We start from the raw sequence: 123,045 nt of genomic DNA on the forward strand, positions 1-123,045 counted from the left end.
TTTATTGATCCCGAAGGAAATTAAAGTCCCAGTAGCATTATGGATGGATGGATGGATGGATGGATGGATGGATGGATGGATGGATGGATAGATAGATAGATAGATAGATAGATAGATAGATAGATAGATAGATAGATAGATAGATAGATAGATAGATAGATACTTTATTGATCCCGAAGGAAATTAAAGTCCCAGTAGCATTATGGATGGATGGATGGATGGATGGATGGATGGATGGATGGATAGATAGATAGATAGATAGATAGATAGATAGATAGATAGATAGATAGATAGATAGATAGATAGATAGATAGATAGATAGATAGATAGATAGATAGATAGATAGATACTTTATTGATCCCGAAGAAAATTAATGTCCCAGTAGCATTATGGATAGATAGCTAGATGGATGAATGGATGGATGGCTAGATAGATAGATAGATAGATAGATAGATAGATAGATAGATAGATAGATAGATAGATAGATAGATAGATAGATGACCAGAATGTAGAATGGTGGACCATTCTGAGAGGCGACATAGTGGAATGACATTTGGTTCTGCATTAATTAGTATGAGTGCATCAAACTAAGAAAAGCTGATGTGGTCCAGTGGTGACCCATTACCATTAAAAGACAGAATATGGGGATTGCTGAGAAACTATAAACAGCCACAGATGGATGCAACCACATACATACATAAAGGTGCAAAATTTTGAAATGGTCCTTAAATATTCACTGATGCAGTTCCAAGTATACAGTGTATACAGGTACAAATTAAACATAGATTAAATATGAAATAGTAAAGTGATCGAGAGGTTCAGATGTAATGTTAAATGTTGAGTACATGGCAACCCTGCGCGCGGCTCAGTGTAGAGTAGCGGTGCAGTGACTGCGCGAGCTCTATATGCTTTATATACCGGAGCTAAAATTAGGGCGGCCGATGCGCTGTTTCCTCCAGCGCGCGCGATTGGTCGGGGCTCCGCTCGCGTGCACATATTTATGAGCGTCAACAGCTCGAGCTCCAATTCACGAGAGCGTGTAAAGAGCGCGAGGAGAAGGAGAGAGAGGGGTGTGTGTACACATATAAAGAGAGAGAGAGAGAGAGCTGGAGGAGTCAGTACTACAGGCTGAGTGGTGGTGGTGCACGGGTTCAGTTCTACAGGCTGAGTGGTGGTGCTCGGATCTCGGCTGCTCCTGCACACTGCAGCCCTGACACAGGAACGCATTTAGCGCATTTGGGTTCGGAACTGCACCCCGAGAGGACATGGCATTAAGCGGGACCATTTTACCCTCTATATCGACTTTTTCTGCACAGAAGGAGAAGTGCTGGGAGAACGTGAGTAGCTCTTGTGTGATTTGTTCTGATTATCTGCTTTATTGGTTCTGACCCAGAGAGCAGTGCAGTTTCTCCAGTGCACATTAATGCATTAAATATGTTCATTTAAAATTTTAGTACAAATAGTGCTGTAACCTTTCATTTCACTTACAAAACTGTACAAATGGGGTGCTTTTTGGTTACATTCATGACACAGTTCACAGTCATGGACAATTTAGTATCTCCAATTTACCTCCTTGCACGTTTTTGGACTGTGGGAGGAAACCGTAGCTCTCGGAGGAAACCCACACGGACATGGGGAGAACATGCAAACTCCACACAGAAAGGACCCAGACCGCTCCACCTGGGGATCGAACCCGGGACCTTCTTGCTGTGACGCGACGGTGCTACTCACCAAGCCATCCAAAATGCATGTTATTGAATAAATTACTGTGTAATGGAATATACAGCATGAAAATACACACATTTATATCTTATGTATTGTTTATTCAAAATTTGTACTTGAATTTATAATAAACTCGATATTACAACATTTAAGATTAATGCATAAATATTATACAGCATTTATAACAGCTCTTATATTGCTCCCGAAATCCAAACTGCATTACCTTAATGTTTAATGCTTAATGCTTTAATGTGTGCATGTAAGGTAATAAGGTAATACACTGTCCTGTACTGTATGTAAATGAGCATGAACTGGAGGGTTCTCCTGGAAAGCAAGCATGCCATAAACAACCATCTGACATCTATTACTTTAATAATGCAATAATTTCTATTTAGATTTTGTTTTAAATCTGGTTTTCGTGTAGGATAACAAAATTAAACGAGACAATTAGTGACATTTCTGTGTAATAATAATAAATGTCAGAATTTAATCTACATTACACTCCTACTTTAAATTCCTAAAATTCCTAATTCCACTGAACACAAGTTACTGCAAGATCAAATTATTTAAAAGTGAGTCAGCGTGCTGGTATTGATTTTAGCGGATCCGTCTTGACGTTAAACTCATTCCTGTGTTCTTCCTACAGAGGTGGAGGGACGACCTGGACAGGTCCATCATGTCCGGCTGCTTTGCTGAACTCTCCCAGAGCATGGATGCTGTAGTGAGAGGGGAGGACGAGGATCTTGATAAATACTTAGATCTGGAGTTTATCCTTGCTAACACGGCGGGGTCTGACAACCTCTTGGTGCCCGGGCACACCATGACCATGGGAGGTGACTACAGAATGCAGCAGACAGACTGTAGGAATGCCTATAACTCCACCACGGCGTACCCAGTGCCAGAGCTGAACACGTCACCTCCACCGTACGGTGCCAGCCTGATGGCAGAGCTCCTGCGTCCCGACGTGGACACGTACTGCCCGCCTCAACCAGCCAACAACACCATCGTCCAGGGTAGATTTCTCGTCCGGTCCGGCTTTCACAACCAGGACATTTCTGAGCACGTCAAAGTCGAGCCGATCACAGATGGTTACGGACCTGTTATGGGCATGGTGCCCAAAATCAAAAGAGAGAACGACAGTGCTTGTATGAGGGCGTACGAGCAGCCCATGCTCGCTCATTCGCCTCAGGGTTCGGGCAGCATGACGCCCCCGCTCAGCCCGGCTGAGATAAACGCACTTAACACGGACACTCAGAGCCAGATGTGCCGCTCGCTGCAGTACCCACAGAGCTTCGCATGCCACGCGCCCGCACACATCCAGCTCCCGTACCCAGGCACACCGCGTTTTGACAGCATGCCAGTGCCGAACGCAGGGCAGAGGGTCCTCCTGACGCCGCCTTCATCGCCACTAGAGCTGGATGCCAAGCCAAAGAGGGGAAGACGCACATGGCCGAGGAAGAGGACGGCAACTCACACCTGCACCTACGCCGGATGTGGCAAGACGTACACCAAGAGTTCACACCTAAAGGCACACCAGAGAACCCACACAGGTAAACATTTCACCACAAAACGTTACCATCCAGCTCTGGATGTGGTAGAAGCTTCCCCACATACCTCACAGATGTTTAACTAACCTAACACACTAGAACCAGGTCAGATCAGACGTGTTAGATGTAAACTGAGCTCTGTACAGGTTAGTTAGATCTTCAGGAACGTCACACTTTGAGGAACGTGGTAGTAATTTGAACTTTAGGGTGTTTAGTAATTAGCTCTTCAAGAACATTGTGTTCAGGTCTTCAAGTTCCATAATAGTTTAATCTTAAAGAACACGGTATCAGGTAGTTTAAGTCTGAAGGAAAATGCTTTATGAGAAGATGAGTTTTATGTGGTAGATGTAGATTCAGGATCATGGATTGTTTTGTTACTAGTACTTAAATAATAGATCTTTGAGGAACGTGGGGTGAGGAATAAAAGATCTATAGTGAGATTTTCAGGAACACGGCATTTTAGAAACGGATTCTAGGTAATCTGATACTTTGATACTCTTAACACAGGCAGATTTTCTTTAAAAAATGAGGCAGATCTTTAAAGCAATGCAGCAGTTTGAGGATTTAGGATGTTTTAGGATGGTGCTTGCGTGCCATCATGCATTTTCAGCAGATCTAACAGTTTTTGTTTTGTTTCGGCAGGTGAGAAACCGTACCACTGCAGTTGGGAAGGCTGCGGCTGGAAGTTCGCCCGCTCCGATGAGCTGACCCGCCACTTCCGCAAGCACACCGGGCACAGACCATTCCAGTGCCACCTCTGCGAGCGTGCCTTCTCCAGGTCCGACCACCTCGCGCTGCACATGAAGCGCCACATGTAGAAAATGACCGGGCGTGGACCGACGCATGACCACGGACCAAAAGTATCCGGACAGATGCTGTGACCTTACACATGTTCTCACCATGCATCCATGATCCAGATGTCAGAACTTGCAGGCTTGGGAACCTCCAACTAACTGGACACTGTGCCTTTACTCTGCAGATCTTCATCGTGTAGCTGGTACTACTCTGAACTTTATTAAACCACTTCAGTAGGCTGGACCTGCACACTTGACACAACTGGAATCGATCAGTAAAAACGCGATGTTAAACAACACGATGTGCTTCCCACGTCACAAAGTGCCTCTTCAATCATGTCTAGACTGTACTAGATATTTGTCACAAGTGCCATTAAGTGTATTTGCATTTTTGTTATCTATGCAGCCGTTTCCAAATGAATAAGCTTTAAGACAATGTTTTTATTTTCTAAAACTGCCACTCATGGAACTGAATGTCTTGGGCAAAATATATTTGTATAACATCATTTAAATCAGGGTCTTTTTTTAATGGTTTATATGTATTTTTACAGTAAATTACAGACTGTCCCATGTTCGACAGGACATGACAAGGGCTACAAACGTGTCTCGTGATTTGTTTTTGGGACAAAGTCTTTTGACTTGTACATAATTTATACATTGTAAATATTGTATTTACTGTATATATTAAACTTATCTGAAATTCTACTTATTGTGTCAAGTTCTGTGTTTCATTTAATAACTGGAAAAATCTTTTAAACAACTTTAAATCAGACATGCTGATAATAGCTATCTTAGTAGGTCAGTAATGTGAATGTAGACGCTGGTAAACTGTTACTAAAGTTCTCCACGTGTGTTTACACCCTGGATCATTGGAGAGGTTCCTGCTGTCTCTCCTCTCAGATCACCCGTCCTTTAACGTTACACTTCACAACACATTTATATTTTCGGAATTTAGCAGACGCCTTTATCCAAAGCGACTGTGTAAGTATATAGTCTGAACAATTGAGGTTTAAGTGCCTTGCTCAAGGGCCCAACAGTGGCAACCTGGCAGTGGTGGGGCTTGAACCAGTGACCTTTTGATTACTAGTCCAGTACCTTAAACACTAGGCTACAGCTGCCCTCATCTCACAGAAGAGACCTTTGTTCCTTTTTAAATCTAGCAAAGTTAAAGTAAAGAAAAGTAATACTAATCTATTTGCATCCATATTATTACCATGATGCTTCTTTATACAGATGTTAATGACCCCCTTTCCTTTATTAGGATCACAAACACAGCCTAAATATACATTCAGAGTCTTTTACAAATAAACCCTCGTAGATTTGATCAGGTGAATATTTAGTCACTGGGCTTCCATCGTAACGTGGGTTCTGCCCACCAGGATGAGTCCTTATATGTCCTACAATCAGTTTTGGGGGAATAGGGAATCGTCAAATCAATATAATTTAGATAATCTTACATGGTTCAATTAGCAGTGAAATGCTTAATTGTCCGGTCACGAGCAATAAGTTAGGATATTAATAATAATAATAATAATAAAGGACCAAATATACGTAAATATGAAACATTTTCTATTACCATTATTTCAAATACTCCTTCTAGACATGCAATACAAAGGTGTAATATGTAATATATTATTCATATTTACATGTACAGTATATACTGTATAATATTCACAGTAAGATAATCAAGGTACATGACTTGTTTAACCTTTAGTGTAGTGTAGTGTTAAGCAGACGCACAGGCATCAACAACATTGTAGACGAGGTGCAGCAGAGACGTTGGAGATGGCTGAGCCACGTCCTACGGATGAGCAAGACCAGACATCCACATGCTGCACTCAGATGGGCACCACCAGGGAAGAGGAAGAGAGGCAGGCCATTGGGCACATGGCGAGAACAAGGCAAGAACTGGGATGAGATACACTGGCTTGCCCAAGGCCGCGACGGCTGGAGAAGATATGTTGGTGCCTTACTTTTTGTCTAGCAGCTCACTAGTTGTCTTTGTCCTGTCTGTTTTTTTACCCCCCTACTCTTGTACTGCTGTAGCAAGTAGAAATGTAAAGTGTGCAGTATAAACGTATAAAGTGTATACTGTGTGCACTGTAAGCATGGGAGTGAAATCTAAATATGCAGTAAATGAGGTGCAACATACTGCTGTGCAAACTGAATCCACTGTTTTTATTTCTGCTGTGGCCTGAATGTCTTAACTCCCCTCACATCGCTCCCCATACTACTCATGATGTCTTTACTTATGAAGGTGCTGACATGCCATAATAGTTTGACATTTATAGTGTGTTTTGTACCTGTTAAGACACTTCCATCACTGTCATGGCACAATCATGCGCCATCCTCTGAGGGTTCCAGTCGCATCCTGCATATAGAGTCAGTGAGTTCCTGACACAGCTTAATTATTGCATCAGAAGTGAGACGCACATCTGCGTTTCTAATAGTTTTATAGGTCCGGGGAGGGATATTTCTATTGAGTTATAATCTCATACTGGATCAGGTCTGCAGAACCCTGGTGTTATTTGGACCCCACACCACCGCTGTGCTGCACCACTGATCCACACTACAGATATACACCAATCAACCACACATTAAAACCACCTCCTTGTTTCTACACACACTGTCCATTTTATCAGCTCCACTTACCATATAGATTCTCAGCGCTGCAGTGACACTGACATGGTGGTGGTGTGTTAGTGTGTGTTGTGCTGGTATGAGTGAATCAGACACAGCAGCGCTGCTGGAGTTTTTAAATACCGTGTCCACTCACTGTCCACTCTATTAGACACTCCTACCTAGTTGGTCCACCTTGTAGATGTAAAGTCAGAGACGATCGCTCATCTATTGCTGCTGTTTGAGTCGGTCATCTTCTAGACCTTCATCAGTGGTCACAGGACGCTGCTGGCTGGATATTTTTGGTTGGTGGACTATTCTCAGTCCAGCAGTGACAGTGAGGTGTTTAAAAACTCCAGCAGCGCTGCTGTGTCTGATCCACTCATACCAGCACAACACACACTAACACACCACCACCATGTCAGTGTCACTGCAGTGCTGAGATTGATCCACCACCTAAATAATACCTGCTCTGTGGGGGTCCTGATCATTGAAGAACAGCATAACAGCAGGGGGCTAATAAAGCATGCAGAGAAACAGATGGACTACAGTCAGTAATTGTAGAACTACAAAGTGCTTCTATATGGTAAGTGGAGCTGATAACATGGACAGTGAGTGTAGAAACCAGGAGATGGTGACTTTGTAGTTCAGCACCCACTGATCGCTCATGATGACACCCTGAGGAAACTGTAGGTGCGACTGTGAGAACTGAAACTACAGACGAAATAAGTTGAAATGAGAGACGCACCCACGGCACGAGACGAGATATTCGAACTTTCTCACATCGTGTTCGGGTTTTCAGATCCCTTCTTCAGGTCAGGAGTGAAAGTGGTATTTAATATGTCATGTTGGGGTATGTTTGGGGTTTTAAGGTGTGTCGTCGTCCCACGTTGCCCAAATCATGTGAGCCAACTGATTGTGACTTTTGATTGTTAAGTTGGTTCACTGTGTAGTTGTTGTTGTTCCCGCTGTTTTCAGGTCATCCTTTCCACTTGCTGATCGTGGAACCAGTTGTCCTGACGGTGATGTTTCGGATATTTGTCACCTGCTATTACTTTAAAACCCTTATTTATGCCATCTGAAAGACGTTGGTTATTTTCACCAACTATTTTAAGCTGATTATCTTGTTACGCCAACACCATTCCAAACAAACAAAGGGTTTTCAAGAATTGGAACACCATATACCAACTGAAAGCAATTCAGACTATAAAGGTTCAGTCTGTTCCTGGAGATAATAATCTTGTCTGGTTTATCCATGCCAATCAAAAGCAAACACGCATGCGCAGTCTGGTTGGTACGAACGGGAATCTCAGGAATGGATGGAATGAACTCTGTTGGTTGTAAACGTCTATGCTGGGACTGGTTGGCCTCTCTAGAGAGCTGGGATGCTGTGGGACGAGTTTGCCACCTGCTGGAATAACACTGGAATATTCGAACTGAAGCAGATTGGGTTGTCTTGGTGTTCCAGTCGTCATCCAAAATACTGTATATAAATACTGTGGTACCTTGAAACTCGACGTCAGTTGGTTCTGGGAGTGTCGTTGAGTTTTTTTCCCATATGGATGTTTGGGAAACCTGTTAATGCGTTCCATGGTCCTGTGAAACTGCATATATTTTAGGCTCATGTAAAATAATGAGGTTGTTTTTGACACTTATACACTGAAAATAACACAAATATAATATTAAACCACTGAAATACAATTAAACAGTTAAAAACAGATAATGCATTTTACGTTTACTTCTTTATTGTTTCCTTATGCTTCTTAATTAGTGGAGTTATGAGCAGTAATAATTAAGAAAGGTTTAGTGTTTCTATGTCATTCTTTTAATACATTAAGTCACATTATGTTTTAGACTCTCAGAAAAGCTGATTCTCACAATTTCTTAGAAGCTCGAGCTGTAACACAAGTTTAAAAGTGAAACAGGGAGGAGAATCCAGATAAACACAGATACATGTGGAGCTTTGAGACCGGATTTGACGCTTATTCCACACAAATGCAGATTCGTCTCATGTTCGCATGACGTTTTACGCCTAGAGCGCTGAACAAAGCAGCAGTCGCACACACGTTGAGTTTAAGGGAAACATTGAGTTTAAAGGTACAAACTTCTTGAGCGTTGAGTTTCAAAGATTTTGAGTTTAGGGGACGTTGAGGTACAAGGTACCACTGTATATACAATTTGATATAGTATTAATGTGGCTTTCAAACTGGTGCTAATTACCTTAAAGGGCAGTAATCACAATATATACACAATATATATTGTCCAGTAGTCTGACAATATATTTACATTTACAGTATACAGTCTAAGCAAAAGCAATTAAGGGTTAAGGGTCTTGCTCATGGGCCCAAAAATATATAGGGCAGTTGTAGCACGTATAGCATAAATTGCCCTCATAGGTGGTACTTGGAGGTTGTGGTTTGATCTGGGGTGGTACTTGGTCTAACAAGTTTGAGTCATTGTGATATAGTAGAATCACTTAATTGATTATTGATCGTATGGGCCAGCAGGAATGGCCTGTGGATAAATAAGAGGTATCTTTAAAAAGTTTCCTCACGTTTGTATTTTGGTTATAAACGGTGAGGGTGGGAGGGAGGAGGAGTAATTGGTCGTGTCTGAGAGACTGGGAGACACTTTAAGGGCAAGAAGATTTTCATGTGATGATGATGTGAAAGCAGCGCTGCATAAGTGACTACGAGCTCAACCAAACACATTTTATGCTGACGGCATTAAAAAGTTGGTACGACTACAAACCCTGGTATGTAGGGAGTTCCCCTCATGCTGGCCTGAACATTGCAATGACGTTTCGGTCCGGGTCAGCAGGGCTGTAAGATAGGAAAAGGTTAAGTAACCAGCTTTGCAACCTTGAGCTGCTACAGTGTTTGGATCTCCAGTATTTAAATGTATAAATTTTTAAGTATTTAAAGTTGGGACAGTGGTAGCCTCATGGGTAGAGCTTTGGGCTATCAACCGGAAAATTGGCGGTTCAAATCCAGGCTCTGCTATTGTTGGGCTGTTGGGTCCTTGAGCAAGGCCCTTAAACCTCTCTGCTCCAGGGATGCTGTACGATGGCTGACCCTGCGCTCTGACCCCAGCTTCCAAACAAGCTGAGATATGCGAAGAAATAATTTTATTTGTATTTATCTTAAAATCTTAATAAAACAACATTATTTACTGATCTTAACGAACACCTTTTGGAGTTGAAACAATGAATGCACAGCTCTTATTTCTCAGTGCAGTTGAAAGGAATACTCACGGTTACTGCACATAAGCTACAGACGTGGTAGATAAAGATTAGATAAAAGTGCTGGAACGTTCCTTTAAATCATGTATCGTACCTTCTGCACATCATTACCTCACACACCTGACCGCTGCAATGCGATAGTCCCCACGCCCGAGAGAAAAGCATCTGGCTTCCATTAGCCCACATAGCTCGCTTGACAGCTCGGTCGTTTCCGTCCATACCCCAGCGTCCCCGGGGCCGCACGAGTCCACAGAGTGCCTTTACTCCCAGCACCAGCTGATAAAATACACTCCATTCCAGCACGTCTGGAACATCTCAACATCAGCACAATCTCAGGCTAGATCTCAGCATGGCATGCTGCTCTAAACCGACACTCCATAACAACCGTTAGCTTCAATAAGCTCAGGTCTTAAAAACAGGGTTTCACCCAGAACAGCTGACTTCATGTTTATGTCTTACTCGTATCGCAGAGTGAGCAGGGGCTGGGTTACCAGTACGACCTATAGATCTGATTTTCAGGTCTCCCAATGGACCAGAACAAACCAGTATGTAGAACAAAAACATCCTCACTGCCCAGCTCAGAACACCTATGATCCTTATTTCCAAAAGCATCCTAAACAAATAATTATTTATTTATTAGGATTTTAACGTCATTTTTTAAACTTTGGTTACATTTATGACAGAAACGGTAGTTACTCATTACACAAGACTCATTAGTATACAAGTTTAATGTTAAACACAGTCATGGACAATTTTGTATCTCCAGTTCACCTCACTTGCACATCTTTGGACTGTGGGAGGAAACCGGAGCACCCGGAGGAAATCCACACAGACACAGGGGAGAACATGCAAACTCCACACAGAAAGGACCAAGACCGTTCCATCTGGGAATTGAACCCAGGACCTTCTAAAGAAATAAAGAGTCGTCAGATGTTTACGTATCATGGCAGGCTCGAACGTTCAATGATTTTTGCAATGGCTGTTTTCTATGACTTAATAATTTGAATACACACGTCTTATTATAATAACAGTGTTCATAAAAGTGAGCTTGATCAAGCACACACATAAAGCTAATTGTTAGTAGATACTTCTAAAAGTTCTATAATGTCAGTCAACTTGGTGTCATGGCCTTCAAACCCATCATTACTGATTGTGGTTTCTCAGCATGAGAGAAGGAAACTGGGGCTTTTGTTGCACAGCAGCCTATAAACCTATTGTGGTCAATCACGCTTGACTGTGGACAGGGTCAGCAATGTTTCAGAAGCTTGTTATTCATGTATGACCTTTTTTGGTTGTTCTTGGATTACATCTGACCATCAGTAGAAGCATAAAAAGACAGTTTTGGTTTTCTTTCTGACCTTCCCAAGAAACCACTGTCAAACTAGCCCTAATTATTTGAACTGCAGTCAATCATAACCACTAGGAAAACAATGTCATGCTAGATAATTTAAACCAGATAATAAACACATGATCAAAATTGTTTGGACACTTATAATTTAGACCATGAGTTTGTTGGACATCCCGTTACAAAATGCTGTTAAAACAAAGTAACCTCTGTGTGATCTTTTCAGCTTAAACAACAGCCGTTCTTTGCCTGGCTGTACCCATTTAGTTAAAGAGCATTTGTATGGCTGGGCATTCCAGAGCTGTTGAGTTGGGCCGAGTTCAGAGCTCTGTGGAGTTTCTTGATTTTAAAATCGAGCACTTTCTTCATGTCTTTATAGATCTTGACCATCGTGCTGGAACAGGTAAAGTTGGGGGCACATCATGTCCTTTCTGCAATTGATTAATTACACCTGTTAGCAACTGCTGTGGCTAAAACACATTAATTAAACAAATAGAAAGGATGTCCTAATACTTTTGTCCATGGATAATTAAGACACATTATATTTTGACTCAAAATAGGTGTGAATTCTGAGAGTACATTTTGATCCATGCCTCATGGTAGACGTGTCTCGTCTTTAATTTGCCAAGTTATTTACATGAAGCTTTACATCCTTGGATTTACTTTGTCTCTGTAGTTCAGGTTCTCTTGTTGAAGTGATTCAGATTTAGTTTTATAGCTGACGAGAATAAATTCTTCTTTATTATATCCCACTATACAGAATCACTCCATTCATATTGTGCTTGTTTCATAATGCTACAACCTTCATACTTAAACGTGCATTTAGATCCTAAAATCATATGCACAACTGTACTTTAATCTAAACACGATCGTTTACGTGTAATTTAGACCTGCATCTCGGTGCTTCTTTTGTAACTGAGGATTTTGTTTTGTTGTCAGACCAGTTATCATTGTGGTGCTGCTGGCTGCTTATGGTTCACTGTAACTGTTGTTCCTGCTGCTATCAGATCATCCCAATACTCTACAGCGTGACTGCTAAATTCTCGTTTTAACCTCCTAATCAACTGTCTAGCCTCTTGCACTTCTTACCACAGAGAAAACATCATCTCTCTATTAGTTGTGATATAAAACAGGTTTCCATGACCAAGCAGCTGCACACATACACACACACACACACACACTTAAGACCCGGATGTAAAGTACTGCTCACATGCTGCTACAGTATTTTGGAGCAGGTCGAATGTTCTGGAGTGATGAATCACACTTCACTATCTGGCAGGCTGGTGGATGAATCTGGTTTTTACAGATGGTTCTTCTTGAGTAACTTCATACAAGTGTAAGCAATCGACTCCACATTTTCAGTCGAGTGAAAATAGACCCCCGGTAGTACCTGGTTCTGACCTAAACGAGTTCCCACATGACACATGACATGGCACACATACACAAAACACACAAGTTTTGAATGCTTTTATTAATCTGATTGACATTTTTTAAATTTGAGTTATGAATAGATATAGATCACTTTAGTAATAACCGACTTTACCTATGGGATTAATAAAGTGATCCATCTTGTCTGTGTGTCTATCTAGCTACTATCTACGGTATCTATCTACTATCCATCCCCACACAAATTAAACATTTTAGGGCAGCACAATGGCTCGATGGGTCCTTTCTGTGTGGAGTTTGCATGTTCTCCCCGTGTCTGTGTGCGTTTCTCTAAATTGGAGATACAAAATTGTCCATGGTTAAAATCCTAATAATTACAATTTTCCAATTCACATTTCCTTGCACATCTTTGTACTGTGGGAGGAAACCGGAGCTCCCAGTGGAAACCCACACAGACACAGGGAGAACATGCAAACTCCACACAAAAAGGACCTGGACCGCCCCACCTGGGACATTATTTAATTATCTCTAAATGACTTTCATGCTACGTTGGTGCACAAATGTAATTATGATTGCTTTCATATATTAGGAAAACTCAAATCTCCTGGTCCTTCCATCCGTGTTCTGGTTTAAAATGAATTTGAGTATCATCTCACATCATTTATTCTCTATTACAGGATCACAGTCTGAGAACATCAGTGAAGAAATTACTGCGTGGAGGAACGTTAGACCAGCAGATATTTTGGCACGTAAGTGAATCTGGAAGGTTAAAGCAAATCCGCAAATTTATCTGCTCTCCCCGTTTCTTCATTTCTGTTTCACAAGCGCAAACACATGTCCAGTAAATAAAAACTTCTGTAGGAATTTCCTGTTAGTTCAAAGTGCTGCAGTGAGCCAACATCGGCACAGGTTCCTACTGCAGCTGCTCTTCCTTTTCATTTTCTCACGCTCGTAACTCTCGCAAAAATACAATTCGCAATTCGACTGCGAGAGCGAATGTAGAAAACTGCGTCTCACTCGTCCAAAGCCAACATTCCTGCTGCAGACGGGTGAGATTACATACTGAAAGAATTAAAAATACACTTTATCCATATGTGCTGGCTGACTGTTCAAAACTATGAATAAAAATATAGCATGGTTCCTCTGTGCTGTGACATCGACCCTCTTATTTTGGGAAAAATCTTCAATTAATTCTTGGACCATGACTGTAGGGATTCTATTTTGAGATCTGCCACAGTTTTACAGATCAAAGTTCGGCTTTAGTTGTACCGTACTAAACCTAAAGCTTTTTTTTTTTTATTTGAGGTCCGAACCTTGTGTGGCTGCCACTTTAAGCTGTTGTTGCTCATAGATAGATAGAAAGAAAGACAGACAGACAGACAGATACAGTGTATCACAAAAGTGAGTACACCCCTCACATTTCTGCAAATATTTTATTATATCTTTTCATGGGACAACACTATAGACATGAAACTTGGATATAACTTAGAGTAGTCAGTGTACAACTTGTATAACAGTGTAGATTTACTGTCTTCTGAAAATAACTCAACACACATCCATTAATGTCTAAATGGCTGGCAACATAAGTGAGTACACCCCACAGTGAACATGTCCAAATTGTGCCCAAAGTGTCAATATTTTGTGTGACCACCATTATTATCCAGCACTGCCTTAACCCTCCTGGGCATGGAATTCACCAGAGCTGCACAGGTTGCTACTGGAATCCTCTTCCACTCCTCCATGATGACATCACGGAGCTGGTGGATGTTAGACACCTTGAACTCCTCCACCTTCCACTTGAGGATGCGCCACAGGTGCTCAATTGGGTTTAGTCCATCACCTTTACCTTCAGCTTCCTCAGCAAGGCAGTTGTCATCTTGGAGGTTGTGTTTGGGGTCGTTATCCTGTTGGAAAACTGCCATGAGGCCCGGTTTTCGAAGGGAGGGGATCATGCTCTGTTTCAGAATGTCACAGTACATGTTGGAATTCATGTTTCCCTCAATGAACTGCAGCTCCCCAGTGCCAGCAACACTCATGCAGCCCAAGACCATGATGCTACCACCACCATGCTTGACTGTAGGCAAGATACAGTTGTCTTGGTACTTCTCACCAGGGCGCCGCCACACATGCTGGACACCATCTGAGCCAAACAAGTTTATCTTGGTCTCGTCAGACCACAGGGCATTCCAGTAATCCATGTTCTTGGACTGCTTGTCTTCAGCAAACTGTTTGCGGGCTTTCTTGTGCGTCAGCTTCCTTCTGGGATGACGACCATGCAGACCGAGTTGATGCAGTGTGCGGCGTATGGTCTGAGCACCGACAGGCTGACCTCCCACGTCTTCAACCTCTGCAGCAATGCTGGCAGCACTCATGTGTCTATTTTTTAAAGCCAACCTCTGGATATGACGCCGAACGCGTGGACTCAACTTCTTTGGTCGACCCTGGCGAAGCCTGTTCCGAGTGGAACCTGTCCTGGAAAACCGCTGTATGACCTTGGCCACCATGCTGTAGCTCAGTTTCAGGGTGTTAGCAATCTTCTTATAGCCCAGGCCATCTTTGTGGAGAGCAACAATTCTATTTCTCACATCCTTAGACAGTTCTTTGCCATGAGGTGCCATGTTGAATATCCAGTGGCCAGTATGAGAGAATTGTACCCAAAACACCAAATTTAACAGCCCTGCTCCCCATTTACACCTGGGACCTTGACACATGACACCAGGGAGGGACAACGACACATTTGGGCACAATTTGGACATGTTCACTGTGGGGTGTACTCACTTATGTTGCCAGCTATTTAGACATTAATGGCTGTGTGTTGAGTTATTTTCAGAAGACAGTAAATCTACACTGCTATACAAGCTGTACACTGACTACTCTAAGTTATATCCAAGTTTCATGTCTATAGTGTTGTCCCATGAAAAGATATAATGAAATATTTGCAGAAATGTGAGGGGTGTACTCACTTTTGTGATACACTGTACATGGATAGACAGACAGACAGATACATGGATAGATAGACAGCCAGCCAGACAGACGGATAGATACATGGATAGATAGATAGACAGAGACAGACTGATAGATACATGGATAGATAGATAGACAGACAGATAGACAGACAGACAGACAGATACATGGATAGATAGACAGACAGAGACACAGATGGATAGATATATGGACGGACAGACAGACAAAAAAAACCTTGATGGTTTCTCTAGCAGGTTAATAAAGTCTACAGCAGACTCCTCAGTGTGACTCTTCAGACCTTTCTACTGTCAGTATTTGTTTATGTAAATGTTATAGTTGTATGGCTGATATTCTGCACCTGTTAGCAATGGTTTGTTATTTTTTACAAACACCCGACCATAAAAAACACATTTAGTTATCAGAAATGGTGCGTTTTATTTTATGAAACAAGGGACCACATAGCAAGCATTGGCATCTTCTGATAAACAAGCTTTTTTTAGTGACTACCATTTCTTGAAATCTTTAAAATGTCTTTAAAAGTTACACATTAGGGATTTTTCTTTTTTTATAGGACATACATAAAATGTAATATACATACGTATTGTGTTTTAAATGCATTACAGTAGGATGAGTAATAATTTGGTTGCTTCGTTATCTACACGGGCGAGGCTCGGCAGCGGGCCGCGATCGGATGAGCTCGGTCCGCCTCTCCAGATCTGTGGGTCGTTCGCTTTCATGTAACACGACGAGCATCAGAAATTAAATATTCAAATGGGTTTACAAATATTTCAGTACACAAATAAAAATATACAAACTATTGCACAGTAGATGTAAAGGAGAAATACAGCATGAGTGGACGTGTAGGGAAATGTAAAGAGTTAAACAGAGAGAGTTTTATAGAGTTACACGTGTAATGCAAAAACAGTAGGTAGGAGTGGAGTTTAAAATGGTCAAAGCTGTAAACAGAACCAGAACTTTTACACACAGAAATCATTGTGAAGATCAAACATGGTTCAGAAAACAGACTGGTTTAGGTAAAACGGCTCACGGTTCCTCCTGTGCTGCAAACTCACAACAGTAACACTGATCACATGATTAAAGAAAAAGTGGAGCGTCGAGCAGCTTCGTCTGACGTGTAGGCACGTGCTGATATTTAATTTGAACATAATCCTACAATTTTGGTCTATAAACATTCCAGGGTGGCAATGTTGCTCTACAGCGAGAAGGTCCCGGGTTCGATTCCCAGGTTTGATTCCTCTTTGTGTGGGTTTCCTCCGGGAGCTCCGGTTTCCTCAGACGGTGCAAATACGTGCAAGTGAGGTGAATTGGAGATCCAAATTGACTGTCACTGTGTTTGACATTAAAAAACTTGAGCTGATGAATCTTGTGTTACCAGTAACTACCTGTGCAGTCATAAATGGAACCAAGAGTAAAACTTGACCCTAAAATCCAAATAAACCAACAAACCAACCAACAAACAAGCCTATAACTACCTGCATCTGTCGAGAATGGCGGCTTGCTAATTAAGACGTAAAACTATTTAAGACCCAAGAATGATGGGGGTCCCTGCTGAGTCTGGCTCCTCTCAAAGTTTCTTCCTGTAATTTAAGGGAGTTTTTCTTTGCCCCTATCACCCTTGGCTTGCTCAACAGGGGTTTTTGGTCTGTTGATCCTGGATTCTGTAAAGTTGCTTGAGACAATGTCCATTGTAAAAAGCGCTATACAAATACATTTGACTTGAGAAGGTGTGCACACCAGCGCCGAGATTCTGAACTCCTCGGCATTGCCACTGGTCGGCTGGGCACCATCTAGCGGGCATAATTGGCAGTGCCTGCAGCAGACACGTCTCTGCTAGGGCGGGATGACCGGACTATGTGGGTGGGGTCTTCAAACACTGTGTAAGGACCCTGATTAGCAGATAGAGAGGCGCCTGTGCAGAGTGTATAGGTTGAAAAGGGTTCCGCTAAGGGCTGCGCGCAGGTCGGAGAAGGCGTGAGCAGCAATATACCCTCCTCGACTGCAATCAGGGGACCCCCAGCAGCGGAAGACAAACTGACTACACTAAATTGGAAGAAAATGCATAAATATGCGACATTTGGACCTAAAGCAAAACGCTCAATCTACATCACCACAGCAAGTCTGGATAAGTGAACAAATGACCTGTGCTGCTCTGTACACGTGTGTATGAGAAATTATAGTAACAGGTTTACTTCCCTTTATTGCCTGTACCAAGACTGTCCACCAAGAACAAAAGCTTCACTCTGAGTGTAAAGTAACTTTGACATAAACGTAAGTCACACTGCTTTTAAAACAAGGAGACGAGAGCAAATTCCCCCAGGAAGGATTATATAAATAAATATTGACAAAAAAGTGTTGACCTTCATAAATTAAGCTATAAAACAGCTACAGACCTGAATACACCCCAAATACACTAATAGAGCAACAATTAAGAACAACTAGAGCCTTAATAAGCCTGCAGTTTTGCCACCACACACTATTAGGAGGATGGTTAGAGAGGCAAAAATTTCTCCCTGGATCATGATTAGAACTGCAGACGTGATCAATTAAAACACACTCGAGACAGGATACCAATCCATCACGGGGCCTCAGTCACCCACCTCTCTTAGACATAGTCAAATATGTCTGTATGTAGATGCCCTGGATTTCAGCTAGAACAACAGCCGTTCTTCTGAGAAGTGTGTCTGTGTGTGGGAATTTGTGCCCATTCAGTCAAAAGAAGACAGCATTTGTATGGCTGGGCGCTGATGGTGTTCCGGTTCATCCCAGAGCTGTTGGGTGGGGATGAGACTAACGCAGTGCCACCCGTGTGTCTCAGTATCACTACTGTTATAATCATCATTATGTATCAGCACATGCCTACTGACGAGTACAAGGAAATAAAAGACAGTTCGACAGTTAAGATACCTGATATTAGTCCTACGCCGGGTTTCACAGTTAGTTGGTAACTTCAACAGCACAAACTTGACTAATTAAAACTTGCACGTTAAGCGTCAGGCTTGGTTCTCTATTAAAACTGTATCAGACCCTGAACAGAACTCATACACACACACACACACACACACACACACACACACACACACACACACACACACACACACACACTGAAACCAAACGGAACACAAGGCTTAACATAGTTCGTGTGTCCATGTTGGGAAATGAGAGACCGAACGAGGGGGAAAATACTTCAAATAATTATTAGTTGGCAAAAATCAGGCCCACAGGTTGAAAGACGCCAGCAGCAGCGCCAGCGTGAGCTTACAGTACGAGTACGATACAGAAAAAAACAAGTTAAACTCAATCTCAATTAATACTGAAAGGTTAGTAAAGAAAACGACAGAAAGTGTCAGAGTTAGAAGTTTGTTCACGTCTCGGGTAAAGTCTGGAGAATAAACAAGACAAGCATCGTTTCTAACTTGTTTCACCATCTTCTAGGATTGTGCTTATGACCCATGAGTTACCAGGTTCAAATAAATACTCATACAAGGTCTTTAAAAAGAAACAACAATTAAAACTAAGCAGAACACCAGCTGCTTCATTTAGGGCGTCTTAGCTTCATTTAAGGGCAGTTGTAGCCTAGCAGTTAAGGTACTGGACTAGTAATCAAAAGCTCGCTTGTTCAAGCCCCACCCCTGCCAGGTTTCTGCTGTTGGGCCCTTGAGCAAGGCCCTTTACCCCTTAATTGCTCAGACTGTATACTGGGTATACTAGGACGCGTGTATATACTGTATACTAGGAAATATACCCACCTCGACTGCAATCAGGGACCCCCAGCAGAGGAAGACAAATTGACTACACTAAATTGGGAGAAATGCATAAATAAAATAGAAAAAAAAAGCTGAAATGTCAACGAACCCTTTTCCTCATGTTATAACACCAGCACTGCAGGTACAAGAGAAAGAACTAAAATACGCCCGACCTTCACGTCTGGACACAGCAGACAGATGCTCACACAGTACCGAGAATATAGAGATAAAGCCGGACTATACCTTCCAGTCGCAAACAAACATCTTTAACAGAAAATAAAACAAGGTTTGATATTTGTACCACGAGGACAGAAATACGCTACTGAGATGCGGCCTCGAAGCACTTTTTTAACATTTCTGTTTTCCAGTTAGTGGGTTAACGGATGGACTAAACGCTTCTTACAAAGCTAATTTACCCAATAAACAGCCAAAACAGGTTTGGTGTCTCTTCAGTTTGAAGTCACAAGACTAACAAAGTCTCTAACAGCCACAAACGTTCCTGTAAACACATGCAAATCAGGATTCTTATCAGGATTCGAGGATAATAAAACCAAACAATTAAAAACATTAAATTAAATCCTCCAATGTAACCAAAATAAAAACATTAAAATTAATAAATTAGTTTTATAATAAGCTCGGCTGACACAGTGGGGCAGACGGTTGAGCGGGTGGCGCACAGTAACACCGTTCCTGGGGACCCGAGATCGATCCTTAATTTCGGGCACACTGTTTGTACCAATCTATTACAGGGTGTTTTACACTCACCCATCTACTCACTCGCTTGCTTAGACTTATAAGCAATTTACAGCAGTCAAATCACCCTCTACACGTGTTTTAAAGGGAAAGGAGGGGCAAGGTGATGAAACACTTAACAAACATGTCAAAGTTTGTACAGACAGGGGTGGGGATTTGAAGTCCAGGTACCCAGGACCCCTATACGCAACCTTAAGGTCTAAATCCTAAAATATTCGCTATGCCAAACCATGTAATCTACACAAGACCACAGAGAGACTAAAATGCAACCGGTTACAATTCAAACCAACATTTTACTCTCCGACAGAGCCACACATGTTAAATGCTTAAACGCATTTTCAATTCTTATATTCCGTATACAGGGACGCCTTTAGTTCCCGAATTTTTATGACCACTTCCTAACTTCGATGGCTGTGGCAGCGTTATGGTCCGGGGAATGTTTTTGTGGCGTGTGGAAGGCACTCTCAACCGATTTGGGTTTGAGTCCATCCTTGCAGATGACGTACACCCATACATGCTGATTGTCTTCCCTGGATTGGATGGGATCTTCCAGCAAGACGATGCGACACGTCACACGGCTAGAAATGTCCCACACTGGTTAGAAGAGCATGACCAAGACTTCCAAGTACTACCCTGACCCCTTAATTCCCCAGACTTGAACCCAACTGAGTGTCTGTGGGACCATCTGATGGTCGTGTTGGCTCCTCCAGCAGCTGTGGGATGCACTGCAGTCAGCACTGAGTCACTCCCAGCCTGTCTAGCTGCTGTCCGTGCTGTTTGTTTGTTTATTAGGATTTTAACGTCATGTTTTACACTTTAGTTACATTCATGACAGGAACGGTAGTTACTCATTACACAAGATTCATCAGTTCACAAGGTTATATCAAACACAGTCATGGACAATTTAATGTCTCCAATTTACCTGACTGCACGTCTTTGGACTGTGGGAGGAAACCGGAGCACCCGGAGGAAACCCACACGGACACGGGGAGAACATGCAAACTCCACACAGAAAGGACCCGGACCGCCCCACCTGGGGATCGAACACAGGACCTTCTTGCTGTGAGGCGACAGTGTGCTGTCCGTGCTGCTCATGGCACACGGTTACTCTGGATATTAACTGGTGGTCATAATAATGTGACTTGACTGTGTATATAGCATGTAGTATGTATGATGAGACACAACCCTGCCAGCGTTGAGCAGGAACATAAACGCTCCCCACAAACACACGAACAACGCACCTCAACGAGGTTTTCGTTATGATGTTTTAAATGGACGCCAGGACCACCCCATAAATAAAACAGCTAGATTATCTTTCTACCTTCAAGTTAATATCGGACACCAAACATGTCTTGGCTGATGGACTGGGTTTAGTCATTTTAAATATTTTCCATGGATCACACTGAGCTAACTCGCCATTAATGGCTCTGTCGACAGGTTCACTAGTCTGAGACACACACACACACACAAGTCCACCCACCTACCCACTCACACACACATACATACATACATACACACATTAAATAATCTATCTGTGAGAGTAGTGCAGGTTATTGCAGTGCATGTAGAATGAACCCATTTACATAACGCAACTCATGACGTTAAAAAAAAAATAAAAACGAACATTTCAAATATTAACAAAATGTTCTCCCTCATGTAGCCTCCAACACACACACACACACACACACACACACACACACACACACACACACACACACACACACACACACACACACACACACACACACACACACACACACGTCTCTGCTGCAGGTGTGTGTGGAGGTTATGAGAGAGAGAGAGAGAGAGAGAGAGAGAGAGAGAGAGGGTGTGAGTTCAGGTGTTCATCTCAGCTTTACTGAGTGCGATGGCCAGTTCCAGATCCTCCTGCTCCTGCTGCCGGAGTCTCTTTAGCCTTTCACGCTCGGCCCGCTCGCTCTCGCGCTTCGCCCACTCCATCTGCTGCGCCTCATTCCCAAACTGGAGGAGAGGGAGAACAGAAACGATACCACGCACACACTTAGTACTCACACCGTGCTTACTATCTATAAAGAGTCATCACCTTTTAAATTCAAGCAAGCCGTAGCCTAGTGGTTAAAGTACTGGACTAGTAATCAGAAGGTCGCTGGTTCAAACCCCACCACTGCAAGGTTGCTGCTGTTGGGCCCTTGAGCAAGGCCCTTAACCCTCAATTGCCTTGTAATATACACCGATCAGCCATAACATTAAAACCACCTCCTTGTTTCTACACTCACTGTCCTTTTTATCAGCTCCACTTACCATATAGAAGCACTTTGTAGTTCTACAATTACTGACTGTAGTCCATCTGTTTCTCTACATACCTTTTAACCTGGTTTCACCCTGTTCTTCAATGGTCAGGACCCCCACATGACCACCACAGAGCCGGTATCATTTAGGTGGTGGATAATTCTCAGCACTGCACTGACATGGTGGTGGTGGTGTGTTAGTGTGTGTTGTGCTGGTATGACTCCTACCTAGTCGGTCCACCTTGTAGATGTAAAGTCAGAGACGATCGCTCATCTATTGCTGCTGTTTGAGTCGGTCACCTTCTAGACCTTCATCAGTGGTCACAGGACGCTGCCCACGGGGCGCTGTTGGCTGGATATTTTTGGTTGGTGGACGAGTCTCAGTCCAGCAGTGACAGTGAGGTGTTTTAAAACTCCAGCAGCGCTGCTGTGTCTGATCCACTCATACCAGCACAACACACACTAACACACCACCACCATGTCAGTGTCACTGCAGTGCTGAGAATGATCCACCACCTAAATAATACCTGCTCTGTGGTGGTCCTGTGAGAGTCCTGACCATTGAAGAACAGCATGAAAGGGGGCTAACAAAGCATGCAGAGTAACAGATTGACTACAGTCAGTAATTGTAGAACTACAAAGTGATTCTATATGGTAAGTGGAGCTGAAAAAATGGACAGTGAGTGTAGAAACAAGGTGTAAGGAGGTGATAATGTTATCAGTGTAAGTGGCTTTGGATAAAGGCGTCTGCTGAATGCCTAAAATGTAGATGTACACAGACATGATCGGCTATGTCTGAAAGAAAGGGATAACCGAAGCTCTGGGATGGACAGCCATCCTGTCTTGGGTAAGCTGGTGACTTCTCTGTGCCCATATTTACAGGGATAGTTTGCCTGTATCCATTAGACAGGTCTCAAAGATGTATCATAAATTTAGAAACCATTACAGGTTGCAGGATCATTTTACAAATAATTGTTAAGATGTAAAAATGATTCGTTAAAATTCTGACTAATAGTTTAATCTGAATAAATCTGTGTTTACAGCAGTCTGAACTGGTTTTGTAATGGCTAAATCCAGCTTAAATTGAACACAAAGTCTTGACAGCAACCATATGAAGTGTATTTGGACCCAGCTAAGTCATATTTTTAGAGGAATCACAATAAACCTAGGAAATAACTAGACGTACTAGTAGTGTAGTAGTTTCCACAACGCTATCCCATAACAGTAGCATACATTGTTTAAATGGTTGTTTACTGGTATCACTCTTTTTGATGACGATCAATTCCTCTATTAAAACAATAATGTGTTAGCATGCATGTGTGATCACTTATCAAAACGTTTTATAAATCACACAACATCCGATTCACCAAACGTCTGGACATTCTTACCTTCACTCTCTCAGTCACTGGAAGAGAAAATTTATCACACCAAACTACACAACAACCAGCGATACACACTAGACTCTTCTACACACACAGGGGCCTTGCTGGAGATTGAACAGACCACTAACAGCAATAAAACATTTAAAGCCTGACTGAAGCAGACTTTCCAAAAAAGAAAATGAACTCATGAAGAGGACGATGAGACATGCACCGTTTTCAGGATGGGACACAATCACAGTTTACTGAGAACAGAAAATGTGAATGTGGGTGATCAGATGGAATGGATTTGGCATGAACATGCAGATAATATAATGAGTGGTTTTATATTATTTCAGATGGAGATGATGGGTCATTACCACACAGAGGTGACCAACTCTAATACAATGAATCTATACATAAACTATAGCACTGATAACAGCAGAGCTATTACAGAAATATCTCAAACTTTAAACCAGATTTTTACCCACTGCAGCTGTACAGCAGAAGAAATCATTCCAAACAGGATGTTTTTGTTCTGTACTGAGAAAATACCAAGGAAAACCTGTTACCCAACGCCTACGTACAATAGAAATTTAAGGGAAGCGGTTCCATTAACTAATAGGTAAACCTAGACAAACTGGCTGCTCATAAGGAAATAATGGACTAGATAGAGATGCAAAGCAGTTTGTTATTTTAATATAACAGGACAGTTTGGAGGGTGTTATCTCACTTACACTCCACACAAAATTTAAAATGCATTTTGCTCACTATTAACCGTATCCATCACATCAACCAGCTTTTACCCAACAGCTATCGTGTTGTCTCTGGTATGGGGATGAAAACAGTCAGTTTTAAATAACCCGCCCCCTGTATCCTAGACATCATTGTTATTATTATTTTATTTCCAAATAAACTTTTTTTTCTATTTTAGTTTATGCATTTTATCCCATTTTCTCCAATTTAGTGGAGTCAATTTGTCTTCCGCTGCTGGAGGGTCCCTGTTTGCAGTCGAGGTGGGTATATTGCTGCTCACGCCTCCTCCAACCCATGCGCAGCCCTGAGCGGAACCCTTTTTCCCCCATGCACTCTTCACAGGCGCCTCTCTATGTGCCAATCAGGGTCCTTTACACAGCGTTTGAAGACCCCACCTACATAGTCAGTCACCCCGCCCTGGCAGAAACGTGTCTGCTGCAGGCACTGCCAATTATGCCCGCTAGATGGCGCCCAGCCGACCGGTGGCAACGCCGAGTTCCGAACCGAGGAGTTCAGAATCTTGGTGGTGTGCTAGCAGAATATCCCGCTAAATTTATTTTAAATTTTGGATGAAGAAATAAGGTACCTGTCAATTAAAAAAAGTAAAAAGTCAATGAAGTGTCCATGGTATAATTACAATATTAAACTGAATTTAAACCTACTTCCATTATGCTAAAATTATATATCATTTAAGATGAGAATACATTAAATGTTTCCGTTCCAAACTGTTTCCACAAACTTGGTGCTGATTAACCCTGCTCACTGGGCACCACAGTCAGTCCTGGACATTTGTAAATGTGTGCAATTGAAAGTAAGCAGGCAGCTTTCTCCTCCTGGTTTGAGTATGTTGGCTGATGGGAATTTGCCATGTCATTAGAGAGAAACCAGGAATAATAAGAGTACCACCTTAATACGAGTTCTGGGTAAACAGGAGTTCCTTCTTTTTTCCCCCTCATACAGAATTCAGACTAGAAATGGACAACAAAAAGGATCTCAGATTGAGGAATGATTTTCTGATGGAAATGACGAGATGATGAAGTAAAATAATGAAACATGGTTTAGCGAGTCCCGTGTCCCCATCAGAAGCACAAAGATAAAGTAATGACAGCTGAGGATGATCATGGTGGGGTGTTGCATTATAAAGAATGAGTGCACAAAGAAATCCCATGCTGAGAAATCTCCAGGCTGAGAGTAGTGATACTGCTCCTTCCTGTCAACCAGTCACCATGGAAGCATCTCCAACCCCCTACTGCCAATAAAGCAAACCCTGCACCTATTAAGCACCAGGGTGCTTCTACACAACATGTGTGTGTACTATATTATACATACGTAATGCATGCATGCAGATACACTGAGAATCAGATCAGTGCCTTTGCAGTTGTATTTTAACACCATGTTTAACACACTGGTGCCATTTTAAGGCATTAATCAGTGTTATGTTTGAGTCTGCTTATTGTATCTGGTCTTTATATTGTGGGTTCATTTTATATTTATATTTTCATGGCTGTGAGGTAGGTTAAACCTGTTCTTGTATTGTCTTGTGTAAGAATTGCTTTTGTGGTTTTAGGCACGTGTACTTGTTGTCTTTCCTTTCGTGTATTTGGGGCGTTCTATCAGGATGTGCTTTATTGAATCAGGTGTTTGGCAGATTTCACAGGTTGGTGGGTTATTCTGCTGTAGCCAATTCTGCATCTTGTGTGTATGACTTGGTTTATGCGTCGTCCTTGGTTTAATGTCGATGTCTGGGTGTATCTCACAGAGTTTGTTGGTGGTCTGAGTGTTCCATTTTATTTGCCATTTCATTTAATTCATTAACGTAGATATTTATTAGGGGTTTTACATCTGTTGGGGGAATTTTGCCGTTTGTTGTATTTTGTCCAGTTTTTCTCTCTGGCTAGTTGATCTGCTTTTCCATTTCCTACCATCCCTCTGTGTCCTGGAATCCAGCATAGCATTACGTTGTATTTCAGGTCTGTTAGTTAGTTAATAGACTCAAGCGCTTTTTTTTTATGCATTTTCTCCCTTTTTCTCCTGATTTTAGCGCATTCAATTTATATCCAATTGCGTGACGCTTCCTCTCTACTGGCGCTGACCCCCGACCTCCTCGCTGAGGAGAGCGAGACTGTCACACGCCCCCTCCGACACATGCAAAGTAGCCGACTGCGTTTTTTCACCTGCACGAGGCGAGTTCACATGCGGTTCAGCTTTGTGCACGGAGAGCCGCACCCTGATCCGCATTATTTCTCTACTCTGTGCAGATGCCATCAATCAGCCAGCAGAGGTCGTAACTGCATCAGTTATGAGGTCACTATCCGCCAAACGTTGCTCATACAGCCGTCCAGCCCAGCCGGATGGCAGAGCTGAGATTCGATACGATGTATTCGAAATCTCAGCTCTGGTATGGATTCTAGTGCTTTGACGGATGATTCTGAATCTGTGCATATTATGATTTTAGATTTTTAGGTCTCTTGTGTGTATTTTAATGCCATAAATATGGCATGAGCTTGTATAAGATGTACAATACAATACAATACGTTACATCTATTCACCCAGCGCAATTAATCCAAGATGATAAAAGGTAATACAGTGTCCAATTCAAGCACTGGTGTAGAAGTGGTTATTTGGCCAGCAAAGGCTTTGACTTTAAACATAATTTTGGTCACAGAACATCATCCAAAGAGCAACTGTCTAAAGAAGTCTAGATATTTACTGTCTACACTTTGGTTGGACCACTTTGTCAGCACTTGAATCCTTTTACATTAACGGTTCAGTTAACTAACTTTGTCAAATTTTAGGAGCGGATTTGGACCCCAGGTCCAGATTTGAGCACCACTGGTCTCAGCAGTGAACATTTTCTGGGATGTGGACTGGACCTTACATGATCTAAAGGTTTCTGGTAGTAACTATATTTTAGAGGCAGATGTAATAAACCTGAACAGCATCTGGCAAAGTGTTTCTCAAATCCTGCGGGATTAAAGGTTTCAGTGTAAATCTAGTAAATGTGTATTTAGTGTCTTTACACCTGCATTTTATGGGAATGAATCCCTATACAGATATAATCCTGATCCTCCTCACACCTGGTGTAAATGAGCTCCGTTTCCAAATGGAAGTAAAATATTAAGGAGTCTTTGAGGGCTTTGAGGTGAAATCACGACGGTCCTGATGGGAATTCTGTATAGGAGCTTAGCACTTAGCTCCAGCAGCACAATCAGTTAAATCTGTTGGGGATTTTTGGGGGGGATTTTGTAGAATTGAATTATTTAATCCTAATAAAAAGTGATGGCAGTAGAGATGGAGAGTAGCCCAGCATGAGGCAACAGCATAGACTGAGAGCTACAGAAGCCAATGGTGTGGTCTGTTCCAGAAAATCTCACTAGAAAGCAGAGAGAATGTCGGAGGGAACAAAAATAAGGAGAGAAAAAAAAAAAGAAAAGAATAAAAAAAAAGGTGGACTGGACAAGAAGAGTAGTATCACTAAGCTCAACTTACAGAGCTGAAGTCTGCAAAACCCAAGGAAGAATCTTTAGGGGCTTTACTTGAAGCAGATGGAGCGAACGGATCTTTGCCACTAAACGGGTCCCCGAGCCCCTTTTTACTCTGAAATGGGTCATTAGCGTCAGAGCCGAAGGGTTGGAAGGGGTCGCTCGGCTTGCTCGTATCCCCCGATCCAGGCGTGTTAGTTGGGGTGCTTTTACCTGGAAGAGTTAAAAAATAAAGAGGTTTTTATTTCTTCCTTTTTTAATAGTTATAAGATAAATAAAGCATTTTTATTAATATATAAAATTATTTTACCATGTTTTTACATTTTTGTTACTTTTGTTGACATTTTTTTTTCTTTCGGCTGATTCTATAAACACTGATCAGCCATAACATTAAAACCACCTCCTTGTTTCTTCACTCACTGTCCACTTTATCAGCTCCACTTACCATATAGAAGCACTTTGTAGTTCTACAATTACTGACTGTAGTCCATCTGTTTCTTTGCATGCTTTGTTAGCCCCCTTTCATGCGGTTCTTCAATGGTCAGGACCCCCACAGAGCAGGTATTATTTAGGCGGTGCTGGTATGAGTGAATAAGACACAGCAGCGCTGCTGGAGTTTTAAAACACCTCACTGTCACTGCTGGACTGAGAATCGTCCACCAACCAAATATATCCAGCCAACAGCGCCCCATGGGCAGCGTCCTGTGACCACTGATGAAGGTCTAGAAGATGACCGACTCAAACAGCAGCAATAGATGAGCGATCGTCTCTGACTTTACATCTACAAGGTGGACCAACTAGGTAGGAGTGTCTAATAGAGTGGACAGTGAGTGGACACGGTATTTAAAAACTCCAGCAGCGCTGCTGTGTCTGATCCACTCGTACCAGCACAACACACACTAACACACCACCACCATGTCAGTGTCACTGCAGTGCTGAGAATCATCCACCACCTAAATAATACCTGCTCTGTGGTGGTCCTGTGGGGGTCCTGACCATTGAAGAACAGCATGAAAGGGGCTAACAAAGTATGCAGAGAAACAGATGGACTACAGTCAGTAATTGTAGAACTACAAAGTGATTCTATATGGTAAGTGGAGCTGATAAAATGGACAGTGAGTGTAGAAACAAGGAGGTGGTTTTAATTTTATCGCCACAGCGGATCATTGTGGACCGCAGACCTTATTTGACACAATAAGGTTGGATGTATTTAAACTAAAGCTTCACTTGCTGATATATTTTCAGTGTTAGATTAATTTGATCTCTTATTTAAATCTCATTCCTCACAGTACCAGCAGTTCTGTAGCTGACTGTAAGCAATGCACCGTTGTACCATTCAGGATGTGCACTTTGTTCACATTTCCTTTTCGACTGTGGGTAAATAAGAAAACCTGCCACACCCTGATCTCACTGCACGCTTGCTTCAAGCCACATGATCTTTTATCGGAACCCAGAGAAGTTCAAATGAGAAGATGCAGAAACTTCAAAAGTGAAGCAAATACCAAAATATCAGCTATCTAAGAACATGCTGCCAATTTAGGAGTGCACGTGTGTGCCAGGTTTACTGACAAAAAAGCCACTTAACCAGATCAGCCAAATAAAAAACCCACACGTGTTTGTAATGCTTGTGGTGAACCAATTTACCATAAAAAAATGAAAGGTTTACATACATAATATGTATTTTTTTCCTGTCACTAAATGATTAACATTTCGATTTCTTTATACAGAAAACTTTTACAACTTGGAAATCTTTTCTACTTTTATTGTGGATTTTCTATACATTTATACACTGATCAGCCATAACATTAAAACCACCTACTTGTTTCTACCCTCACTGTCCATTTTATCAGCTCCACTCACCATATAGAAGCACTTTGTAGTTCTACAATTACTGACTGTAGTCCATCTGTTTCTCTACATACCTTTTTAGCCTGATTTCACCCTGTTCTTCAATGGTCAGGACCTCCACAGGACCCCCACAGAGCAGGTATTATTTAGGTGGTGGATGATTCTCGCACTGCAGTGACACTGACATGGTGGTGGTGTGTTAGTGTGTGTTGTGCTGCTGCAGTTTTTAAATACCGTGTCCACTCACTGTCCACTCTATTACACACTCCTACCTAGTTGGTCCACCTTGTGGATGTAAAGTCAGAGACGATCGCTCATCTATTGCTGCTGTTTGAGTCGGTCATCTTCTAGACCTTCATCAGTGGTCACAGGACGCTGCCCATGGGGCGCTGTTGGCTGGATATTTTTGGTTGGTGGACTATTCTCAGTCCAGCAGTGACAGTGAGGTGTTTAACAACCACTCATACCAGCACAACACACACTAACCCACCACCACCATGTCAGTGTCACCGCAGTGCTGAGAATCATCCACCACCTAAATAATACCTGCTCTGTGGTGGTCCTGTGGGGGTCCTGACCATTGAAGAACAGCATGAAAGGGGGCTAACAAAGCATGCAGAGAAACAGATGGACTACAGTCAGTAATTGTAGAACTACAAAGTGCTTCTATATGGTAAGTGGAGCTGATAAAATGGACAGCGAGTGTAGAAACAAGGAGGTGGTTTAATATTATGGCTGATCGGTGTATATATCTACATAAACCACATTTATTTATTTGTCGTCTTTTGTTTTGGTACCACGGCTTTCTTATTCCTACAGCTGGAGACATTTCTGTGACAGTATAAATTGGGCTACTTCCACTACAATCATCAAAAAATAAATAAAACTATATTCTCTTTCAAAGGTCAGCAAAGAAATTTAAACTGCACTTATGCTGATTTCTAAAGCGCTGTAGACTGTAGACCAATTTTTGGAGAACATCTGACAACGAAGGTAAATCTCTCCCAGCATAAGATGATTGGTGGATTAAGTGGATTTTCTTTCCAGCCATGTACAAGTTAATGGTAGCAGTCAAACCAACCCTATTTATTTGTACACAGAAAAATATTACCTGTAAAATGAAACATAGACCTAATTACTAAAATTTATAGTGATGTGTTCCAATAGTTTGGTTAAATTTGAAGAACAGGTGCAGAAATTTATTTTAAAAACGTTAATACTTCTTCATGATCGATGTCCCCTACAAGTGTAAACTGCTGACTTAAACTGTTAGCTGGCAGTAACCTAAATGCAATATAACCTTCTCACTAAACTACACAAGGGACCTGATCTATAGTTCAATAAAAGTGCTTACTCGATGAGAAAATGTGCAGGTTATAAAAAGTGTGATTCGAAAGAGAAAAGAATGTGATGAGAAACGATTGGCACGGTCTCACTCATGAGAACTTTAAACTGGTTCTTGGTTCCTCTAAAGGTGTTAACCGCAATGTGAACTGGGTTGTTATTTATATTAGACCAGCAATCAGTTTTTCTCTTTCAGTAAACGGAATAACAAACCGCAACGCTGAGCTCCACCCTGGCAGCGCAAAACCAGCAAAAACAAGCAGAGCTTATCATTCACACCTCGAGTACGTAGGCTGCGAAGGAAACGTTGAATCGAGCGTTGAGCGTTAAGCGAGCATCTTTCACCCCACATGTAACAGTATTGTTCATTTTAAACTCTTTGTCATAAACACTGACTATATATGACTAACGCTGGAGTACAATGGTTAGTTAATAAGAGCTGTGAGAGTTTGTGGTGAAAAAAAGTAACCCAGCTCACCAAAGTGTGAGTAAAAACAAAAAGAACACTGAAACACACACACAGAGGAAGTGGGGAAGGGTGTGGAGATCATAACACTGCCAGTGCAGGCTAACCACAAATTACTGAAGCATTAGAGATGCAATCAGGCCCCCCACGATACACACAGCTAAACCTTCATTAGGATTATTTTTTTTAACAAATTTATATTGAATAAAGACAATTGATTTTTTTTTTTTTTTAAATAAAATCCAGACAAAAAGAAATAAATCAGTGAGCTACACTGAACAATGATGAATAAAACTAATGATCTAAAGTTTCTAACTAGGCATTACTAATACAGCACTACCTTGTAACTCAAAAATCTTTGAAACTCGATGCCCTTCATCGAGAAATTTGTACCCTTAAACTCAACGTGTTCTGTTTTTTTTTTTAATATATTTTAAATATTTTTTAAATATTTATTTAATTTCAAATTAACCATGAACATCCGCTTTGTTCCTCGCTCGGCTTGATCGGTGCAGTAAAACGTTATCAAAGTGCCAATATGAGACTAATCTGCATTTGTGTAGAATAACCGTCAGATTCTGGAAGCTCCACATGTATCTGTGTTTATCTGGATTTTCCTCCCTGTTTCACTTTTAAACTTGTGTTACAGCTCCAGCTTCTGAGAAATTGTCAGAATCAGAATAAGCTTTATGTCAGTGATTTTATATTATATTTGTGCTATTTTTAGTATATACGTGCCAAAAACAACCTCATTATTTTACATAACCCTAAAAACATATGGCGTTCCGCATTAACAGGTTTCCTAAACATCCTTATGGGAAAAAATACCTTGAAACTCAATGCCAGTCCCAGAACCAATTGATTGAGTTTCAAGGTACCACTGTATTACTAATATTCCTTGTGTATAAGCAATTAAATTGTAATTTTTATTATTGACTTTTATTTACTATTCTTATTTTTTATTTTTTTATTTATTAATTTTTCCTTTAGGGGGGTTGCTGGGGATTAGGGAAGGGGTAGATGGGATTTTGCTGTGTGGTAACCTGTATTAATAAGTAAATGCAAAATTTTTGTTGTTCTTTACATTGATGTTCTGCTCTTGTCCTGTTACTTGTAATGTAAAACCTTAATAAGAATAATGATATTCCTTGTGTTATAGAAAAATAATTACACGCTCCATCCAGTAAGAGATGGTCAGTTCAGCCACATCAGTTGGCAGCCGGTGCATAAAAAAAAGCTCACAGCCATGCAATTTCCAAAGCAGTAGAAGAGTTTGGTAACCTGTGACCCACCAAAATAAAGAACTATAAACTTTCTTTTGCAAATCTAGATTAAGCTTTTCATTAGCTAAATGATGCAACAAATGAATAAAAAAATTAGAAGTGGTGTCCCAATGGTTTCGTCCAAAAAAGCAGAGACCAGGGTTTTACTGACTGTCCATATGGGCTCTGCACTGTGCACCAGGTACACAGTCCAGCCAGGTACATGCCAGACAGCCTTTTCCAAAAAACTGTGATACGATTAACGTTATACACATGTTAGCATCTGATTTTGTTAAACACCTAAACTAAATAATTAGGAGGGGGTGCAACAAAGTATTTGTGAGCCTGTAGTGTACTTGGATTATTATTCTAACCATAGTTGTGCTTATCATAATTATTACCAATAATACTAACACTACTACTAATAATAATAATAATACATAAACATGTGTGATGTAAATTATTGATGAGAATTTTAACAACATTTTGTATACTACTTCGAAGATTTAATTATTTATCGACTTACTTGATTTTTTTATACCACTTTATATACTTGATTGTGTTATTTATGGCATGATCGGTGTTATGTTTAAGTTACTACTTTGAAGATCTGGTCTTATTAGTGACAGCATGCAAAATAATGCAATACACTTGGTGAATGCACAAAACACAGAGCAGCTAAACTGCTTGTGTACTGACGTAGTTATCAGTGAGTTTAATCCTGACCTAACTGCTAAACCTACCGCTGGGTGGCTTGGGTCGGGGTGGTAAGGTCTTCTTGGGCGGGAGAGCTGGAGTGTCCGGCTTCTGGCTGAAAGGGTCTTCAACGAAACCCTGCTGTACATACGAAAGAAAAAACAGACGGGACCAAAAGTTCAGAGAGACAGAAGTGCCATGAACCACAAAAACAGTTTGTTTAAAAGAGAAGTAAAAAGGTGATAGTAACACTTAAGACCAACTAATGATCCGTCTAATGTTAGAATTTAACTGATGTTTACTGACAGCTTTTAATTCTCTTCTCTCCATAGGATAACTTCATCTCTCCAGACTCTCCTCAACCTGCTCCTTATTCTCAATACAAATTATTACACTTGTGTGTGAGGCATGACTATCCATATATTTGTCTTATTGCAGTATTGGTTGCTAGAGTTATCCATTATATGTAAAGTACAAGAAATATTCAATTCTAGTTGTTCTGTTTGTTTTCATGTTGTACTTGTACTGTTAATTCTTTGATATATATTGCTACTGGGGCTTTAATTTCCATTGGGATGAATAAAGTATCTATCTATCTACTATCTGTCTATAAATCACAATGTCATCCATGAACATCACAGTCCACGGAGACTCCTGTCTAACCTTGTCTGTCAGCCGGTGATTAATCTAATTTAATGTGTTTTCTGAGCTATAACAGCTATAGTATTATATTTAATGCAACACTACAGTGTTTATCACTCAGATAAAAGAACACCCAATGAAAAGTCTACCTAATACACACACATATACATCAATGAACAGCATCAGTCTCATACCTTTGACATGTGACTGAAGTCAGCGAAGCCACTGTTGCTCCCGAATGAGCTGCTGCCAAATGGGTCCCGAGTCCCAAAGGGATCTGTGGTCGGGGAGAAGGGTGATACGTGAGGGAGGCTTTAAACGACCCGAGCGACACAGTTAAAACTCATTCCTGGAAAACACTGTGACCAAATAATCAGTATTAAATACATGATTTATGTGAAATTAATGAAATATGTCAGGGGACGTGGGCATCAGGGGTAAATCCCTGTGATTGTGCCCAGTTTTACCCGGTTAAACTGGAGTTGCAGCAACCCTGAGCAGGATAAAAGTGAATGATGAAAATGAAGTGAAATAAAAAAAGAATTGAAGGGCTTTTGGTTGCTTTATATACTGTCAGTTAAGTGTTTTTAAAGTATTTTTAACAGTGGAGAAACTCTAGGGAACTGTGTGGGTTAAAAAAAAAAAAATCATATCGAAACTCTATCTCTATAAATATATGACGAGACGTTTTCTGCAGATTTCTTTAGTGAGGTGTTTAACTGATCACAACTACTGACTGACTGCAGGTCAGTTATAATTTTAGTTTTAAAAATATCCATTTACACAGGTTTTCAAAAAGCATTTTACAAAAGTCAAGCACCTAAAAAAATCAAGAATTGTCTCTGCCCACATAACCACGTTCACCGAGTGTTTTTTTTTTTTTTTAAAAACCACCCCAAGCAGAAACGGCAGCCGTGCACTTCCTGACATTGCAGCAAAAACGCTGTAACAGAATCTGTTTACTGAAGCAGCAGAGAAAAACACATCTCTCTTTTTTTTAGACCGACAGAGCGCTAGTGAGCGGGCAGTTAGGATGCTTATCATGGGAACTCTTTTAAAAAGCTTTTTCACAGAGGCCAAAGTGACGTTCGGCTGATGTGTGAGAAAACGGCCGCGAGATGCAGCGTGTAGTTTTTAGCGAAAGCCTGTCAGGGGCGCACTCAGGAAACAGGGAGAAATTAAACACATTATTACTCCTTTACTATTGTCCAACATCATTTCTGGTCTTGTTTTCACATTTAACATTTATGGCAAAAGCTTTTATCTAAAGGGATTATTCACAATCATATTAAGGGTCTTGCTCAATAGAATATAAAACACTTTTAATCATCATATATACATCTACACGTATACAGTACAATAAAATTCGACATCTTGGGTCAGAGCACGGGGTCAGCCATTGTCCGGCACACCCCTGGAGCCAACTGGGTTAAGGGCCTTGCTTAATGGCCCAACAGAGGCTAGACAGCAGAGCCAGGATTCAAACCCAGAGCTCTACCCACTAGGCTACCACTGTCTCAAGGGCCCAACAGTGGCCCAACACTTCAACTTTTCTTCCCCTATTGTTTTGGTAATAGAGCAATCGAATAGTCGCTGGTTCAAGCCCCACATCTGACAGGCTGTCAATGCTGTGCCCTTGAGCAAGGCTCAACGCTCAATTAGCCTAGCCATTGGGAAAAAACAGCAGCATTGCTGTACATATAAGCAGCAGATTTCAACTCTGGTGTGCTTTTACACATAACTGCTGCCTAGTAGCTGTGTTATTGTGCAGGTTTAAAAGGGTGTCGAGTGAGAAAGGTGTGAGATTAGCAGGAAAGTTGTACCTGAGCCTTTGTGTTTGGGACTTGTGGAGGCGAAAGGGTCATTATTTGAAAACGGATGAGACTGCAAAGACAAGCAGAGAAAAGGTTACACTCACATACAGCACTTTTACTTTCATATTGTTTCTGTAAGGAATAAGAGCAGTAAAAATGTATCTTCTTTAGATGTTCTCATGTTTTTTGTACATTAAAGAATGTAAAATATTGACCATTAAACAGCAATAAATAATTTTGATTTCTTATTGTGGGGTCCTCGAATGTTTTTTCCATGCTGTCCTGAAACGTTAATGGTAAAACACACTAGCACACCAGAGCTGACATTTCAAACTCGTTGGCTCGAAACTCGGGCTGGGCTGTGCGGCTACATTGGCACAACGATTGGCGTGTTGTTCATACAGGGTGGGAGCCGGATAGAGACCTCATAACTGCTGGCGGGTTGATGGCCTCTGCACAGAGTCGAGGAATAATGTGGACAGGGTGTGGCTCTCCGTACGCAAAGCTGATCTGCATATGAACTCGCTCACCTCAATCAAAAGTGGGGATCAGCATCAGTATAGAGGAAGCGTAATGCAATCGGGTAATTGGAAGTGACTAGATTGGGAGGAACATTGGGAGGAAAATTTGGCCCCTCTCGTACCTTTGCAGGAAGAGTAGCACTTTTACAGAACGGATCCGAGCTGGTGAAGGGATCTGCTTTGGCCGGCCTCTTAAAGAAGTCCTCCGATGTGGTCTTGAACGGGTCGGTTTCTTTAAACGGATCTGCCCCAAATGGATCTGCAATGAACCAAACAGTATTGAGCGTCTCATGAGTATTTCACCCTTTTCAGTTTTATACACTACTTTACATTCACTTTATAATTTATATTTTACAGCTGTTACTTACAATCTATACCAGCCTTACAAGGTAAACCAAAACAACACCTCCATATGTACCCTCAGGTCCTGTTGTTGTAGTGTGTTGTCTGAGTGTTGTTGTAATTATACAGATACTTGTTTGTATAATGTGAATCTTTATAGTGTGTACTATTACTTTTGATTTATGTAACTTGCTACTGAGGCCTTAATTTCCTTCGGGATTAATAAAGTATCCGTCTGTCTGTCTGTCTACCTACCTATCTACCTACCTACCAGGACTAAATGGCTATGCCCCCCAGCCCTCCAATAAATCTGAACGTTAATTACATGTGGTTTAAAATCTCATCTTCCAAACTGTATTTCTAAATAAACTTGTACAAAGTTAAAACTAGAGTAACAAAGGTGTGACCTGTCTCTTCATTAAGCATAATGTAAAACCAGGCGTGTTGACATTAGTCTCAACAGTCAGAAAGATTATTATAGGTGTTTATCAGCAATCCAGCAAAAGCACTGGATTAAATATTTGTATGTTTGTTGTTGCATTTCAAATACTTATTTGGGTGGACCTGGATGTAGTGCAGTATACATGTTTGCTGGTCTATTTATTACACAACCTCACTATGATGCCACACCTTCTACATGACCCTGTTTTACACTTTCTGGCCTTGATTTAGTATGAGAGTTAAGGAAGTGAAAGCCACATATTCGAGAAAAAAGAGATGTGTGCCACCAACAAACATAATTCTGTAATTCATGCATATCGTAGAGAGAAATACTTCAGGCTTTACAAAAAACTAAACATTAATACAGAGCACAACTACATGTGAAGTTTTATGATGCTCTATACATTATTTCATATCCCTTACCCCTTTAATGGTCTCACCAAGAAAATAATGTTTAAAAATGATATTTCTTTGCATTTCTTTATTTCTTGGGACAACAATTAATATTTAATATACAAACAAGTAATATTTTTATGAGCCTCTACCAAACAGCTGAGATGATCACAAAAATGATGAACTTTCATGGATGATTTTTCAGCTGCAGCTTTAAGTTGACATAAAGGTTAGGAAGGCCGTTCTCTTAACACCATCTACATCTGATATTTTTGAGTTTGACTCAAACAAGATTATTTCAGTACAAAGTATTTAGACTCAGTCAGCTTAACCAAATGTTTGCGCAGACCATTCAAGGTTAAACAACTAACAACAACCAGGAACATTTAAACAAAATCATCCTAAACACAATATTAGCACAATGTCAGTTGAAAGGTAAACAAAATAATGAAAACATGACTATGCAAATTGAGACACACTGTACACTGTAACCCCCACCACAGTCTTATTCTTGTTCAATTTAATATCAGTCCAGTCACACAGCCGGGCAGCACGGTGGCTCAGTGGGTAGCACTGTCGCCTCACAGCAAGAAGGTTCTGGGTTCGATCCCCAGGTAAGGCGGTCCCGGGTCCTTTCTGTGTGGGGTTTGCATGTTCTCCCCGTGTCTGTGTGGGTTTATTCCGGGTGCTCCGGTTTCCTCCCACAGTCCAAAGAAATGCAAGTGAGGTGAATTGGAGATACTAAATTGACCATGACTGTGTTTGATATAAACTTGTGAACTGATGAATCTTGTGTAATGAGTAACTACCGTTCCTGTCGTGAAGGTAACCAGTGCAACACATGATGTTAAAATCCTAATAAACAAACAACCAACCAATCCCACAGCCTACTATTTAAATTAAGTAATCATATTTATGGTTTGTTTAGGTCAGTAGTGAGTCTGGCTAAAGACACGTCTATCAACGCCCAAGGCCAGAGGCATGTGGTGATATAAAGGCATGTCACCTATAACGCCAGTCACAACCATATACTCTGAGTTTTCACTGTCCTTCAAGCATCTGGCTCACAATGGTTATTTTACACCATCACATGTGACTGACATGCACATTTTTTAGGCATGACAGTGTTCAGGTTTTCTGTCAGGCATTACAAATAGGCAACACTAATTGTAGCCTAGTGGTTAAGGTACTGGACTAGTGAGCAAGACCCTTAACCCTTAATTGCTCAGACAGTACACTGTCGTAGTACTGTAAGTCACTTTGGATAAAAGCATCTGCTAAATGCTGAAAATGTAAATGTAATTAGAAGCGAGTAGATACCTGCAGCTGTGGGAGGTTGCTTGGCGAAAGGATCGTTCTGGAAAGGATCACCTACAGAGGAGCGGTTAGAGAACCAAGAACACGAGAGGAATTTAGTTTCTATCACAAGCCAGACGTACACAAAACATCCAGTGTACAACATCCAGGTACAGAAATAAACATTTAGCTTCAGCTTGATCTTTAGACCATGTGAATGTGACGCTAAAGCCATCTGGTTTATTTGTTTTGTTGAACGATTACTTTTTAACACCATGTCTGGTCCTGGGCCATTGTAAGATTGTGATGTGTCCTTTCATTCATTATTCTGTTAGATACACTGATCAGGCATAACATTATGACCACCTTCCTAATATCGTGTCGGTCCCCCTTTTGCTGCCCCTTACGCAACAAACTGTGATGCTCTGTGTATTCTGACACCTTTCTATCAGAACCAGCATGAACTTCTTCAGCAGTATGAGCTACAGTAGCTCGTCTGTTGGACCGGACCACATGGGCCAGCCTTCGCTCCCCACGTGCATCAATGAGCCTTGGCCGCCCACGACCCTGTCGCCGGTTTACCACTGTTCCTTTCTTGGACCACTTTTGATAGATACTGACCACTGCAGACTGGGAACACCCCACAAGAGCTGCAGTTTTGGAGATGCTCTGACCCAGTCGTCCAGCGATCACAATCTGGCCCCTAGCAAACTCGCTCAGATCCTCACGCTGGTCCATTTTTCCTGCTTCTAACATCAACATTGAGGATAAAATGTCACTTGCTGCCTAATATATCCCCCCCACTAACAGGTGCCGTGATGAAGAGATAATCGGTGTTATTCACTTCACCTGTCAGTGGTCATAATGTCATGCCTAGTCGATGTATATGTTACTTTAGGAATTTTAGGAGTCTTTCAACATTTAACTGGTTTGTTTGTACAAATAAAGAAAAGACTGAAAAGCAGAAGGAATAAATGAATTGTCAGAAACACTATAAAAGAGAAAGAAGACGAGTCCTACCTTTGAAAGGGTCGGATTTGAAAGGGTCTTCAGACTGAAATGGATCTGTGTGCATCTCCTGAGCGTTGCTGCCAAAAACATTTGGCTTCACTTTGAACGGGTCGTCCTGCAGCAAGACACAAGGATAATGAAGCTAGACGCTTTGCTCTGTGTTCATATTAGAGACTATTGTAGGAAAATATTTGAACAAAAGTACAAACTGAACTTAATTATTTATTTACTGTGTATATTTATGGAGTCTGCTAAATGCATTGCACTGTAATGAAGTATTTTCTATGTAGGTCACACACATCAATCGGTGGTCTTACCATGGCCCCGAATCCTCCGTTTTCCTTGTCCGGGAATCCCTCACTCATGTCAGCCAGGTTGGTCATGCTGCCCCCATGTGTCCCGTTCAGAGCGCTGTTATACTGCTCGATGTTTTTGCTCACTTCGTGTTGACTGTCCTGAATCTGAGACAGTTTACTGCGAGCCTTGAAAAGAAAGTAAAAGGGTAATCAGCGTAAGCATTCAGCATTATGTGTATTATACAGTGCTGTGCTTGTGGTACTGGGGATTGTGAGCTAAAGGTTGGGGTGAGTTGCATCTAAAAATCAAGTTCAGAGTGCATACTATCTGCACCTGATTAATCTCGTCCTGCGTGGCTTTGAGGGACTTGATGATGGTCTCCAGCTGGATCTTGCCGGCCTGTAGACTCTGTTCCAGCTGACCTTCCTCCTGCTGCAGCCGACACAGGTCTGCTTTAGCCCGAGTCAGTTCCTCCTCCTGATTCAGCAGGTCAGACTCCTGAGAATGGATCTGGCTCTGAAGAGATGAGATCTAACACACACACACACACAGAACTTTATGGTTAATATTGTTCCTTTAGTTTTGTCCTAGAGCTAGAACTGTTAATGTAGTGTCTATAATCATACTGGTCCACCTAATGCAATCGGCTGGCCAGAGGTCTGCACAGGCATGACTGGCCATGTCTGAGGGAAGGGGATGGAGGGCGCCCTGTCCAGTGCACTCCTGCCCTGGTCCAGCGTTTCACGGCAAAAACAGACCCACTGTGACCCTGATCAGGATATAGTGGTATAGTATTTATGCAAACATATTGTATACACAATTTTAACCTCAGCATTGTCAATCCAGTGCAGTAAAGGGAGCAAACTTACATAATCAAGTTACATATCGAATTGTTTACAGTTAAACTTTCCTATAATTTATCATATATACTTGCACATGTCTGACATATTTAATGAAAGAAGACTTCAGAACATGGGCGGCTCTGTGACTGCCGCCTCACAGCAAGAATGTCCTGGGTTCGATCCGGGTCCTTTCTGTGCGGAGTTTGCATGTTCTCCCTGTGTCTGCGTGGGTTTCCTCCGGGAGCTCCGGTTTCCTCTCACAGTCCAAAAACATGCAGTCAGGTTAACTGGAGACACTTAATTGGCCTATAGGTGAATGGGTGTGTGTATGTGTGTGTGCCCTGCCATGGACTGGCGTCCCGTCCAGGGTGTTCCTGTGTGCCTTGCGCCCATTGAAAAGCTGGGACGGGCTCCAGCACCCCCCTGCGACCCTGACTGGATAAGCGGTTAAAAAAGTGAGTGAGTGAGACTTCAGAAAAAACAACCGTTAAAAGAAGTGGGCACAGGGTCTTAAAGATGACACAGTGAGGGTCAAAAACTTAATAATAACCCAAAACAAATGCTCAGCTTTACACTACTTTTAGCTTATGAAGCAGCAGCTTTTTTTCTGTCCAAGTATTGACAAAGCAACCAGTTTCATCAGGAACACGTTCAATGTGAGTTTTAGAAAGATGCAGTAAACAACAACGTTTTAAAGCAACAGTGTGAGCGATGGTGACACCTGCTGGTTTAAATACAGACACTGATGGTTAAAGTACAGTTATTAACACAGTTTGGCAAGACAAAACAAAATGTGCACTTAAAAACAGAAATATTTGATTATGATAGAACTTACATTGATGTCTGTTAATGGTAGAGGACACATTTACAGCACAAAACATTGATGCTGATCAGGGGTGTCCAAACTTTTGCATCAGATAATATAGTGTTACCTAATACAAGATAGATGTAGTTTTATCTAAGCACCTAAAACCATGAGGCCTGCGATCACCGTGTTCAGACTCACCATCTGAGATTCCTCCTGACACTTCTGCCTCACTTCATTCAGCATGTCCTCCAGCTTGGCCTTCTGCTGGTCCATCTCGTCCAGCCGGTCCTGAGCGTCCTGTTTCTGAGCTTCCAGTTCCTGCAGGCTGCACGTCTCTCTGTCCAGGTCATTCTGCATCTCCTGGACATCACAGCCAGCAGACGTACAAAATGAACAATTAAAATGAGTTTCGTGGAGTCTGACAGGAGAATGTGTTCATATGTAGAAAGGAAAGAAAGCTCCAGGCAAGAGCTTCACATTAATCAAATTATTACGTGTTGATTTATGTTGCTCCTGCTTGGTTGGTATGCAAACCTGCAGCATCACTGGATATTTGATATGATCACAGTTTTCCAACAGCAGAAACAAAACCAGTTCTTTAACTGAATGATCTCTACCAACGCTGGCGAGTGGAACGTTATAATCAGCTAATTTTCCAAAGCTCCTTTACCTGAACCTCAGTAGTCTTGTGTCTGATGGCCTCCTCGGCTTCTCTGATGTCCTGCTCTAGCATGTATTTCTCCCTGACATTCACACACACACACACACACACACACACACAGAGGACAAAAACTCCATGTTAGACACACATTACTGCAGCGCGTACAACGTGCCCCCTACACACAAAGAAAAAAAATAAACTAAAAGCATAAAAATTAGGAGAGAGAGACAGAAAGAGAGGGAGAGAGAGAGAGAGATTTACCTGAGAAAGTCCCAGTGAGTTAAAGCGAGTGTGCTGTGGCAGCATGAGGAGGAATAAGTGGCAAAAAACAAAAGATTTCATAAAACACCCGAGTTAAGAGGTGGACGCTCATGTGAAGGTGAGGCGGTGAGGAGGAGAAACGTATTCACGGGTCACCGGGATCAAACGCTCAGTTTTACCTTGCTGTTAGGTTCTGAAGAAGCGGCTTTGTTTTCTCCTCACATATATCTACAAGGCAACCAGTTCCAACAGGAACACGTTCACTGTGGGTTTAAAATGGTGTACTCAACAACAAGTGGGAAACTTTACAGATGGCTGAAGGAGGAATGATGTGTAGAATAAAAAGGGCCACATGTAGACGAGCCACCAGCAAGCCATGTGAGCAGCAAAAGATACAGAGATAAGTGTGTTTAATGCAAGTTTTAGGTACAAAATTTATATATAGCGTAGTCAATTTGTCTTCCGCTGCTGGGGGATCTCCATTTATTTGCAGCTGAAGAGGGTATATTGCTGCTCACGCCTCCTCCGACCCACGCACAGCCCTTAAAGGAACCCTTTTCCACTCATGCACTCCGCTCAGGCACCTCTATCCACCAATCAGTCCTTACACAGCATTTTGAAGACCCTGCATGGGTGGTGGATGATTCATGTAGAGTATAGCTCGTCACTCCATACTGGATATGGCTCTCTGTGAGACTTCATGGCTGGTAGGTGAGTAGTAGTAGCAGTAGTATTTGTTGTTATTGCCATATCAGCATCTACAGATACATTCATGGCGTATACTTGGTGATGTTTGTGCTGCAGATGCAAACAATGACTAAGATCTAAATTCTGATGTACCAGACAGTAACTCATAATTTTGTTGGGTATATACAGTGTATCACAGAAGTGAGTACACCCCTCACATTTCTGCAGATATTTAAGTATATCTTTTCATGGGACAACACTGACAAAATGACACTTTGACACAATGAAAAGTAGTCTGTGTGCAGCTTATATAACAGTGTAAATTTATTCTTCCCTCAAAATAACTCAATATACAGCCATTAATGTCTAAACCACCGGCAACAAAAGTGAGTACACCCCTTAGTGAAAGTTGCTGAAGTGTCAATATTTTGTGTGGCCACCATTATTTTCCAGAACTGCCTTAACTCTCCTGGGCATGGAGTTTACCAGAGCTTCACAGGTTGCCACTGGAATGCTTTTCCACTCCTCCATGATGACATCACGGAGCTGGCGGATATTCGAGACTTTGCGCTCCTCCACCTTCCGCTTGAGGATGCCCCAAAGATGTTCTATTGGGTTTAGGTCTGGAGACATGCTTGGCCAGTCCATCACCTTTACCCTCAGCCTCTTCAATAAAGCAGTGGTCGTCTTAGAGGTGTGTTTGGGGTCATTATCATGCTGGAACACTGCCCTGCGACCCAGATTCCGGAGGGAGGGGATCATGCTCTGCTTCAGTATTTCACAGTACATATTGGAGTTCATGTGTCCCTCAATGAAATGTAACTCCCCAACACCTGCTGCACTCATGCAGCCCCAGACCATGGCATTCCCACCACCATGCTTGACTGTAGGCATGACACACTTATCTTTGTACTCCTCACCTGATTGCCGCCACACATGCTTGAGACCATCTGAACCAAACAAATTAATCTTGGTCTCATCAGACCATAGGACATGGTTCCAGTAATCCATGTCCTTTGTTGACATGTCTTCAGCAAACTGTTTGAGGGCTTTCTTGTGTAGAGACTTCAGAAGAGGCTTCCTTCTGGGGTGACAGCCATGCAGACCAATTTGATGTAGTGTGCGGCGTATGGTCTGAGCACTGACAGGCTGACCCCCCACCTTTTCAATCTCTGCAGCAATGCTGACAGCACTCCTGCGCCTATCTTTCAAAGACAGCAGTTGGATGTGACGCTGAGCACGTGCACTCAGCTTCTTTGGACGACCAACGCGAGGTCTGTTTTGAGTGGACCCTGCTCTTTTAAAACGCTGGATGATCTTGGCCACTGTGCTGCAGCTCAGTTTCAGGGTGTTGGCAATCTTCTTGAAGCCTTGGCCATCTTCATGTAGCGCAACAATTCGTCTTTTAAGATCCTCAGAGAGTTCTTTGCCATGAGGTGCCATGTTGGAACTTTCAGTGACCAGTATGAGAGAGTGTGAGAGCTGTACTACTAAATTGAACACACCTGCTCCCTATGCACACCTGAGACCTAGTAACACTAACAAATCACATGACATTTTGGAGGGAAAATGACAAGCAGTGCTCAATTTGGACATTTAGGGGTGTAGTCTCTTAGGGGTGTACTCACTTTTGTTGCCGGTGGTTTAGACATTAATGGCTGTATATTGAGTTATTTTGAGGGAAGAATAAATTTACACTGTTATATAAGCTGCACACAGACTACTTTTCATTGTGTCAAAGTGTCATTTTGTCAGTGTTGTCCCATGAAAAGATATACTTAAATATCTGCAGAAATTTGAGGGGTGTACTCACTTCTGTGATACACTGTATATGATAGAAATCAGCACCCCCTAGTGTGTGTGCCCCAGAAATTAGGTTATGGGACTGACATTCTCTATTAGCAATACGATCTTGCCCTTACATTTACATTTTCAGCATTTAGCAGCCGCTTTTATCCAGAACGACTTACCGCACTGTGACAGTATACCGTCCAAGCAATTGAGCGCCTTGCTCAAGGGCTCAACAGCAGCAACCAAGCAGTGGTGGGGTTCGAACCAGTGACCTTCTGATTACTAATCCAGTACCTTAACCACTAGGCTACTACACCCTTAAGTTCCAGTATTATGCTGACATCAGTACAATCAGAGCAACAGCTTTGGCACGCTGCACCAGAGCTGTCTGTCTCTAAACCTGGTTCTGGGGTTGTTTAGGTCTCAGATTAGACACTGAATTTCACTAAACAAACATAAGATGGTCGAGCACCGAGTGCACGAGTATGTCGCTATAAAATTCCAGGGTAAATCTGTACTGAAGATGTAAATAAAATGAGCTGAGAGTAAACAAACCTCTGCAGCTGAGCGATCTCCTGACTGATATCATCCAGTTCCTTAATCCCAGTGAACTCGCCAGACCCAACAGAACTGGAACTGTCCTAAACAGAATAAAGAAATACACAAACTGTTTAGCCAAACTGTCCACAGTTACCACCAAACACTAAATCACAGGCAGGACACGAGGGCAGAGCGCCACACAGGAAACTATCGGAACAGAAGGAGAAAAGCGGACACCTCCGTGGTTCCACAAAGTCGGAACAGGCAGGGAACAACACAGGACCCACTGGAATCACGCAAATGCTTTTCTGCACAACACTGCCACTAAGGCTACCAAAAGCATTTGTTCATTTAGGTTTTGTGAGGAATCTACATACCCAAGACTTGTATTTAATTGTCTAAGTAAAACGTCAGCAGCATTGAATGTGGGAAAGAAAAATGTTTAATAAGCTCACTGTTAAACTTCTGTATCATCAATATAGCACCAAAAGTTAGCACTTCAAGTCGTTTGTGATTTTAATAGTTTCATAGCAAATGGCTGCAGTTGTTTACACATAAAACCACTAGACAAATTACATTTGTTACACATTAAATGCACAATGACATTTGAAACTTTGAGGCTTTGGCCTGACAGACTGAGCCAGTCATGTTTGTGTAGACGCCCAGCCAGCCAACAGCAACGCTGAGATTCTAACCTGTGGTGTGTTAATGTAACAGACCTCTGTGCCACTTCAGCGCCCATATAATTACAGTTTTGGTTTCTTTTTTTAAAGGCCATCAATTGTGAATGACCTGTGCATTAATAACATAAAAATATCTATATAAAGGTCAGCACTGTTCTGCATTACATTAATATGTGTTTTCAACTAAAAGGACTTTAAGTTTTAACACCATGTTTAACACATTGGTGTCATTTAATGGCAGTAATAGGTATTATGTATGTGTCTTCATATTTTGGTCCATATTATATGTTCATTTTTATTTTATGGTTGCAAGGTAGGTTAAAAGTCTTCTTGTGTTCAACTAAAAGGACTAATAACTGGACTCACTCTGCGCATCTCTGTCAGGGCTGCCATCTCCGAACCCACAGGAGTCGTGTAACCAGGTAGATTCTGCATAAAAAGATTTAAAAAAACTTAAAATAACAATATAAGTCAGGGTCAAGGTGGGGCTTTGAGAACTTAATTTCTTATACTTACAGGGGTTCCCCTCTCTGAGGGAGGGATCATTTCAGGAGTCAGGGTCTGTGGAGGGTCCAATCCTTTGCTCACTTTCTGCTGAATAAAGTGCATAGCCAGGGAAAACTGCTCCCGGGTCAGCTTGCCTATCTGCCGTGTGTCTGCCAAAGCCCTAAATAAAGAGTAGAGACGTGTGTCATTATTTCATTTATTTATTTATTTATTTATTTGTTTGTCTTTAATACTTGCTTCATCCCAATCTTTTCCCAAGTCCTGACCTTAAAATCAATAATATATAGACTGTAGTGAAAAATTGCTGTTATCAAGCTTTTGATAACAGTTTAAAAGTAGATTTGTCACAGAGCCAACTAGAGGTCACCAGATGCTTGTTATTAAAAGTGGATGATCACAGTGAAAGGAGCTAAGCACCTAAAAACTAAAATGAGGCGTGGCCTGGGTTTATATTTAACCTAGCAGATTGTATCACATTTTTAGGAAACCCAAAATCATAAACAAAAAAAGTAAAGTTGCAGAAACTGAAATCTTCACAAAATTAAGACATCAATATGCAAAGTGAGAAGTGTTTTTAGCAGCAGCTACTCAGTACATCTCACCATATATGTGCCAGCATGTTCTGTGAAAGGCCTGACTGTATGAAGATCTCTTTCACTTCTTGGCCGCTAACAAACCCGTCAAGGTCGGCGTCGGTTTTGAGGAAGATGTCGTCGTATCGTCCTCTGTCCGCCACTGGCACCACCCAGTTCACAGAATGCTAGTGATACAATCGGATAAGAACCATTAAAGGAAACTGATTAATAATGAAAAGGGCTTTTAGCAGTCTAGTACACGCTATAACGGTGCTGCACGTAAAACAATACTCATCAATACAGTATTCATTACTAAAAGCAGGCCAGGATTTTTGATGGGATCATTAAAAATTGATAACTCTTCAACAGGCATTATGAGTGTGTACCTGTATGAATATGGAGGAGTGTGTTTAGGGAAGTGGCTGTAAAGTGTGTATGCCCCCGTTTCCCAAAATGGTAATGAGCGTACATTAAAGAATGAATGTTATTTCAGTTTAAATGTCAAAAATAGCAATAAGAATTTTCTCTGCATGAAAACAAATCCATGCAAACACTTTATCTCTAATAAAAGCACAGCCCTTCAACTCTGTAAACTGTAAGCTGCATAAGGCTGCTGTGTTTAAAAGAATTAAATAGTTAGGAGTGTGCGCCCACGTAAATTAGAATGGTGGGAGTGTGTAGTACCTGTGTAGATTTGAGGGTGTGTTTAGGCGACAGGCTTCCTGCGCTGTTTAGGGAGTTCATGCTGCCGTGTGAGGGTGTCGAACGCAGACTGTCTTTAGGTGGTGGCGGGCTGCCCGGCAACATGGGGGCCATGCCAGCCAACGAGGCCCCTGACTTCTTTCGTTTTGATGGTGGGATAAGAGAAGAGGGCAGGACGGAGGGAACAGGCTCTTTCTCTAGTGCCCTGTACACTAGGTGCATGGCCTAGAGGACAAAGAATGAGTTCTATTACACAGTTTTAATAAAGTTTGATGTTACATACAAGTGACGGACAAATGGATGAATGATGATTAATTGAAAATAATAAAACAATTCTCACCACTGCAAACTCGTCCCTGTCCAAGTGTCCGTCTTTATCTATATCACTTAGATCCCAAACCTGGTAAAATAACAATTTATACTCAAGTCAAACTAAATAATGTGTGTTATATATACACACACACACACACACAAGAAACCTAGTTAAAATTAGTTCAGGTTTATGAATAAAGCATTTTACCTTTCCTAAAACATCCACGGGCAGCTTGGAGTTCATGAGAACTGGTTTGACCTTTTCCCCTGATAGTAACCCATTCACTGGTACGAGACTGTCAAAAATACCATCAAACTTGTTCTTCTCTTCAGGCTGAAAATGAGACAAACACAGTAGATGGAAATCTAGGCTCTTGAATTAAAGCCTTTCTAATCTGACAGCCCCCACCCCTCATTTTTGGATGCTCCTAACTTTAGGGGTCACTGATCCACATACAGGATTTGGCATCGTTTTGATGCTGGATGCACTGAGAATGCACCGACAACTGCACCTCCCAACAGCTAGGCTGTTTAGCATTATAATCAGTCACCCAAACCACCTGCATGTCCTCCCTCATCGCTTCCATAAACATCCTCCCTGGCCTTCCTCTCCTTCTCCTGCTGCCTGCCAGCTCCATACTCCCAAAATAATCCTGTACCTGGCCAAACCATCTTAATCTCACTTCCCTAACATTTTCCTATCTGTCGGACATTAATGGTACTGCAATTTTTTAAACAGCACGGCTGGCCTGTGGGGAAAAAATCCCTACAAATGTATCTATAGGGCATTGCTGCTAACCCATACCAATGACGTCTACGGAAGTGTGTCCTCCCTGTAGCTATTTATAGACTGTTTTCTGTCATTTATTGGTTTTTCTGTGGACTGGCGTAAATATTTTGTCTGTGCTGTTCATCTAATAACCTCGTTCTTAAATCATCCTAGAAAATAAACTAATAATATGATGACAATGTTAACTTACCCGAACAGCCCAGTGGCTGTCCGTTGGAGGTGGACCACTTAATGATGGGCTACTCGAGTCCTTCTGTAATACAAAATCCTCGATATATTAGCTGTCAGTCCACTAAGAAATATGCTGTTAAAAAGCTAGATGATTTACTGTATAGATTACTTTATAGCACAAAAGTGCATGAAGCACAATGTTTCTGTCTTGAAAACAAAATTCAGCCATACTCAATGCTTACAAATTTCGGAGGGGGCACTGTAAGGCTCAGACTGGTGAGACAGACCTCCTGGCCACTCTGTGCACAGGCCACAAGCCGCAGAGCAACATAAAACCCCTACGAACATGAACACAGACCAGCTTGTTTATTTATGCACACAATCAGTAATGCAAAACGTTTATAATTCTGTAAGAGAGCAACATCTGCTCAACCTGTTTGTCCAAGAAACCTTTTGCATCTGGATCAGCCAGGTCCCAGATCTGTAAGAGAAGTGAAAACCACCAACTTACCGTCTTTCCTATCGCTCTTTTGTTTTAGATCTTTAAACAAAAACACATGTGAAGTACAGTTTTAAATCATCATAACATGTATTTAAACAGGATATGCATGGAAAAGTGTCATTGTAATAACTGGTTGTTTCACAGCAGCAACAACTGTAACCATGTGCTTCTGATAACTGGAGATTTTGTGCACCACTGGAGTAAGTTTGTCTTTGACAAATAAACTCTGACACACCTTTCCCAGAGTAATATCAGGTAGGCCTGATTTCTTTAGGAACATGGCAGCTTCTGTAGGTCCTACTCGTCCAGTGTTTCCTGGATCCACCTGTTAAAACAGATTCAAATAAATAAACACACCACTGAGCCTTTCCATGTCCCGGTATACAACATTCTAATGTCCAGACATGTTTATAATAGTGTATGTCTGTCAAACTCATTTCTAAGCAAAAGATTAAATCAATGTTATTACATGTATGGTAATTAAAAGTATGGTAAATGAAAAACCTTCTGTATCATCAATCATTCAGCACTCAATCACCTTGTAAATTATTCCAAACTACAAAACAGAGGTTTAATAAATGGGTTTTATTAGTGCAGCATAACCTACCTGTCGGTAATAATTTTCATACATTGGGTTCCCACCTGACAGCTGTTAAAGAAAAAATTATAATTTACATTATTAAGCAAAAAGAATTGACATTATCACAAGCAGAGCTGACTGATATCTGTATATATAACTGCAAAGGCTACAGCAAATTATTTTAATTATTATTTTAACCTTATTAAACCATTTATTGAGCCCCATGCCCTGTGGATGGGAGCAAATATATACATAAATATATATATACACAAAAATATAGTCATTATATGGTTCAAGCTGCCAGTTTGCCACTGTTGGGCCCCTGAGCACAGCCCTTAACCCTCAATTGATTAGACGATATACTGTCACAGTACTGTAAGTCTCTTGGATAAAGACGTCTGCTAAATGCCGAAAATGTAAATGAGTCAACATGAGAAGCATCACAGCATCAAGATGCATCCACCACACAGGAACCAGGGTCCCGGGGACTTGATCATTATGCAAGAAGCACAAGAGATAAAACGACAGGGTGGTGCCGCACCACACAGCATCTTAGTTTCCAGTCAATGCTTGTAAGTTTGGCATGTTCTTTTCTTGCGTTTCTTGTAGGTGAGGTGTTCCTTTATTATACATTGCACCAAATTAAGATTAAGTAGCTTATTCTTATTATTATTATTATTATTATTATTATTATTACTGGTTACACAAGATTCATCTGTTCAAGTTTAATATTACACACAGTCATGGACAATTTTGTATCTCCAGTTCACCTCACTTCCTCCCGGAGGAAACCCACATAGACACGGGGAGAACATGCAAAATCCACACAGAAAGGACCCGGACCGCTCCATCTGGAAATCAAACCCAGGACCTTCTTGCTGTGAGGCGACAGTGCTACCCACTGAGCCACCATGCCGCCCCCATTCATTATATAAATAAGATAAATATATAAGTGATAGCTTATATATGGCCAGTGATAGCTCAGTGGTTAAGGTACTGGACTAGTAGACAGAAGGTTGCCGGTTCAAGCCCCACCACCACCAAGTTGCCACTGTTGGGTCCCTGAGCAAGACCCTTAACCCTCAATTGCTCATCGTGTTCAGCTCATTGTGTAAGTCGCTTTGGATAAAAGCGTCTGCTAAATGCTGAAAATGTAAATGTAAAATGTAAATATAAGAAGGTTTTGTGTGTGGCTTAGAATCTCTAAATACAGCTTGTGTACAGAGTCGGCACCTGCGCATTCTTACTTAGTAGAGATCTGTAGCCGAAACTCTCAACTGGAATAATAATTATTATTATTATTTATTAGGATTTTAACGTCATGTTTTACACTTTGGTTACAATCATGACAGGAACGGTAGTTACTGGTTACACAAGGCTCATAAGTTCAAGTTTAATGTCGAACACAGTCATGGACAATTTAGTGTCTCCAATTCACCTCACTTGCACGTCTTTGGACTGTGGGAGGAAACCCACACAGACACGGGGAGAACATGCAAACTCCACACAGAAAGGACCCAGATCTCTCCATCTGGGAATCAAACCCAGGACCTTCTTGCTGTGAGGAGACAGTGCTACCCACTGAGCCACTGCACAGGATGCATCACTGCCATCCGCAATCATGACCAGAATGATGTGGTTAGTGTAAAGTAACTGAATCAGGACTGCAGGTACAACTACGTTAGGTGTGTCTGATAAACTGGCACTTCGGATATCAAAGGTATAGCAACTCTACATGTTAAATAAGATATAACGAATGTCAATAAATAACAAAATAAAATGATAAAACACACACACACACACATACATACATATACACACACATCAGCTTCGTTCACTATAAACCACCTCTTTTCGACACATACTGGTGTATGAGCTGCTTTAAAGCATTCAACGGCAATAACAGTTAAGGTTAATGCAATGTTTATAGTGTTTGCGGTTACATAATGAGCTTAAAATAGAACTTTATTCCTCTTCATGTTATACAGTTAAGTAGAAATGTTACCAAAATGATAAATATTGCAAATACTGGATAAGTCTGCTACATTCTGCAGGCGATTAGCTGACTAGCTGGCTAACACCGTTAGCTTTCATCCATAAGGACCACAGCAATTTGAATAAACCAGACACATTTAATCACCTAATTATTTATCCAAACAATATTTGAATTATTTAATGAATATACTCGGCGTATATAAATATAATGTTAGCCCTATAAGCTTGTTTTAGATCATATTTACCTGAGTAAAGGTGGTGAGCGCTGCCATTTTCCCTGTTGCTCCGGGAACCACGGGCGACTGCAGCGTTATTTTCCCACCTGTTTTGCGGCAAATTCGACCTCCCATACCAGGATTGGCTAATAGCCGTAGCCTTCTTAACTTCTTATTGGTTGATGGCGCCGCAGCAGACCAATCATAAGCCAATCAGAGGGTAAGAGGTGGGATTTGTATGAAAACGGGTGGGAAACAAAACTAACAGGATTAAGCTCTGCCAGCCTGCCAGCTTCTCGTCTGCTTCCAATTTACCAGACAGGCGTCCCACACTGAGAATGAACTGGCTGCTTAGACACAAGCACAGTGCAATGTTTTATTGATTTACAGTTTTAAATAAGATATATATGGAGGACGGGGACGGGGCGTCAGTCCATCGCAGGGCAGACACGCATACACACACACACACACACACACACACACACACACACACACACACACACATTCATGTATAGGGCATTTCACTGTCTCCAATTAATCTGGCTGCATGTTTTTGGAGACGCTCCGGTTTCCTCCCACAGTCCAAAGACGTGTCCATGACTGTGTTTGATATTAAACTTGTGAACTGATGAACCTTGTGTAATGAGTAGCTACTGTTTCCTGTCATTAATGTAACCAAAATGTAAAACGTGACGTTAAAATCCTAATAAATAAATAAACAAACATAATGGCTTATTAAGCCATACTGGGGCGGCACGGTGGCTAGGTGGGTAGCACTGTCGCCTCACAGCAGGAAGGTCCTGGGTTCGATCCCCAGGTGGGGCGGTCCGGGTCCTTTCTGTGTGGAGTTTGCATGTTCTCCCCGTGTCTGCGTGGGTTTACTGCGGGTGCTCCGGTTTCCTCCCACAGTCCAAAGACGTGCAAGTGAGGTGAATTGGAGATACAAAATTGTCCATGACTGTGTTTGATATTAAACTTGTGAACTGATGAATCTCGTGTAATGAGTAACTACCGTTCCTGTCATGAATGTAACCAAAGTGTAAAAGATGACGTTAAAATCCTAATAAACAAATATAATGGCTTATTAAGCTGTACTGTAATTGAGTAGTGTTCGGGTGGGCGGTGCTAATTTTTTAAGGATTTCTTATTGGTCGAGCGGGGCGGTGCTGTGCTGCTATTGGTTGAGAGTTGCGGCCCGCCATTGGAGCCTGGAAACAGCGCCACAATTTACTTTTGAGTCTGTTTGTGTTTACAGTGAAACTCGGTTCATGTTACACTGAGAGACGCGCCGTCCGCGACACCGAGTTCAGTCAACTATTAACTAACTCACCGCGCTGGATCTTTACCGCCCATTAAACCGCGCATGATGCTGGAAGTTGAGCAGTTGTTGTTATTTGAGACATTCTGCTCACAGTGTTAGAGGAACCTGAGTGCTGCTGCTGTTAGCTTAGCCGGTTAGCTGCTCTGGGTGGAGCAGAGTGGTTCAACGTTACACTGAAAATGCAAAATACATCCAACGTTAACAGAAATAAAACGGTAAGTTAAACGCATTAAATATTGTAGTTGCATATTAAATCTAACTGTTACTGTACATTTGTTTACAAGCTAATAAAGTGCTAACATGCTATTCTGCTAGCTTGACGTGCTACGTACACCGTTTCGTGCATTTTAACTTCATGTGAACTGCATGTCAATGTAACCATGCAGCATCTGGAATGATGGTCTGATTTCTAGAATGTATCACCTCCGTCTCAAGCCTCAATGTGTTTAATTTCAAAAGATCCGTTTAAAATTAAAAGCCACTGACTTGGAATGGTATGTACGGAACACTGTTAAAGTGCTGGTAACAGTAATCCGCACAGGACAATTTAGGCTTAATTCTACAACAAGGGCTTCAAATCTTTATTTTCTGTACACTTTAAACCACGTTTATCTCCCTTAGGTGTTCCTGACAATTTTAATTGGTTCGATCCCCAAGTGGGGCGGTCCAGGTCCTTTCTGTGTGGAGTTTGCATGTTCTCCCTGTGTCCATGTGGGTTTCCTCCGGGCGCTCCGGTTTCCTCCCACAGTCCAACAACATGCAAGTGAGGTGAATTGGAGACACAAAATCGTCCATGACTGTGTTCGATGTAACCTTGTGAACTGATGAATCTTGTGTAATGAGTAACTACCGTTCCTGTCATGAATGGAACCAAAGTGTAAAACATGACGTTAAAATTGTAATAAACAAATAGTTAGCCAAACATGTCTGTATTAGATGCTTGACAGCACTGCTGGGAATTTGAACACAGGATCTCTGTGATTGTGGGCTAGTGTAATTTACCACAGCACCACCCGGGAGCCTGCAAACATTACATCTATATTTAAAAGAATGCCTGAAAATGTTGTAAAGGTCATACATGAACCCCATATCATTATGCCTTAGGAAGAACGATTTCCAGCATGGTGAGATTTACTAAACTACTAACTATAAATGCTGACATGAACTAAGTTGCAATTAAAGTATAAAAAACATACTGCTTGTCAGTCATGAACTAAATCTAATAAATACATTGTGTAAGTACAGCAGGTTTTTGTGTAAAGCATTATAATGACGTCTTTTTTTTAATCCGCTACGTCACAGTGAAGAATGAATCACATTCAGGTGAATTTGCGAGGTTTGCCCTCCCACGTACTGGATGCAGTGTGCAGACCAGATACTCTACAAAATAACAGGTAATGACAAATAATCTTAGACTCATATAAAGGATGCTTTTTATTTTAAATGCCAATTTTAAATTTGATTCCATTGTCATTTTATTTTGAAGGTCACCGGAGAGCATCATCACTCCTCTGACGTTTCCCAAATCTAAAATGCACCTTTGGGATCCGACGCCTACTGGCACTTGTGTCAATCTCCACCTTTCCTTTTATAGGTGAGCGACTTTAATTTACAATAATGACTGGATAAAATAAATGTAAGCATGTTAGGGTTAAGGACCTTGTTCAAGGGCCAAGCAGTGCCTGTGTGTGTGTGTTAATCTGGGCGAGGCCAGTAGCGCCGGTGGAAGGATGCCGGTTGCTGGGTGACAGGTAGGCATAATGCTCTCATCACTCTTCCTGCGCTCCCGTGACATCGGGAGTGGCCCTGGGTGCCGCCGGCGACTGCCGCTTGAGCCGCCAGTCTTGCGCGGATCCTAAAGCGCAAATGTGAACAACTATATATCTCTGTATCATAAAACTCCTCTCATGGTTTTAACACCTTTTTTTTTAATAAGAATGTTTTAAAACATACAAATGGCACGCCATAGAGATGGCTCTAAATACAAAGCTTATATTGGCGATAAAACTCAACCAACCAACCTAAAGCGCCATCCTTCATGCCTCTGTTGCATGCATAAAGAGATGAACCTGCAGCTTAACGATCTCTCGTCCAGTACTATAACCACTAAGCCACCGCTCCATAGTTTACTGAATCAGAAGACTGATCACTTCTCAATGGTTAGACTAGTTTTAAAATGTTTATAAATGTTCAGAACTAAAATATTCTAAGGAAAAATGTGTAAGTAAAGCTGGAAAATGATTTAACAAGTAAGATAGCATGACTTGTGTGTATGTATGTGTATTTATTGCTTCTTGTATTTCAGAAAACCCAGGCTTCTTCTCACGGAGAAGGCTTTACGTTTGGCTCACCGTCATGCACGGCAGAGCAAAAAGCCTCAGTTTTCATGTTTCCTGATTGGCACATTAGCTGTGGACAGTGGTGAGTGCACTTGCTTTTTGTATCCAGCTTTCGCAGAGCATCAAAATCGGCTCTGCCTTTATATCCCGTTCGTTCTTTGTAGACGAGGAGGGTGTGACTGTAACCCTGGATCGATTCGACCCTGGCAAAGTGCAGCCCGGCGGGACTACAAAGGCCCCGACGGCTCCCCTCCCCGGGGACGTTCTGGTGCCGTGCTCGTTTGACGTGCAGCCTGTTCCCGACAGCACGGTCTACTCCGCAGATGACTTTGACATCTCGTTTAAGGCAGGTTATTATGATGTTATCTTACCCTGTGTGGGTCTTCTTGTGCCCGTCATGCTGGATCAGTAGAATCCGATTCGCACACATTGTATTCGTAGTAGTGACGTCGCTGCTTGCTCTTTACTCAGTGGGGTGTCATCGCGCATTATAGCAGTAATGAAGCGTCACCACGGCGGTTACCACAACCCGTCATTAGCAGCTGCCCTGACTGTAAATTGCTCTTACCTTTGTAAGGGGCAATTATTACCACAATAGCACTAGCTGTTCCTCAGTGAAGCAGACGGGTCTGTTTTATTTACACTAGCCACAGAATCTGGCTGAATCATTACAAAGAGCAGGTGTACACACACATGTTATGTATGTTCAGCTCTGTTAATAATCACTCCTGTTATATTCCAAATGATTAAGAATAAAAATGAAAATTTGAAATGGACCCACAATATAAAGACAAGGACAACAAGCAGATTTAAGCAATACATTTACTTTGAGCAGACGCTTTTATCCAAAATGACCTACAGTACTGTGACAGAATACAGTCTGAGCAATTGAGGGTTAGGGGCCTTGCTCAAGGGCCCAACTGTGACAACCTGGCAGTGGTGGGGCTTGAACCAGCCACGTTTTTGATTTCTAGCCCAGTACCTAAACCGCTAGGGTACAACATTTGACAGACGCTTTTATCCAAAGCGACTTACAATAAAGACTGAACACAATTTGAGCAATTGAGGATTAAGGACCTTGCTCAGGGGTCCAACAGTAGCAACTTATTAGTCCAGAACTTTAACCACTGAGCTACCACTTCCCATAATACAGATCCTGCCATAAGATGACCCAAATGTGTTAAACATGGCATTTAAATCCAAACAAACACCCTAAATGAATGTTCTGAGCACTAGAGTTAGGCACTTTTAAGCTGTTTGTTAATTTTTGGGACAGGATTTAGGTATATATGAGTAATAAATGCATGTAAATACTGTTATAAGCAGCAGTAGCTTAGCTACTAAGATTTACGTGACCGGAAGGTTGGAGGATCACGTCCCAGGATAGACCAAAAACACATTTAGGCCCTTGAGTGCGATCCTTATCCTACATTTGTCAGCTACATGCTTGTTTGCTTGTAAGATATTGGGGGGGAAAAAGTGTTGTTAGGCTTTAGGGTAAATGTTGCAGTATTAAAAACAATTAAAACGGAGTTGTATTTCTTGTTTGTATTAACATTTTAAAGACTTTCTTTTGCTCTCTGCCTTCCAGATGCTGGAGCATTGCTGCAGCAACAGAGAGACGCTGGAACTGTCTAAGCTGGTGAACCTGCGAGCTCGCTTCAGCTGTGTGGAGAACATGGACAGACTGAGCTTCAGCCTGCACTGGGCCGGCGTGACGCTGGCCGACTCTCTGCAGGCTGTTCCCGTTCGTGCACTTCCCATCATCCCTACTGCACTAGCCAGGAACCTGAGCAGCTTATCCAGCATGGCACAACCAGTACACTCACAGTCAGTCGGGAGAAAACGAGGGTGAGCGAACAAACACTGGCTTAGCTGAAATCATCTCAACACAAGTCTATTTGGTTACATTATTATTATTATTATTATTATGTTTTAAGTGTTATCGTTAGATGGATGGATGGATGGATGGATAGATTGATGGATGGATAGATTGATGGATAGATGGATGGATGGATGGATGGATAGATTAATGGATGGATGGATGGATGGATGGATTGATGGATGGATGGATGGATGGATGGATGGATGGATAGATAGATGGATGGATGGATGGATGGATGGATGGATGGATGGATAGATGGATGGATGGATGGATGGATGGATGGATAGATTGATGGATGGATGGATAGATTAATGGATGGATGGATAGATGGATGGATGGATGGATGGATGGATGGATGGATAGATTGATGGTTGGATAGATTGATTGATGGATGGATGGATGGATGGATGGATAGATTAATGGATGGATGGATGGATGGATAGATTGATGGTTGGATAGATTGATGGTTGGATAGATTGATTGATGGTTGGATAGATTGATTGATGGATGGATGGATGGATGGATGGATGGATGGATAGATTAATGGATGGATGGATGGATAGATAGATGGATGGATAGATAGATGGATGGATGGATAGATTGATGGATGGATGGATTGATGGATGGATGGATGGATGGATGGATGAATGGATAGATTGATGGATGGATAGATTGATGGATGGATGGATGGATAGATTAATGGATGGATGGATGGATAGATAGATGGATGGATAGATAGATGGATGGATGGATTGATGGATGGATGGATGGATGAATGGATAGATAGATAGATGGATGGATGGATGGATGGATGGATGGATAGATTGATGGATGGATGGATGGATAGATTGATGGATGAATGGATAGATTGATGGATGGATAGATAGATAGATAGATTGATGGATGAATGGATAGATTGATGGATGGATAGATAGATAGATTGATGGATGGATGGATGGATAGATTGATGGATGGATGGATGGTTAGATGGATGGATGGATGGATAGAGTAGTGAGTAGGCTGCCACTCGCTGCAGCACCGTAAGTGTATACATGCTAATATGGTAACTAGTGGTATAGATCTAATGTTCACAATGAAGGCAATTTAGCTGCAGCGTGTGGAAAAAATTTGAGATTGCACAAATATTTCTGCTCTTTCATTTCATTTTTATTAACCGCTTTATCCTGGTCAGGGACGTAGTGGGGCTAGCCCCCCACCACTGAGATCTGGCGTCTACACAAACATGATAGGTTGCGTCTCATGTTTGCGTCTCAAGTTACTCCTGCCTTGCACCCAGTGTTTCCACATGACCAGGATAAAGCGGTTGATAAAAAATTAATTATAAATAAAAAAAACTATTAAATAAAACACATTCCTGATATGTTTAAAATGCATGTTTTAATGTCAATGTGTAGATTTCTGACGATGGACCAAACTCGAAAACTGCTTCTTGTACTGGAGTCGGACCCCAAGGTCTACACGCTTCCTCTTGTAGGAGTGTAAGTACATACAGTATCTCTACACTACACGTGTGATATGATTCTTCACTACTCATATAGTTCTTTTAATGCTTCAATAAAATGAAACTAAATAAAGCAGTGATGGTTCTTTAGGGATTCTTCTTTTTATGCAATTTCCTCCCAGTAATCCTATCCAATTACCCAATTTGTATCTTACGGCTGCTGCTGTGGACCTCCACTACTGACTCCGACGCACTGCGAGTTCATATGCAGATCCGTATCAGGCACGGAGAATTACAGCCAGCAGAAGTCGTATTTGCAGCAGTTATGAGGATTTCCTAAGGTCCTCCCTCCCTCAGACAAGCCAGTTATTGTCTGCCGATAGCAGAGCTGAGATTTTAACTCGTCAGCACTTGTGGTCTAGCGTGCTTTACTGCTGCGCCACCTGAGCCCCCATTAGGGTTCTTCTTTTGTGGTTTATAGGGATTTTCCAAAACCAAAGGGAAGTCTTTTGGTTAAAAAAAAAGGGGTTTGGTAGAAAATAATTAATTGTTTGCACTATAACACACTACCAAATGCTCTGCCAGTTAAAACACACAAATTTTTTGGATTTTTGACCACCCATTTAAGGTCTTATCATGGACCACATCGACAATTTCACCTTTATAATAGCGCTTTCTCTCTTTGTTCATGTAGTTCTTTCTGACTCCCATTAATCCTCACTTACTGTAATTCAATCCGAGTTAATCACAGCCTAACCAAACGCCTCCCTGGAGGTTTGTTACTGTTAAGTGGAGGATTATTGAAGGCTGACTGAGCTTCTCTCCTCCCATGTGACAGATGGCTGAGTGGGGTTACGCACATCCACAGTCCTGTGGTGTGGGCGTGGTGTCTCAGGTACCTGCACAGCTCCTCCCTTCACGACAGGTACGTGCAGATCCATCTGTTCAAATCTCATTTCAGCAAATCGTTTACTTTCACATTTGCAGCGTTTAGCAGCCGCTTTTATCCAGACTGACTTACAATTACGACTGAATACAGTTCAGGGTTAAGGGCCTCGCTTAATTAACCCTTTAATGGTCTGACCAAGAAAATAATGTGTACAAATGTTTTCTTTGTATTTCTTAGTTACTTTAAACAATTAGTATTTTTAATGAGCCTCTATCAAACAGTTAAGAGGATCACAAAAATGATGCAACTTTTAAGTTGACATAAGGTTAGAAAGTTTAACACACAACCAGGGAGTAGATATGACCCAAACAAGGTTATGTAAATACAGCTTATTGTTACCCAGGTCTTTAGTAAGCTCAACCAAATGGCAGACCATTAAAGGGTTAAGAGCCCTATAAGGGCAACTTGGTGATGGTGAGGCTTGAACCATCTGATTACCAGTTCAGTACAAGGAAATCTTCAGCTCATACCCCCCAATAAAACTGCTTGAATTCTTGGAAGCACTTGCACTTAAAAACCCCACATAGGCGCCCGGGTAGCCCAGCGGGATATTCCGCTAGCACACCAGCACCGAGATTCTGAACTCCTGGAATATGTGGGTGGGGTCTTCTAACGCCGTGTAAGGACCCTGATTGGCGGAGCGAATAGAGGTGCCTATGCTGAGTATATAGTATATATATACACATACAGTGTATCACGAAAGTGAGTACACCCCTCACATTTCTGCAGATATTTAAGTATATCTTTTCATGGGACAACACTGACAAAATGACACTTTGACACAATGAAAAGTAGTCTGTGTGCAGCTTATATAACAGTGTAAATTTATTCTTCCCTCAAAATAACTCAATATACAGCCATTAATGTCTAAACCACCGGCAACAAAAGTGAGTACACCCCTTAGTGAAAGTTCCTGAAGTGTCAATATTTTGTGTGGCCACCATTATTTCCCAGAACTGCCTTAACTCTCCTGGGCATGGAGTTTACCAGAGCTTCACAGGTTGCCACTGGAATGCTTTTCCACTCCTCCATGACGACATCACGGAGCTGGCGGATATTCGAGACTTTGCGCTCCTCCACCTTCCGCTTGAGGATGCCCCAAAGATGTTCTATTGGGTTTAGGTCTGGAGACATGCTTGGCCAGTCCATCACCTTTACCCTCAGCCTCTTCAATAAAGCAGTGGTCGTCTTAGAGGTGTGTTTTGGGTCATTATCATGCTGGAACACTGCCGTGCGACCCAGTTTCCGGAGGGAGGGGATCATGCTCTGCTTCAGTATTTCACAGTACATATTGAAGTTCATGTGTCCCTCAATGAAATGTAACTCCCCAACACCTGCTGCACTCATGCATCCCCAGACCATGGCATTCCCACCACCATGCTTGACTGTAGGCATGACACACTTATCTTTGTACTCCTCACCTGATTGCCGTCACACATGCTTGAGACCATCTGAACCAAACAAATTAATCTTGGTCTCATCAGACCATAGGACATGGTTCCAGTAATCCATGTCCTTTGTTGAAATGTCTTCAGCAAACTGTTTGCGGGCTTTCTTGTGTAGAGACTTCAGAAGAGGCTTCCTTCTGGGGTGACAGCCATGCAGACCAATTTGATGTAGTGTGCGGCGTAAGGTCTGAGCACTGACAGGCTGACCCCCCACCTTTTCAATCTCTGCAGCAATGCTGACAGCACTCCTGCGCCTATCTTTCAAAGACAGCAGTTGGATGTGACGCTGAGCACGTGCACTCAGCTTCTTTGGACGACCAACGCGAGGTCTTTTCTGAGTGGACCCTGCTCTTTTAAAACGCTGGATGATCTTGGCCACTGTGCTGCAGCTCAGTTTCAGGGTGTTGGCAATCTTCTTGTAGCCTTGGCCATCTTCATGTAGCACAACAATTCGTCTTTTAAGATCCTCAGAGAGTTCTTTGCCATGAGGTGCCATGTTGGAACTTTACTTTTTGTTGGAGAGCTGTACTACTAAATTGAACACACCTGCTCCCTATGCACACCTGAGACCTAGTAACACTAACGAGTCACATGACATTTTGGAGGGAAAATGACAAGCAGTGCTCAATTTGGACATTTGGGGGTGTAGTCTCTTAGGGGTGTACTCACTTTTGTTGCCGGTGGTTTAGACATTAATGGCTGTATATTGAGTTATTTTGAGGGAAGAATAAATTTACACTGTTATATAAGCTGCACACAGACTACTTTTCATTGTGTCAAAGTGTCATTTTGTCAGTGTTGTCCCATGAAAAGATATACTTAAATATCTGCAGAAATGTGAGGGGTGTACTCACTTTTGTGATACACTGTACATACACCCATATAAGGGAAGAACAATTAACACACCCACATTGTCATACAACCACCATACACACAGGTAGAGAAAGCACCACCACTTAGACGTTTAAAGACTGAATCTATTATTTAGTCGTGACAATAGCAGCTCACATGGCGTTAATAATTAAACAACAACAACTAGTTCAGTAACTTTACCGCTGTTTGTAATTGTTTGTAACTATTAAACAGAAATTGTAGCCAAAATGTTTATAATCATTACTCAGTCTGCTTTGGTGTCAGGTGTTTGATTCTTAAGTTTTGCAATGATGCTAATGTGACTAATAAATAAATAACTAATAAATCATACCAACTTAAGCATCAAGCAGCTTGATCAAGACGTTGTTTGGAATATCAGTCCCGTTTTTATATGTCGTGATGTGTTATTTATTTATTTATTTTTTCAGAGTGATGCTGGGCGACGCATTCCTGGTGGTTCTTTACTCTCTTACTCACAGAGAACCCGAGTTCTACCAGTGCAGGTTGCATGAGCAGAAAGGAATGAGCTTTCAGCTTCTCAGCAGCATGGAATCACTCACCATATATAAGGTATTGCTAAGAGCTGTTAAGCAACTGTTGACTTCATTAGCGGCTCTGGGAGCAGCCACGACGTCTAGGAAAGATGTAGACAAGATTACACAGCATTACGTAATCACTGCGGCTCCATCAGCTGCCAATTCTTCCCTCCGATCTGCTGTTCTGCTACACCTCAAATGTGCCTCACTGGTATCAGATGGTCACTGCGGAGGCCATGGAAGTCCACTGAGACCAGTTTTGGGTGACTTGCACTTTAACTTGGTGCATTATCATGTTGCAAGGAGCTATTAAAAGGTCCTAAATTAAGGTCATAAACAGATGCACAAGTACACCACCACGAAGCTCAGCCCTCACTTTACACCCTCGCCGGCTGCTCCTTTAACTCTCTTCTGAACTGCTGGTATAATAAACAACCCATATCATCAGTGTCTGACACTTATGTGGGCACCACTTCTGACTATTGATTTCAGGTATGTCAGTCACATTGATTGGTAAGTAATAGGAGTAGATAGATGCAGGAAATCAGTTATATAAAATAATTGGTGTTTCCTAATTTGTGGTAAAAGCATGACACTGCCCCTGTGCACCAAGTGATGTCAATAAAGACGTGGTTTAGTGTAGAGGATCCCCAGTGGCTTGTACAGAACCCTTATCTTAACCCCACTGAACACTTTATCATCTCGTGTACATGTATTAGTGTACTGAATTCTTAATCTGATAAAAGTGTGTGTGTGTGTGTGTGTGTGTGTGTGTGTGTAGAATGTTGAGCCAGCAGAAGGCCGGTCACTACAGTTTGAACTCGGTGCTGAGAACCTGGGTCGGCAGGCCGAGCTCTTTACAGAGGCGCTCTCTCGTTCTGCATCATCCAGGTACAGTGAAGGACATTTAAAATCTGTGGTTTTAGTCTATGAGGTTGAGCAGGTTCTCACAACACCAGAATACATTTCAGTGTCAAACTGCATTAACAGTGAGTTGCAAAGTGGAGCAGCAGCTAGTGCGAGTGCTATGCAGCACCAGGGTCCAAGGGAACTTGGTTTAAACCAACCAACCGGTGAATTTGCCATGTTTTCACTTGAGTGCTTCCTCCAGCTAAACAGTTTTGCCACGAAAAACAGACAAAAAATAATTGAGTGAGTAAATCAATGACTTTTGATACTCTGAAGTGGATCACCACCTTATCCAGGATGCATTACTGCTGGTGCCCAGTGTTCAGGGTGGCTTCAGATTCACTGCGACTGTAATCTTGATGAAGCAGTTATCGATGATTTATTCACCTGCACATGGTGGCGCAGTAGCTCGGTGGGTAGCACTGTCGCCTCACAGCAAGAAGGTCCTGGATTCGAATCACAGATTGAGCGCTTCAGGTCCTGTCTGTGTGGAGCTTGCATGTTCTCCCACAGTCCAAAGACGTGCAAGTGAGGTGAATTGAAGATTCAAAACTGTCCATGACTGTGTCTGACATTGAAACTTAAGCTGATGAATCTTGTGTAACAGCCCCGGTTCTGGACTGCTTTGCTTGGGGGGGCAAAGACACAATTTGGGGGGGCAATGCCCCCCTCAGCCCCCCCCCCCCCTAGCGCCGGCCCTGTTGTGTAACCAGTAACCACCTGTTCTGTCATGAATGTAACCGCAGTGTGTAAAACATGACGTTAAAATCCTAATAAATAATAAATAATATTCAAATGTGCATGCCTATATGTCAGAATCCATCAGTTTGTTGATGTGATGTTCTATAAATGAATGAATGAAGCATTTTAAGGATGTTGATTATGGACAAATTTAAGCCGTCTTGATTCATTTGACCTGAATGTACAGTAGTTACTGCAGTTTGCCCTCCAGGGGCAGCAGAATAATAAAAACAAAAAAAACATTTATCACTTTTGTTCCTTGAATGTTAGCTGGCAGTAAAATATCTGCTCCTGTGTCTGATCAGAGCTGCAGTTGGGTCATCAGCTGCGACCCAGAACAAATTATCCGTCAGTGACCCCGACTCGGGAGTGGAAGACGAGGATCTCTCTCCACGGCCTTCTCCTAACCCTCACCCCATCAGCCAACAGGTATGAAGGCTTAGGTGTTTATCCAGTGCTTACTGAGCTTTGTTCCTTTTATGGTTCGCCATTCAGCCCTGATGTACCAACATGCTTTAATATCACGTTCCTAAAATCAATACTGGCTTATTATAACGGGATGGTGAATTTTATGAGGTCATTTCTGGCACCCTGATTTTCTGCTCGTGTTTAATATTGGGGGGTGTGGGGTATCCTATATATTTAGGTATATAGGTATATAGGGCAGACCTATAACAAAATACATGTTTCATTTTTTTACCCTTGGTCACATTAGAAACACATCGTTCGCGGTGCTGTGTGTTGTAATTTTGGCCAGGCAGTAACCAGTTAGATCTGATCAACCATTTAGATTCAGTTTAGCCATAACTTAGGATTGTATCAGTGGTTTTGCAGCTTCATAAATGGCACATGGTTTCCTAAAATTAACTTGGGGCAGTTGGTAAGGTGTGTACACAAAGGTCATTGGCTATGTTTGGGGTTTGAGGGATGGCCGGACAGTCCAGCCATTGGGAGGTGCACTAGTCAGTGTGCCCTCGGCACAGGTCCTAAGTCCAGATTAGAAATAGAAGGGCTGTGTCAGGAAAGGTATCCGGTCTGCGGACCAGAATGATCTGCTATGACAACTCCATTGGGCCGCACAATGTCTCGGTGGGTAGTACTGTCGCCTCACAGCAAGAAGTTCCTGGGTTCGATCCCCAGGTGGAGCGGGCCGGGTCCTTTCTGTGTGGAGTTTGCATGTTCTCCTTGTGTCTGTGTGGGTTTCCTCCAACAGTCCAAAAACGTGCAAGTGAGGTGAACTGGAGATCCAAAATTGTCAATGAACTTGAACTGATGAACCTTGTGTAAGCGGTAACTACCTGTCCTGTCATTAATGTAACCAACATTTGCTTATTTCCACAGGCGAGACAGGTCCAGCCCTCTGTACCTGAACTCTCTATGGTATTAGATGGCAGCTTCCTCGATGGGAAGGTGTTGGGATCCCACAATCATGCTCTACCTCATCCAGCTCAATCGAATTCTCAGCTCAGAAGTAGCAGTGGCAATCCACCCCACTCACGTCCAGCACAGCAAGTCTCAGCTCAGAGCGTTATGGCCGGTCCTCCGCCCATCAGGAGACCCCTGACCCCGGTGCTGTCCCAGCCAAAGCTTAACAGACCACAATCTGCTGTTCGGCACCAAATGCCAAAGCCCTCGATGGGCAGAAAGTCCGTTCCCTCCGTCGGTCGGAGGTTAAGTAACGGGTCCTCGGCTTCGTCGTCTTCGTCGTCTTCACCTAAAACCGGCCCCTCACCAAATGCTTCTTTCACTCAGCACAGGCAGAGAGCTGGTCAGTGTTTTGCAGACGTCCCTCACGCTGTTTCACCCTCTTCACCTGGTCCACCAACATCAAACCAGAAAAGCAAAAAAGTGTCCATCAATCCACATCAGACCCCCATGCCACAGCCCTCTCAGCACACAGTCTTCCACAGCACCCCTGCTGTCAATCCTGCCTGCACCCCCTGCACTTGCTGTTCAGCCCACCATACCCATATGCCCATGTATCAGAACAACACCTGGCAAGGAATGCCCGTTCCCGTACACATGCCCTCCTCTAACCCCGTCCGTTGTTCCTCAGAAGGAAGTCCTTATGGAGACTGCTATGTCTCCCCCACCCGGCCTGCCATGTCTTTACCCAGCCACAGGTCACCGGCTAGGAGCCCCGTGTGCCCCGTCAGTGTTCCCATGCACTGCTCTCCATCCCACGGGCCGCACATTCCTAATGCGAACACAAACAGCGGCACTTTTGAACCGGCCGTGCCCACCTGTCAGCCTCAATGCTGCCATGTTCAGCCTGGTACAACAGGGCAGCCCAGTTCTGCTTCAGTTACCAACCCACCTGCTGGCATGGGCCTTCTTCCTGCCGATGCTTACAGGCTGCTGATGGAGCAGGACAGACAGCTGAAGCAACTACAGGCTCAGGTTGGTGATTGTGTGTTTGCTCCTTCTATATCAGTCAGTTTATCCACCAGTTTATGTTCGTATCCCTGTAATGGTCTCAGCACCACCAAACAGGTGAGATGATCACAAAAATGATGCAACTCTTTATGGATGATTTTTTAGCTTCAAGTTGACAAAGGTTAGAAGGGCTGTTTTCTTAAAACTACAGTGTCATCCAATATTTTTGAGTTTAACCAAGGCATAGATATGGCCCAAAAAGGTTTATTTAAATACAGCTTATTTGCGCCCTGTGGCACAGTGAGATATTCCGCTAGCACACCAGCACCGAGATTCTGAACTCCTGGGCTCCTGAGCTGGGCGTCATCTAGCGGGCATAACTGGCAGTGCCTGCAGGGACGGATGACCAGAATATGTGGCCGAGGTCTTCAAAAGCTGTGTAAGGACACTGATTGACAGATAAAGGCGCCTGGGCAGTGTGCATGGGTGGGAAAAGGTTCCGTTAAGGGCTTTGCGGGGGGTGTCTGAGGCGTGAGCAGCAGTATACCCACCTCGACTGCAAAACATCGGGGATCCCCAGCAGCAGAAGACAAATTGACTACACTAAATTGGGAGAAAATGGGAGAAAAAGGCATTTTATATGTAAATATGTATATTTTTACCCAAGTATTTCGACTCAAGGCCATTAAGGGGTTAAATAATTATCAACCATCAAAACAGATGTTTTTGGGAACAATGCTTGGTGGCTCGTAGTTCCTCATACATGGTGTGACAAATTAGGAACATCACGTTTGGGTGGATAAACGTTTGTTTACACCACAGACTTCATCATGTGACTGAATGTGGCTAACGTCCAGGTCTTTATACTCAGATTTACACACAGATGGACAGGGCTTCACGTGATGCTTTCAAACTGCACGTTATACACCTAGAAATTTGGCTACAAAGAATTTAGTAACCCCCCCCCCCCTTTTTTTGGTAATGGTGATTTGAACCAGTAATATCTACTATGAATACCAGTTAAATGATTGGCTGTGTTTCAAACAGTCTAGCCAGTGGGAGGTGCCAAGGTGCCATGTACTGGTGCCAAGCCTGAAGAGCATCCAGTGTTAAACTCTGCCAGATCAAGAATGCAGGCTAGACTTATCCTCTGTGGTGACCCCTAAATATGGGAGCAGCTGAAAGGGAAAAAAAAAGTGGATTAATAAATAAAATGTGCGTACAATACAGTTTTGGCTCCAGTGGTAACATGGTGAACTACAACAGTGTTATAAACCAAAAATAACTGAAACGTAGCTATTGTTAGAACAACCAAGTTGATTCCTGCAACCAACCGATACCAAGTAATAAATAACTAGTTATACTGACCTTGTGTTGTTTAGATCCAGAAACTTCTAGAAGCCCAAAACAAGGTGTCTGGACCATCGCAAGCATCAGCAGAGAAGCAGTATGAGCAAACCATTCAGACCTCATCGCTTTCAGAGCCCCAGAAGAAAACGAGTGTCAGCATCGCAGTCGAAACAGGTGCTGCGAACCCTCCGAACTTCACCAGCTCCTACGTTACACTGTTTTCTACCGGAGCACAGTTATTAACTCTGTGTGTAAATGTTCTCCCAGGTGCCAGTTTGTTCTGGGGTGGTCCTGGTCCTGAAGGCTCCATGCATGAAGGTCAGGCTCCAGAGGAACAGCCCGAGACTCAGTGGCAGTGCAGCGGCGAGGAAAACGGCCCCGCTTTCTGCAGGTTCGATTCGGAGGATACCCAGTGCAGTGAGAAACGGAGCCCTGCGACCCCGCCCCACTACACGTCCCCCAAACACTTGTAAGATATTAAATATTTTAAAACCACGGGCATTCATGTTGAATTGCTCTCTCTTATAGCTTTACTTTAATATATACAGATACAGTGTATCACAAAAGTGAGTACACCCCTCACATTTCTGCAGATATTTAAGTATATCTTTTTATGGGACAACACTGACAAAATGACACTTTGACACAATGAAAAGTAGTCTGTGTGCAGCTTATATAACAGTGTAAATTTATTCTTCCCTCAAAATAACTCAATATACAGCCATTAATGTCTAAACCACCGGCAACAAAAGTGAGTACACCCCTTAGTGAATGTTCCTGAAGTGTCAATATTTTGTGTGGCCACCATTATTTCCCAGAACTGTCTTAACTCTCCTGGGCATGGAGTTTACCAGAGCTTCACAGGTTGCCACTGGAATGCTTTTCCACTCCTCCATGACGACATCACGGAGCTGGCGAATATTCAAGACTTTGCGCTCCTCCACCTTCCGCTTGAGGATGCCCCAAAGATGTTCTATTGGGTTTAGGTCTGGAGACATGCTTGGCCAGTCCATCACCTTTACCCTCAGCCTCTTCAATAAAGCAGTGGTCGTCTTAGAGGTGTGTTTGGGGTCATTATCATGCTGGAACACTGCCCTGCGACCCAGTTTCCGGAGGGAGGGGATCATGCTCTGCTTCAGTATTTCACAGTACATATTGGAGTTCATGTGTCCCTCAATGAAATGTAACTCCCCAACACCTGCTGCACTCATGCAGCCCCAGACCATGGCATTCCCACCACCATGCTTGACTGTAGGCATGACACACTTATCTTTGTACTCCTCACCTGATTGCCGCCACACATGCTTGAGACCATCAGAACCAAACAAATTAATCTTGGTCTCATCAGACCATAGGACATGGTTCCAGTAATCCATGTCCTTTGTTGACATGTCTTCAGCAAACTGTTTGCGGGCTTTCTTGTGTAGAGACTTCAGAAGAGGCTTCCTTCTGGGGTGACAGCCATGCAGACCAATTTGATGTAGTGTGCGGCGTATGGTCTGAGCACTGACAGGCTGACCCCCCACCTTTTCAATCTCTGCAGCAATGCTGACAGCACTCCTGCGCCTATCTTTCAAAGACAGCAGTTGGATGTGACGCTGAGCACATGCACTCAGCTTCTTTGGACGACCAACGCGAGGTCTGTTCTGAGTGGACACTGCTCTTTTAAAACGCTGGATGATCTTGGCCACTGTGCTGCAGCTCAGTTTCAGGGTGTTGGCAATCTTCTTGTAGCCTTGGCCATCTTCATGTAGCGCAACAATTCGTCTTTTAAGATCCTCAGAGAGTTCTTTGCCATGAGGTGCCATGTTGGAACTTTCAGTGACCAGTATGAGAGAGTGTGAGAGCTGTACTACTAAATTGAACACACCTGCTCCCTATGCACACCTGAGACCTAGTAACACTAACGAGTCACATGACATTTTGGAGGGAAAATGACAAGCAGTGCTCAATTTGGACATTTAGGGGTGTAGTCTCTTAGGGGTGTACTCACTTTTGTTGCCGGTGGTTTAGACATTAATGGCTGTATATTGAGTTATTTTGAGGGAAGAATAAATTTACACTGTTATATAAGCTGCACACAGACTACTTTTCATTGTGTCAAAGTGTCATTTTGTCAGTGTTGTCCCATGACAAGATATACTTAAATATCTGCAGAAATGTGAGGGGTGTACTCACTTTTGTGATACACTGTATATACTCATCTAGGAAGCCTTTCTTCATGACTTAGGAAAGTGTCTGTGGGAATTTACGTTTACATTTTCGGCATTTAGCAGACGCTTTTATCCTAAGCAACTTACATTACAGTTACAGTATACAGTCTGAGCAACTGAGGGTTAAGTTCCTTGCATAAGAGCCAAACAGTGACAACCTGGCAGTGGTGGGGCTTGAACCAGTGACCATTTTGATTACTAGTCCAGTACCTTAACCGCTAGGCTACAACTGCCCTATTTGTGACTGTTCCGTGCACAGTGTCAGTGAGGTCAGGCACTGATGTTAAGAGAAGGTCTGGCTTGCAATCCAAGTTTAATTTATGCTGAAAGTGTTGAGTTGGGTTGAGACCAGGGCTGTGTGTAGGCAACTGGAGCTCCTTTCCACCCAACTAGTTAAACTGTGTCTTTATAGAGCTTGCTTGGGGTAGCACTGACGCCTCACAGCAAGAAGGTCCTGGGTTCGATCCCCAGGCGGGGCGGTCCGCGTCCTTTCTGTGTGGAGTTTGCATGTTCTCCCCGTGTCTGCTTGAGTTTCCTCCGGGAGCTCTGGTTTCCTCCCACAGTCCAAAGACATGCAAGTGAGGTGAATTGGAGATACAAAATTGACCAGGACTGTGTTTGATATAATCTTGTGAACTGATGAATCTTGTGTAATGAGTAACTACCGTTCCTGTCATGAATGTAACCAAAGTGTAAAACATGATGTTAAAATCCTAATAAACAAACAAACAAACCTAACTAATAGTGGACTTTTGGCCACATAGTGTATATAGTCCACCACTAATTGGACCGGTTTGAGAAATCTACACCCCGTTTGAGTATCTGTTGCTTAAAGCTGTGTTTATTTGCTGATGAGGTTGCACTAATGGTGATATAAGGTGAAACAGTGTTAGGTATTGATGTTTTCTGTATGTATTTTTTTCAGCAACTCATCAGATGTAGGAGTGTCTTCATTCCAGAGTCCTGTGCTGGGAGAAAGTGCCAGCATGTATTATGACTCTCAGTCCCGGGACACGGCGGCATTTTCTGAAACCGGAGAGACACAAGATCATAGATTTTATCAAGACCTACTGGTAAGATCAAATATGTAACGTGGAATAATGACGAGTCCATTACTTATTTATTTATTTATTTTTTCCCCCTTTTTTTCCTCCCCCTTTTAGCGCATCCAATTGTTCAGTTTGCATCGTGCTTCCTCTCGGTCTATGCCGAACCCTGCCCTGACCGAGGAGATCGAAGCTAACCCATATCCCCTCCGAAACATGAGCAGAAGCCGGATGCATTTTTGCCAGCCACACATTGATGTGTGACCCTAAGGGCACTCTTCCTCATCTCTTGTGCAGGCGCCTCTATTCAGCCGGCAGAGGTCGTAATCGCATTCTGACAGAGTGAGACCCACATCCGGTTCTTTGTCCCACCCCCCAACTGAGCAACCGGCCAATCGTTGCTCATACAGCCACTCGGCTTCGAACCGGTGAAGCAGAGCTGGTTGCAGCGTGTCTTTTTACCGCTGCGCCACCTGAGCGGCTCATTACTTAGATACATAATTCACACTGTCATAGAACTTTAATTTTAATTCAACTCTATGTATATAAAACTATGAACTTTACTAAATCTTTCATTAATTCTTTGAGCTGTTTAGGTGCCAACAGCCATAAATTTGACAAAAGCATCTGCAAAAATTGCTTTGCTAAATTTACATTTACATTTTTGGCATTTAGCAGACGCCTTTATCCAAAGCGACTTACAGTAGTGTGACAGTATACAGTCTGAGCCATTGTGGGTTAAGGGCCTTGCTTAGGGGCCCAACAGCAGCAAACGGGCAGTGGTGGGGCTTGAACCAGCAACTTTTTGATTACTAGTCCAGTACCTTAACCACCAGGCTACAACTGCATTAACAGCAGATATTATTAGATTTTGCATTATTGTTATTTTCATCATCTGTGTTAACCTGGTCAGGGTTGCGGTGGGTCCGATACCCTCAGGATTACACTGGGCAGAGGGCCAATCCATCGCACAGCTTTGTCCATCTTCCCTACCTCAGCTAGCCAGTCACGTCTGTGTAGATGTCCGGCCGGTCTATAGCACCTCTGAGATTCAAACCTGGGTCTCGGAGGTCGTGGGCTAGCGTAATAGACCTCCGTGCCTCCCGAGCACACGCAGACATAAATATTTCACACAGAACATGTTTGTATCTTAATGACTCTATTATTATCATTATTTTCTTGCAGGGTCAAGTGAACAGTCGTCTCCGAGACTCTGTAAACGAAGAAGAGCCTTCGGACACGCCCGCTCCTCGTACCAGACAGAGTCCGTCCCCCGGGAGTTCACCGCAGACCGAACCTGTACGCAAAGAGCAGAGCCGAGAGAAGAGACCCGCTCGTTCAGGAGAGGATCAGGTGTACAGCGCCACCCTGAAACGGCTGCAGCAGCTGGGCGTTAATGTGGAGCTCTGCACAGAGAGGAACAGCTGTGCCACTGTGGAAAGCGCCAGGTAAACAGTGAAGCTCAGTCCACCTCCCGAACAGTCTTTACCAGTTAAAAGGATAGCAGATGGTGAGAAAATGTCGTGATGACCCTGCTGTAGGCTTAGGGAGTTTGTCCTGTCTGTATTCTGTTTATTCTTGCTTGGTTCTCAGACACTACTATAGGAAGTCTATACATAAATCTAAACTGTATAGAAATCATTTCGATTCGATCCACGTCTCTCACTTACACTCACAGCTTTACTGACACGACAGTGATCTGCTGTGGTGCTGGTGTGTTTCAGAGGCTCCGGCTTTTCTTTCCTCGCTCCAGACACTATCAATCAACTCAATCAAGTCAATTATCCAGCTCGCTTAAAGCCTTAACTTAAAAAAAAGTACTCGCTTAAAGGATCCTTGGGCGCTCAGGTGGCACAGCGGGATAATAATAACTAAGCGGTGGGGTCATCAACGCTGTGTAAGGACCTTGGTTGCCCAGGGTGCCTGTACAGAAGTGGAGGAGCGTGAAGATCACGGCGTGGCTACTAGTACGCAACCTCACGTGCAAATCCACTGAAGTATGGGTTGGTTGGGCTGTGCACACTTTGTAGGAAGTGTGTTAGGCGAATATGGACGCCATCTGGGTCCTCAGCAGTGGGAGAAAAAGGGGATAAAATTCATAAAAAACAATAATAATAAAAAAAGGTGCTTGGGTGGTGCCGGGGTAAAACATGCTAGAGATTTCAAGCTTGCAAGTTTGAATCCCACGACTTGCTAATGTCATGTGTTAGGTATAGCATTGACTCGTGTCTACTGCTGGACAAAACTGCCATATGCAAATGGAAGTTGGGTCAGGGATCTGTAGAAAACTTCTTGGATCTCAGCCAGTTAAGGCAGCTCCCTAATGTGTTTAAACAGGAATATAATGAGGTAAAATGTGTCTCTGCTTATGGCATTTGCACATGATCATTTACTTAGCTAAGTGACGGCTGAATTCAGTACAGTACAGTACAGATATGGTATTCTTTACCTCCTATAGCAGATCTAAAGCAGGGGTGGACAAACTCATACTCTAGGGACAAACGCCCTTTACATGGAATGTCCAGCAAACTCATGCCTGAGTGTCCACTTATTTTTGGTTATCCCAAAGCTGCTTTAAATAAAATAACAAATAATATTAGCTGCTTTGAAGACCTGTGTGTATTTAATGTTCCTGTTTTTTGTGTCTAGCACGCTGGCTCGTATAAACCCTGACGCTGTGATTCCAAGGCTGGCACTTTCTGACATGGTGGCTACTGGCACCAGTTTCTGGGGCCTAAGTGGAGGAGTGGATCTGAGCCTGGAGGCCAATGCCATCGCTCTGAAGTACCTCAGCGACTCTCAGCTCTCCCGTCTCTCGCTGGGAGGCCAGGCTCCGGGTGCCAGGATCGACCCTGGCGCTGTGCTTTTTGGAAAGAGCCGTCTGGAAAAGAGCAGCGTCGGACTGAGCATCCTGTCACCTAGCAACATGTCGCTAGCTACCTGCACGTACATGAAGAAATACGGGCTGATTGAAGGCGGGGGCAGCAGTGAAGAGGAAGAGGACAGCGGTGAGAAGGATCTCACTCAGAGAGCACAGACTGACTCGGCTCTCGGCCACTCACTGCAGCTCGACAGTTCGGATAACGCTGACCAGGAGAAGGACGGACGAGCTGATTTGATTCTGAACAGCATTACTAACAAGCAGCCCGAGCCGGTTCTCTCCAGTCAGAGACCTCAGGACTCTCAAAGCCAGCTGATCAGAGACTTAAGGCCCAAAATGCAGCTTTTAACACAGAGAGCCAGCTCGGAGAAAGAGAACGTCCAGAAACATGTTCTCCCTCAGCGCAGGCCGTCTGTGTCTGATAACCAGAGGCTCGCGTCCCTCCCGGAGAGTCAGGGATCTGTAGGGAACTTTTTGGATCTCAGCCGCTTACGGCAGCTCCCTAAACTGTTTTAAACACAAATACAACCAGGTAAAATGTGTCTAGGTGTTTTTATAATAAGATATATGTATGTATAATTGTGTATACCTCTTTTTATGTTGTTTTTATGTTGGTTTACTGTGTCACTTTCATTTTTTATAATTATAACATGTTTTATTTGTGTGATTTCTTTTACCACTGCATTTGGAGTCCAAACCATAAATCATATGACTTACTAAAGTGGGCATTGTTCCATTTAATGTTTTCTGGTTTTGTTCAACTTTTTATGGTGCTGCCGGTCATTTTATAAAACTTGTAGGGCTATCCAGATGCATTATTTTACTTCTTTTTTTTTACTGTGGTTTTATTAGCTCAGAGTGTCTGTCAGGTTTTTTACAACATGAAATAAAGAATCTTCAAGAAGCAGCAGAATCCAGTTGCAATCCTATAAACCAAGCCTTAAACTGAGCCTCAGGATGGGTGTGGAGTGAATGCTGTAATCACATTTAGGATTATGTAACTGGACAGTACCTTCACTGATTAGTCATGCATTGTCTTCTGTGACTAGGTTACTAATATGAAATGAATTGAATGCTGTAATATGAATGCTAAAACTATGTGATTATATCATATCTTTTATTTCCATGTAGGGGCTCACAGTTTCCCAGTTTGGTGCCTCCCTGTGAAGTTTTTATCTTTGTGTTGATTGTAAATGCATGTATTGTATAAATGTATGAATGTTTCACTTTAATTAAATAATTTGGACAGTGGCTTTGTGTAGATTCTCTCTTATTGTATTTACTGAATGTAATTTGCTGTGCTGAGAAACATTAACTGTTGAGAGATGGGTTATACTGGTTTCAAAACGTGCCAGGAAATGTAGGTAATGCTACTCATATTTCAGTGGTAAAAACGTCGAGTGTTAATAATAGTCTAATAGGGCAGAGGCTTTCAGCCTGCAGGGTGCTAGCATCTAATTTTATAGCCCACAATTTAGGTATTTATTTTTAAGTCATTAATGCATGTACGCAGACCACTTGACTTGTTTTGACAACCACAGAAGCCACTTGATTATAAAGGGTTTTAAAAACACTGTTTAGGGATATTAAGTGTTCCAAAATATAATTTTTCTGGAAATAAGGTTTGTATTTTACAACCCTGGTTCTAGTTTTTGTATATTAAGTCCATGAGCATTTTAATACACCTCCTTGTTTGTTGTTGTAGTTAATGGTGCTGGCTGTGTTGAGATTAAAATTAAACCGCTGTTTCACTATAAATCACTAAAGAAAGGCACTATTTAACAACAGAGGTGTTCAGCCTGCGTGATGCTAGCATTTAATTTTATAGGAGTGTAGCCCACAATTTAGGATATTTATTTTCAAGTCATTAATGCATGTACGCAGACCACTTAACTTGCTTTGACAATCACAGAATCCACTTGATTATAAACTAAAAAACACTGTTTGGGGATATTTAGGGATTTTAGATATTTAGGGATATGTACTTTAAAACTAGAACCAGGGTTGTAATATACTGATATATTTTGGAAAACCAATAAAAACAAGAATCTGATTTGTTAACTCTTAAATGCTTATTTAACTGCCAAAAGTAGAAAAGATTTCACTGATCAACTTTGCTGTTGGCACCCATTCACCCAACTGTGCCAAGAACTGTTCCATGTAGTTGTAGTTGGTATAGAAGTGAATACAAATACAGCAAGAGATCTCTGTAAACAAAGACAAACTCCTGACAAACCACTGATCCATGTGGCCGAACAGTTTCAGTTTCTGCTCCAGACTAGCAGTGGGTTTTAGGATCAGTATAATAATAATAATTATTATTATTATTATCATGTTTGGTTTGAATCATTGTAGCATGGCAGTATTAACAAAACACCCCGCTTTTCTAAAATACTGCATCATTGGTTTTCTTTTTTTATACCTGGAAAAAATGGGAATCAAACCCAGCAAATTAGGACCCTCCTTGCTGTTTGGCACACATTCTCCCAGCTGTGCTACTGTGCCAACAACTGTTCCATGTAGTTGGTATAGAAGTGAATAAAAATACAGCAAGAGATCTCCGTAAACAAAGACAAACTCCTGACAAACCACTGATCCATGTGGCCGAACAGTTTCAGTTTCTGCTCCAGACTAGCAGTGGGTTTTAGGATCAGTATTATTATTATTATTATCATGTTTGGTTTGAATAATTGTAGCATGGCAGTATTAACAAAACACCCCGCTTTTCTAAAATACTGCATCATTGGTTTTCTTGTTTTTATACCTGGAAAAAATGGGAATCAAACCCAGCAAATTGGGATCCTCCTTGTTGTTTGGCACCCATTCACCCAACTGTGCCAACAACTGTTCCATGGTTTCAAATTCTGGTACTGGCAGGATTGGACAAAAACACACCGAAGCTGGTTTAGGAGCTATGCAGTTACATGTGGAGAGTTGTATGAACTGTGTACTGAATGCTCTAACGTCGATAATGACTTGACCACACATCTGCCCGTCCTTTTGAATAGCATTGCAGTGCGCATGCGCAGAACACCTCCTTGTCTGTAGTTGTAGTCGATGGCGCTCGCCGTGTTGAGATGGAGATTAAAATTAAACCGCAGTTTCGCTATAAATCGCTAAAGAATGGCACCATTTAACAACAGTTGTGAGTATATAAATTTATTCTTCATACCCAGCACGACTGTTTAAGCTTTTTAGAATTCGGAATTGAGTGTGTGAGCTAGTTTTATTAGCAGGTTGCTAGCTAACACTTTGTGGCTGAGTGGACAGTTACTAAGGTGCTACTAATACTGTTGTTTTCAATATTTACCTAAATTACTTCATTTAAAGCGGCTGCAAAAACAAGAATGATACACAAACACGTTTAAAATCGTTGTAGTCGCCTTAAACTGGGATATTTACTTTACACCGAGTCTTTGTTTTTTATTGCATAAACAGGCAGGAACCGTTAGCATGTTGCTAACACTAGATAACCTAGTTAGCTGTTAGCTACACTACTAGCCGTAAATTCGGCGATATTTTTAACACACCACCAGCTCAAATAGACAATACTTCAACTAATATCAGAAGTAAAGTGTAATTTTGTGAATATACCGGTTTCTGGTACTAAAGGGAACTTTTTATTTACTTATATTTGGTCGGGTTTTGTTACCCACTTAGCAACCTTTGCTAGGATGATGCTGTGTAATAGCTCTAAACATGAACTCGTTTCGTGTTTCTATGTGTTATCAGTTCGGATTTTTAAAGCTTTTAAAAAAAAAAATTTAACACGCTTTGATGTTTGAGTTTAAAAGTTTAATGCTAGACGGATAGTGCTGTTCGATTCCGAAGATTGTGTTGTCGACTCTGATTCTAATTCCAGATGTTGGGAGTCGATTCCATTGGTTGTTTTATTAGCACGACGACGTTAGTAAGTTGTTTGTTTGCCTTGTGAACGAAGTACATGTATAATACTAAAATATACGGTGTTTAAAGTAATTATATCTTTTTAAGTTGGTCTCTCTGTGTTCTTAAGTTGTGTCGAATTGCCCTCATAAACGCGGAGTCGACTCGGATCCGGTTTGGAATCGATTCATTAAGAATCGTAGCATTTCAGCTTTGCAAACAACGTCTATTGACATAAAAATAAAACACAATTTTTATTTAGTAAATGGGAAACATTCTGTCCTTTCTGATTTGCATTTATAAGACACTTTATCATTAAAACAGATTCTTAGTGTAAAAAAAAAAACATAAACTAACTATTTTATGTACATTTGCAATTGGAAATATTCAGCCCCCCATATTGAAAGCTGTTATTGTAATGTGTATAGAAGTGAATAAAAATACAGCAAGAGATCTCAGTAAACAAAGACAAACTCCTGATAAACCACTGATCCATGTGGCCGAACAGTTTCAGTTTTGACTTGTAATTTAATAGAACTGTGCCAGAGAACCTTCCAAGGCCTCCTGCACTCCTGTTCTGTGTTGCGTCCTGGTCCTGGTGGAACATTGTTTCATTTCTATATGTACTTCTATAGAGCTGAAATGACAATAAAGCCTCTCTAAAACTCTTGAACACTTGAAGCCTTTCCAAATCTGGTATATGAGTCAGGCCAAGTCTTTTGCAGTAACACATGGTTTTTTAATTGTATATATATATATACATGGTAAAATTAAAACATTTATATCCTATGTACTTATGACAGTAGAATATGCCACAGACATGTAAAAAGTCCCAGTATTTGCTAGGGATGCTAATTTTTTTACCTGATAACCAGCAAGCTGATAGAATTATTAGAATATCCTATTAGAATATAAAACACGTTAGTGTATATTATATGAACAATTTTTATACTTTATTTAATACATAATGTGTAATGTAATGAACATGTCAGTAATGTAGAACAGTAAGGGGATTAAAAACAGCGAGCAGAATGTAGATTTAAATTGTAGCTTCAAGCAAACAGTTTATTACAAGCACTACATGCAACTAAATATGGTGATCGTAGTTAATAAAGATGCGGTCGGTACATTATTAGTGTCATTATTATTATACAAGATTATAAGCAACTTTCTTATATACAGGATCATGATTCAAAATATTCACACCATATTAAAAAAAACTGGTAATGTTAGATTACAGATCCACATGTGCAGAGTTTAACATCTATTTATACCTTTTTCGACACTAAACAGCTCCAGTTTATTTTAATATTTATTAGTATATAATATAAATGCATGAAAAAGATTCAGATTAGAACTGCATCACTTTCTCTAAATGAGTTTGTGCGTCTAGCTGGCGCTGCGCACTGAAGGTGTAAAAAGGTCTCAGATCAACAGTCCGAACTCTTCATTTCACTCTCAGTTCAAATCAAACATCAGCTGTGGGAAATTCATTAAAATGATCTTTTTAACCAACAGCATTAACTGTTAACTGGTTATTTATCCACATCCCTACAATTTACCTCAATTTACCTTGTCCCAGATTTTATTCTCTATTCACGCCCCAATGTTGCTCATCAGCCTAATAAAAATTAAGATGTGGTCGGATATTTTGTGCACCACTTGAAAAATTGCGCAAACGATGCGTAAACTAACATCGTCTCACAGGCAGAGGAGTGTCCACTATTACACTATACACTCCTTCAAAATCTGCTTCCTGTAAATCTCAGTTCTAACACTTTCTTGATGAGTAAGGCGCTTTAAATTAAGTACTGTGCAACGTGACTGAATCTCTTTTGCGGTTTGCTGTTCCTGTTTCAATGCATGAACTGACCTAATAATCTTACATAAACTGGCCAGACTGTCGGCAGCAGGATTTTTGGTTTCCCACCACACTGTGAGAGAATTAATTTTGTGAATATAATAAAAACAAGGTGGTGAAAGCTAAATAAATAAATACAAATCTGGGAATATATTAAAAGCTTTTATTTTGGGCAGTAATATGTCAGATTTAGACTCAGTAAATGTAATGTTGTCAGTAACGCTCAGAGCTCTGGTGGCAATATTCAGAACAGCCGTTATTTATTCTCTGTCACTAATCGAGCTAGTAATTTCACTAAACTGTACTATAGGCCAATTTTATGTGCTAAATAGACATACCCAACATTTTCTTCCCCAACAGACTGGGCTTTGCTTTCTTAAATGCACATTAAAAGCCAATAATAATGTATTTATATGAGTATAAGCAAGAATTCAGTATAATTAAAACATGTTAATACCAATAGGACAGACATTAGTGTCACTACCATGTTGGTGTCATTGCATAGTTAGGAATGATCCACCACCCGAATAACATCTGTTGAGTCCCTTTTCATGAATGGATGAGGTATAGGGGGTGTAATAAAGTGCACAAAGCGACAGATGGTTTTCTTTTCTGTCCCTTTTTCTCTCGATTTTTAGTACGTCCAACTTTTACCCAATTGCGTTACGCTTCCTCTCTACTGGAGCTGACCCCCGCCCCGATTGAGGAGAGTGAACCGACACGTGCGCAGTAGCCGACTGCATCCTTTCACATGCACGAGGCGAGTTCATATGCGGATCAGCCTTGTGCACGGAGAGCCGCACCCTGATCGCGTTATTCCTCGACTCTGTGCAGGCGCAAAAAGACAGGACTGATCATACACATCTAGAAATGAACACAGAAAGGACACAAGACAAAGAACATGAAGAAATAACCCGAACAAAGCTAGGAACCTATCTCGCCATGAGAATGACCAGTGGGTATACATGGCGTTAAACAACAAACAAACAAACTGTGCAGGCGCCATAAACCAGCCAGCAGAGGTCATAGTTGCATCAGTTATGAGTTCCCTATCCGGCTTCCTCCCTGGATGAACAACAGCCAAGCGTTGTTCATATAGACCGTTTCAATGGGGGTAAACAATAACGACGCTACTGCGCATGTCTGTTCCTTTCGCCTTTCCTTTAGCGCCATTTTTAAACATCCATCCAGCTGTCAAAATGACGAGCTCGTACTTTGCGAGTCTCCCGAACGCGGAACAAACGCGATATAAGCAGAAATGAATGATAGATCATCAAGTATCTTTACCAGCCCCCTTTTGAGGAGAATTTAAGAAGACCGTGTTTTTCCGCTGACCTAAAACGTTTGCCTGAGGTAACGTACCCAGCCGTGTGTCACTACCTTGTTGAAACGGAGTGTGTTTACTCCAGAGAGGCAGTGAAAGCATACCGCAGCTTGGACGCATACAATTAATTATTAAAATAATTATTGTGTCATCTCCCCTTTTGTGTCTGTTGAGCTAAGAGCCATTATAATATGATAAAAATATAACAAACCACAGTGAATTACTTACCTAACTGGAAATACATGAAATATTTTACAGTAAGCACAATGTATTCATAAATAGAATGTTTACTTTTTGTATCACAAAAGTAGAACCATGTTTCTTTACAGGTCTGTGTGTCATTTAATAATTAAGCTAAGCTAATTATTACAGCTAATTAAGCTGTTAATATAATTCCATATAGTGACATTTCCCCAAAATATAGTCCTATAAAGTTATGGCTTTTACATCGTATTCTAAGGAAAATGTAAACTTTTTAAGGCTTATGTTAGGTTTATGTTTATTCTGTTCTATTAATACAAATATTAAGCGCCGGCGTGTTTTAATACACTTAAGCTGAACGTCAGGGACAAGACACCAACTGAGTACATTTGTTTACAATATTTTATTATGAAATAATATATATTACATGTATTATAAGAGTTGATGGTGGGTATCCAGCCGTCTCTGTTTACAGCAGCAATCCAAGCGTTTCGCTGTGCGTTCTTTTGGAAATCTGTTCACCTTAATTTCTGAAATCAAGTTTGTACCTGGCCTGAGGGAACATCCGCCAACCGAACAACACGGTCCTAACTTTAATTTAGGCATACTGTCAATAAATCACGCCTGAACTAGCGCAAAATAATTGAAGCAGTTGTGGTCAATCGCTATTGTTCTGAGCGCTGTGTACCACCAAGCGGAAGCGTCTTAGGGACATCTACGTCACTTCCTGGACTCATGAATATTCATTTGAAACGGTCTATAGCCGCCCAGCCGGATGGCAGAGCTGAGATTCGATACGATGTATTCAAAATCCCAGTTCTGGTGTGCTATCCTGAATGGCAACAGATGGTTTTCTGTCAGTAATTGTATAACCACGAAATGCGTCAAAAGGTCAAGCTATTGAAATAGTTGAGTGTACGTTGTTTAAAATAAATGAAATGAATCTCTACTACATTACTTTTTCTTTGGGGCAGTGGAAGTTACTTAAATACGGCTGCTTTTACATTATTATTATTATTATTATTACAGCTGAATTTACCACTTTCATGAGATATGTAGTGCTTAAAGGAATGTGAAACTGTACAGTACAGAGTGATTTCCCTGCAGTCGTCTAAAATAGCAACTTGGCGCGGTTGTTTTTATTCTTGCTTTCAGCGGGGTGTGAACAATTAATGCTGAATGTTAAATATGGAAAATGTCAAGCATGTGTGTAGAGTCACATGGTTATCTGATCCGTCTCTGAGTCACATCATTCCCAGCGGGCCGTGCTTAGTCATGAGGACTTGTGCTTTTGGGTTTGTCTTATCCACCCGCCTCTTTCAATATTAGTTTCAGTAGTATTTCCCTGTCGCCATTACACTGCAGTTTCACCGCGCTCTGTCTCGCCGCGTTGGAGACGATGGGAAGCGTTCTTGTTTACACGTTAGCATGTGCACAAAGCAAGGCTGGTTTCCTGGTGGTATTTTTGCAATGATTTATGACCCGTCCTAGTATCATCGTACTAAACACTAGTGTAAAACAGAGCTCCCAGTGAAGCACTATGACGCCCGACCAGCACACTCACTGGATTTCATTTTAGCTCTCAGATGGAAACCTGGACTGGGACCGCTGGGCCGGGGAGGTATGTGTCTGTGGCTGCAACTCTGAAAAGGAAGTGGTTTTGTTTCTCAGGTTGGCAGGCAGAAATTCACACAGGAGATTACCAGAATTCATTTGAATATAGTCTATAGTGTGCATGACTCTCAGCTGAAGTTTTGCCTCAAGCAGTTTTCATTTTTTTTTGTTTCCTTCTGAAGAAGAAAGGTTATAAAAAAAGGGCCGACGGGTGGATTCGAGCTGGCGGAGGTGTAGCTTTGATTCATTTATTCAGAATTTGATTGTGCTGCCAAGTAAGATTGCACGTACACGGAAAGATAGAAGGATATGAAGGAAACACCTGAACTGCAAATGCATTTAGATTTTACTCTGTTGTATATTAGGGTATTTAATGTCTTTCTTACTTGAGTTTGCGTTTTTTATTCTTACTCTTGCAGTACTGTTTCTCTGATTTGTTACGATCCATGATGCGTCTTAAGTTACTTCTAATATTAAACTAATGATTCACAGTGTGTTTTGTTGCTTCACTGCCTCTACTTAGTATTTCCTGATGAGGCCGATCACAGTGTGCAACGATTTGATTAGTCACTTAAAATCCCCTACTTTTGTTTCTATTCTTATTAATAAAAGGTTAGATTTTATTTCTCCTTAAGCAAAGTCTTTACCATGAGAGCTCAGTGAACTGTCAGGTCTGAATGTAAATCCTAGTGCAGCCCAGTGAATCCCAAGCAGCTAAACGGACTCGTTTCGTTTCTTTTCGCAGGTTATGTATTCAGCACCGTGTGCTACGACTCCACGATGCCTGAAGATATTTAAAAATCTGCTTTTTCAGAAGACTATTTTTGATTCCTGTGGAATCTTTAGGACTTTTGGCCACTTTTGTTTTTAACAAAGCGCGCCCGCCCACGACCGCGGAAGAAAGACCTGGGAGACCAGAGCATCGCAGACTCCACGCCAGTTACGACGATGCCCGTACAAGCGCCGCAATGGACGGAGTTTCTGTTGTGTCCCATCTGCACGCAGACGTTCGAGGAGAACGTGCGCAAGCCCATCAGCCTGGGCTGCGGCCACACCGTCTGCAAGATGTGCCTGAACAAGCTGCACCGCAAAGCCTGCCCCTTCGACCAGACCACCATCAACACCGACATCGAGCTGCTGCCCGTCAACACGGCCCTCCTGCAGCTCGTCTGCCCTCAGGTACGTCGCTCACAGCTCAGACCTGCTTTTTTTGTCACAACAATACTACCTTATCCTAATTTAGTTTTCCTGTAGAATACATAAACATAATCTAATGGGTCATTAGGTTATAACTAGGGCTCAGACGTCTTTCCGGGAGATCAGACAACAACAAACTTGATTCTGTTTTATAGATGATTAATTATATGAATGGAGCCGTTACGTTAGGGTTACATTTTACTGCTCAATTCATGTATTTTTAACACTGACTGCAATTTTATTATTCCGAGCCATTAAACACCAGTCCTGGTTTAAACTGGTCAATCACAGTAAGTCGCAGCGTCGTTGTTTTTGGATTAATTGCTAAATGCCATAAATCAATGGACGAGTACCTAATTAAAAGAGTGCCAGATAAAAGATAGTATGATTCATCATACCACAGAACACGTTAACGCTGCTCCAGAGTCCAGTGGTGGTGTGCTTTAGACCACTCCGTCTGACCTTTGGCATTGCGCTTGGTGATGTAAGGCTTGTATGCTGCTGATGAGGTTTGGAACTCAGTTACCGAGTCAGCGGACCATTGGTGACTTTCGTACTTTCTACACACCCCAGCATTTGGCAACCCTGCTCTGTATCTTTACAAGGGCGGCACGGTGGCTCGGTGGGTAGCACTGTCGCCTCACAGCAAGAAGGTCCTGGGTTCGATCCCCAGGTGAAGCGGCCCGGGTCCTTTCTGTGTGGAGTTTGCATGTTCTCCCCGTGTCTGTGTGGGTTTCCTCTGGTAGCCACCCACAGTCCAAAAACATGCAGTCAGGTTAATTATAGATACAAAATTGTCCATGACCGTGTTTGACATTAAACTAGAACTGATGAATCTTGTGTAATGAGTAACTACCGATCCTGTCATGAATGTAACCAAAGTGTGAAACGAAACGTTAAAATCATAATAAACAAACAAAGTAGACTAGTTAATTTTTGCCTTTTGTTTTGCTTCCTTGTAAAACTCATCGGTGCCACCCAACTTCGTGCGTTTCTCTTTACCGACAGGCACAAGGAAACCAAACTAATTAATTAATCCAAACACTCGGGTTTCATAATATTATCATCATAGTTTAGTAGGGCTGGCTTTGTTTTCATGGCTTGCTGTCAGCAGTGGTCTTGTTTTGATGGACAATAGTAGATTACACTACGCGTGCACACTTCCTGATTTAGACAGGCGTGTTATCAACAACAACAACAACAACAACAACAACAAGAATACAGAAGTGTTTGTTACGACTGGGTGGTTGAAGGAAGCTAAATTCAGAGTTGGACTTGTTATTCAGTAGCTGTTTGACTTTGGATTTCTGTAAGAAGAACTCGTGGTTGTTCCTGTCTGGTTACATTGCACGAGTGTGTTTGTGTTGAGGGTTTATATTAGATCACACATAGTCCAAACCCACATCCATCCCAGAATAACTCGCCGCCCTTAAGAAGTGATGAGAGGATTTAATTTCACTGTAATCATTTGTATTCATTCAATAATTAAAATATTATATATAAGTTGCAGCTAGGAAAATGAGTTTTTTTGAGGGGTTCTGGCTACATTACTGCAAGTGTGAGCTTGTGTAGCATAGTAATAAGAACCACACTGTTGGTAACAGCACTGCCTGAGTTCCAGCGGCTCTAATTCCGGCCTGGTCTTACAAATACAGAAGGTGTGTGGTGTTACGTGAACCTAGGCATTGGTGGGGCACAAGTGCACCCTTAGGGTTGTGTCAGGAGGGGGTCCGGCGTAAAACCTGTGCAAAATCAAATATACAGACTAATGATCTGTTATTGTGACCCCTGAATACGTAGGCCAAAAGGAGTCATTTATTTATAGGGCAACTGTAGACTAGTGGTTAAGGTTTGTTTTGTTTTGTTTATTAAGATTTTAACGTCATGTTTTACACTTTGGTTACATTCATGACAGGAACGGTAGTTACTCATTACACAAGATTCATCAGTTCACAAGGTTATATCGAACACAGTCTTGGACAATTTAGTGTCATCAATTCACCTCACCACTTGCATGTGTTTGGACTGTGGGAGGAAACCCACGCAGACACGGGGAGAACATGCAAACTCCACACAGAAAGGACCCGGACCGCCCCACCTGGGGATCGAACCCAGGACCTTCTTGCTGTGAGGCGACAGTGCTACCCACTAAGCCACCCTGCCGACCAGTGGTGAAGGTGCTGGACTAGTCATCAAAAGGTCACCACTGCTAGGTTGCAACTGTTGGGCCCCTAGAGCAAGGCCCTTAACCCCCAATTGCTTAGACAGTATACTGTCACAGTACTGTAAGTCGGTTTGGATAAAAGCGTCCGCTAAATGTCGAAAATGTAAATGTATTCAACACGAGCTGCATATAAAGCACTCGGACCAGACATCAAACATCAAACATCAGAGCTGCCGTGCATTCTTTGCATAAATGCAAATACAGCAGTTAATCGCAAAAAAACGAATTCATGAAGTTCAGAAGTTGTTCTATATGAGTAAAGCCTCAAGCCCTTTTGTGGAAGTTTCGGCAAATTGTGTTGGTCACATCTGTAATTTCCGAAGAGGTAATTTGCATTGAAATGCTTGAATAGCTGCATAAGACACCCTGTGCAGGTTTCAAGCTCAGATAAAGCACGTGTGCAGAATAAAGGAAGCCATGTGAGATCAGCCAGAACCGTCAGTAGAAGCATAATTCCTATATATAGACAAATTAAAATTGCTGTTAACCCCCGAGTGGAAAAAGTGTGTGCCTTGTACAATATAAACGTATTTTAAAATGTTAGTTTTAATTCATATATTTGCATGCCTGGTTAATTCAATAAGCACAAGATCAGGTTTTATACTCCATTTATTCATGTCATTTTTATCACTAACTGGGAACACTGGGAGTAAGCGGTCAGTGAAATGATCTCATCTATCAGCTTTTGTGGCTCCTAAGTTTTCACAACAGTTTGCAACACACCTTGAACACTTGAATCTCATCACAGCTGAAGCGTTTAAAAAGGTGGTTATTGAGTCCTAATGGTTTAATCATGTTTGAACCCAACTTTAGGTTCTACAGACTAGCACTGGGTTTTAAGATCAGTATTATTATTATGTAGGGTTTGTGGGGCGGCACGGTGGCTCGGTGGGTAGCACTGTCGCCTCACAGCAGGAAGGTCCTGGGTTCGATCCCCAGGTGGGGCGGTCCAAGTTCTTTCTGTGTGGAGTTTGTATGTTCTCCCCGTGTCTGTGTGGGCTTCCTCTGGGAGCTCCGGTTTCCTCCCACAGTCCAAAAACATGCAAGTGAGGTGAATTGGAGATACTAAATTGTCCATGACTGTGTTCGATATAACCTTGTGAACTGAAGAACCTTGTGTGCAGATAAACTACCGTTTCCTGTCATGAATGTAACCAAAAAGTGTAAAACATGACGTTAAAATCCTAATAAACAAACAAACATTGGGTGTAAGGCAGTAATGTCTGTGTAGACGCCTGGTCAGCACCGATGGACTGGTATAATAGATACTTGTTTATTGCAGTAGTTGTACCCATCCATCCTTGGAAAAGCACGTTACACCTTTAACATCACATTTTTAAAACATAAACCACAGCCTAGGTGTCTTACATGCCACTGGATCTTTCCGGGACTCTTATGCAGTAACTTTACACTTGTGTAATATCGGTCTGCACGTGATGTTAGAATGTTTTCTGTGATTGTACTAAACGCTGTTTCTTTTCTCCTGCAGCTACCCAAGTCTCAGCCGGTCACATTAATAAAAGGTGCGGAGGATCTCCAGCATTATGATGAAGCTCGCACGTGTGTGGAGGAGCTGGCTCTTTATCTCAAACCCCTCAGCAACACCAGAGGTCTGAAAACCTTCCAGGACGATATTTGAATCATATTTAGATAGCACAGAAAAACACCCTTAATAATTTTATGTTTATCTGGAATTATTTATGGATTGTTTTGCATTTGTGGTGTTTATTATTCGTTATTGTGTATTTCATGTTGTATAAATAGCTGTAAGTAATGCTGATTTCCCCATCTTTCTGTTTCCAGGAGTCGGACTGGGCACTACAACACAGAGCCTCCTCAGCAGACCCATGCAGAGGAAGTTAGTGACCCTGGTGCACTGTCAGCTGGTGGAGGAGGAGGGGCGTATCAGGGCCATGCGTGCTGCTCGTTCTCTGGGTGAACGCACCGTCACCGAACTCATCCTGCAACACCAAAACCCCCAGCAGCTCTCCTCCAACCTGTGGGCTGCTGTCCGAGCCCGAGGTTGCCAGTTCCTCGGCCCTGGTAAAACTCGCATGACGTTCTGCCCTTGTTTACACAAAGCCCAACAGCCTGTTAGATATTTGTGTAGGAATCACTCATGTGCATGTGGCTAATCAAATGATTCTGCAGCTATGCAGGAGGAGGCCCTGAAGCTGGTCCTGCTTGCCCTGGAGGATGGCTCTGCCCTGTCTCGCAAGGTTCTGGTTTTGTTTGTGGTCCAGAGGCTGGAGCCACGCTTCCCTCAGGCATCGAAAACCAGTATAGGACATGTGGTGCAGCTGCTCTACAGAGCCTCCTGTTTCAAGGTAACATTCCGTAGTCTGTATCATTGTTAAATAAATAACCAGGTGATTATATGGCTTTATTTACTCGTCACATGCTAAATGACTTCCTTTTCTTTACTTTGTTTTATTTATCCTCCTCTCTAGGTTACAAAGCGAGACGAGGACTCGTCGCTGATGCAGCTTAAAGAAGAGTTCCGCACGTACGAGGCTCTACGGAGGGAGCACGACTCTCAGATCGTCCAGATTGCCATGGAGGGGGGTCTACGCATCGCCCCTGACCAGTGGTCCTCCTTGCTTTACGGAGATCAATCCCACAAGTCCCACATGCAGTCCATCATAGATAAGGTGAGACACGCGACACACGAAGCGCAAATCGAGTGAAGTATGAAAGAGAAGTTCCCTAAGCATTTAAAAACAAGAACTGGTTCAATATGAGGACGTTCAAACATCAGATTGTAAGTCTAGTTTATTTTAGCTGGTACAAAACCAGTAAGCAGGTCTGTTACGCCTGCCCATACACACGTTTGCCTATGTCTAAGGGAAAGGAGCCGTCCCACAATTTGGCGTGTATTAATGCATTTAGTAACCTAGTGATCTCTCTACATTTCATGTCATCCTAGACTCCCGAGAACAGGGCGTGTCTAAATTCGTAAATCACTTAATATGCTCCCACTGAGGCGCCTTCATTCTGAGTGATAATTGACTGAATGACGAGGGAGCGTCCGACTCTTCCTCAGCGCTGAAGGCGATCCCAGCATTCAGTGCGGCGCGACTTTTCTCACAGAAAAATGACAAATAGGGTCGATGAACCGGTGCGGAGCAACCAACGGAGTTCTTTGCAAATGTAAATAAATTATCGTCGATGTTTAATTTGTATAAAGGTGTTGTTATACAAGTGACGTCTATTTGTAAATTCAGGCTCGTCGGGGACGGTTTAATCGATTTTGGTTCACGGAGGGAGACGTTAGCCGGCGTGCTTGCGGATTGTGCCGCCACTGATCATTGGTTTGAATGGCCTGAGGCTAACTGTGTTAGCTAAGTAAGCTACAACTGCGGTGACATAATCATAAGTTGTGCGTCTAAATAATCTGAATAGTCTGAGTTCCATGTCTTATTAGAATCCTCTCTACTGAGGCAGCCGATCAGGGTGGCAGTAGGCAGCTCACTGTGTCCAATGATATGAGGAAAACCTGACCCACTGCCACTTTGACCAGGATTAAGTGATGGGAAAGCACTAAAATGAATTGTGCTGTATTGTTCTGTAAAGGTTATGGTTTGTTCTTTAAGGATTTTGAGAAATTAAACATGTGATGCCACAAGCCTTGGGCGAGTAATTTTAGACCAGCTGGTTTTGTGCTTGTACCAAACACCATAAATCTGTTATCATTAGTCCTGGTCCGGTGGAAAAGCACTAAATAACGTGTTTGTGTTTCATTGTAGTTGCAGACCCCAGCATCCTTTGCTCAGAGTGTACAGGAGCTCACCATCGCTCTGCAGAGAACAGGAGACCCTGCCAACCTCAACCGCCTCCGACCACATTTAGAACTGCTGGCTGATGTTGATCCCAGCCCAGGTCAGTCAGCCATTCTCTTACAGCTTACAGTGTGTGTCTGGCTTTGACTTCTAGATGTGTAAAAAGAGGATTTTTAAATAATCATGTACTGCTTGATGGGCGTTTGGGTAGCGCAGCGGCAAACCACGCTTACTGGGATCCAGAATTCAAATCCCTAGCTGTGGTCTTGGCCGGTCGGGCGTCTACATATAGACATGATTGGCTATGTCTGTGTATTGTGTGGATATTGGCAAGGCCTTCTGATGGATTGGCATGGTTAGTGTGTACATGTTTGACGTCGGAGCTCATGATTGATTTTGCCTCTCCTAGATGCTCCAGCACCTACATGGGCGCAGCTGGACAAGGGCCTGGTGGCTGTGAAGACGGTGGTGCACGGCCTCGTGGACTTCATCCAGAACCACAGCAAGAAGGGAGGAGACCCACAGCAGGTTCGTAAATCCCCAGTAACTGGCATACTGCACAACCAAAGTTTACTTCAGGTGTTACCTGATCCCAGCTCACCCCACAAAGTGAATGAGCTAATGATTAAGTATCCAATGGTGGGTCAGGTGTGTTAGGAACTCCGGGACTGACACTGTAGAGAAACCATGACAATTATTGTGTACTATGGTGAATCCACAGTTGCTGGTGCAGCGCATGTTTTGCTCAGAGCTGAAACGGCAAAGCTAAGCAGTACATTTCTCATGCAGAAGTACTGCTGATGTACACACTGATAGTCACATTTGGTTAAAAAAATAGAACTAAAATGGGAACTGCTTCCTGAATTCCACTGACAGATTGCTTATGAGTAAGTGCTGTTAAAAATAATGGTGCAAGGAGCAGCTTTCGTTGGAATGTGGGTGGAGGGAAATATTGTAGATTCCTGACGCTTGTTCTTATCTGTTGTCGTAAAAAAGGAACTCTGGCAGCCCTGTTTCTAACAAACCTGACTGAGAAAGCTACTGGTTGTCTGCTGCTCCTTAAAAAAACCTCTTAGTTATAGTCTTGTTTTTAAATTCAGGTGACATTCTCTTAAATTTAAGACTACAACAAATGTCCTCCTCTTTTCTGTGTCATAGATTCTACTATGCCATCATGATAGTTTAATCTTACATGCAAAGCAAAAGGTACAAAAGCGATGCAATGGCCGAAATCAACTCTCATTCAGCAAATCTTTTTTTAAATCATCTAATTTTTCAAAATCATTATGTCCAATTGGAGCCTACGTCTTCTACGTCTATCTTGTGGTTGTCTCACACCCCCTCTGATACTAGTGCAGCCACCGATCGCTTGTTTTTACTTGGGTTGCCCTGTTGCCTCACAGCTAGAAGGTCCTGGCTTTGATTCCCAGGTGGCGTGGTCCGGGTCCTTTCTGTGTGGAGTTTGCATGTTCTCCCCGAGTCTGTGTGAGTTTCCTCCCACAGTCCAAAGACATGCAGTCAGGTGAAAAATTGTCCGTGACTGTGTTTGACATTAAACTTGCACTGATGAATCTTGTGTAGGCAATAACCACCTGTTCTGTCATGAATGTAACCAAAGTGTGTAAAACATGACAATAAAATCCTAATAAAATAAAAAATAAATACACTTTTACTTGGCAGGAGAAGGTTTCACAGAGAGCAGAGGTTGTAATTGCAGCAGAGATGAGTAACCCTGCTTTGACTACTGTCCCTGTCTTTTACAGAGACACTGCCAATTGTATGTATGTGTAGACGCCCAATAGGCCGTTTGATAGCACAGCTGTGCACTGTACTTAAGAGCTGGAGGTCCCAGCATAAAGTATCTATCTATCTATCTATCTATCTATCTATCTATCTATCTATCTATCTATCTATCTATCTATCTATCTATCTATCTATCTATCTATCTATCTATCTATCTATCTATCTATCTATCTATCTACAGTGGGGCCAAAAAGTATTTAGTCAGCCACTGATTGTGCAGGTTCTCCTACTTAGAAAGATGAGAGAGGTCTGTAATTTTCATCATAGCTACACTTCAACTATGAGAGACAAAATGAGAAGAAAAAAAATCCAGGAAATCACATTGTAGGATTTTTAAAGAATTTATTTGTAAATTATGGTGGAAAATAAGTATTTGGTCAATAACAAAAGTTCAACTCAATACGTTGTAACATAACCTTTGTTGGCAATGACAGAGGTGAAACGTTTCCTGTAAGTCTTCACCAGGTTTGCACACACTGTAGCTGGTATTTTGGCCCATTCCTCCATGCAGATCTCCTCTAGAGCAGTGATGTTTTGGGGCTGTCGCTGGGCAACACGGACTCCACAAATTTTCTATGGGGTTGAGGTCTGGAGACTGGCTAGGCCACTCCAGGACCTTGAAATGCTTTTTACGGAGCCACTCCTTCGTTGCCCGAGCGGTGTGTTTGGGATCATTGTCATGCTGGAAGACCCAGCCACGTTCCATCTTCAATGCTCTCACTGATGGAAGGAGGTTTTGGCTTAAAATCTCACGATACATGGCCCCGTTCATTCTTCCCTTAACACGGATCAGTCGTCCTGTCCCCTTTGCAGAAAAACAGCCCCAAAGCATGATGTTTCCACCCCCATGCTTCACAGTAGGTATGGTGTTCTTGGGTTTTTCTTCTTCCTCCAAACACGACGAGTTGAGTTTTTACCAAAAAGTTCCATTTTGGTTTCATCTGACCACATGATATTCTCCCAATCCTCTTCTGGATCATCCATATGCTCTCTGGCAAACTTCAGACGGGCCTGGACATGTACTGGCTTAAGCAGGGGGACACGCCTGGCACTGCAGGATTTGAGTCCCTCTCGGCGTAGTGTGTTACTGATGGTAGCCTTTGTTACTTTGGTCCCAGCTCTCTGCAGGTCATTCATCAGGTCCCTCCGTGTAGTTGTGGGATTTTTGCTCACCGTTCTCATGATCATTTTGACCCCACGGGATCGAGGGAGATTATCAATGGTCTTGTATGTCTTCCATTTTCTTACAATTGCTCCCACAGTTGATTTATTCACACCAACCTGCTTGCCTATTGTAGATTCACTCTTCCCAGCCTGGTGCAGGTCTACAATTTTCTTCCTGGTGTCCTTCGACAGCTCTTTGGTCTTGGCCATGGTTGACTGTTTGAGGCTATGGACAGGTGTCTTTTATACAGATAACAATGTCAAACAGGTGCCATTAATACAGGTAACGAGTGGAGGACAGAAGAGCTTCTTAAAGAAGAAGTTACAGGTCTGTGAGAGCCAGAAATCTTGCTTGTTTGTTATTGACCCAATACTTATTTTCCACCATAATTTACAAATAAATTCTTTAAAAATCCTACAATGTGATTTCCTGGATTTTTTTTTTTCTAATTTTGTTGATAGTTTCTAATAGTTGAAGTGTAGCTATGATGAAAATTACAGACCTCTCTCATCTTTCTAAGTAGGAGAACCTGCACAATCAGTGGCTGACTAAATACTTTTTGGCCCCACTGTATCTATCCTATCTAGTTCTCATTCAGCAAACCCTTTTTTTTTTTTCATCCAGTCCAGTCTTGTCCAGTTGGAGCCTATGTCTCTTTTGTGGTTGTCACGCCCCCCTCCAACATGTGTGTAGCCGCCGATCATTTCTTTTTACCCTCCAGAAGGTCTCACAGAGAGCAGAGGTTGTAATTGCTGCAGCGATGAGTAACCCTGCTTTGATTACTGCCCCTGTCTCTTACAGAGACACTAGCAGTTGTGTGTGTGTGTGTGTAGACGCCCAATTGGCCGTTTGATAGCACAGCTGTGCACTGTACTTAAGAGCCAGAGGTCCCAGCAGTGGTGGGCTAGCACATTAGGACTCCCCTCACTTGACAGTTGCCTGCATCAGTGTCAGACATTTGTTTAGTTTGGTTTCCAACTAAGCTCAGGGAGTTTTTGTCTTCAACGGCAACAGAATTTGGGAAAGACGATACCATACACGATGAGGTGTTCTTTGTCAATGTGACTTGCAAACAATCACGTGTTTACTTTTGCTATAAAAAAGGCAATAAACAGATTATTCCCCCCAATATATGAAAACAGGAAACCTTTTGTTTTGTTTTATGACATTATAAAATTCACAGTTAAATTAAATGTGTGTCTAGTCAGACTATTCATGGTTAAAGGGTTAATTTAAGGCACTCTGGAATGCAATGTTTTCTCTCTCCCTAGGCCCCCCAACACAGCAAATACAAGACCTACATGTGCAGGGACATGAAGCAGAAAGGAGGCTGCCCCAGAGGTGCTAGCTGCACCTTTGCTCATTCTCAGGAGGAGCTGGAGAAGTAAGCGGCTTCGCTCAGTTTGTTTCTACATGTAGTTTTAATGCAGCACGGTTCTAATTTCCTGATCTGACTCCAGGTACCGCAAGATGAACAAGCGGCTGCCCACGAGGAAGCCCCTGAGCCAGTCCCTCACGCAGCTTAACGAACTGGACTCGGGACTCCCCGATGACTGTCTGGTCGTGGAGGGCCTGGGCCACAAACCTGCCATGGTCACCAACGGCATTCTGTCTGTTCCGCCCGGGTCTGGACTCTCGCATCTGGTCTCCCGGGGCTCCGACGTCTCCTATGAGTCAGCTCGCAAGCTGGGAAAGCTGGACTCAGAAAACCTCAGCGGCCCTGAATCACCACCTGACTCGTGAGTGCTTCCTTTCAGTCTGCATACTGATCTAATGGGCTTCGCTTTGTTCCCTGCTGTCAGTTATGATTAAACTAAAGGGGACAGACGATGGACTCAGAAATATATGCTGTGATTTTTAAGTATTGGATGTTAATAGTACTATATTGCCAAAAGTATGTAGACACCTTTCCATATTGGTAAGGCCCCACCTAACTCACCGCAGTGAAAATCCGAGTCACAGACCATGTAATATGCAATTTGCTGTGAAATTCAAACAAGCGATTTAACATTTTTCATTTAACATGTTTCGTGTAGCGTTAATTTGCATTGAGGCGTCCTAGCGATCCTACGGCAATTCAGTTAGCAATCGGTTAGTCAAAATGTCGAAGCCTTTGCACCGTCACTGAACATTAGTATAAATACTTACGGAGCATGTTGTAATTTATTGGAGTTCTATAAGTCAAATGCTAAATGATATTTTTGAGAAGTTACTAGGGATGTAACGATACACAATACCCACGATGCGATTGACGATATTGGGTTCACAATACCATTTTTTTCCAGATTTTTTGAAACTGAAATTAAAGATAAATTATGTCAGTTTCCTTTTATTACTTCTAAAAATAAAATAAAATAAAATACTGTATTTGTGCTTATCTTTTATTTATCTAAATAATGAACGCCCTTTTATTTCTGAGGTAGGTACAAACTAGGGATGCATTGATACCATTTTTTCCCAACCGAGTACGAGTACAAGTATTTTTGTACTCGCCGATACCGATACCTATTTAGAACGATGCAATCTGGAGCATTATGGAATAGTGTAGTTGCTTGGGTTGCCATCACTAATTGTAAAAAAAAAAACACTGCACAGACATCATTGAGAAAGCTTCTGACAAGCTAACGTTAACATTCATTAATAAACGCACGTCATTAACGTTGTGCACATCATACATGCGATGCGATTCTGCTGATTGAAATATTTACTTTAAAAGGATAATACAGTCCGATCCCATCTGAGCCGATTCTATCAGCACGTTCATTCGTGGTTCACCTCGGTAAATCGTAAACGACTCTGAGTCGGCTCCCGCTCTGTGGTAATAACCAGTATAATTAAGCCTGAGCTTTATAATGTAAGCGAGTCACACAAAATGTTCTGTAGTAGTTGGTGTTTATTTACAACCGCATCATTCATTATACCAGTAAACACGGAGAGATGACTGAGAAAAGAAACTTACGCTGCGCTGAAAATGAGTCGACTCCTGAATCACTTGTATCGACACTGTGAACAGAGTATTAAAGACACACACACGTCCTATGACAGCGGTCGCTGCTTTTGTAACCGGTTATCTTCGCTGTTAGCTCTATTTTGAAGGTTGTTGTTTTTTTTTCAGACGGAACTAAATAACATTAAACGTGCGTGTGAGCGTGGTCAGTGAGAATAATTCAATCTGTCTCCCGTGGGTGAAAAATGAATTGCTTTCGTTTTAGAAGTAAAAAAATCTCGCAATGTCAGCAACCCCCCGAGTTAATGAGCGCGGTATCGGGCTAATACCCGATACTAGTATCGGTACTCGTGCATCTCTAGTGCAAACTATGCAAAACAATATTGAATTAAGCCCAATTTGGCTGAAAAACCCTGAATTTGGCAACCAGGCGTATAGCGCCAGTGACGTCAACCAGGCGAGGTGTACAGCGCCAGCGCCCTCTGCTGTTTAAAGTGAATATCGATTCATTTTACATGTCAAATCGATCTGAATCGTGGAATTTTTGAATCGGTTATTAACTGTTCTGTGGTGCATCGTTACATCCCTAGAAGCTGCTCGCATTAATTGACCTCAAGTCTTTTGTTTGCATATAAAAAAAAAAATCCCCTTTCTTTTTGGGCAGGTTGGATTCTATGCCTAAAGTGGGAATGCCTGTGTTGTCTCACCCTAGAGTGACGAGAGAGAGCCTCACTGGACACAAAATGTCCGCTGCCTCAAGAGTTTCCCAGATACCCCCGTACCCCCCACATCAGCCCGACGCTTATTACTCTGACTCAAGAGTACCAGCATCTGCTTCCCAGTACGAATCACCTCAGTATCCTGCTGGTAAGCCTGAAAATAACTCCTATAGCTGATATTTCTGAGAATATCGCTGCACGTTGTTCTTCTCAAACTCAAACTCTCTGTATTTCCGCAGGTAACTCCTACACATATCCACACTTGCAACCTCGATACGCCCGTCCCCAGATCGACCCGGGACTGGCACCTTACCCAGACCCCTATCCCGTCTCCTATGCCTCAGAGCGCTCGTACCCAGCTCCTCCGTCCGACCCTCGCTACGGCTACCCACCAGCCCACGATGGCCGCAGACACGCGCCGTATGGAGTCCACCCTCCCATCCAGTCCTACGCTCGGGAAGAGCTGGGCCACAGGAGTCCCGTACCTATGGAGATTCCCCCACCATCACAGCCCCAAACCTCTGGAGCTGCTTCTTCCTACCTCCCGGAGTCTGCACGAGACAGATACGGATCTGAAGGTTACAGCCACCGCGCCCACGGCAGGCCCTACAACAGGGTGAGACATTATTTATCACTCGTACTGAAGTATCACTATTGTTTCTGCTTTTGTTACGCCAGGTTTTGTGAGTCTGCTTGGACAGTCTTGTTTGTAAAGGCCGGTTCAGCTCGACGTTTTGTATATATGCCGCAAAACCCTTTACAGATCAGATTATGGTGGTTTCATCATGAGCTTTCAGATGTCAACCAAAATAAAAACTGACTTTATAGTAGAAAACTCAACACGTCTTGTAGGGATGCAAATTTTGAGTGAACCAGCTATTTCAGCGCTGATTAAAATATCTCGTGGCACACACCATGCCAATTTTGTTGCTCATTAAATGTCTTCTTGTCTCTTAACACAGAATGCCTACGCCCGGCCCCAGCCCAGCCTGGACTATCTGCACCGCCGCAGGAAGGAGATCATGGCTCAGCTGGAGGGGCGGAAAGTCGTCTCCCCTCCTCCCTTCGCCTCCTCCCCAAACCTGGCTCATTCTTATGATCCCGGCTACAACCAAGAGGTCAGGGGACAAAACCATGTAAGCAAATGAATGCATCTTTATAAAGCATGATAGATTAGATTCAGTCGAACCCTGACACATGCAGCATTCACACTCGCAAACCAGTCCAGTTCTCATGACTGTTAAAGCCAGAACTATAGAGACTGTACATAGACTGGACTTTGTTTTAGTGGGAGTAGGTTATTATTTATTATCTCTTTGTAAATAGGCAGGAAGACAAAGGTTCCCTATTTTCTTACTGTGAAACTGAACTACTGATCCCATCATTTATTGCAGGTTATGCTTACGGTCACGTTTATTAGTTCCTTGTTATATAATTAATGATGTGTCATAAATTATTAAGTAGTTTTTTATTCCTCTGGAAAATTAGACTGTTGCTATCTAACTTCAGCTTGTTTATCTGTATTATATATAACAGTTAGTTCTGACATTACAAAAGCGATTGGTTGAGACGTTCACTGTGTCACTCTACTGACACGTTGTTGAGGAACTAGTGCTGACAAGCTTTATACACACAAACTGTAGTTAATTTGTATTTGTGCTCATAAGGAACGAGAAATAAATATAACGGATAAGTTTAACATTTGACCTGCAGTCCAGTTTGGCCAGACTCCAGTTAAACCCAAACCATTTCCATACACCCCTGCCCAGCTTTTCTGAATTATGTTCAAATCAAGCGGAGTAGCGCTCAGGGTGAAGCGGTTTAATTATGACATACATGTTGTGTAATATATATATATATATATATATACACACCGACGAGACATAACATTATGACCACTGACAGGCGAAGTGAATAACACCGATTATCTCTTCATCACGGCACCTGTTAGTGGGGGGGATATATCAGGCAGCAAGTGACATTTTATCCTCAAAGTTGATGTTAGAAGCAGGAAAAATGGACGAGCGTGAGGATCTGAGCGAGTTTGCTAGGGGCCAGATTGTGATGGCTGGACGACCGGGTCAGAGCATCTTCAAAACTGCAGCTCTTGTGGGGTGTTTCCGGTCTGCAGTGGTCAGTATCTATCAAAAGTGGTCCAAAGAAGGAACAGTGGTAAACTGGCGACAGGGTCATGGGCGACCGAGGCTCATTGATGCACGTGGGGAGCGAAGGCTGGCCCGTGTGGTCCGATCCAACAGACGAGCTACTGCAGCTCAGACTGCTGAAGAAGTTCATGCTGGTTCTGATAGAAAGGTGTCAGAATACACAGAGCAGCACAGTTGCAGGGCTGGAAGCAAAAGGGGGACCAACACAATATTAGGAAGGTGGTCATGATGTTATGCCTGATCGGTGTGTATATATATTTGTATATTTGTATTACCCATGTTTAAACTTTGCAACTAAACATGCTTTTGTAAACGATCAGCAGTATTTGGAAGAGAATCCCTCATCGTTTGAGAGCTTCAGGGAACCAGACTACGCTGCTCAGTACTCTCCGTGGTCATGTGACACGTTCGTCCCCTACATCGGCACCAAGGATATGAAGTCCAAAGAAGGCCTGGGTTCAGGCTACATGGAGATGGTAAGTTCAAACACCACCACTGGGAGGTTATACAGACAGTTTAATTTCTGTGATAAAATGAACTTATGCCATCCATGAGGCCACCTTCTTGTAGAACAGGGGTGTTAATGGTCTTGTACTATTAATATTTCTGTCCTCTGTCGCTTTCTGTCTTCCTTCTTCCCCATTTGTTACTTAAGAATGATAGAAATCTATTCTGTTCTGTTGATAATAAATAAGTCTGTGGCATTTTACAGCTACAATCTTCAACGTTTTTCATTGCATAGCTTTATTTTTTTCTTTAGTAAGAAACAGGTATCAGAATATTAATCACTACTACATGTGTGAGGAGGCTGTGTTCGGGTGGTGCTAGCCCGCTAATGCTGAGATCCAGGGTTTGAATCTGGTCCCAATAAATTCTGGACCAGATAAGTTGCGTCAGGAAGGGCAACCAGTGTAAAACTGTGCCAGATCTGATATGTGAACCAGAATGACACCTAATATGAGAGCAGCTGAAGCAGAAGAAAAAACATTTGCAGTGGATTAGGAAACACTGGACACAAGACAGGAGCCTTTAAAAGGGCACCAGTCCATTACATTTACTGTGTTTAGCAGACACTTTTATCCAGACAGACTTACAGTTGTAATTGAATACAATTAAAGCTATTGAGGGTATTTTTGTTTAGACGTTTGTGTGAGTACAAAAGCAGAGTGTATCAGTGTTTGCTCTGTTGCATTTGTTCTTGTTTTTTGACCATGCTGGTGGTACAAAGGCCACAAAATAAAGAAGAGTCACTTAGTTCTTTAGGATGCTTACACTTAATTTAACGTTCTGAGACCATCAGATATGCACCATTTTTATTTATCTGCAGAATATTACATAAACAATAACTGTGTTTTAATGAACCCAAACACTGCCACATCACCCCACTGCTGCACTCCTTTTACTGGCTTCCTGGTATTCAATATAAAACAATGATGCTCGGCTGCACAGCCGAAAATGGACCAGTTCCAACCTACTTTATGGAACGTTTTAAATCCTGTACTATACCACGTACAGGCCACAGGTCTGGCTCATCTTGATCCACCTGTGAGAACTTGAGGAAAACAGGCATCAAGGCTTTTCTCTGTACTGGCACCCACGTGGTGGAATGAACGTTCCCTGTCTGTGCAAACAGCTAAGCCTGTAAAGACCTCCATCACCTCTTTACTACACATCTAACCCTGCATTAACCCTAAACCCTTACTGCACTTACTGATCTGTTAAAAAAAGAATGTTCTAGCCGCCCAGCGGGATATTCCGCTAGCACACCAGCATCGAGTTTCTGAACTCCTCGGTTAGAAACAAAGTGTTGCCACCGGTCGGCTGGGCGCCATCCAGCGGGCATAATTGGCAGTGCCTGCAGCAGATACTAATTAGCCACCGTATCAGCAGGGTGGGGGCCAGACTATTCTTTATACGCTGTGTAAGGATGCAGGGGTGAGAAGAGAAGGGCTGTACACGTGTCGGAAGAGGCGTGTACAGCGACGTGCTCTTCTTGGATGCAATCTGGTATCTCTCAGCAGCGGAAGACAAAAATTGAGTCACTAAATCAGGAGGAAAATAGGGGAAAAAGCATAAAAAAAGGGTGTTCTGTTTTCTGGTATTTGTTTATAAGGAAGCAATTCTGATTAAGAGCGTCTGCTGAATGATGTGAATGTGCAGAGGTTTGTTTGTGTGCAGAGTATGTCTACATATTAGATTTTTACTTCTCTCGTGTTTACTTTGTAAAAACAAAAGCTTGTATGAGAGCTGGTGTAAAGCTTAATGTTCCCCCTTTCAGCAAACGGTCGATAAAGCCTCCGCCATGGAGCTGCAGCGCCGAACAGCAGACGTCAAAGACGATGACCCCATCATACCATTTGGCTCCCTGCCCACCGTCTCACGATTTGGAGCCATATCACGCACATCCAAATCTGGCTATCAGCATGTTGGTCCTGTGCCAGGACCCCCAGCCAAACATGCTGCCAGTGCAGGTAACTAAAACGGCTCTGCCTTCTTTAGTTAATGACTTGGTGTGGTGATCAGCTAATAAATGCAAACTGTTTAAGTCACGTTTTGATGGTTCGTTTGTTTTTATCCAGCTGATTACAGCTATGGAAATCGTGGAGGATGGAGTGAAGCCTCTTATGCTCAGCATCCAGCCATGCCATCTCAGGGACATTTCAGTGAGCGGTGAGTGTTCTTTCCTCATAGGTTAGCTGGTCTTACATGCAGCTTCTTAATCAGCTGATGACAATCTAAGATCACAAAGACTGATTAGTGTATAAATCTGTACTGGAACAGAGGAAATATCCAGAACAGTAGGAATGATACCACACTCCGTGGTGGGTGATACCAATGCCCTAGAAACATTGAAATAGAATTTACACATTACGTCTTACATTAAATCACAGTGCATGCTGCAACAAGTGTCATTTTGACAGTGTCAGAACAGCAGTGCCAGAGTTCCAGGGGTTTAAATCCAGAAGGTGCATGGTGGTATGTGACCTGGCCATCGAGCTGGTCCCACGTATCTGGCATAAAAACTGCCAAATCAAATATGCAGTCAAATGATTCGCTGTGTCGAGTCCTAAAAGGAGCAGTGGGAGAGCATCATAACCAAACTTACCCTGAATCAGATTCTAGACATAAATGTCTCCTTGTCTATTTATAACGTGCGGTCCCAGGTTCAGTTCCCAGTTTAAGCGGTCTAAACTTTCTGTGTGGAGTTCGCGCGAATGTTCTCCAGTCCATTTTCAGGAGCTCCGGTTTCCTCCTACAGTCCAAGGCACGCAAGTGAGGCGAATTGGAGATACAAAATTGTCCATGAATGTGTTACACATTGAACTGTAACTACCTTTTCTGTCATGAATGGAACCAAAGTGTAAAATCTAAAAATTCAAGCCTCCAGTTGTGGTACCTCCGAGACTAAACATTACACCTCACACTTTTTAGCGCGGTGGCCTCACAGCAAGATGGACTGATCCCCAGGTGGGGCGGTCCAGGTCATTTCTGTGTGGAGTTCGCATGTTCTCCCCGTGTCCGCGTGGGTTTCCTCCGGGAGCTCCGGTTTCCTCCCACAGTTCAAAGTGTGACGATAAAATCCTAATAAAACAAACAAACCTGACTCTTACAGAGAACTTTAAGTTGCACTACGTGATTTTCAATAAAGTAATGGATTTATGGTGTATATAAATTCAGACCAATGAATGTCATGCATTATAAAAGGGTTTAAGAAAACGGTTGCTCGTAAATATAACTGGAAACTTTGCCCATGCTGTGTTTATATTTAAACTAACTGGTTTCGTCTCTTCCTTGTGATTGCAGTCTGCCCCCTGCTGCCCAGGATAGGGAACGACTGAGAATGGAACTCCAACAGGTCAACCAACAGATTACCCAGCAGACTCGCTGTATGGAGGTGAGCTACTGATCTGTTCAGATAACAGAAACAGAGACCTGTTTTCCTAAAATGAAACGGCAGCTGGAGTATAATTAGATCCACGAATATTACTGGATTTACCGGCTGAAATACATTTTACACCTTTTCTAAGTACTAAATTCATGTTTCAGCCACAAATCCAATATATAAAGGAAATTATGTCCTTCCAACTTTGCAGCAACAGTTTAGGGAAGGCCCTTTTCATGTTTCAGCATGACTGAGCCCATGTGCACAAAGCAAGCTCTATAAAGACGAGAAGAAAAGCGTCCTCTGACCTGAGCACCACTGAACAGCTTTGGAATGAACTGGAACACCAACTGAGGCTTTCTCAACCAACAATCAGTGTCAGCCAGACAGATACTTTCCTACAGACGTTTCAATGTCTTGTGTGATTTTATTGATATTCAAATGTCATTTTTATCAGACAGCTTTAATCACACAATGACTGTCATGACTTGATTGTCAGTTATCAGTCAGTCATTGCATCTAGTCCAGCGTTGCTTGCTCTGCAGGTTTTCCTACCAGTCAGGAAGGAGCTACACTTGATACAGCTTGTTTTAATCAGAAGGGTGTAGTCCTACCACTGATCCAGAGTCTGGGATAGAACATCTGCATGGTTGGTATGAAAACCTGCAGCCACTGTGGCTCTGTGTGAAAAACAGCAAGTACCACCGATCAAGCTTAATGTTTGTAGATACAGTGTGCACTTCTGGGCAAAACATGTCCTGAATGGCAAAATATAAGCATTTAATGGTCTTAAAAACAAATCATTAAACAAATAGGGCTTTAAACAGTTAAAACATTGCAGAGCTTGAATGTGTTTAATCTGAAACCAAATATTCTCTATAGGGTGTGAATCTGGACTCCGACCAGGCTGAAACCATTATGTTTTTGGCTTGCCCATTTCTTTCACTTTAGAGTATATAGTGAGCTATGCTGTAGTTGTGGCAGAGCTTTAACGGTGTGGTTGTTTTGCAGAGGGAGTCCGGTTCAACCACCGGTCAGGCTGCTCCAGTGGAGTGGTCAGCAGCTAATGTTTCCAGCGAGCAGCTGAGCTTGGAGCTACACCAGGTGGAGAGAGAGATCGGCATGAGGACACGCGAGATTGTAAGCAAGACCTCTCGGGCAGAACTATTCATTAGACTAAACAAAAACAGAGCAACCAAGCCTTTCCAATACATGCATTTACTGCTTTTAAGCCTCATAATGAATGTAGCACAGATTGATTTGATTTCTTTTAGACTGTCTGTGGTAATCTGTGAAGAAGAAAGCTTAAAGTCATGTGAAAAAGTTAGGACACCCCATGAAAACCATGAACATATTTAAACATATGGACATTTAGGCTTCATTTGAACAGTATTGAGAGATGAAGCTTATATTACTAAACAAATAAAGCTGAAAAAAATACTTTTAAACACAAATGCAATGTTTCTTTGCAGCAGGAAGCCGCCGGAATGAATTATAAGCTGGCAAGAGGCAGTGAGAATGGACAGACTGAGCACAGCCTGCAGCGTGAGGATCACCACCTATCCATAAGGTCAGAGCCCTACACACAGCTCCTCTCCATACAGAAAAACAGGCTAGCACACCGGAGCTGACATTTCAAACTCAACGGTTCGAAGCTCGGCTTTGCCATCAGGCTGGGCTTGGGCGGCTACGATTGGCCTGTTGTTTATAAAGGGAGGGAATAGCCGGATAGAGACTCCTCATGACTGGTTCAATTACGACCTCTGCTGGCTAATTGATGGCGCAGAGTAGAGGAATAATGCATCGATCAGGGTGTGGCTCATTGTACACAAAGCTGATCTGCATATGGACTCGCCTCGTGCAGGTGTCGGAGGGTGCGTGTGTCAGTTCGCTCTCCTCAATCGGGGCGGGGGTCAGCACCAGTAGAGAGGAAGCGTAACGCAGTTGGGTTCAAACTGGACGCGCTAAAAATCGGGAGGAAATGGATTAAAAAAATGTCTTGTATTTATGCGTTATGAATTCTGAGCGAAGACACGCGGCCTGACTGCTTTTTTCTCTCTGTTTGCAGTGAGGGCTCAAATGGTTCGAGCTCTGTGGTGCAGGACTGCGGTCTGGGCAGCACCAGCATGTCGTCCCTGACCAGCAAGACGTCCTCACTCAGCCTGTCGTCCGAACTGGTGTCCAGCAGCCCAGACCTGAGCAACAACGGAGTGGCTCATTCCTGTTCTTAACCAGTCTTATCTCTCTCTCTCTCTCTGCTTATTTTTTCTTTGTCTCTCTCTCGCTTTCAAACTTCCATCTTGGTTTCACCGTAAGCGTTCGCATTGCACCACCCGCCGTCTAACATGCTCCGCTCTGATTGGATTCACGTCTTTATGCCGCTCCAGTATTGGAATGTTGAACATTCCGAGTTTTCCATCATACAAGGGCTATGTGGGAAATTTGGAAACAGCTACAGAAGGAAAGAAAAACCAGACAAATGTGGGTGGTGTAGAATTAGACGTGCTCAGTCACACCTACAGGCTTTAATGATGAGAAATAAGCAGTATCTGCCATTTATTCTGTTTCCTTTTTGTTCTGTGAATGAATATTTGGATTTTTTTTTCTATGACAAATTTTTACTCTCTTGGAGAACCAAAGCATCCAAGAAACATTTTATTTGTGTAAGTGTTTACTTGGCATTACGGGAGTCTCAGTAATAATGCTTTCCTTATTTACTTTACTAGCTTGGTTTGCAAACTCAAAAACTACATTCTTAGTAGTTTCCCATCACCGTCACGCTCGGGTCATTTTACGTCTACGCTGTGCCGATTCTCTTTGGTTGTAGCGTCAGGATTTTTGTTTTTGAGAGCATCAAATTGTTCACCCAGTGGGCTTGTGCGCTGTTTTGGAAATTCTGCTACGTTTGCGGGGACGTTCTTGTCCTCCATCAGTGAAAAGACATCGGCGTTGCTTGCTGGTTTGTTGCGTCACTCATCATGTTGCGTGCGTTCATCGTTCGTTTCCATTAACAGGTTTATTCTGGTCGGGTGCCACATACTCACCCGTCCACCCACTGACTTACTCGCACCTAGTGACGACTCAGATCAACTAGTTTACATTCTGCATGCTTTGGGGGGTGAGAGGAAACCAGAGTATTTTGGGGAGGAGTGACCCTGGATGCTTTGAGACTGTAAACGGGGGTGAATGGACGACTTTCATTCTGACTTTACAGTTTGTCTAGGGTCCTCTAGGTTCTCCATTGGCCGAACAGTGTAAAAGCATGGTTAATAGGGCAAGCCGTTGCCTAGTGGTTAGGGTACTGGACTAGTAATCAGAAGGTCACTGGTTCAAGCCCCACCACTGCCAGGTTGCTGAAGTTGGGCCCTTAACTCTCAATTGCTCAGACTGTAGACTGTAACTAACGTAAGTCGCTTTGGATAAAGGCGTCTGCTTAATGCCGAAAATGTGGCTCCTGTTTAAAATTACAGCTTTTTTGGGAGGTGAGGGTGGTTTGTGGCACTGTCTTAGTTTAGGATGCTAACTTGATTCCTCATGGTTGTTTCTTTTAATACAAAAACAAAGATCCGTTTCTCTTAGACGGCTTTAAAATCCGATTTTTAGGATCATTTTGTTCATAACAGTGGCAAGTCTTGCGCTACTAAATTAGCTACCACTTCTCATTTAACTACCCCTCCTGTTAAAGCTTCCACCACATGTAGTTTTTTTTACAGGGGCTCTTTTGCGAGTGACGTTTACAGTCATGGTTTTTGGGAAGGATTTAAAAATGCGCTTGTGCTTTATTTCTGTGCCAGCTTTGGTTTCACATGACATTTGCATCTTGGAACATTAGCTAAATTTAAAATGTATTACATGAAAAGAGACTTCAGTTTTATATTTCCTCCACGATGTCCATGAGGTGTGAGTGTGTGAATGCGTGGATGAGTGTGTGACACACCGCAGGAGTTTTGGTCCCACCAACCTCGATTACGATTAGTCACGTGGATTGTATTAAGCGATTCCTATAGAAGCATTCTGTACATGTACTTGATATGCTGTACTCTTTTGCAGTCTTAGTTATACCGAGTACAGGCACATTAGATCTCAAACACTGGACTGAGTTGGTGTGGTTTTGTTTTTCCTACATCCTAAACATCAAGGGATCTATACAATGAAATGTACAAATCTTATGAATTGAAATAGATCGCAGCCTAAAGTCTGTCAGCTGTACTGTTCTCATCAAAAGCAAAGTCATGCATTAATGAGAGATGCTGAAAAAGTCCTTTTGAATCCAATTTTGTGTTTGTGTTTGAAACTGGTGGACGTGATAAAAACTGCCTGCTGACACCCCAGCGCTTGTTAGTCAAACTTGTCAGTTGTTCCTCGACTGTATGTTCCAGTTGTCAGTGTTCAGGCGTTGCGGCTCCGTTCTGTGTCTTTGTTTAAAACCGTTCAGGCTGGTTTGGATCTGGTGTTCTTCGTAATTCTTGCCAAACTGATAGAAGGACGTCCAGGTTTTGCTGGATATTCAGTGCTCCTCCGCTCCCTCGACGTAACCACATCTTCCCTGCTTGATTGGTGCCTCTGTGACCTGTTTGTTACCTGCCATGTCGGCCTCTCTGGAGAGATCTAGCCAAATCGACGACTTTAGTTAATTTGATATTGTGATTTTTTTTTTGTACCACAGAAGCTGAGCTTCCGAGTTGCGGTTTCTTTTAGAGGTGATCAGAATCGGTCGAATCAGGGCGATAGGGAAGAAAGCCACTTATCGAGCGTAGCCTTCTGCTGTTTTTATTTACTTATCATTAGACTACACTAACGTACCTCTCGGCTTTGATATTTTTTTAATCAGGGATATTTACACATTTCATCCTGAGGATGAAAAAAAGACCAAATTGAAGACATTCTGTTTTATGAATGTTGATATTAATTTGTCGGTGGACAACTTTGATCTGCATACAGATCTTCAGGACAGAAATTTCATTTAAATGATGATGATTATGATGATGATTATGATGATGATGCCTTACAAATAGGGTGCTTTTGTGTTTAGGTCTTTTTAAAGGTTTACATGGATATTCATGTTCTACAGACAGACTGTTCTGATCACCTCTGATCGAAACTCCAGGGACTGTTTTTGTCGTTTTTTTGTTCTTAACTTCTGTGAAGTTGCACTAATGTTTTCACTGGTGGGTTAATGATTTCTCCAGGAGGCCACAGTGAAGGTTCAGAGCCAGCGCACCTCGTGTAGACTCGCGTCCAAAGACCTCATGGCTTGCACAGTTTGTGTTTCCTCTCCTTGAGAGTCTAGATGATGAATTAGGGGATAAAGTGTGGTTTTTTTGTTCAGTTCCCATTACAAATGAGAATCTCTGGATGCCACATTTTCTTCAAACTGCCTAATACGGAGCCTCTTTACAGCCCATTTATTTACAGCATGTTCTCCAATTTTCTCATGTTTACACTAGACAAAAGTCCATTTTACATTTAAAACACCCATTCATTACTCATGATGAATTTTATGGGATGTTCACTTAAAAGCTTTGGTTGAGACGACTGGGTTTAGCTGGTGCATGTAGGAAGGGATTTGTAGATGATAGGTTAATAATTAGAGCATTACAGGATGGTGCTATTATTAAATGTATGAATCAGTAGATTATCCTGGCATTTCTTCTGATTAGCACTACTGTGTGACCACTCCTCTTTAACCAAATGGTTCACCCCACTAAAGCAAACGCTGAGAAATGAGCGGTTTCATTTCGAACACATTTTCTTGACTGATTTTGCCAACTCTGTCAGAATGCTGACTTGATTCCTCATAATTGTGGGTTTTTTTTTATACAAAAACAAAGATCTGTTTTCCCTCAAACAGCTTTAAGAAGCAGATTTTTGGCACTGTACAACATTTGTGCTACTAGAATAGCTAAAGCTACCACCTCGGAATGTGCCAGGGCGTCTGAGCCAGTAATAAAGTCGCTCGTTCACACTGAGCTGACAGTAATTTCTCATGGAGTGCAGAAAACTGCCACGTCGCTCTACCAAATTCCATGACAGAAGTGCATGTATGAATAGGAACTATTGTAAATAATACACAGTGATTTATAGTATGAACGTAATTGTGATGCAAGAAAACGAGACATTAAAGCAGAACAATGAACCAGCTTTGGAGCATGTGCAGTATTTGTATTCGATTTCAGTTGAAACCCAGCGCTGTTCATGCTTGATAAAAGTATTTTAGGTCCTGTCCATATCTAGTGCACAGCAGAATTATACTAGAAGTTTTATACCCTTGTATCTAAATGGCCAGCAATAATGCAGTTTGAAAACTAGACAGTTGTAGTAAACACTCAATATGACTAGCAAATTGATTTCTGAGACTGTAGATGTCACGTCGCCATCTCCGCTGTTTGTGTGCACAGATCACAGTCGTCACAACCACTAGATTTCCACTTATGTTCACACTTCAGTTTCTAATGAATAGTTTTGACTAGAATTGCTGTTTAACGGTCTCTCAGAGTTCCGCTATGCTTTCAGATTGGTGTACATTTTATTCATCTGTCGCTTCTGTTGCTCGTTCAGGAGTTTTAAAGCTTCATATCCACATGAATGCAGTGGTTGATAGAAAACTCAGATCCTGCAAATTCAGCCACATGATTTGCTCATACTTTTACTTTGAGGAGTTTCAGCAGATTAACATGTTATCATGTTGTAGTGGAAACAGAACTTCAGCTTCTTTGGTTCAGTTCTTGATGGTTAAACCCAGTGCCTTGCCATCATTCAGCTCGATTGTCAGACATTAATTTTTCACCATGATTGTGCATCTTTTTTTGCTAAATGAATCATGTTGACGCATTTTGTATTAGTAAGATATTTTGTGGATATTTTGATCTTTACTGTTTTGGTTGTAGTGTAGCATTAAAGTTCTTCTGGCATTGAACAGGTTTTACAGATTATAATCATGTGTCTCCATGAGCTTTTCAGACAGTTATTAATATTCTTACTAATTATTTGAGTAATTCTGTAAACTGCATACTTGGTTATCACAAACTGACCTCTTTTTTGTATTACTAAATATGTACACAAACCCTTTAGACAGAGAAAGAAAGCTGGTGCATCACAGATCATATCATACGCTGCTACATCGGATGTGACATTACAACCTCAAATTCTGGTTTAAAATTTCCCAAAAAATGAAAGTGTTTTGTTTACTGCCATAAAACACAAAATGAAATAATTATTAGTGAATCTGAGACCACATTTGTTATAAGCTGCTAGGACCAACTGGGAAACCAGAGAAGAGTCCTTACACAGACATGTATTTTAATGGTAGTGACTGTCAACTCGTTGGAAAACGTAGCTAACGGCTTCACATTTACCAGCTGACTGGTGGATTCTGACATTTTCATATCACCAGATTACTGATATTGCCAAACGTTGTCGTTTTGTCATTGCTTGTGATCTGTACACGTGAACACACACTGATGCAGAAATCTACTGAGTCTGAGTTTCAGAATTTCCAAGGCAGTTGTTTGAAAATCCATTCTCACAGAATCAGCCGGTGTTGCGGTCGCCGCCTTGTTTACCTTTCTGACTTTGGTGTGTTTGTGTTTTGCGGATGAGTTTTCTTCTTCCATTTCAAAATGATCGAGGACTTTCTAGTTTTCTATCCCTTCGCTTGCTCGGTCATTATGAGATTTATTTAGTTTAATGATGGGTGTTGCTTCCAGCGGATTATAAGCGGGGTGAACAGACAGGAATTTGCAGTGAAACGAACCATCAGTCTGCTCTTTTGTTTTGTAAAAACGTTGTTTATTGTTTAAAATGAAGACTGGTTTAAATTTGTTTCCGTAAATGAAACGCAGTGATAAACTCGTCTCTTTCATTCAGAAGGGCTTTACTTCCTATCTTGCTGAGTAAAATATTTAGTCATTTAAACTTTTTCGCTGGTTTATTGTTGCAAAGCAACATCAACATACAGCCTCCCATCAGGCGGTGAAAAAACGTGTGTAAAAGAATAAAGGAGCCACTATGTTTGTCATATAGTGTCATGTCGTGTATAATCAGCCACCAGTGAAATGTCTTTTTTTTCTCTAGAGAAATGTAAATGTCGTTGCTTTGTGTAGTTTTCATTTAGAAAGTTTTTAGATTTTTTTTATTATGCTAATGTGTTTCAAACTACTAATGTGCTGAGTTTTACGGCACGAGAAGCAAGTAAGAATGGAAACCGAATTTTCACTCTGTCTCGGACAGATGAGGTGTGAGTAGAGACGACTCCTCACGGCATGTTACAACAGGTAGACGTGTAACTTGTACATACACACACACAAGCGTTAGTGCTTAGCTAGCAACCGCAGGATGATTCTTCAGAATAGCTGACCGTGTACAAGTCCCGATGGGAGTGCTGGTTCTTTTCTTTTTGTTCACGCTGAACATGCTCATTGCTTGCACTCACCTGTTTTGTTTTCATTACATAGCAGTTCATACATTTATAATTCTTATGGTTTTATAAATTGTGACTCTAACCATGGAAAATGTAATTGCTTTTGATTACAGCCAGGTTAGCTTATACAAGATTGCTTAAATTAAGGTACACGACTAACTGCGAAAAGAATAAGAATATAAGGGTTTTTATATATTATACTCCATAAAGGAATGTTTAGAACTATTTCTCCAATGTGGATTTAGCTGTTGAACTTTTTTTCTTTGTTAATGAATTCACTGTGTGAAATTTTGGATTGCATTTTTGTATAATACAATTGCTTTTCTCGATGGAGTGGGGAGGAAGGGAGCTGTCTGAAAAGTTGAATTAGAAGAAACAAAATTATTTAAAATAAAGTGTAACTTAATGTGCAACAATAATTCTGTACTGGCAGGGATTGTAATTAAATGACATTGTAAACAACTGCTGTGTATGTGCTTTTTTTCTTTCATCACACTTGTCATCACTTGTAGCTAACAGGTTACAGACCAAAGAGTTCAGTTTTTGTCTCATCAGACCAGAGAATCCAGAACGTCTTTAGTAGACTCCAGAGAGTCTCAAACTCCATACTGGCTGTCATATGTCTTACACATCAGTGGCTTCTGTCTTGCAGCTGATTTATAAGTGCTGCCGAGACGGTTGTCCATCCAACAGCTTCTTTGTTTATTTTACGTTGTATTGCAGAGCATCATTTTACTGTCAAATTGGCTGTACAGCAAATTATAACATGATCTTATTTCTTAATACCTAAGCTACGCATATGAAGTCAAGCATGTTCTGTTTTCACCTACAAACACATTGTGATCACTGTTCGGGATAGATGAGCAACAGAAAGCTAACGGATCAATAGCTCAAGGGTCGAGCTGAGTAAATCGTCAGTGTAGGACAGTGCACTGTAGGACAGTCACCTCCTTCACTATTGATTCTGATTCCACTGACAGCTTTTACACTGAACGTGTTGCTTAAAACCTGTTTTTAAGAAGGATTTCAAATCTTTACAGGTAAGCTTTCATTTATTATTAAGCTCTAATAATATGCAGGTGTTGTACACAAAGTGTCATCCTTAGAAACAGCATGTTTAGTTCTGCATAATGTTCAGGCATTTTGTTTAATTTTACATTTAAATATAGAAATGAAGGTTGACACGTTACTGCAGCATTTAGGGGCTCTGAGTGAAGGAGAAATGTTTAAAAAAAAAAGTGAGCAATGAGGTCTACAGATCAGAAAGAAATAGAGAGAAAATTCACGGTTTCTAATCAGACCATACATTTTTATACAATAGATATTTTAACATGTTTTGGAGGGTACTTGGCAGGGCTGGATGTGAACGTGATGTTTTGAGATTAGACTTCAAACTGAAAAAAAAAATCAATACAAAAAGTGGGGGTCTGTACTTTTCTGGCATTGTAAAGATCACTGCTACTTCATTAATTTATGACTGAAAAGCATTAAGAGTTTTTTAAATAAATAAATTTTAGATACAAAATGTTGGTACTCAAAAACCCTGCAAACTAGTTCATTTGGGTCCCACAATAACTGTATGATATGATATAATGATATAAAATATGATGGGCTGCATTTTGGGTCCTTCATAGAATCCCATATTTGGTGAGGTGGGTAAAGCAGATCACAATATTTAGTTACTGGTACATTACAAACAGTTCATCTTAATTTTACACTTGAAACACCTTTAAAAAGCACCAGCCTTTGAGGTTTGTTTATTTATTGAGATTTTAACAGCACGTTTTAGACTTTGGTCCATTCGTGAGTAAGTGGGTAGCACTGCCGCCTCACAGCATAAAGGTCCTGGGTTCGATCCCCAGGTGGGGCGGTCCGGGTACGTTCTATGTGAAGTTTGCATGTTCTCCCCTTGTCTGTGTGGGTTTCCTCCGGGAGCTCCGGTTTCCTCCCACAGTCCAAAGACGTGCAAGTGAGGTGAACTGGAGATACTAAATTGTCCAAAACTGTGTTTGATATAACCTTGTGAACTGATGAATCTGTGTAATAAGTAACTACCGTTCCTGTCATGAATGTAAGCAAAGTGTAACAGACACAGGGAGAACATGCAAACTCCACACAGAAAGGACCCAGACCGCTCCACCTTGAAATCAAACCAGGACCTTCTTGCTGTGAGGTGATGGTGCTACCCACCAGGCCACCTTGCTGCCCCACCCTTTAAAGAGAACGAGTTATGAAAATATCTTTAAGGATTCAGGGTTGTAAAGGATAAAACCAATGGTTTTTCAGTAAGTGCCCTGTTCAGGGTGTATTCCTGCATTGCACCCACTGTTTCCAGGTATGTACCGGACCCACCATGACCCTTTTCTGGTTAAACTGGTTAAACTGGTTACTTAGAATGAATAAATTAATAAATACTGACCCCTTAACTTAATGAAAAACAAAATCCTTTCAACTGAACTTCAAGTACTTTCATACATTTATTGTTTATCTTCATTGATCTTTTTTTTTATTACGATTAGGGTCACAGCAGGTCCAGAGCATACCATAGGGAGGTGGTAGGAGAACATGTCAAATTTATTACTGATTTTGATTCAAGGTGAGGACTGAACCCTGGTCCCTGGAGTCGTGCACACTACATGCTGTGCCACAGTGCAACTCACCTTCAGTTATGTTTATGAGTTCATGAGTTTAGGAACTGTTAGGGGTCAAGCAGAAGTACATTTAAGGGGAAAAAGATTCACATGAATGAAAGTTTTGCATCATTTTAGGATCAAATGAATAAAAATGTAGGTTTAGTTTCAACTTTTTGTTTCATAATATTACAAAATATAAGGAAGAATTAAGTAAACTCAAATTACATTGTAGAACTAGTAGTAGTCACAATAAAATGCAGTAAATAAACAGGCTACATCTTCATTTAATTCATTTATTGACATTGTAATGAGCCATGTTCAACACTATTCTAAATAAACACAGGTAAGCCGGGCCCAAATTACATTACGTTCACTTCTTTCGCTGCCTTGATTAGGTAATAGTGTTGGTATAATGTAATGTAATGTCTAGTGCACTACATAACTAGAACAACACCATTTGGAATACATCCGCAGAAAACCGTTGGGGGAAGAACATGGCGAGTGTTGCGGTAAGATAGTTTTAGTGTTTACAAACTTTCAAAAAAACAAACATAAAATTAAAGTTTTATTATGTGAACTTTTATACTAGATATAACTGAGTGCGTATGACGTGTTGCAGTTTACTTTTGCTTTAATTTGCTCGCTAATGTTTAATCTATAAATAGCGACTGTTGCTAGTTGTTTATTTATGAGAGGAATGTGTGTGTGATGGAGAGAAAGAGCACAAAGTACACATAAATAACCTAATAATATATATTACTTGGGAAAATGTATGTGCACCCCCTTTCAGACACACCCACTGCTAACAGGTGCAGGGCACTTTCAGTAACACATTCATACCTACTGGTTTGGATGTTATGATTGGCTGTCCACATACTTTTGGTCGTGTATTTAACACAATACTATTATTGTTAGCATTAAAACCTTCTTGTAAATGCATCTAGGTTCAGTTCTTAGTGAACGGGACACCTTCTAATATTGATCTTCCCTCTCAGGTCAGGATGAAGTGGTTGGCGTGTGTAGGTGTGTTATGGAGCTTCTCCATCATCTCCTCAGTTCACGGTACCTCAGAAATCTGCCACGCGAAGCCCAAAGATCTGCCCCTGGAGCCTGTGTGTATTTACCGCAACCCCAACGTACCTGACGATGAAGTACCACCAACCGAGGACCCCGAGAAGATCCCTGGCTCTACCAACCCACGCGTCTGGGAGTTGTCCAAGGCCAACGGACGCTTTGCTCTTTCTCTCTTCAAACAGCTGTCTAAAGACAAGTCTCCTGAGGCCAACATCTTCATGTCACCTCTCAGCATCTCCACGGCATTCGCCATGACCAAGTTGGGCGCCTGCAATAGTACACTGGAGCAGATCATGAAAGTGAGCCACCAGGATAGTCGCTCATGCTTAATGCTCACATCTTCTCTAGATGTGGAGTTATACTACAGAGATCTCATGGTTAGGCTAGTGTTAAAGGGGCACAGGAGGCAGGAAGGGCTCAAAGTTCACTAACCTGTTACACTCATTAGAATAACGTAATATGTGAAGTACCCTAGACAAATCAATCCATCCAAATAATCATGTAACATAATAGTTGGGTATGTTTTAATATACAAAACCCATTTCAGCAAAAGTAAGAGTGGTGTAATGGTAAGTCAGAGCCACAAGTTCTAATTGTATTTTGGAAAAATAAACTAATTTAGAATTTGATGCAGAGGCTTGTTTACCATGGTGTTACATCACCTTTCCTATTAATAAAATGTTTTAATAGTTTGGGAACTGAGGACACTAGTTAGTAGATATTTTGCCCATTCTTGCTTGATATAAGACACCCTTACCTGTTAATTTACCTGCTTATTTACCTGGAACGTTTCAAAAGGTGTAATTTGAATATTCCATGAACTTCTCACTTGTATTTTGCCCTTTTCCAACAAAAAATGTCCCAACTTTTTCAGAAATGGAGTTTGTAGTTTAGCATTACTTACAGATTTAATCATGCGAACAGCCACAACATCTCTAAACACTTTATGTTTTATAAGCTATATGGCCAAAAGTTATTAATGCCTATAATTTTAGAAGGGGATACCCAACAGGCTTATGGTCAGGTGTCCATATGCTTTTGGATGTATAGTGTAGTATGTAATATGTGATTTGGGACTCAATGTTTATGCAAGTTTATAATCTGACTATCTGGAGAAATGTAAAAAAAAAGTTGGAGGTTGAGCAATCAATTAATTCATTGTGTTCTCCCAGGATATTTGGCTTGTAGTTAATACTGTCGCCAGTGGGACCAAGACAGGACTGCTACACAATTTGATGACTCTGAGTGCTAGTTTATTCCATAGTGCCTTTATCTTTTTTCAATCATTTGTAGTTCCCAGTTGTGAACCTGCTGACCAGTCCCAGAGGCTGTATATCACAGCAGCAGCAGCAGGAAACCTCTGCACCACACTTAGTGTGCACCTTCACATTAAGCAGGTCTTGTTTTAACCCCTGTCGTGTCCGTGTGGCTCTCAGGTGTTCGAGTTTGATACGATAAAGGAGAAGACGTCGGATCAGGTTCACTTTTTCTTTGCCAAGCTGAACTGTCGGCTCTACCGCAAAACCCACAACACAGTGGAACTGGTCTCGGCTAACCGTCTGTTTGGAGAGCAGACGTTCAACTTCCACGAAAACTACCAGAACATCAGTGAGATGGTGTACGGGGCCAAGCTGCTGCCGCTCAACTTTAAGGTTGCTTTTTATCACTGACATACACCGACAACCCACCTCTTTGTTTCTACACTCACTGTCCATTTTATCAGCTCCACTTACCATATAGAAGCACTTTGTAGTTTTACAATTACTGACTGTAGTCCATCTGTTTCTCTGCATGCTTTGTTAGCCCCCTTTATGCTGTTCTTCAATAGTCAGGACCCCCACAGGACCACCACAGAGCAGGTATTATTTAGGTGGTGGATCATTCTCAGCACTGCAGTGACACTGACATGGTGGTGGTGTGTTAGTGTGTGTTGTGCTGGTATGAGTGGATCAGACACAGCAGCACTGCTGGAGTTTTTAAACACCTCACTGTCACTGCTGGACTGAGAATAGTCCACCAACCAAAAATATCCAGCCAACAGCGCCCCATGGGCAGCGTCCTGTGACCACTGATGAAGGTCTAGAAGATGACCGACTCAAACAGCAGCAACAGATGAGCGATCGTCTCTGACTTTACATCTACAAGGTGGACCGACTAGATAGGAGTGTCTAATAGAGTGGACAGTGAGTGGACACGGTACTTAAAAACTCCAGCACAACACACACTAACACACCAGCACCATGTCAGTGTCACTGCAGTGCTGAGAATGATCCACCACCTAAATAATACCTGCTCTGTGGTGGTCCTGTGGGGGTCCTGACCATTGAAGAACAGGGTGAAAGCAGGTTAAAAAAGTATGTAGAGAAACAGATGGACTACAGTCAGTAATTGTAGAACTACAAAGTGCTTCTATATGGTAAGTGGAGCTGATAAAATGGACAGTGTGTGTAGAAACAAGGAGGAGGTTTTAATGTTATGGCTGATCGGTGTATATTATATACAATCCAATAAAGTTCTGTCCAAGTGTCTTTAACTGACAGTAATCAATATGTGTTTATCATGAAGGAGAAACCTGAAATTTCCAGGTTGAAAATCAACGAGTTGATCTCAGAAAAGACCAACCACAGAATAAATAATACTCTACCAGAGGGTTCAATAGACCTAAATACCGTCCTGGTCCTGGTGAACACCATCTACTTTAAGGTCTGTATGTTATATGATGCTATATCATGATAACAATCCAGTTTTATCAACACACCAGAATCTAAACTAGGTCCCCGGGACCCTTGCTGCTGTGTCTCTGTGTGGTATTCATTGTAATGTGTAATGATCCTCTTTAATTATGCATTTTATAGGGTCAGTGGAAGCACAAATTTAACAGACATAACGGCATGACGACCAAATTCCACGTCAGTGAGACCCATAGCTGCAGCGTGCACATGATGTACCAGGAGAGCCAGCTCCGCTTCGGGAATTTCCCAGACGATAAAGTCAAGGTCCTCGAGATGTTCTACAACGGAGGAGGCATCTCGATGGTGCTGGTATTGCCGAACGAAAACACCAAACTCGCAGAGGTACGTTACTGCGGTTTTAAGTTCCAGCTAAGAATCAAAGATAATATTTCTAACGCAGACAGTACAACGTGTTCCAAACTCAGATCAACGTTTTTAAACCCGTTTGTCGAAGGTGGAGGAGAATTTAACTCTCAAGAAACTCAGCGGCTGGTTGAGCGGCATGACTGAGAAATCAGTGGCGGTGCATTTCCCTCGTTTCCACATTGAGGACAGCTTCAGTCTCAAAGAGAAGCTGCAGGCCATGGGTCTCATGGACATCTTCAGTTCAGAGCATGCCAGCCTCCCAGGTAAGTGTCTATTACGCAGTCATGGCAGCCATTGGCACCAGTTGTGCTTAAATACATGTTTTTATTGTGTGTGTGTGTGTGTGTGTGTGATGTGCTGCTTTCAGGAATGGTGGCTGATCTACAAAATTATCTGTATGTCACTGATGCTTTTCACAAATCTTTCCTTGAGGTAAGTTTCAATACATTTTTCTCAATATTAAATAATTAATGTTTTACATGTTCAACACTTCATTGTGGTCGGGGCACGGTGGGTCTGGTTTCCCTGGGATCACTGGGCGCAATGCAGTAACACACCCCTGACAGGAAGCCGATCCATTGCAGGGCCTCTGCCACTTAAGCCCCACCAGTGCCATGTTGAGAGCCCTTGATCAAGGCCCTAATCCTCATTTGCTTGGATTACATTCGATTGCTTTGGATAGAAAAAAGTAAATGGTGATTTATATCTGTAATGTGAATTAAATCTGATGTATAATAGAATTATGCAGCAGGACAGTGATCCAAAATACAAATCCCAAAATCCGAATGGCTAAAAAACCCAAACTAACCAACAAGCAAAGTCAATCTCGGTCCCACACGGCGCTCGGGTGGCGCAGCGGTCTATTACGCTATTACAGTCTATTATTAGGTCCGTTCTCGAATGTCAGGCATCCGTCTACACAGACATGACTGACTATGTCTTGGGGGGTTGATAGCTGAAGCGCTGTGATGGATTGACGCCTTGTTCAGGGTATTCCTGCACTGCACCCAGCGTTTCTAGTGGAACAGAGCCCTGCCGCTACCCTGACCAGGATACGTGGTTAAGGAAAATGAAATGAAATTCATATTTGCAGTGTGTTTGAAATGGATTTTACCCGTGATTTCAAATCTGTTATTAGAGCGTGTGTTTTGTTGAATTTTTATTAAAGTTAGGAGCCGGATCTTGGCGTCTGTTTCTTTTTATATTATCTGGTTGTGACCATGTGATCAGTGGCGTTTTCTGGCAGATTGGAGCTGTAGAGTTAGTATAGAGTTACTCCACCCATTTTTTTTACAGGGAGAGACCACGGAATTAATAAACAAAATTAAAACAGCACCATATGCAATGACTGGAAACCACTAAACATCAAAAAGCCTTTTGTGCCGCCCAGGTGGCGCAGCAGGATATTCCGCTTGCACACCAGCACCGAGTTTCTGAACCTCTCGGTACGAAACTCGGTGTTGCCACCGGTCGGCTGGGCGCCATCCGGCGGGCATAATCGGCAGTGCCTGCAGCAGATACTAATTGGCCGACGTATCTGCCGGGTGGAAGCCGGACTGTGTGTGTGTGGGTGGGTCTTCACACGCCGTGTAAGGACCCTGATTGGCGGAAGAGACGCCTGTGCAGAATGCAGGGGCGAGAAGAGGAGGGCTGTACACGTGTCGGAAGAGGCGCGTACAGCGACGTGCTCTTCTTGGATGCAATCTGGTATCTCTCAGCAGCGGAAGACAAAAATTGAGTCGCTAAATCAGGAGAAAATGCATAAAAAAAAAAAAAAACAGCACCATACGCAATGACTGCAAACCACTAAACATCAGAAAGCCTTTTGCTGGAGTAAATCTGATCTCAGTATTATTTGCAATGCCTTACAGGAACAGAAGTTCTTAATAGTGTAAAAGGATAAATAATTTAAAATGTATTTCCAGCTGAGTGGATGAAGTAATGCATAACTAATGCTTTTCAGTGAGTTATGATTACATATGTCTGGTGACTCTTACAGGTGAACGAAGAGGGCAGCGAGGCCGCTGCCACCACCGCTCTGGTATTTGCTGGCCGCTCACTCAACCCGAACCGCGAGGTGTTTTACGCTGATCATCCGTTCCTGCTCTTCATCAGAGAATCTACCATCAACACACTGATCTTTGCGGGTCGTGTAGCCAATCCCTGCAGCTAGAGAGATAGATTTACTCCTTTACTTATAACCAGTGAGTAAAAGACAGAGGAAAAGTAATCCTAAGATGTTATTACGTGCATTCAACGGGTGGTGGGATGCTGTTCTAGTTACTTTATTATTCATCACAAATAAACCTGAAATTCCTCTCACGGCCTGCTGCGTACGTTATAAAGCCCTGCTCGCACATGATCAGGCTCACATCGGGACCCAAAGTCTTCTTGATCAGAGTTGTAAACATTTCATACCTTCCGTAAACCAAACCGCCAACTTCTGCCAATGTATTACACGCAATGTACAGTACATGTGTAATAAACAGGCAGGATTTGGGATTCATCGTGTGTAATATAAAGCCATGCATGTTAAAGAGGGTTAATGATGGGGAGTCAATAAATAAAATAAAAAGTAATTGTTTTAATTACATTAATGTAATCGCTGTCCGTATGCCGAAGTTTCACTAGTGAATGAATGCATTTATTGGTCATATTCGTAAACAGAACAATGAAATTCTTTCTTCGCATGTCGTTTGTTTGTTTGTTTATTAGGATTTTAACGTCATGTTTTACACTTTGGTTACATTCATGACAGGAACGGTAGTTACTCATTACACAAGATTCATCAGTTCACAGTCATGGACAATTTAGCGTCTCCAGTTCACCTCACTTGCACGTCTTTGGACTGTGGGAGGAAACCGGAGCGCCCGGAGGAAACCCACGCGGACACGGGGAGAACATGCAAACTCCACCCGGGGATGGAACCCAGGACCTTCTTGCTGTGAGGCGACTGTGCTACCCACTTAGCCACCGTGCCGCCCCTTTCTTCGCATGTCCCAGCTTGTTTGGAAGCTGGGGTTATCTATTGCACCTGGAGCTGTGAGGGTTAAGGGCCTTGCTCAAGGGCCCAACAGTGGCTGCATGGCAGAGCTGGGATTCGAACTCTTAACCTTTTAATTGATAGCCCAAAGCTCTACCCTCTAGGCTACCGCTGTCTCTAAGAATTAAGAAACTAATACTGTTGAATAGGGCTTATAAAATAAAAATTTGTTTTTTTTTTTTTTTTTCAGCAGAACGTCTTTAAAGTCGCTAAACTGTTAATGAAGAACATAATTTTTCTTTACTAAGTAATCTGACCTGTGGGTCCTGAATATGTTCTACTTTCTATTTAATTTAACCTCCACTCCCCAAAAACATACCAATAGGCTAGCTGGCTACTTTAAATTTCCATGTAAGTGAGTAAGAAATCCAGCCTGTATTTATAGCCAGACCTACATCAATCATGACCTGAATTAAGCAAAAATGTATGAATAAATAAATGACATTAACGTTAAAAACTTATACACAAATCAGGCATAACATCATGACCACCTTCCTAATATTGTGTCGGTCCCCCTTTTGCTTCCCCATGCACAACAAACTGTGATGCTCTGTGTATTCTGACACCTTTCTATCAGATGAATCGGATCACACGGGCCAGCCTTCACTCCCCACGTGCATCAATGACCCTGTCGCCGGTTTACCACTGTTCCTTCCTTGGACCACTTTTGATAGATACTGACCACTGCA

The 123,045-nt window shown here is 42.1% G+C and overlaps 5 protein-coding genes across 10 annotated transcripts; 4 read left to right on the top strand and 1 right to left on the bottom strand.

Moving 5' to 3' along the window:
- The first annotated feature begins 1,048 nt into the window (after nt 1–1,048).
- On the top strand, nt 1,049–4,768 carry klf2a (Kruppel like factor 2a). The gene is made up of 3 exons (XM_063012552.1): nt 1,049–1,337; nt 2,369–3,272; nt 3,912–4,768. The coding sequence occupies exons 1-3, from the start codon at nt 1,266–1,268 to the stop codon at nt 4,085–4,087; spliced, it is 1,152 nt and encodes a 383-aa protein (XP_062868622.1). The 5' UTR covers nt 1,049–1,265; the 3' UTR covers nt 4,088–4,768.
- Nucleotides 4,769–19,966: 15,198 nt separating this feature from the next.
- eps15l1a (epidermal growth factor receptor pathway substrate 15-like 1a) lies at nt 19,967–53,099 on the bottom strand. Of its 3 annotated transcripts, none has more exons than XM_063012419.1 (25): nt 53,024–53,099; nt 50,811–50,852; nt 50,439–50,528; nt 50,135–50,182; nt 49,944–50,039; nt 49,721–49,783; nt 48,949–49,074; nt 48,769–48,828; nt 48,411–48,653; nt 47,754–47,911; nt 47,161–47,311; nt 47,011–47,073; nt 45,977–46,062; nt 42,692–42,764; nt 42,220–42,381; nt 40,705–40,902; nt 40,392–40,556; nt 40,084–40,189; nt 39,088–39,138; nt 36,714–36,850; nt 36,080–36,140; nt 34,451–34,533; nt 33,662–33,752; nt 28,006–28,211; nt 19,967–22,115 (listed from the first exon to the last, which is right to left on the bottom strand). In XM_063012419.1, exons 1-25 carry the CDS (start codon nt 53,048–53,050, stop codon nt 21,972–21,974), a joined length of 2,730 nt encoding a protein of 909 aa, XP_062868489.1. In that variant the 5' UTR covers nt 53,051–53,099; the 3' UTR covers nt 19,967–21,971. The 3 variants fall into 3 exon arrangements, with proteins under 3 accessions (XP_062868489.1, XP_062868488.1, XP_062868490.1); XM_063012418.1 differs by having other exon boundaries at nt 33,662–33,755; XM_063012420.1 differs by having other exon boundaries at nt 22,026–22,115; nt 28,053–28,211; nt 33,662–33,755.
- Nucleotides 53,100–54,307: 1,208 nt separating this feature from the next.
- On the top strand, nt 54,308–76,573 carry stil (STIL centriolar assembly protein). The gene is made up of 17 exons (XM_063012655.1): nt 54,308–54,529; nt 55,617–55,708; nt 55,801–55,908; nt 56,620–56,735; nt 56,818–56,999; nt 58,245–58,504; nt 59,954–60,037; nt 60,839–60,925; nt 63,699–63,840; nt 64,588–64,697; nt 65,762–65,885; nt 66,798–67,856; nt 69,215–69,356; nt 69,450–69,651; nt 72,321–72,468; nt 73,627–73,889; nt 75,091–76,573. The coding sequence occupies exons 2-17, from the start codon at nt 55,623–55,625 to the stop codon at nt 75,836–75,838; spliced, it is 3,861 nt and encodes a 1,286-aa protein (XP_062868725.1). The 5' UTR covers nt 54,308–54,529; nt 55,617–55,622; the 3' UTR covers nt 75,839–76,573.
- Nucleotides 76,574–85,042: 8,469 nt separating this feature from the next.
- rc3h1a (ring finger and CCCH-type domains 1a) lies at nt 85,043–106,462 on the top strand. 3 transcript variants are annotated; one of them, XM_063012623.1, is made up of 19 exons: nt 85,043–85,386; nt 89,118–89,238; nt 89,432–89,671; nt 89,780–89,955; nt 90,079–90,279; nt 91,375–91,507; nt 91,817–91,935; nt 95,647–95,759; nt 95,836–96,114; nt 97,987–98,189; nt 98,281–98,657; nt 99,004–99,177; nt 100,527–100,682; nt 102,485–102,677; nt 102,786–102,876; nt 104,011–104,101; nt 105,101–105,229; nt 105,562–105,659; nt 106,158–106,462. In XM_063012623.1, the coding sequence occupies exons 1-19, from the start codon at nt 85,156–85,158 to the stop codon at nt 106,318–106,320; spliced, it is 3,288 nt and encodes a 1,095-aa protein (XP_062868693.1). In that variant the 5' UTR covers nt 85,043–85,155; the 3' UTR covers nt 106,321–106,462. The 3 variants fall into 3 exon arrangements, with proteins under 3 accessions (XP_062868693.1, XP_062868694.1, XP_062868695.1); XM_063012624.1 differs by having other exon boundaries at nt 105,565–105,659; XM_063012625.1 differs by having other exon boundaries at nt 98,035–98,189.
- A 6,997-nt stretch (nt 106,463–113,459) lies between these two features.
- On the top strand, nt 113,460–122,003 carry serpinc1 (serpin peptidase inhibitor, clade C (antithrombin), member 1). 2 transcript variants are annotated; one of them, XM_063013376.1, is made up of 8 exons: nt 113,460–113,548; nt 116,137–116,514; nt 117,652–117,867; nt 118,781–118,918; nt 119,071–119,289; nt 119,402–119,576; nt 119,681–119,745; nt 121,313–122,003. In XM_063013376.1, the coding sequence occupies exons 2-8, from the start codon at nt 116,143–116,145 to the stop codon at nt 121,484–121,486; spliced, it is 1,359 nt and encodes a 452-aa protein (XP_062869446.1). In that variant the 5' UTR covers nt 113,460–113,548; nt 116,137–116,142; the 3' UTR covers nt 121,487–122,003. The 2 variants fall into 2 exon arrangements, with proteins under 2 accessions (XP_062869446.1, XP_062869445.1); XM_063013375.1 differs by lacking the exon at nt 113,460–113,548 and adding an exon at nt 115,621–115,650.
- Nucleotides 122,004–123,045: the final 1,042 nt, after the last annotated feature.

The sequence above is a fragment of the Trichomycterus rosablanca genome, chromosome 17, assembly GCF_030014385.1.
Source record: "Trichomycterus rosablanca isolate fTriRos1 chromosome 17, fTriRos1.hap1, whole genome shotgun sequence".
In the NCBI taxonomy this organism is placed as follows: domain Eukaryota; kingdom Metazoa; phylum Chordata; class Actinopteri; order Siluriformes; family Trichomycteridae; genus Trichomycterus; species Trichomycterus rosablanca.

Coding starts and splice junctions, on each gene's coding strand:
- serpinc1 (XM_063013375.1), top strand. Junction 117,868..118,780: donor TGCTGCCGCTCAACTTTAAG/GTTGCTTTTTAT, acceptor TTTATCATGAAG/GAGAAACCTGAAATTTCCAG. Junction 119,577..119,680: donor AGAGCATGCCAGCCTCCCAG/GTAAGTGTCTAT, acceptor TGCTGCTTTCAG/GAATGGTGGCTGATCTACAA.
- eps15l1a (XM_063012418.1), bottom strand. CDS start 53,050: ATGGCAGCGCTCACCACCTTTACTCAG. Junction 50,529..50,810: donor ATGAAAATTATTACCGACAG/GTAGGTTATGCT, acceptor CTGTTTTAACAG/GTGGATCCAGGAAACACTGG. Junction 47,312..47,753: donor AACATGCTGGCACATATATG/GTGAGATGTACT, acceptor CTCTTTATTTAG/GGCTTTGGCAGACACACGGC.
- stil (XM_063012655.1), top strand. CDS start 55,623: ATGAATCACATTCAGGTGAATTTGCGAGGTTTGCCCTCCCACGTACTG. Junction 69,357..69,449: donor CAGCATCGCAGTCGAAACAG/GTGCTGCGAACC, acceptor ATGTTCTCCCAG/GTGCCAGTTTGTTCTGGGGT. Junction 73,890..75,090: donor GCCACTGTGGAAAGCGCCAG/GTAAACAGTGAA, acceptor TTTTGTGTCTAG/CACGCTGGCTCGTATAAACC.
- klf2a (XM_063012552.1), top strand. CDS start 1,266: ATGGCATTAAGCGGGACCATTTTACCCTCTATATCGACTTTTTCTGCA. Junction 1,338..2,368: donor AGGAGAAGTGCTGGGAGAAC/GTGAGTAGCTCT, acceptor TTCTTCCTACAG/AGGTGGAGGGACGACCTGGA. Junction 3,273..3,911: donor ACACCAGAGAACCCACACAG/GTAAACATTTCA, acceptor TTGTTTCGGCAG/GTGAGAAACCGTACCACTGC.
- rc3h1a (XM_063012623.1), top strand. CDS start 85,156: ATGCCCGTACAAGCGCCGCAATGGACGGAGTTTCTGTTGTGTCCCATC. Junction 91,508..91,816: donor TGATGTTGATCCCAGCCCAG/GTCAGTCAGCCA, acceptor TGCCTCTCCTAG/ATGCTCCAGCACCTACATGG. Junction 99,178..100,526: donor AGGTCAGGGGACAAAACCAT/GTAAGCAAATGA, acceptor GTAAACGATCAG/CAGTATTTGGAAGAGAATCC.